General features: G+C 30.7%; 19 protein-coding genes, 1 long non-coding RNA gene and 1 pseudogene across 23 annotated transcripts; 11 read left to right on the forward strand and 10 right to left on the reverse strand.

Moving 5' to 3' along the window:
* Positions 1 to 4,644: 4,644 nt before the first annotated feature.
* On the forward strand, positions 4,645 to 7,368 carry LOC137814747 (S-adenosyl-L-methionine-dependent methyltransferases superfamily protein). Of its 2 annotated transcripts, none has more exons than XM_068617638.2 (7): positions 4,645 to 4,883; positions 5,433 to 5,584; positions 5,712 to 5,832; positions 6,300 to 6,430; positions 6,553 to 6,681; positions 6,776 to 6,940; positions 7,030 to 7,368. In XM_068617638.2, exons 1-7 carry the CDS (start codon positions 4,709 to 4,711, stop codon positions 7,099 to 7,101), a joined length of 945 nt encoding a protein of 314 aa, XP_068473739.1. In that variant the 5' UTR covers positions 4,645 to 4,708; the 3' UTR covers positions 7,102 to 7,368. The 2 variants fall into 2 exon arrangements, with proteins under 2 accessions (XP_068473739.1, XP_068473740.1); XM_068617639.2 differs by having other exon boundaries at positions 4,647 to 4,883; positions 6,306 to 6,430.
* Positions 7,369 to 8,230: 862 nt separating this feature from the next.
* On the reverse strand, positions 8,231 to 15,280 carry LOC137814748 (U3 ribonucleoprotein (Utp) family protein). Its single transcript, XM_068617640.1, has 11 exons — positions 14,802 to 15,280; positions 13,751 to 13,910; positions 12,645 to 13,135; positions 11,440 to 11,661; positions 10,967 to 11,293; positions 10,361 to 10,705; positions 10,194 to 10,274; positions 10,009 to 10,083; positions 9,546 to 9,929; positions 8,955 to 9,086; positions 8,231 to 8,687 (listed from the first exon to the last, which is right to left on the reverse strand). Exons 1-11 carry the CDS (start codon positions 15,081 to 15,083, stop codon positions 8,535 to 8,537), a joined length of 2,652 nt encoding a protein of 883 aa, XP_068473741.1. The 5' UTR covers positions 15,084 to 15,280; the 3' UTR covers positions 8,231 to 8,534.
* A 5,491-nt stretch (positions 15,281 to 20,771) lies between these two features.
* Positions 20,772 to 21,209, forward strand: LOC137816090 (indole-3-acetic acid-induced protein ARG2). Its single transcript, XM_068619185.1, has 2 exons — positions 20,772 to 20,848; positions 20,993 to 21,209. Exons 1-2 carry the CDS (start codon positions 20,772 to 20,774, stop codon positions 21,207 to 21,209), a joined length of 294 nt encoding a protein of 97 aa, XP_068475286.1.
* Positions 21,210 to 23,067: 1,858 nt separating this feature from the next.
* Positions 23,068 to 23,850, forward strand: LOC137816091 (indole-3-acetic acid-induced protein ARG2). The gene is made up of 2 exons (XM_068619186.2): positions 23,068 to 23,220; positions 23,323 to 23,850. Exons 1-2 carry the CDS (start codon positions 23,147 to 23,149, stop codon positions 23,558 to 23,560), a joined length of 312 nt encoding a protein of 103 aa, XP_068475287.1. The 5' UTR covers positions 23,068 to 23,146; the 3' UTR covers positions 23,561 to 23,850.
* Positions 23,851 to 25,686: 1,836 nt separating this feature from the next.
* LOC150029683 (uncharacterized) lies at positions 25,687 to 29,476 on the reverse strand (annotated as a pseudogene). Its single transcript, XR_016523563.1, has one exon. The product of XR_016523563.1 is annotated as an uncharacterized LOC150029683 (transcript).
* Positions 29,477 to 31,259: 1,783 nt separating this feature from the next.
* LOC137814751 (uncharacterized protein At5g01610) lies at positions 31,260 to 31,917 on the reverse strand. The gene has a single exon (XM_068617642.1). It carries the CDS (start codon positions 31,915 to 31,917, stop codon positions 31,447 to 31,449), a length of 471 nt encoding a protein of 156 aa, XP_068473743.1. The 3' UTR covers positions 31,260 to 31,446.
* SEC15B (exocyst complex component sec15B) lies at positions 31,260 to 37,548 on the reverse strand. The gene has a single exon (XM_068617641.2). The coding sequence runs from the start codon at positions 37,346 to 37,348 to the stop codon at positions 34,949 to 34,951; it is 2,400 nt and encodes a 799-aa protein (XP_068473742.1). The 5' UTR covers positions 37,349 to 37,548; the 3' UTR covers positions 31,260 to 34,948.
* Positions 37,549 to 41,855: 4,307 nt separating this feature from the next.
* On the forward strand, positions 41,856 to 43,956 carry LOC137814753 (large ribosomal subunit protein eL18y). The gene is made up of 5 exons (XM_068617645.1): positions 41,856 to 42,006; positions 42,080 to 42,169; positions 42,243 to 42,371; positions 42,482 to 42,664; positions 43,605 to 43,956. Exons 1-5 carry the CDS (start codon positions 42,004 to 42,006, stop codon positions 43,761 to 43,763), a joined length of 564 nt encoding a protein of 187 aa, XP_068473746.1. The 5' UTR covers positions 41,856 to 42,003; the 3' UTR covers positions 43,764 to 43,956.
* A 587-nt stretch (positions 43,957 to 44,543) lies between these two features.
* LOC137814752 (alpha/beta-Hydrolases superfamily protein) lies at positions 44,544 to 46,777 on the reverse strand. Its single transcript, XM_068617643.2, has 3 exons — positions 46,130 to 46,777; positions 45,796 to 46,037; positions 44,544 to 44,997 (listed from the first exon to the last, which is right to left on the reverse strand). The coding sequence occupies exons 1-3, from the start codon at positions 46,592 to 46,594 to the stop codon at positions 44,751 to 44,753; spliced, it is 954 nt and encodes a 317-aa protein (XP_068473744.1). The 5' UTR covers positions 46,595 to 46,777; the 3' UTR covers positions 44,544 to 44,750.
* Positions 46,778 to 52,631: 5,854 nt separating this feature from the next.
* LOC137814754 (RING-H2 finger protein ATL5) lies at positions 52,632 to 53,552 on the forward strand. Its single transcript, XM_068617646.1, has one exon. It carries the CDS (start codon positions 52,848 to 52,850, stop codon positions 53,457 to 53,459), a length of 612 nt encoding a protein of 203 aa, XP_068473747.1. The 5' UTR covers positions 52,632 to 52,847; the 3' UTR covers positions 53,460 to 53,552.
* A 4,932-nt stretch (positions 53,553 to 58,484) lies between these two features.
* On the forward strand, positions 58,485 to 67,393 carry LOC137814755 (histone-lysine N-methyltransferase ATX3). Of its 2 annotated transcripts, none has more exons than XM_068617647.2 (23): positions 58,485 to 59,608; positions 59,943 to 59,998; positions 60,068 to 60,236; positions 61,277 to 61,384; positions 61,481 to 61,549; positions 61,656 to 61,724; positions 61,804 to 61,895; positions 61,996 to 62,088; positions 62,269 to 62,404; positions 62,672 to 62,744; positions 62,894 to 62,993; positions 63,097 to 63,221; positions 63,592 to 63,737; positions 64,215 to 64,319; positions 64,494 to 64,558; positions 64,636 to 64,849; positions 65,368 to 65,451; positions 65,587 to 65,640; positions 65,756 to 65,845; positions 65,942 to 66,028; positions 66,587 to 66,661; positions 66,826 to 66,926; positions 67,088 to 67,393. In XM_068617647.2, the coding sequence occupies exons 1-23, from the start codon at positions 58,841 to 58,843 to the stop codon at positions 67,176 to 67,178; spliced, it is 2,970 nt and encodes a 989-aa protein (XP_068473748.1). In that variant the 5' UTR covers positions 58,485 to 58,840; the 3' UTR covers positions 67,179 to 67,393. The 2 variants fall into 2 exon arrangements, with proteins under 2 accessions (XP_068473748.1, XP_068473749.1); XM_068617648.2 differs by having other exon boundaries at positions 58,495 to 59,608; positions 65,371 to 65,451.
* A 1,533-nt stretch (positions 67,394 to 68,926) lies between these two features.
* On the forward strand, positions 68,927 to 69,865 carry LOC137816229 (uncharacterized). Its single transcript, XM_068619305.2, has one exon. It carries the CDS (start codon positions 68,996 to 68,998, stop codon positions 69,629 to 69,631), a length of 636 nt encoding a protein of 211 aa, XP_068475406.1. The 5' UTR covers positions 68,927 to 68,995; the 3' UTR covers positions 69,632 to 69,865.
* Positions 69,866 to 72,804: 2,939 nt separating this feature from the next.
* LOC137816230 (uncharacterized) lies at positions 72,805 to 73,753 on the reverse strand. The gene has a single exon (XM_068619306.2). It carries the CDS (start codon positions 73,685 to 73,687, stop codon positions 73,100 to 73,102), a length of 588 nt encoding a protein of 195 aa, XP_068475407.1. The 5' UTR covers positions 73,688 to 73,753; the 3' UTR covers positions 72,805 to 73,099.
* Positions 73,754 to 75,933: 2,180 nt separating this feature from the next.
* Positions 75,934 to 76,895, reverse strand: LOC137816231 (uncharacterized). The gene has a single exon (XM_068619307.1). It carries the CDS (start codon positions 76,824 to 76,826, stop codon positions 76,239 to 76,241), a length of 588 nt encoding a protein of 195 aa, XP_068475408.1. The 5' UTR covers positions 76,827 to 76,895; the 3' UTR covers positions 75,934 to 76,238.
* Positions 76,896 to 80,338: 3,443 nt separating this feature from the next.
* LOC137814756 (uncharacterized) lies at positions 80,339 to 82,895 on the forward strand. The gene is made up of 2 exons (XR_011081679.2): positions 80,339 to 80,603; positions 80,819 to 82,895. It is a non-coding gene; the product is annotated as an uncharacterized LOC137814756 (long non-coding RNA).
* A 2,621-nt stretch (positions 82,896 to 85,516) lies between these two features.
* On the forward strand, positions 85,517 to 86,407 carry LOC137816233 (putative invertase inhibitor). The gene has a single exon (XM_068619308.2). The coding sequence runs from the start codon at positions 85,585 to 85,587 to the stop codon at positions 86,170 to 86,172; it is 588 nt and encodes a 195-aa protein (XP_068475409.1). The 5' UTR covers positions 85,517 to 85,584; the 3' UTR covers positions 86,173 to 86,407.
* A 4,126-nt stretch (positions 86,408 to 90,533) lies between these two features.
* LOC137816234 (putative invertase inhibitor) lies at positions 90,534 to 91,304 on the forward strand. Its single transcript, XM_068619309.2, has one exon. The coding sequence runs from the start codon at positions 90,600 to 90,602 to the stop codon at positions 91,185 to 91,187; it is 588 nt and encodes a 195-aa protein (XP_068475410.1). The 5' UTR covers positions 90,534 to 90,599; the 3' UTR covers positions 91,188 to 91,304.
* A 4,828-nt stretch (positions 91,305 to 96,132) lies between these two features.
* LOC137814757 (putative pectinesterase/pectinesterase inhibitor 41) lies at positions 96,133 to 98,307 on the reverse strand. Its single transcript, XM_068617649.2, has 2 exons — positions 97,252 to 98,307; positions 96,133 to 97,013 (listed from the first exon to the last, which is right to left on the reverse strand). Exons 1-2 carry the CDS (start codon positions 98,246 to 98,248, stop codon positions 96,325 to 96,327), a joined length of 1,686 nt encoding a protein of 561 aa, XP_068473750.1. The 5' UTR covers positions 98,249 to 98,307; the 3' UTR covers positions 96,133 to 96,324.
* Positions 98,308 to 102,863: 4,556 nt separating this feature from the next.
* On the reverse strand, positions 102,864 to 104,831 carry LOC137814760 (pectinesterase). Its single transcript, XM_068617651.2, has 2 exons — positions 103,811 to 104,831; positions 102,864 to 103,679 (listed from the first exon to the last, which is right to left on the reverse strand). Exons 1-2 carry the CDS (start codon positions 104,796 to 104,798, stop codon positions 102,991 to 102,993), a joined length of 1,677 nt encoding a protein of 558 aa, XP_068473752.1. The 5' UTR covers positions 104,799 to 104,831; the 3' UTR covers positions 102,864 to 102,990.
* Positions 104,832 to 107,613: 2,782 nt separating this feature from the next.
* Positions 107,614 to 109,674, reverse strand: LOC137814758 (putative pectinesterase/pectinesterase inhibitor 7). Its single transcript, XM_068617650.2, has 2 exons — positions 108,627 to 109,674; positions 107,614 to 108,431 (listed from the first exon to the last, which is right to left on the reverse strand). The coding sequence occupies exons 1-2, from the start codon at positions 109,621 to 109,623 to the stop codon at positions 107,740 to 107,742; spliced, it is 1,689 nt and encodes a 562-aa protein (XP_068473751.1). The 5' UTR covers positions 109,624 to 109,674; the 3' UTR covers positions 107,614 to 107,739.
* A 6,744-nt stretch (positions 109,675 to 116,418) lies between these two features.
* LOC137814762 (pectinesterase) lies at positions 116,419 to 121,384 on the forward strand. The gene is made up of 3 exons (XM_068617653.1): positions 116,419 to 117,506; positions 117,685 to 117,845; positions 120,530 to 121,384. Exons 1-3 carry the CDS (start codon positions 116,524 to 116,526, stop codon positions 121,222 to 121,224), a joined length of 1,839 nt encoding a protein of 612 aa, XP_068473754.1. The 5' UTR covers positions 116,419 to 116,523; the 3' UTR covers positions 121,225 to 121,384.
* Positions 121,385 to 121,896: the final 512 nt, after the last annotated feature.

Here is a 121,896-nt window from a genome sequence, read left to right on the forward strand (position 1 = left end):
AGAGGTCACAAAGTGAATTTAACTGGAAGAGCTGACCTACTAACCTTTTAAAATTAAATACTAAAATAAAAATTATTTAAAAGATTTTTTTTTGTATTAAATTAATTGAAGGATGCAAATATGTAATCATACATCAAGTTAAATTATTATTATTTATAAATTAAATTCTAATTATTAATTATAATGAGATAATTTAACATTTAAAAGTAATAATCCTTTTAATTGATCAATTAGAGACATTAATTAACTAATTAAAAACATATAAAACATACATGGTTAATTATGATTTTAAATATATATATATATATATATATATATATATAATAAAATTATAAATAAAAAACTAGCCCGTTGATCAACAATTTTTAATCCTCCCACTCCCATTTTTTGCGAACCTAAAGATTATGAAACAATTTTGAAATATTTCTTAAAACTTGAAATTTTATGTTGATAACTGGATGACTAAGTATTGTTATTGAATATTATTTAAAATAAGTGGTTGTCCTGTTTTGGTTGGATTTTGAATATTTGGATTCAAAATATAAGATTTGTTTCTCTCAATTCATATTTTTATTTATAAATATAAGATGGCACGTAAAATTATATAAATATCTATAATTTATTGTAATTTAAAAGTATTTTATTTATTATATTAAAAAACATATATTTTAATTAATAAACACTATATATGAGATGAGACCATCTATAACATGTTCTAGTAATATATGAAGACAGTCTAACTCCTACGTATCAATATTAAAAGTTAATGTAGAACATTTTACTAGAATAACCTATATCTAAAAAAATTATAACCAAAACTTATTTTTAAGAAAAGAACAAACGAATAAAAGGAATCAGGGTGATATTTTGAGCATAGTGAAATACATCTAGTATACAACTCAAAATATTAATATCTTATTTTTTAATTTAAAATATTAATATATTATTATATTATTAAAATAATTATAAAGTAGATGTGAAAGCATAGTTTTGGATTTTTTAACACAAGCAGCAAACGAAGTGTATTAAAGTATTATATTATATTAGGCATTTGAGGTTAAATTGAAGAGAAGCCATTAATGTATAAAGGCATTAACAGAGACTTCAGAGAAGACAACATCTCCATCACTTTTCTCAATTCTACGTAAAATGTTTGCACATTCATATCTGCGAATTTGGTTTCGAAAATGGGTTAATAGAAGATGGAGCCCATGATTATATGATCACAACCATGTTTTGGAACAAAGATAATCCAAGTTCTATTTACACTTTTATCAAATGAAATAAATATGTTTTATCAAATAAATATATATATATATATATATTTGTTGTGATTTTATATTATAGATTATTGTTTGACTATTAAAAAAATCAAGTTTTATTGATGGTTATAATGACTATTAATTTTTTTAATGTTGTTATAATAATTTTTTTTATCAACAATAAAAAATGAATAAATGTGAACCAATTCAATGATGGTTCAACTGGTATAAAAAAATTAAAGGCAACTCACCTAACTGGACCCAAATATTCCACCTAAAAGAACAAACTCTTGAAAAAAAAAAAACATCAACCAATCATCCTCAAGCAGAGGGTTAAGACACCAGTTAGAAAAGGAGAAAAACGTAACATGAGACTTGACAGTGACCTACGACCAAACATTTAATTAAACCAAGGCAAAAACTTCTGAAACGTCAGTCACACCCCTATTAAAAATTACATTGTTCATATGCTTCCACAACTCGCTTACCACAGCAATCCAATCCAAACCGCTCCCCATACATCGCCTAAAGCATTTCTGAGTCTGAAATGGGACTCCTCCTCCACCCTGCAGAAACTACACAAAGGATTATCTAACACGATCTCACGCTTTTCCAAATTGACCCTGGTGACGATTATAAGTTGAATTAACTATATAAGATACCGCCTCCCCACCCTTCCAAACCCAACTATTCTCCTTATCCAACTCAAAACTCAACCCTTGGATTACCTAGAAAATTTGACATACCGATTGCTTTTCCCATTCGAATAAATTCCTTCTCCAGACAAAATTTCAAACTCATACATCGTTATTCCAAACCCCTAAATCTGCCACCTTAGAAGCTTTTGACATACTCGAGGAGTACAACCTCAAGAAAACATTATTCAGAGCACCACAACACAACCCTCCCAGTTATCCTCCCAGAAAGAGAATTCCTTCCCGGAACCTATCTTTCACTTAAAAGCATCTTCAAAATTCTGACCCCAACCCTCCAAACTCCAAACCTCCTTCAAATCTTTCCACAAAGGGAATCCTTTCTATTTTTCCCAACCTCTCGCAAACTTCTCCAACCCCATACTTAGAATCAAGAACTTCATTTCACAAACCGCCCTTATTCAACCCCAATCGCCAAATCCATTTATCGAGTAATGTCGAGTTAAAGGTTCTCAAATCAATGATACCAAGACCACCGACCTCACGTGACTCACAAATCTTTATCCAAGAAGCCATATAGCATCCAACTTCCTTTCTAGGGAATAAACGTCTAATCATTTATATAAATGATTGAGAATAAAAGTTTAAGATATATTTATTAGGAAGTAATGAAAGTAAATGTTTTTTAAACTCTAACTTATCCTTTTATTATATATGTTTATCAATTACATGAAAATAAGGAATGATATATGGAAAGCCTCAACAAAAATAAACTTATAAATAATATATATATATATATATAATTAATTGTTGTTTATTCTGACATATATCATGTGTTGCGTTTGTGTGGAATCCAGTTTTATTTTAAAAATAAATGAAGAAGAAAGCATTCTACAATTCAAAGTGAAAAAGAAAGCATTCTACAATTCAAAGTAAAAAAGAAAGCATTCTACAATTAAAAGCAAAAAAGAAAGCATTCTACAATTCAAAGTACAAAAGAAAAGAAGAAAGAAGAGAGTTGTGAATAGCATTAATCTGGTTTGGAACTGTTGATCACCAAACACTCACCTAACCCAATATGCTAATTTTCTTAGTAGTAGTTAGCTACTTAATTTCTTTGACGAATAGATATTAACAATCAATGACCAGAGTCAAAAATTTTGTTTTATGTGACCATGGTTTATATATATAATTTTTTTATTTTCAAACTCCTGTGAGCATATGGTTTCTGATTAAATTTGATATATTTATAACTACGTTGTTTTACTCGATACATCTTTTGTATATATAATTATTTTACACTTATATTTATCATAATTATTTCACTCTTACAATTCTATTTATATTTCTAAGTAATTTACCTCCTTGGCCAATGTATCATGTCATATACTATTCACTATTTATTTTAATTACCATTATCGCTCTTTTTATTTTTAAAAAAAATAAAAACACAAACTGTTATTAATAACACAATAGTTTTGAGCGTGTAACACAACACCTTCATGTAAAACTTCATGCATAACAATGAAGAGTTTACAATTTTAAGAGTATTTTAAAAAATATATATATATATATATTATTTTACCAAATTGATATTTTTATTAAAATATTCAGTCACCTATATTATAATTTTTTTTATTATTAAAAGTGTTTAATATATCAAAATTACAAAAAAAAAATTAAACTTTTAAATTACATGTTTTTTTTTGGCAAAACGTTAAACACCAAGAAAAATAATTATGATTATTAAATTTTTGCAGGCCCTATAAATGTGTAGTACTTCACAGTCACTGGAATTTTCCACACAAGAAACCCAAACGCCTGTGGTAGTTGCCTTTAATTTGCATATAGAGATAGTTACTAACATCAAGTAAAAGCATTTCTGACCAAAAAATATCACATAAAATTAGTTGGAACCACTTAATGAATTCAGATCATATAAATTTTCTCATTTAAACATGTGAGACAAATATATGAATTATCGTTTTCATTTCATTCAATACTTTGGCAAAAGTCAAACATACAGATTTGGATTTTATATTATGATATCTTATTTTAAAAAATTAAAATTTAGTATCTATATTAACTTTAATTTTATATATTCATTTAACTAAAATATATGTATTATTATTTTTTATTTAATATATGTAAGTTATAATTAAAACTATATGTATTCTGTATTAATAAATAAGGAGAATACAATTTTTAAAGTAATTAATAATAAAGATTTATTCAATATTTAAAATAATTATTTTTATTATTCTGTATAATTATGTTAAAATTGTCTTATAATTAAGGAAATAATTATTAATTCCATATTGCATTTGTATCCTTCTCTGAAAAAAATCTATAATTTTTATTTCTTTGAGTTTAGTTCTGTCACCAAAAAGTCAAACACATATTATCAATTTATTCGAGATACATTTATTAGATAGTTGATTTGAATTGTTTTAAAAAAATCCTTAAAAATTAGGTTCAGAAAATGAGATATGGAAAAAAATTATATTTAGATAGTAATAGTATAGTTAACTATATTTAAATATGAACTCATATTACATATTTAATGCTATCGAAACTAAAGTCAAATTTTAGCTCATTGATATTAAATTCAAATCTTAAATATGAATTTATATTACATATTTCTGTAGTTTTACTCAGTTAAAATAATTTTGTCTCCAACTATAATAAAAATGTTTAGATATAGTTTATTATCCAACGACGCAACATATTGAAAGTACAAGAGACGGTTTTTAACTGAAAGAGTCTTAAATCGTTATCTTTTTTAAATGCTTGATGGGTTTTGCACAAGCTTTCCCTGTAACTTACACTAATATACTTCCCTCACTCCTATGCAATTCTAAGAGGAAACTCTGTGTTTCTACTGCAAAATTCAACCCAGACAATGACCCATTACTCCTTTCTGCTACTGCTTCTGCTTCTCTTCGTTACCACGAATCTCTTCGACCAGGCAAATTACCCCATCTCTCCCTTTCATTCCATTATACTCAATCTAGGAAATTCTATCTCATTTAGACATTTCATCGAGCATTTCAAAGGCCTTGATGAATAATGATAATGTATGAGTGTGGTTGACTTTTCTTGCTTCAAAGTACAAAAACCTTTATATTTATACAGAATGGTCCAATAAATGGTAGCTGTAGGTTCATCGTGCTAAGCTAGCATTTTTTTGCCACCATTCGAAGTAGGTTGTTTGAGTTCACTGTTGGGAAAAAGATTGGTGGACATCAAATGCTTCTTAACATCGAGAGAGGAAAAAAGAGAAGAGAAATGTAGTTATGATAGGTGCTATGATCTGATGAGAAGAAAGAGATAGAGAGAAATAATAGGTATTGATGGTGTGTTTGATTTAGGAAGGTGTGTATGTATCATTACTTCTCTATGTGTGTGTGTGGGGGGGGGGGGGGGGAATAATAAAGTAATGCTATTTAGATGCTGCATTTTGTCATGTCACTACAAGATCAACATGTCTCATAGTATCACTTCTCTGCAAGTGCAGAGCCTCTGTTTCTAGACCCATATGCTGGTTGTTTTGTCCCTGATAATACTCCCGAGGATGTGATTCAGGACTTGCATCCCTACTGTCTTGCAGCCAAGTTCATTGATGATAAGCTGCTTCATACAGTTAGTCTTATTGATGGACTAAAGCAGGTACTTGCTTACTGTATGTATGTTTATGAGAATAATCCTATATCCACTTAAATTACTATTTTTCATTAAGTACTTAGGTAGCTATTTGGATTATATTGCATAGTTTGATAATTTTCCTTACTTGCAGCTAGTTTTTTTGACTGATGGCATGGATACACGCCCATACAGACTTCAGTTGCCCACTTCGACCATAATATTTGACATATCTCCTGAAATTGTATTTAAATTTGCAGCTGAGAAGCTTAAAGGTGACATTTGTTGATTTAGTGGACGATAATCTTTTAAACATATATCATTGTCAAATCTAAATATTATTGGGCAAAGTTTATTATAGGGACAATAGTGTGAGCCTAAAACCTGGTAAGTACACATGCAAACTAGATGGATCAGGATTAGGATTCTCTTAGTCAGGTAAGTATTTTCAAATGATTACAGCATACGAAGGGAAAGGTAGACACAAAGTATCTCAATATGTGCTATGAAATATTTGTCTAGTTCTCTTTCATTAAGGGAAAAGCTTAGGAAAAATCCAAATCCAATTGGAAACTGTTGTGTATAGACTACAACGTTCTTATCATAAATTCAACAAAACCAGTTGCTTGGTTAAAAGAGTTGTGCCTCACAAAAATCTGTAAATAAGGATGTAAGAGTTTGTCTTTATTTTGTATTGTGCGTTCACTATGAGAACAACATCTAATGGTTTCTTTTTTTAAAGCTTCAGATGCTGGGGCGAAGATGCCCAAAGGTTGCATATTCTATCACATTCCACTGGAATCATCTGACATGGAGCAGGCTATGCAATTTAAGGGCTACAGTGGTAGTAGACCAAGCATATGGGTCCTACAGGTGATTAATCCTATCATTTTTCTTCCAATTAGTAAACTCTAGAAATCAAAAGCAAAGTTAGTATTGGAGTAAGAGGGAGTCTTTGCTTGAGATGTTAGTCACGTGGGTTTATTCCTGCTCAGGGATTTCCAATGATGACACTGGCAAATTTTGAAGAGGTTTTGTCAATGATTGGCAGTTTGGCCATGAAGGGATCCCTTTTTTTGGGAGAGCTTCCCGCCTGCTTAGCTGAGACAGACACAGAAATCAAGGTTTGTGCACAGTTAATTTAATTAATTCATTAAAATAATTTTCTCTCCATGAAAAAGAAAGCAAAAAGAGAATCTTTTATTGTGTCTTGCACAGTCCAATATAAGGCAAAGAGTGGATAAACTATTCATGAGCAACGGATTTCGGGTGGAAATTATCAACTATGAAGGGATTGCAGAGAGTTATGGAAAAGATTTTGCATCAGGGCACAATAATAGTATATTGTTTGCTGCAGAACAGCTGTTACATTCTGATGATCAGGTGAGGCACTTTGTATTCAGATTTACATGGTATAGCACAGTAGTGTGTATAAAGCATAATAACTTAATAAGGCACTGATATTATGGCAGATGGAATCATGGAGACAAGAATTTCAAAGGATAGAGGATGACGGAGACGAAGATGGTTTTGAAGAGTTATAGACGAGAATATGAGCTTAACCTCAGCCTCATTAGCCTCAAAAGGATACTTCTACTGCTACAAGGGTCTGAACCTCGAGGCATTATCCTCCATACAATTGATGCTATGCTTGTATATCTTTGAAAGAGTGTTCAGTTATGAACTAAAGTCTAATACAGTTTCACTGAACTTATTTAAGTTGAATAAAAATATTATATAAAAAATATTGTTGGCATGAAAGCTTTGAACTCTCGGGTAACATTAGTACAATGGATAGATGTTATTCTAAAGTTGTTAAAAAGTGTTTTTATATACCGCGCGAAAAACTTCTCATATGGTCGTTGTCGAAGTACTCAAAATATACTCACTTTAATTAGAATACGTTCAAAGACCGAGTATTTAAACAAGAAAAATGTTTCTACTTCGTCTCATAAAAAGGGAAAAAAAGCAAGAAAAATGTTGATGTATTTTCATGAAAAATAATAATACATTTTCCAATACACTATTATTAGATATATTTTATATTATATAAATTCTATGAGTCGAGGGATATTATCAACAAAACAATGAATTATGTATAAATGATAATAGAAGTTAAATGCCACACTAGAGTACATCTTTAGTGAAAAAAAAGCTAGACAACTTAAGGGGATTTAACAAATTAAAATAATAAATTTGACAGTTTCTACTATGTATGGATAGTGACACGGACACAAAGATACGTATAATCTTTAAAATGTAAGACACAAAAACACGGATCTATATATTATATAATTTTGAATTGTATAAATTAAAAATAAATATTTATGTACAAAAGTATCTTTCAGATTCTTTTGGAAGCAGGAAGATATTTTTCATGACGTTTAAAAGAATTTATTCCTTATTTTTATAATCATAATAAAAATGTATACAATAAATTTGAGTTTTTAGAAAAGTATTATATTTATACCTTTTAAAATTGTGTTAGAATCGTACTGAAATTTTTAAAAATCCAACAAATATTTTTTGAATTGAACACTTCAATAAGTGTCCTACGAGTGTCCGACACGGATACGTGTGTCCGACACGGATACGTCATTTAAGAGAAATGTTTGAACCTCATAGGTTTATAGAGAAAAACGTGTCAGAGATAAATATATTTTTTCCAGTACCTTAGGAGAATACCTATTTGATATATATCGGGCACAAAATAGAAAAAATGACATTTCCGTTGGTGTGAAAATAATAAACACTAACCGGACAATGATAATATTTAAGGGGAAACACCCCCACAAAATACAACACTATTCTTCTATTTCTTCTATCACTACCCTTCCTTGCACGCCATAAGCTTCCGTAGCTCCTAAATTCTCCACCTTTTTCTTTTAACCTGCAAAAATGTTTATTGTCTTTCTCCAAAAGAAAGACAAAACTGAGAATATTTGAATAAATGGATCAGAACCAAAACTCCTGTCTATTATTTTTTTCCTCCCACTTTCGCCTTTTTCATGGGTTTACCACTATTTTTCTTAAGCTTTCGCTTATCACCACTTCGTTGTTCTGATTTTTCATGAGGATTCACGTCTTCAAACTCCACTGGTTTTATAATAACACCTGGTTTCTTCACCACCTGCATATGGAACATTTGTTTACAAGATGGCTACAAAAAATACATTCATCTTAAAGTATTTTTCCTAAATGGGGTATCACTTAGAAAAAAGATAAGAACCTACTAAAACGCACAACAGTATCCAATAAACAAAGGTATTTCCTTCACCAAGGGTAAGCACATCAACATAATATTTTTAATTACTTTAGACAAGAAGCTGTCTACAGCGTGATTATTTCCGACACAGGAAAAGTTCAAGGATAGAAAGTTTGCCAATTAAGTACTTACTTCTGGTCGGTTAAGAAGACCAATTGCAGATGCTGGATTAAATTCAGGTCCGATGGGCACACGCATGCTCTGTTCAAACACCTCTTTCGAAGTAAACGGGAAAGGCAAAGATTTAGTATGAAGTTTCTCAGCCTGCGATATCCAAAAGGAAGTACAGAATTAAAACCAACACAAAATAATTGACAGAGAAAATATAACTGTTGATACAGTAAATAATAGGCACGGAACTGTTCAGCATACACTGGAGCACGAGGCAGTTGGCAACATTGATCGAGCCACAGTTACAAAACTAGAATTCGAGCATGAATATATACTGAAAATAATTTTTAACCAGGATAATAGCAAATAATAAAGGCAGGAGTTTTAAAAAATGAGGTCGGAATGAATAATTTACTACTACTAATACTAATGACAATATCTATTAATAATATTCCTGTTGATACAAGTCAAAATGAGGATAATTGCCATTGCAACACCAATATTATATGACAAATCCAAATAACTCCACAAATTTCTAATATGAAAAATTGTTGCATGCATTGAAAAGAATACGGAAGGAAGGTTCAAAACCTTGTATATAATGACACTAACCTTCTTATCTATCTTCTCAGATATAATCACGTTTTTTAGCCGAGCATCCTTCCTCTTTTTGAGGGCCTCTGCCCTTTTTTTCTGGGCATCTTCATGTTTTTTCAGCATCCAAGATGGTAAGCCTTTCTTTTCCTGTATATGTGTCCACTGGCCCCAGCCAGGAAGTAACAGAGGCTTTTCTTGCTCGGGATTTTCTTCCTCGAGGATCTCCTGCTTGTCCTTTTCAAAATCACCTTCTACATCATCCCCTGCAAAAGCTTGCCGAATGAGCTCCTCTTGAGAAGGAAGTTCATAAGGCACTTTAGAAACAGAAGACAGAATTCCATCCACCATCTGCCCTTCACTATCGGTATCACTATCCTCTCCAATTTCCTTTTCAGTATCCTTCGACATAAAAGGATAAAATGTAAGGCTAAACCAACAACACGCTTTATACTTGTAACAGAATAGAAAGAACTTATACTTTTTTATTTTGCCTAGCTGGCCCTGTAAGTTTTGGAGACTTCTTTATACTTGTGCTTTCATTTTTGTTCTTTGCCTGCTTATCATAAATATGTCAGTGCAACAGAACAGTCACTTCATAAATGGAAGATATTTTTCTTTAACAAAACAAATAAAACAAAAACAATATATTAAAAGTACTTGAACCTTTTTCCATGTATCTGACACAAATATGGAAACTTCACATGTAGTTTTAGGCCCAGGGTTTTCAACAATATCATCAATGTTCTGTGAACAAAAAGTGCATTAAATGTATCACATCCATTGAGTAAGACATTAACATAAGAAAAAAGACAAAATAAGATTTCATTCACCTTAAAAAATGATTCCTGGTGAGTATCAGTGTCTTCTTGAGTTACAACCGAATCCTTGTTATGCAAAAGGTCACTTCCCGTATTCTCCATGTTGCCGCTTTTGCTGTTTTCCAAGTCATCCTCGCTATCACTGCCACCATAGCCGTTATCTAATTTTACTGCAATACTGGTATCAGATATCTGAGCTTTGGCTGGTCCAAATACTCTTCTACCACTGGCAGAAGCAGCTTTTGGATCTTTCAAGCCACCAGAATTCTCCAGTTTCTTCAGGGAATCTTCATATTCTTGGAAAGCAAGGTTAGCTTCTTCAACAGCTGCCTCTTTCCTTTTCTCCAATCCGCGCCTCTACATCAGAACAGATCAAGGGAAGACCACAAATCAATAAGAAAAACTACGAATTCCAATCTCTATATTGGATACTAAAGAGAATACTTAAAAACAAAATTAACATAAAGCAAAGATAATAATTCATTCAACAAGATAATTCACGTGAAAATAATTGAGTATTTATCACAGTCTTCTCAGGATTAAGAATAAGAATAACATTTACACAGAAATTTCCTTCAGGGAGAGAGAGAAAAGGAAGAGAGAAGGAATGGATAATACCATAAAAGGCAAAGAAAGCAATCCTGATTTGGGAACTTCATCCTCTTCCTCCAACACTTTCATAGTTTTATCTTTAGCTTTTCCCAAAAGCTTGTAAGCCCTCTCCTGATCAGAACCAACAGAGTTCTCATCTTCATCCTCATCACTGGTATCTTCACTGCTACTGCTGCTATCCTTCATAGAGTGCATTTTTCTAGTCAATTCAGCATGTCTTTGATGTTGTTCAGCTATAGCAGCACGAGTTCCTTCATCTTGGCTATTTAAGCCTCGCTGTATAATTCGCTTAGCCCACCGATTCTGGTTTTTGTGCTTTAGTGTCATGCGTTCCTGTACCAAGTTGAAATTTGAAGTGAGAAAGGGATTGATAGAAACAATTTTCCTGTTTTAGTCATGAAGATACAATATATCTCAGTAAACAGTGTTTGTTAAACAAAATTTCTTGAGCTATTATTTCTTCATGAATGATGATATACCTCGGCCCTTTCACGCTCTCGTTTAATGGCATATTCTTCAGCAGCTTCAGGGTCCATTTGTATCTGAGAAGCTTCTGCCTTTAACCTATCTTTCTTCAACAACCGATGAAATGTTCTGGACTTGATCTTTTTAATATGCTTTGCCTTCATTTCATGACGAAAAAGAAGGCTCCGCATTTTAGCAATCCGGTTTTGCCTATCCTTCTCATCTTCAATAGACACCTATTAGACATAATAGATCACATAAAACAATTGAAAAGGAGCAGTCTACCAATAATTTCATGCCATATGCATTAAAAACATGGGTTAAGAAGAATACTCAGTAAACAGACCTTCAAAGATGTAAGAGCGCTCATTTTATTCTTAAACTCCAACAGGCACACATGGAAACATTGTATGGTACTTGGAAGTTAAAACTAAAACTGGGATAACATCACTCAAGCTGAGACTTGGGATTTTGTTTACCACCATGAAGCTGCCAGAATCATAAAGGTGTTTTATTTCAGCTCATGTAGCATGCTTGGCAGGAACGCATGTTTGGAATCTTACTAAATGAATTTTATTCTATTCATCCAAGTTATTAGACTTTTCAACATGGTACAATAAGAAGGTGAAATAATAGGAATATTGAAAGAGGTGAGATTGATTAAAAAATGATAACTTATTGTGGACTTTTATGAACAAGCCTGATCCAAGTCTACAGCGTAGGGAGAGTGACAATATTTGTGGGATTGAGAAAGATGTTGCTGCTGGTCATTCCAAAATGTCTTGTGCTCATCTCACCTTATATATAATACAACCTTATTTATGTACATCACTGAAACAAATCCCCTCGTCGCCTCCACTCACACAAAAAAATCAGTTCAGTCATGAAAAAATGCCATTTAATTTCATGCCCGGCTTTTTCTGTTGTTGTAATAAGCAGAAAAAAATCTTATTTGAAGAATCAAAATGTATATCCAAGCACTTTAATGTAACAAATAAATTTGAGTTTGACTGTTCGAAAATATAATGCTTCTAAGTATGCCAAACCACCACTGAGTCAACTTCACCAATTACTAGTCAAGGCATTTCCACATTGATATCATACAAAAGAAAAGGAAAAAAGAGAGAATCAGAAAAGGGAAAGTTAAAGCATTCCATGATCAACTACTACCAGTAATGTCAGATTCAATTATTAACTAATATATTAAAAGCATTCATACCTTGTTCATTTCAAGAAGCTTAGAACCATCCTTTTCATGGGCTTCCGTAACTTCATCATCATAAACTAGTGCAGCCATTTTCTTCTCAAATTCAGTTCTGGGTTCAAACTCAGAAGCTATTGCTCCTACAGTTGAAAATCCTAGATTTACATTTTCACCAAAGAAAATAGTTGATGCCTCTCTATTTCTCTGAATAATATGCTGCCACTTGGTGACATCTTTCTTTGATACTTCATAGGCTGCTGTCCTCTCTACCTTTGCTTGAATTGCCTTTGAAAGTGGTGCATGTACGGTTCTATCATTCTTCATAATTTGAAGCTCTCTCTTCCTAAGTTTTCCATAGGTAGGCTTTTCACTAAGAGAATTCAGTAGGTCCTCTACGCTAATGTGTGCATCACCTTCCAAAACATCACGACTAGGGTTATATTCAGACTCTGGATATAGCTCAGGGATCAGAGAGTCATTCTTCATCTTCTTTTTCTTCTTATTCTCTGCATTGGGATTTTAAGGGGTAAAACATATCCTTAATCTGAAAACACAACAGAAAGAGAGAAACAACAGGAGGACCCTCTCTATATAGCATTCATGTACAAAAAATTGGTTTGGTGTTCCTTCCACATATTGCAAAAAATTAGAGCATATGTAGCACACACTACACAGACACAGTGATATATATATATATATATATATATATATATATATATATATATATATATAATGAACAACATTATGAATTATTTGAATATTCAAAACTGATATTTTCTCACATGACTTCATTTCAACTCATATTATGCCATTTAAAGTACGAGTACATTTCAACAAGTATATTGCATATTAGTGGATCTCCAAATTATTTAATATTTGGTAGAAATTATCGTTGGTACTTTATCATATAATTCACACATGGATAAAATTCAACATTTGTATAAAGGCTATTAAATGTGCCAATGTTAAAAACTATAATGCAATATTAAAAATTTCATCACAAGCATCTCTAATAACTAATTATATTCTCTAACTTTTGGAGAAGAAATTGACAGCATGCCTCTAAGTTCTAACATAAATAAATAACCGGTAACAGAAAAGCTTAGCAGCAATTTTCTTACCTTCAAAAGCCTCACTAGGCATACCAGTAATTGCTTGTAGCATCCTTGCATGCCTCCCATCATCATCTTCTCCAGACTCATCACTTTGAACATTTGCATCCCTCTTTGTCCCACTGTAATCATTCTCGTCACTTTCATCATCTGATTGCACGTCCTCATCCTAAAAATACCATTGAAGACATGAATGACAATTATCTGGTACAAACAGGATAAGTTAAATGTAAATTTAAAAATTAATGAGCCAATCCAGACCAAATGTAATATTCCAAATGTATTTGAATATAAATCAGGGATGTGAGACTTCAGCAAATTTCATAAGGCATTCAAAAGATCATCACAGGTAACACATTAAATTTTGTGTTTTTACACTTTACAACACTAGTAAGTTGAACATCTGCCAGACTGTATACACACTCGTTTGATCTAATAATTAAGTTCATGTTTGTAAAATTAGTCTGTACAAGGTGTTGCAACTTGCAAGTCTCAAATGCTTTCTCCATTAGACCTAGGATGCCACATGTATTTTGTTTGTTGGGTTGGGTGTACTAAAATTTTCTAGAAACTGCAGTGGCCAGTATTAAACGAGGATTGCAGGCATTGCGAGGAAAAATGCACACACGAAACTACGAAGGGATGATAAAACACAAAGGGGAGAAAAAACCTTCTAGTTACCAAGTTGAAAGGACTGTTTCACATTCCATGGCATGAACACCATTTGGAGCAGAAGGAAAAAGCTAAAAAATTAAATTAGAAGGAATGGATTCCATCAATTTATATTATCTTCCATTATTTATTTTTTAATCCAAACAATGGATCTTCAACATGGTCCATTCCATTCCCTTCTCTTTCATCTCCTTCCATCAATCCAAACTACCTTTAATTACCTTTAATAAAAAAAACATCACATAATAGAAAACAGTTTTCAATATCAAAAACTGAAAAGGGAATCAAACGGGCCTAATATGATAAGCATTTAAACAAGTTAACAACAGGAACAATATAAAGAATTTATACGACATTACTGTTAAAAAAAGGTAAAGAAAAGAGAAACCTCAATTTCTTCGGAAAGGTCATTGTCAACGGAAACAGGGTCGTAACGCTTATTTTTTCTAGACTCCTCCTCGGCCCTTTCTTCCTCGTATTCGTAAAGGTTCTTGTCGTCATCGGAATCGGAATCCACACTTTCTAAGTGAGTGGTAGGGTTTAAACGATCAAGGTGCTTTTGCAAAGAAGAGGGCAAACGAGGAGCAGTCTTTTGCCGTTTTGAATTTTGCTTACTCTTCTTCGACTTCTGACTTCTCCGGCGACCTCCGTCCCTCTCTTTCAGCTTCATGGTTGCGGCTGCTTTGTGTTTTGGTTTCAGAGCACTCGCACTTTCCCTGCACCCACTGATCCACTAGTTTTGTTGTAGTACTTTGTTTGATCTCTTTTGCTATGGGCCTGATAATCTCCAAGGTCCACCCACTGTCAGGCCTAACTATTATGTCTTTTTTTGCACCACTCGCCTACTTTCATGAAACTTAAACCTACACTTGAAATAACAAAAATATACCTTTAAATAGAAGAGGATGTGAAATAACAAAAATATCTTTAAATAGAATAAGAGATATAGATAAAAATATTTCTGATTTTCATATTTTATTTTCTGTAATTTTTGTTTAAAACGTATTTTTAATATTTCAGAATTATTTTTTTAAAATCAGATTTCATTATTTTTTAATGTTCAAGTTTTATTTCAGGATTTCATTTTCATAACACAACAATCTATTTCAGGTTTAGTTTTATAAAATATATTTTTTTAATTAAAAAAAAAAAAAAATATATATATATATATATATATATATCAGAGTACAAGTCAAAATTTGTAAGTTGCAGTAAAAATTTGCCCTGGCCTTTTTAGATTTTTATACCATCAACCTTGCGTCTCCATCTATGTTCTGTATGAATCAAAGCATTGACAAAAGAGAATGAAAATAATAATAATAATAATAAAAAAGTAAGAATTATATCATTTTTTAATATTATTTTTTACAAAATTATATATATTTTAAATTCTATTTTTTAATTAATTATTCATAAAAGTAATAATAAAATAAAATAAAAATATTTTTTATGTGATCAAAATGTAAATACACATAAGTACATGTATTTTTGCTAATTTTAAACAAAAAAATATTATTATACTTATTGTTTTATTAAAGTATTAATTCAACAAAATTTGTGGTTTTTAATTGAAAAGTTATTATCGTGTAATAACAAAAAACAGCATTTTATCATTCTCATTTAAATTAATCTTAATTATAAATTCATTGTAATTAGAATTGGGATCTTCAAGATAGATCTGATAAAAAGATATAGCTAAAAAATTGATTTAAAAAAAACAAAAAAAACTGACTAAAAAAAATTGAATTTTTTCAACTAACACATAAATATTCATAAATATGTGTGTTAAATAGTTTTATGGTTTGGTTATGTTTTATTTATAATACATGTATTTATACTTTAGTAGTGGGAACACATGTACTATTCTCATTCTTATCTTAATAAGTTAAAATTTAATATTTATAAATTTAATAAATTTATTTAAACATAATATATGTATTATTATTATTATTTTAGGTTTGTGTCTTATTATTTAAATAAAAACAATATTGGAGGACAACAAATTTCCATAAAATAGAAAAAAAAGTGAAACTTAATTGTGAGAAGTAGTTGAAATGTGTGCATCATCTTTTATGAGATGGATAGTTTATAACATTATTTTATTATTATTATTATTATCACTTTTCTTTTCTGAGAAGCCTTGTTGCTTCATGTGAAGAATATTTCATCTATATCATACTTATATATCTGATTAATGTTTTCATCTTAATATATCAAATGATATTTTCTTACAAACTACAACCATTACAAATAATTAAACAATTTATTATTATTATTTGAAAATCCTAATATAAAAAAGAAACATCACATTATGTTGGTGAACCATTCTAACTTTTACCAAGAAAGATAACCTATTTTTAATTTTCTTGGAACCTACGTGCTAGTAACTCTAATTCACGTACTTTTAGAAGTCTTTTCACCAACCAATAACACAACACGAGAAAAGACACACCACCCACAAAAGAAAACAATACAAAAGAAAGATAAATATAAAATAAAATTTCTCTTCAATTCAACACATTATTTTAGTTTCAACACATAGATCGTTTCGAATACTTTGTTATTTAAGAAAAAATCGACACATATTAATTTTAAAAAGTATATTTACTTTTGACATTATAATATAGCTGAGTATCACATCATAATTTATGAATGGATATATGACAACAACATTCATTAATCTTATTAAAATTTAAACAGACATTAACAAAGATATACTTATATGATACCATCCATAATTATTTTTTATTATAGTAAAAGCAAAATTGAACTGTTATAAAAAAGTTATATTTGATCCTTTCACATCTAATGAGACTTATGAGAGAAGAAACATGAAGAAGTACAGTGAAATGTTAAACTGTCATTGGTTGGCCCAAAAAGCACAAAACAGGTTCTCTAAATTTTGGATTAAAATTCCTATTGACCACCAATTGTGGTTTGGTTTTGATAGTGAAGAAGTTTGAGTTGGGTCAAAAAGAGAGGGAGGTTCAGCTCACCCATGAGTCATGATGACTACGTAATCACAATATTGTCATGCAGATTCCATTCACTTCCATCATATATCACTTCTCCTTTTTACTTGTTTCTGTTCACCAACCTTTTCTTCTAAGAATATCACCTATTATATTTTATTTCAACTTTCCTTATATGTGGATACTTTTGAGAATTCAAAAGAAGGGATCAATTCTTATTATTATTATTAAAAAATTAACTTAAATTTAAGTTGATTTCTTATAAATCTAATTTAATCTTATGAAATTTCATTTATTTATATATTAAATATATTCTCTTTATTAATCAATTTAGACTTTTTAACTATTATTATATATCCTCTCTAAAATGTGTGCAAGTATGAAAGTTAATAATATTATTAATTTATTATACCACTTAACTCCATTACCCTTTCTATTCAATTATCTCTTTTTTATTTAAAAAATTTTAATTTTGTCATTTGCAAAAATTATCACTTGCATCTATTAGTTTTATATATATTTCATTTAAGAAAGGGAAGACAAAAGAGAGAGAAAAAAAGAGAAAAGAAAATAATATATTTTATTAATAAAAATTAGTTGAATATTTACATTATTCAGTACTCTACTTATGTAATACATAAAAGATAAAAAAAAAACCATATACTGATAAAATAATTAATAAAACAGTTATAATTGCAAAGTGGATAACAATCTAAAATATTTTATAAATCATGTTTATCATCTGATATCACCTTATTATCCTTAACTTAAGGAATAGCAATCACATATTTTACAGCTTTAAAATTAAAAAGAGAAAATTAATCCTGTAATTACATGTATTCCACGATTAAGAGGATTCTGTTTTTAAATACTCCAATACTAAAATCTGTTGATCAAAATTTAGATGCAAAAAGATAACAAAACAATTATTTTATATTGGTTAATCTGGTATATTTTTTATTTCATGTTGTCATTACAAATAAATTATTTTTGTGTATGTTATCATTAAAGATGAGTTGATTATTTAGACCTTATTATTAGAGATAAGGTAGTTGTTTGTATTTTATTATTATAGATAAGATTGTCTTTGATTAGGTTCGGTCTCTAATGGAAAGGAACAAATAACAATGTTGTCTAAAATAGAAAAGTTTTATATTTATATCTTATCATTTTGGCAAGTATGGTGTTTTAGCTTAACATTATAGATTAAGATTGAAATTCGACATAGTGTTACCTAAAAGAATTTAATCTCAAATCTTGTGATATATTATGTTCCTGTATTCATATCAGCAAATACTCGATGCTCTAATAATAATAATAATAATGTTATAATATTATAATTATGCAATATAAGTATTTGTAAGTCTTCATTACAATTAAAAGTTAAATTTAATAATAAAAATGTCATAATTTAATATTAATATATATTGTTGAAAAGAAGATTGGTCATATAAGGAAACACGTGTGATAACAGGGGAGTTTTAACTTATTTTTTATATTTTAAAATTAAATTCATCCTCTTTCTTTACTACCAACAATAAATTATTTTTATTAAATAATGATAAAAAAAATTAAATTATAATTCCTCCCTCTCTTGGCATGATTTGTGATAAATTAGCTCATTAAATAATATTTTAAAATATAATATAATTATACATACTTTCATATAATATTGCATAATTTGAAAAAATATTAAATTTATAATTTTATGCAGTTATATATATTATGATTTAAGTAAAATAGTATTTAACTTTACCAGAGATAAATTTTCGTTAAAAAATATTTGACGAACATAAAGTTGTATATTAATTACTATTTAAAAATATATTGTTATTTTTAAGTAATTATGGATTTGGTATAAGATTATTTATTGTGAAAAAAATTACTAACAATCTCAACATAACTTTTTCATATGTTTAATATCATTAGCACCATCATTATTACTTTTACAATTTTCATAAACTGTTATTATATTTTTATAAAAAATAATAATTTATTAAAATACTTATAACTTATTTTTTGTATATTAATTTTGATATTATCATTTAGAAATAGTATAATATGGTTAATTTCTAATATATCACAAAGAGCAATTTTATCTTCAAACACAAAAATAATTAAATATACTTTATATTTTAGATTTATTGATTAAAATATTTAAAACTACATATAATACAAAAGACGTTACTTTTTTTTACTTTTTTATATTAAAAACTAATATAATATCATGTCCATAATATATTGACTATATATGGCTACTCATCATTCTTGAAGGAAAATAAGAAATACATATAATTATAAGATAAATATTATATGTAATTGTTTTCTTTAAATAATAATATTGAAGAAATTAATTATTGTTTCAATAAAATAATATAAAAGTAATTATTCATGATATATTAAAAATAAAAATATATATGTAATTACTTTAATTTGATAGAAAAAATTAAATACATTACCTAACTGAATTATAAATAAAAAATGATTTAATAATCTAATTTGTTTACCATATTAGTTAGTTTAAATGATATTTTTATTCATTGACGTTAAATCAACTACTATTAGCGATAAGATTATAAATTTTGAAAAGTATAAATATTAAATTTAAATAAATTATTTATATATTATCATTAACAAAAACGAATATTACCTTTATAGATATAATATTATAGATAAGTCTGTTAATTAGTTTGAAAAAACATAGTATAGTTTAGTAGATTTTTTTTTATCATGAGTTTATTCATTGACCGGTTCCTATTTTATCTTCTATCATAAAAATAATATCACAACAAATTTAAAAAATAACCATTATATTTATTAACATTTCGTTAATTATTTTTTATAATTAAGAGATGGAGAATAATAAAGTACAAGGTAACAATAATTGTTTATTATTCTATATTAAGTTTATATCTAAATGATGATATCAATCATCTAATCAATATAACTTGAATGGTACAAATTTTAGAATATACAAAATATTTCTAATATATATTCAATAGGTTATCAAACTAATTTGTTATAATTAAGTCTTTCTTTAAATTTAAAGAAATAAAACACAATCTTTTTATAAAAGTTGTTAACAGATATAATCTTGATTGGATTTTCATCCAATCAAATAAAGATAGATGAAAATATTTATTTGGATATAATACTTTTATAAATGAATCGAATCCATCAATCAAAAGATTATCAGTTGATAGATTTAATTTGATTTTCATGAAAGATTTATTTTGTGCACTATATAAGACCCACTCCTCCTCTTCACCTTGCTACAGAACTCAGATAGAGCTTATAAAGATTTGTTCCTCTGTTGCGATAGAGTGTGCGAGATTTGCATTCACATTGAAGAGTTGATTTCCACTGACTATTTTCAATCACAATCCATGGCTTCATCTTTCACCACTATTAAACCTTTCTCTTCTTTTGCCATGCTCCATTTTTCCCACTGCCTCACCATTAGGTACTCTACTTGTGTTTCGTATCATTTCATTCGTTTTTTTTTCTTAGGTTTCGAAAAAATTAGAGTTTTTGTTGGAATGAAGGTTATAGTTTGAAACAATGATCCATTTTTAGATTTGATCTAACTTTGATTTTGATGAAACAGACGTGGTTATGGTGCGGCTTCAAAAGGAGTAGATTTGATAAAGAGGGAAATGGGAGGAAAATCAGAGGAAAAGAAGGTGTGTGATGAGAAAGTTTGCAATTGGTGGATGCCAGATTCTGTTACTGGCTACTACAAACCCAGTAATATCAATGAGATTGACCCTGCTGAATTGCGTGCTAAGCTTCTACCCCGAAAATTCAAGAACCCATCTTCTTAGTCACAAAATATTGTATATTTTCTTTTTTTTCACCTCAATTTTCACATCCATCATATGTTTTCCCTACTTTTAGAAATTTTGTAATCATAGTCAATATTATTCTGATATTTGATATCAAGTTTATTGTGATAATATTATTAGAGATTAATCATCGTATTCAATTATCGCTAGTTTTGGAGATCACGAAGATTGTTATTATTTTTGTTAGATTTTCTTTCTTTATTTTTGTGAAATAGAAATAGATAACTTACTTCAACGTAAGACACGTGCCCCTTTATTCTAATTAATCCGTTACTATAAACATACTTGTATCCCTATAAATAGGGAGACTTTTATTCCGTTAAATCCTTACTCATTTTTCAAAATGACAGTTGAACTTTTTTCCCTTAGATTAATTAGAACGTCATCCAGAAAAAAGTTCTTATAAAATTATATTCCTTTGTCACATAATTTTTTTAACTTGAATATATTTTTAATTTATGTAAAGTTAACAGCTTTTGATTTCAGTCTTTACATTTTTTTATATAAAAATTAAAATAATTATTTGTACTTTATATAAAAATATGTGGATTTCTATTTTATTTCTTAGATTTTATTATTTTTAATTCCTAAATTTAATGTTAATATAGATAAATAACATTTATGTTATAAATTCTAAAAGATCTATTTAGATATCATACATTATATCACAACACTAATATACTATTTTACCTTTTATTTAATATCGTTTAAATAATGATACATGCTACAGAAGATCAGAAATAATAATCTTCAATTTCGAAAGGACTAAAGTTGAAGAAATAATTTGTACGTAAAACTAAAATAAAACTCACTTATTTTATTTTATGACAACATGTTTAAACCCGGTTTTTATAATTCCTGTTCTAAACGTTGGAAAAATTATTTTATATTCTTTGTTAACTTCTTTTAATTGTTGAAAAATATCACCATGTCTTATGGTGTAAAATACTAGAAGTGATGATACGTAATTTGAATTTAAGTGAAAAAAAACATCACTTATTGTCTTCAGTTAAAATCTTTATACTTTAAAAGATTACAAAAATATTTATCTTTCCCAATGCTGAAGGTACAAGTGATATTTTAAGACGTGTTTAACAAACACATAATTAATATTACTTTTTAGAAAATAAATTAATGTAATTTTGTTGAAAATGTAATGAAATACTAACATACAATAAATGTGAGGTATTAAATTTAATAAACAATTATTTCACTGCGCAGTTTTCAATTTAACATGTATTATTGTATATATAAACAAAAATTGTAGTGGCAACATTTATGCTTATACTGTGTTCCGATGAAAACAAATTTGGAAAGTAATTTATTTCAAATATAAATTTGAAATTTATTGTTATTAAATATGATATTTGGATATGGAATTTTAAAAATTGGTTTTTATGAATTTTCAATAAAGCAACTTAATTACTTAAAATTTTAAATTTATTTAAGAATAAAATTTTGAAAAATTTCACATAATATTTTTAACTACGTCTTCATTCGAATATTATCAAGTTATTTTCCAGAAATTGGTTACCTTAACTCCTCAATCTATTAAATAAATATTAAATAATTACATTTAATATTAAATAAATATTAAATGTGATAAAAAAAATGGTTGAATTTTGAAGAGCTTAACAAAAATAAAATTTACAATAATAGCATTGATTCCTCCACTTGTCAAATCTTTGGAAAGCGTTTTCTAACAACCATCTTAGTTTGAATGTGTATTCGATGTGGGACCTTTCCTTAGACTTGATTATGCGAATATGAATTATTATTTTCATTTGTGATTGAAATTTCTTGACTGGCCCACACTCTCTGCCTTATATAATGACCCACCACCCCTGCTTCTTCTTCACAACTCAAATTACAAACTCAGAGAAGAACTCATCGCTGATACTCTGTTTCAATCACCAATGGCTCCTTCTTTCACCAGCGCCAAAACTTTCTCTTCTTTCTTCCTCCATGGATTCTCCAACTCTCTCACTAGGTATAACCTAATTCTTTCCCAATCTTTAATCTCATCTTTGCTTTTACGATCATTATTATTTGGAATTGTTGGGTAGTGAGTTAGTGTATGGTTTTGAAACAGACGTGGGTACGCTGTGGCATCACAGAACCCAGCAAAGGGAGGAGTGGTTTCCTTAAGCAATAAGATTGCACCAACGTCAGGGGAAGACAAAGGCGTGTCTCCGTACAAGGTTTCCTGGGTTCCAGATCCTGTCTCTGGCTACTACAAACCAGAGAACATTAACGAGGTTGATGTCGCTGAATTGCGCGCCACACTTTTGGCCAAAAGTTTCCACAACTCATCTCAACCAAATAATTAATTAACTAATTAATAAAAAATTGGGATTAAAGATTTAAACTGTCTAGATTAATCAGCGTTTGATGGCTTAACGGAACCTTGAGTGGTCAATTAATCTTACTAGGTTTGGAATATTGATGATGCTGATATGCTCTGTTCTCTCTTTGCGAAGAGAAGACCTTGATTCGCTTATGTGTCTTTTTCTTTCTTTTTTTTCGTTGCATATGATGAATTTGCTTTAGTTTTGGAATAGAACGAGAACTAGTGATGTATTCTGATCTATTGGTTATATAAAGTTTTACATTTTTTAAATTGTTTTCAGTGTGATGAATTTCTTCTTCAGCGTTTCACTAAAAGTATTACTTTTGTATTCAATTAAAGTTATAACAAATCAAACATGGTGTTACTGATAGCAAACTTTCTTCGTTTCTCCCCTTCAAATAAAACAAAATAATTGAACAAATCTTTTGTAAAGAAGTGTTTTGATGAGAGGTATCAAGTTATATTTTAATGTTTCACTTGCTTTCATATTTAATCTTACCGAGTAATTTTTGTAACTTTTTAGTCACACTTTGATGCTGTAATAATACATAAAGTTTTAAAAGTTAAATAAATTCATGACTTTTATTTTGAAGATTTCATTTTTGTTCTGAACGAACTTGGCGAGAAAAGCTCAGCCCAAAATTAATTAGCTAAAATAAACAGAATTCGGGACTAATACAAGATTCTAAAAAATCAGTGACATTTTAAGTTTTTTTATAGGAATCAGTAAACAAAATATAATTTCAAAAGTTAAACTAGGCATTGACTGGGTAATTTTTATATACATGTCAGTGGACAAATTGAAACGGGTTCTGTGAAACATATATCACAAACATGGTATTCCGTTTCACAATTAATGTAACATCATATTGCTTTGTTTTGTTTCATTTATTTGTAATATAAAACACGCTATCATGACATGATTGAAGCAATTGATTTGACAGAAACATGATATAACATGTGATGGTTTTAATGATAAAGAGGTAAAGTGAGAAATGAAGAGGAGTTCAAAGGCAAATGGGAAGCGTGTATGACAAGTAAGTTTTAGATGAAGAGAAAAGGGTCGTTTTCAATTTGTTGTAGATTCTGGCTTGGACGATAGCACAAATCAATGAAAGAAATAGAATTCATTTTTGAATTCAGAAGAGTTATATGCATATGGCAGTGTGAGTGACAGAAAAATTGCAGGGCCATGAGGGGCAGGGTGATGTAGTTTTCTTTACCTGAAGCAGCCAAACATGAAACAAATCCATGTGCAATAGTTTAATGGATTCCACTTTCAAACTCATGCATTCATTCATTGCATGTGGAGAAAGCTGCACTTGTTCCCCAAAACTACATCACCAATGTCTCAACTTCTACTAACTCCAAATAAGAATGAAAATAAACTACAATATGATAATGTATTAAACCAAGAATGTATCAAACTAACATCATCATGATATGTGTCAGAAGTTAATTACTAGTGATCAGTAATTTTGCTTTTTTCTTTATGTTGGCATGGATCCAATAATGCAAATGTATATGTATAATAATGCATATGTATATGTATTAAAGAATTCTACTTATTTTTTTATAAGATTAATTTTTTTGTATTTATTTATATATTACACATACATTCCTTATTTAAATTTATGGAAAGGTTATATATTTATAAGTTATTCAATAGCAATTTAATAAATTTTAAATTAATTTTATAATATTAATTTAAAAATAAAATTTATATTTATTTATGTATTATAAAATATATTTTTTATAAAAAAATTTATATTAGATATAACAACAATCATATATTATCACATAAAAAAATATTATTAAAATATATATATATATATATATATATATATATATTTATAGAAAAATTAGATAAAAATTCATATGTTAATAAACATATATAGATAAACTACACATTTACAAAAAAAATTCTAAAAGCATAGTGATATATTTATCAATGAAATTATTGAATCTATGATCATATATATGTTTTTACTTGGTTGGTTGTGAGAATAGAGATGATTTGAATCCAAGCATCGTGTGCTTATGCTTAAACGTTCTAACTTTATTTTATGTATATTCCGATGTTGATGGGTACTAGCAATAAAAATATTGTATGCGTATCTAATGTTTCATTAAAATGGCAGACAATTTGGCATTGGTATGTTATTACAGATCCATCTAACTTGGAGAAATGGAAATGAATGAGGAAGAAGTTGACACCAACCATTCATTTTTCTTTTCACGTAAAAGCTAAAACATTTTTCATTTGAACACCTTATGGAGCATGTGGTTTGCACAAGATAGTGGACAAGAGAGTTCAGAATGAGATTCACTATACCTTCATCATAATTGCTGACCACTGAAACAAGGACAATACTCTTTTCACACCACTGTTCAAACAATATATCTGCCCTACAATTACTTTTGTAATAAAAAATTATGATAGTAAAATAATAATATTTTTAGATGTAAATGGAATGTAATTTATATTTTTGGAAAAATTTATAGGTATCAAAGTATCGGTGTAACAACCATAGAAAACAAAAGGAAATAGCGTCCCCAATGTTCATTTTTTTTTTCTTTTTCCTAACTCACTTTCTCTTTCTATTTTTTTTCTCTCTTTTTTTCATCTTTTCTTCCATACTTCGTTTATTTAAAAATCTTATCACGTACGTCATAGTGTAGTTGAAAATTCGGTATATTTTAACTCAATCAAATTTTCAATTAGAGTAAGTTCATTTTTATTCTAAAGATATTTTATTGGAGTCATTTAAAAAATTAATCTTTTCAACTTATTCTATTATATACTGAATTTTTATTCCATTTGGATAACTTACATTAGGTCCTTGTATTTTAAAACTTATCCAGGTTGCTTAGAAAGCAAACAATTAAGGTAAGAGAAACTAACTTTAATTTTTAATAGTATTCTAGGATAGAAGATCTGAACATGGAGGGGACATGGTCCCAAATTTCAATTTATCTGAACATGGACTGATGTTTGTGTATTAAGTATTGATGTCTATGTGGTAACAGAGATCCCTGAGCTTCACTGATGATCTAAGTCACATAAACTAAGATATTAGGTGGTGAGAAGTTGATGGAAGAGTTTATGCACATCATGACATATGAAATGCACGACTTTGATTGTATTGAACTTACGTATACTTTATCCTTTTTGTTGGATTCGATGGTAATATTTGGATAAGATGTTAGTCTCTGGTAGGACTTACTTAATACAGGTCTTTTGGAAGGTGTCAATTGTTATTCTCTTTGTTGAATATCCTAGATGTGTAGATCCATGTGAGATCTGTGGTTTTTATGTTGAGATTTGAAAAAGATTGAATAATTGATAAATTGATTCATATAATTTGGTTTTTTCTCTTTTGATTTTCACATCTTTTTATTATTTATAACTGGTATTTTTCTTCATAACTTCATTCAAGGGGAGATTATAATGGTGACTTTTGAAACAAATATTTTATAAAAACTAACAAATCGATAAAAATTTATCCCCTTATCAAAATTACTTGGAGCATGTCCTTATCTTATATATAGTTTTGTTTTGTTTTTCCTCATTTCCTTGTACCTTTTAAGAATATATACCAAACTCCAAGAAAATCACACTTACGATACAAAGATTACACTTGGATCTCTATAAATGTATAAAGATTCTAATATGAGATAAATTTTATTAGGGATGGCAAAGCGGGGCGGGCCGTGCGGGCTGGCCCGCGGCCCGCAGGTAAAAAACGCGGGGCGGGATGACCTTTTCAACCCGCTAACCCGCATTAGCCCGCCCCGCATTAGCCCGCAACCCGCGTGGGCCAGCTGCGGGGCGGGGCGGGCTGGCTCGCAAACTCGCAAGAAAAAAATATTGACACTTAGTAGCAACAGGGCAACCTAAACTAGGTCATGCCAATTAAATTAATTTCAAACACGATAAAGGAGCAAGACACCAGTTAGAGAAGGAGTAGTAAGCAGAGGGTATTTTAGAAGTTACTCATGACCAAACCATCAATTGAGCCAAAAGTTATCTTATTTTTATTGTATTATTTTTATGAAAAATTAATTAATTAATTGTCATTGTTTTAATATATGCAGATGACGGGAAGATTATAATTATGAAAAAATGGATGAAGGTTCTACTAAGGTGGCATCCAATGTTATTGAAATGGAAGAATGTCAATAATGTTTATGTTTAATGTTTTTGAATTAATGTTTATGTTTAATGTTTTGGAATTAGGTATTTTTAATGTTTTGGAAGTGGAAGAATAGTGATATTTGATATTTATCTTAATGTTTTGATGTTTGACTATATTTGAAAAGGAAGGAAAAAAAATTAGGTTTGATAATAGCAAATATATAGGTTTAATTTGACAATTTTTTAATAACAAAATGTAAAAAAATAAATATTTAATTTAAAATAAAAAGAACGCGGGCTGGCCCGCAAACCTGCGGGCCAGCTCTTATGCGGGGCGGGTTGGGAATTCTAGCCCGCAATAACTTTGCGGGGCGGGCCAACCCGTCCCGCATTTTTGCGGGCCAAGCGCGGGGCGGGCCAATGCGGGGCGGGCTGACCCGCTTTGCCATCCCTAAATTTTATTGACAAACTAGATAAAAATATATCAAGAAAGGTTTTATAGCATGTGACTCTTCAACCTTATAAATGTAATTAAATCTTTTGTCAAACCATAATAGAATCTTGAAATCAAACCCATTTAATAAAACACTCAAGTATTATGTAAATAATAATTATTTAATTAAAAAATGATAATTTTTTATTTTAAATAAAAGTTTTCATGTTAGGTTTATAAATGTAAAAACAATGAAATATTTCAATCACCACCTATTCAAAACTGAGAGACGATATCTGGAACGCTAGCACCATCAAATAATCTTACCATATTTATTAAATGTTTCAATAGAATGCTTTAGTCCAAAAGTGAAATATGATTGATTATACAACTTTAATAATCAATTAAACAATTCATATTCAATAATTTGGTCAAATATTTACTTTTCACGTAAAAAAACATAATAATTGATTATATGGCTTGAGGGTAATGAACCACTAAAACAATTATATATACTTGTAATTTTCTTTTATTCCCTATATTTATGATCATTATATATAGTTATAATTACCTTTTATTTCTTATATTAATGATCAATATTAAAAATTAATATTCAATTTACTATAATGGTTATTAAAAAACTCAATTTGATCTTAACAATTTTTAAAATGTATTTAAGTTGGTATTTTGTGTTAATTTTGGACTAACAACATTAAGTGTTTCTGATGTGGTATAGACAACTGTAAACCTGGATTCTAATTTGTTGTACACATGGAAGAAAGCGTAATGAACACACCAAGAACCAGATTGTTGGGTTTATGATGATGCTTCTTCTTGTGAGTAATAGTGGCACCATCATCATAATCTTCATCAGTGTTGTTATCATCCGTAGAAGAACGCTTAGACGGTGGAGGAGACACCGACCTTCCAAACTTATCATAGTGAACCAGGCCGATTATGGCAGACAAGGAGTCAGGAACAGAGCTTGAGAAGGAGTTGGAATCCAAGGAGAGATTTTCCAGAGAAATGAGGTCCCCAATGGAATAAGGTATCTCACCCTTGAGTTAATTAGAAGAGATGATCAAATCTTGGAGGGTGTCCAACATGGTGATGGAGGATGGTATTCCTGAGAGATTGACGGAAGAAAGATCTATGTAAGTGAGGTTGGGAGAGTGGATGTGAGAGAGGAAAACATAGGAAGCGGAGACTTTGATGATGAGGTTGGAGAGGATGAGGTGGGAGAGGGAGATGACAGAGATGTTGCAGAAACTATCGATGGAGGTGAGGGAGCGAAGCATGGAGGCAAGTTGGGGAGAGAAGTGCATGGGGGAGGTTGTGGGCTGAAGGGGCAATTAGGAGGGACTCTAATGTAGGAAAAAAAATCAACCCTTAAAATTGGGTAAATTCTAAACCTGCATGTGGTTTACCTATACAACAAATCACAATACATGTTTGCACTTATATGTGTCACATCACAAACATTTAACACTACTAATCAAAAGTTAAGAGAAGATATCAACTTAAATACTTAAATACATTTTCAAAATGTTAGGATCAAATTGATTTTTTAATAATCACGATAATAAATTGAATATTAACTCTAAATGTAATTATAAAAAAAGTTAAGTAGAAAAAACATTTAATCAATTATATTGAAATAATTGAGTAAATGAGTAATAAGGGATGTATTTGTTTTTCTTTATTTGTTTAAAATACTTTTTAATAAAATTAGCGTATTTTAATTTTTTTAATATGCTTATCTTAAAAATAAGTAAATCATATATTCCTTTTAAATAAGTGATACATTTTAGAAACATTTAATCTATAGGAACATGGGAATAGGCATATAACTATACAAGAAAACCTTGAGAAAGATTAAAAAAAAAAGAAAATGAGAATGAAAGGGAATGTGCCAAAATTATACCCTCAATACCAACTGCGATGTCATCATACTTGAAACCTTCAGTCTCAAGAGGACATCATGCATTTTGAAACAACAACATGAAACAAAAGTCAAAAGAAAAAGAGAGAGTGATAAATGACATCATTATCGGTTCCAAGAGAGAGGTTAAAAGAAACCATAAAAAACACAACCAGATATTTTATGTTTTAAAAAATTAGACCAAAATATAATTTTAAAAAAACAATGTAATTGAATATAATCTGGACTATTATGGATTAAATAACTTCATTAAAATGAATTAGACCTTGTAATAACTATTTAATCAATTATCCGCATACGATAGTTGATTATATGTTCACTTTAGTTAACTAAATGCACCGCAAGTATTCTTATACACGTTTAAAATAATAAAAGAAAAATCCTTTTAATTGTTTATTATTTTTTTCTCTCTTTTAATCCTCTTCAAACCAAACAATCTCATAAAAATTCAAAAATTCTACATTTTTTTAACATGTATGTTCTATTTTCTGTTTTTCTTTCCATGTCAAAACAAAGTGTAAGTTTTTCTTATGTGGTGTTATGATTAAGGATCTTCTATATCTAAATGGAAAAATTGTGGACCCTTCTCTCATACACCTAGAAAGAGTTTAAGAAATAAAGATAGTGGACAAAAATATATAATACGTAATCAGAAATGCTATATTCGTCCACTTTCATCTTTCTATAAATTTGTTTCTATTTTATAAAAAATTGTATCACCATAAAATTAATCATATTTAATATAAAAAAAAGTTAGAAAAGATTTAATAAAACAAGAGTTAGGTACACTAATAAAACACAGATACGGATAGGAGAAGAAGATAAGTATAATTTCTAAAATGTAGTTTTAAATTATATAAATTGAAAATAAATATTTATGTGCAAAAGTATGTTTGAGATTTTTTTGGGAGCATATGAAGATATTTTTATGACGGATTCAAAAGAATTTATTCCTTATTTTTATAAACATAATAAAAATTTATCCAATAAATTGGAGTTTTTAAGAAATTATTGTATTTATCCATTTTAAAATTGTGATAGAACAGTGCTAGAATTTTTAAAATTTCAACAAATATTTTTAAAATTGAACACTTCACTGATAAGTGTTCTATGGATATCAATATGTCATTTAAGAGAAGTATCTTAAACCTCCTAGAAAAAAAAAATTCACAGAAAAATAATTATTCTAGAAATGTCTTACACACACTGCTATATAGTGTGTCCCGCAAAACATCACAAATAATCATTATTTATGCAAAGAAAAACAACATGATGATGATCGATAATAATTAGGAACAGAACAAACACAACAACAGATCTCAATTCCGCAAGCAAGAGACCTATCAATTAAATCTAAAGAGAAGAAGAAACGTCACCGTTTTGGTTGAAATGGTCGCAATGGAATCCACATCCACACTGAGGGCTCTCCGAAAAGCTGTCGGCGCTAAAACCGGCAGAAGCAACTCCGGCAGAGAATTTGAGGTCATCACCGTCGCGAGTGACCTCCGAGATTGGGATCCACAACACTTCAATTTTCACGCTAACACCCTTCAGCTTCGACAACTTCCTCTTCGAGATCACGCCCTTGATGGTGGACTTGTACTTTAGCTCATACGATTGTACGCTGAAATAGCACGTTTTCTCCAGATACGCAGTGAAGTGCCCATTTTTTTCGTTTAGCTCGTACTCTGTTACACCTTTCGGAAGAAGACCCACTGGAAGGTCATATTTCTCAAGAACTTCGTAGGCTGATAATTCCTCTGAAACGGTCACATACGCACAAGCCAGAATGCAAAGGAATATCATCGAACACCTTGTGTTCATTTTTTTAAGGAGCACGAGTTTACCGTGTGGGAAATGGGGGATTGAAGTGTCGTGTTATGATATGGGAGGAACAAATACTAAACCAAATTTATAAACCAATCGTCAACTTAAAAATATAGTTAGTTTATAGCAACTTCAAATGAAATGATTTGCTTCACTTTTTTCATATGCAAGTTTTTGTACCTATTCAGTATATACTAATGTTAATAATAATCTATTAAATTATTAATGCCTGCAACTCGCGAAGCACGTGATTTCACCACACAGAAAACCTCGGGTAGCACGGGCAGTATGCTAAAATGGAATAGAATATGCCACACGAAGGGGGCGAATATTGAACTCATTTGCAGCCTTAAGAGATATTTTGATCCCATGTCTATAACTTATTTTTTGTTAGATAAAATGAAAGTATCCTTTTCTTATGTATATATTAAGTAGTTAATTATAGTTAAAATGATACACATGCGTTATGATAAAAATAGGTTTCTATTTTTTTAGCAAAACAATATTTGAACATGTTTGACCTCCTTCATCATGCATATTTGTTCTTTAAACATTCATGTTTCTCTAATTTGCTCATGTTGTGTTTCAGACTATGAATGCAATGAATGTGTAAATCTCACTTGGATGACTAATATGCTAATTTGTTTCATCATATATATAAGATAAACATATGCAAATATTTTTTTTTATCAGAAAAAATAAATAAAATAAAATAAGACATTTAGGGTGTGTCGAAATGCAAATGCACTTTAAATACATATTGAAAAAAATAGTCTGAACGTTTTGTTTAAACTAACTTTGGCACAAACCTTATTTCAGTCTGTAGTGACTAAATATTTTCTTTCTGCAATATTGTTATAATCAAAATTCAGAATCTTAGATTACCATTCAAGAGCGGTTTGGAACTTAATGACTAAGTCTAACAATAAGACCAATACAAACTTCTAATAATAAATTATATTTATGAGATTAAGAAAAGTAGAAACAAGTGTTACGGGGTGATAAAAAAAGATAATTAAATGTACAAATGTGGAGTCACTTGAACGAATAATTTTGTAAAAAGATTAAAATTATTGAAGAGAGAAGTTGCTTAAATTATAAAAAAATAGATGGGTAATGTATAATTGTAGACCTAAAAACAGTAAAATAAATGGCCTATAATGTGATAAATGAATTGTGGAGTCTAATTGAATCAGATATAGTTAATTATTGTCTCCTCAATAAAGAAATGCCTTAGCCGTTGGATATAATTTTGAACAAACTACCAACGTGGTCTCTCGAATATTTCCTTTTTTCCACAATAATCCTTAAAAAAGTAACATTATATAATTAGTTCCTTACGTATTAAATATCAAATAACTCAATTCTTATGCTAGTATGTTACTATGGTGATGAACTAATTTGAAGGATTTCTCATTCTGATTTCTAATACATAAAGAATTATTTATATGATTATTTTACTTTAACGACTATTTAGGAGACAGAACATTCCTGAAAAGACTATTCTATAATTTTGAAATGCCAACCACAGAAAAGTATGCACAACCAGTAATTGAGTATATCAAGTCATATTTTAATGTTTATTCAACAGGGTCTACTTTTGACACAATCATTATTTTAGCCAATTTAATATAATATATTGTCTCATTGGATTTTATATACCTAATTTTATCTTAACTATAGACATTTATATGAAATCTGCCATTTTTAATGTTGTTATAAAGAACTCAGCATTACAACAAGATAGCAGTTGAACAGATAATGAGAACACAGATGATAAATTAAAATCAGTAGAAATGACACTTTTAAATATAATCTTGATCACAACACAGACAAACAAAAACAAGAGAGCAGAGAAAACGTAGAAACAGCCGCCCCTAGTGTGCACTTAGTGTATGTTTCAAATTTGGCTACAAGAGTGTCAAGTCAAGGTGCTGCAATCTTTACGAGAAATATCATGGTTCATTCATTGTGTTTAAGGGCACCGTGCAATTCGGTAAACCGCATACTTCAATATAGCTCAGCAGGCAATTTGGCGTCCTGTATATTCAATTGTGTCTTGTGCAGCTAATATTCAATACAATATTACTATATGCAATGGATTAATTAAAAATAATATGCAAACAAATACTGTTTGCTTTGCATCACTTCGCAACCTCAATTAAATTGTTTTAATTGGCTTGGGATTTACTTTTTCAACAGATCAAGAGCTTCTTGTTTCTTTCCAAAATCGGTGTCTTTTATAGACCCGCATACGAGCCTTAGTAAAATCTACAATCGTGACAACAGGATTGGAAAAGTAACCTCGTTTCAACTTCAAACCTAAGGGCGAAGGCTATTAATCATGCTTTAGAAAGTTCTATGTGTGGATCAATGCCACTTCAATAATCTCAACACTAATCTATCATTGGCCAAAGTTGAAAAAGCTATAGGTTAAGCAAGCCATTGTGGTCTATGGCGCCACCATAACAAGCATCCCTTCACAAATTGCCATTGGCGGAGGGGAAGAAAAATGCCATGTTACAGTGTTATGGTGGTGTTTGGTGGCACTACTAGGGTTACTTAACAACATTTTGTGGTACGATACAAGGCTAAGGCCGATGAACAGAGAAGCGAATGCCAAAGCAATGATTATGATGTTTCAATAAATCTGAGCTAAATTAACAATTGTTCCATTCGTCTAGACCTAAATCAATGAAAGTTGAAAGAAGAGCAGCAGCTACTCAGGAAAATAAAGATCATGTTACAACATTAAAGACAGTTTACCAGACATGAGGGATACAATTCAAAACAGATACTATAAAATGACATGAAAATATTTAAATGAAATCCAAAAAAAAAAAGAAAATAGCAATCATACATTTCAAACAAATATTTGGAAAAATCTTAAAATGCATTTGGAAGACAAGACAGTGATAGCCTGACCTTAAACCAAATAATTTATCAACAACTCACTGTTAAATAATTCATAGTCAAAATGGACTAGAGACAACAAGTAAAAGTACCTTACGTACAGCTATAAGCTTAATCAGCTAACATCCCTAAGTCTTTTTATCAACGTATCCAATGATTTCCTTTTCGGATTCTGCCTGGCCCCACGACTACCAAAGGTTCCAAAGAGCCGTTCTGAAGGATCCCTCAACTTTTCTGAAACAATCACCACTTTCTTGTGGTCCAAAGTGTTGTAACTCCTCTCCCTTATCACCGGATTCAAGAAGTTCTCCGGATGATTACTCAATAGCAAATTAATCAGTTGCTTTGAACTGGCAAGTGATGCTTTCAAAACATCAACATCCCCATCGGAGAAAAGAGAGGCCTGATTATCAGCAAATGATTCTAAGAGCCGAATGTCTACTTCAATTCCATTAATAGCATTGACATTAAACCTTTTAACAGAATCACTGATTAAAGTCCCAACTATCTTCTCGGATATGTGAGCAAAAACTTCCTGCAATACTCTCTTCAGGACTTGAGATGGCAATATCTGTTGAGCAGTTGAAACCAAAATTTCCAAATAAATTATAACCTCATTTATATATTCATTTCCACTCGGAGGTGCCTCATCACACATCCAATTTACATTCTCGATCAAGGTCATAAATCCATCAACTTTGGTTTTGAGTAGCCCGGAGAGCATCTCTTCTGCGGCATCACGAGCTTTTCTTAGGGGAAACTGCCTTCTGCTTCTCTCCACCATTCTCAAGGGAACACCCGAAAGCTGTGCAGCATGGCGGAAGAAAAAATCACAAGCACGCTCCAAGACAGCCATATTCGCTGCCATTTGCATTGCCTGGGAGACACCACTAATCGAGGTATTGATAAGCTTCACTAAAGCTTCATCCAAAACCTCAATCAAAAGTCTGTCTAAATATTTCTTAACAACTTCATAGAACTCAAGCTGCCCGCCATAAGACATGAAACTCACAGAATCCTCAATGAATGACCGTACAATCCGACAACAATCTGGCACAGTGGTGGAAAAAGGGGCAACATAGGGAAAAGCTGGTATGATATCCGTAGTCTGTATCTGGAAAGAAAGCACATTCATGGAATACTCATACTCTTTTTTCATCAACATCTGCTCAAATTTATCAGCCGCAACCGCCTCCGCAATCTGCTTCCTACAATCAGACAAAAGCAGCTCGTGGTACTTATCCCTGTGTTTGCTCAAAACATCAAGTAACGCATCAATGGGGTACCCATATCTCCGCAGGGTTACTCCTAACAGACTCACATAATCCTTAATAAGCAAAAGATGATTAGCAGTTTGCATTCTGGAGAACTGATCCTCCAGTACTGAACACATCTTACTAACAGCAATCTCCCACAGATTCTCAACCTCCAATTTTGAAATCAACCCGCCTCCGGTTCTCAACACGCGATCCTCCACCACAAAGAACCCTGCAATCTGCGCAAAGAACGTTTGATGCGATTCCAGAAAAGGAGTCATGGACGAGACCTGAAAGTCCGAAGTCAACTGAAGCTTCCGGTTCTCAAAATAATACTGCTTAAACCGATCCTCTAACCCTAAAGTCTGATGAATATGGTATGCCCTGTACAACGAAGTCAAATCAAACCCCGCGACTCCACCACCGTCTTCACCGATCCCGCCAGCGATGATTCCGTCTTCATCCTCTTCTTCCAAAGCGTAAATACAGTCCCTCACGCTGAGTCTACTCTGTTCCTCCGCTTGCCGCTGCTTAATTCTTAGATCCTCTTCTCTCTGCCTCGCTGACGAGGCTTGACCTATCGCCAATTGACCTAAATTGCGACTCACGACTCGGATCTCAACCAACCAGTCCCCGAACTCCTTGTTCACCTTCCTCTCGATGTACAGCCGAATATCTGGAATCTTCTTCTCCAGCATCCGCTTCAGCGTGGACGACGCCGTTTGGTCCAAATACTCCCGCTCGATCGTGTCCATGCACTTAAGAGCCATGTAGAAGTTGTCGTCCGCGAGGTGGCGATTGGCGCGCGTGCAAACCTCCATCAGCTTGACGCACGCGCGGATGGAGTCGATGGCAAGGTTCACGTTCTTCGAGACGTTCCGCGTCTCGACGAAGGCGTCGAGCGACGACAGGAGCGGGCGCGCAACGGACTGGAGCCGCGAGTTGGAGTCGGAGAGGGAGGACTTCAGCGAATCAACGTCTGAGAGGAGGGATCGTAGATCGTCGACGGCGAGGATGAAATCCTGGTAGTGAGCCTTGCACACTTCCTCAATCTCGGACTCCTTCGAGCGGGCAAAGTGACGGAGGTGGTGGTGGAGCATCTCCGGCTTGCCGGAGGCGAAGGCCTTCCGGATGAACGGGCCTATGTCCTCGTTGTTGCAGATGGCGGAGGACAAGAGAAGCTGGTCCAGTTTATCTGCGGACTCGTCGCCGTTTGCCGGAACAATTTTCCGGCGCGGTGGTTTGGAGGAAAGCATCATCGTGGATGTGCCCGTGGCAGAAGGAGAAAATTTAGGGATTCAGAATTTGTTCGGACACGCCAAAAGAGTCGTCGGAAGTCTTTAGTTTTGGGTATTCTGTAATCTTCTGGGGTATTTCGGTAATTGAACTGAAAAAATGAAAATTCTTTGTTTCATTCATACTTCCCATATGAAATTATAAATGATTATTAAATAACTAAATATTAAAAAAAAATAGCTTTATGCATGTGTGGTGGGTGCAACTACTGTTATATGCTTTTTAAATGATAATTATCTATATTAGGATATACCTTCTTTATATATATATATATATATATATATATATAAAGTTAATATTACTTTTTATTTTAGTAGATTATTTTTAATTTGAATGAAGAATGTAAATATCTGTTGGGTATGAAGTCAAGATTAATTGAGTTAGACTTAGACACCATGTTTAGTGAGTGAGCTTAATTACTGTATCCCTTTTATAATATAATTGATGTGCAATAAAAACTTAATAGTTTGAACGTTAGTTGCAGTTGACGATCGAATCACGTTAAATTTTGTGTCATTTATTTTTTTGCAATTGATTCATTATTGAGTGTTATTTTTGCGTGCATTTTTCCTATTTTTTCCCTATCAAGATCTTGAGATGAGTTCTTACTAATGTTAAATAAATATTTAAATACAAATAAGTGAGAAAGACAAAATTCTTATTTCTAAAAAAATGTCTGCATTTGTGGGTAGTTAAATTCATTTTTTAAATTAATTAGAATTCATTTCATTAACAGGCATAATATATATAACCTCAAAATAATCATCAAAATCAAATATTACAAATCTGCTTTTTTTCTCTCATTTTTTAACTTTTTTTCCCTCTTACCTTTCTTTTCTATCTGATATCATTATTGAGTTGATACAATCTGTAATTCCTTCGTGAATGAATGTCTGAAGGACAGATAATTGAATAAACCCTGTCACGGCTGACGTTGACTCAAATGGGTTTACAGCTTATTTGATGAATCTTTTTATATTCTTTTATGGAATAGGGTATATGAATACGGGTAAATTATATTTGAAAGTATAATTTATATTTTTTAATTTGTTCTATAAATATTGTTAAAGGCATGAAGTACATAATGTTTTTAGTGTTATTTACTGTTACAAGAGACAAGAGATGGGTGAAAAAAAATTAAGAGACTTTTGATTACAATAAACTAATTCATGGGTGTAAATAAATGGTACGTAACTAAATTGTATTTTATGTTAAAATTTAACGTTTTACTAAATAGACAAAGAATAAATAATTTAAAAATAATAATAAATGTGTAAGGATGTTATATTAAAATGTACAAATATTGAGGGTTAATGTACTTTTATATGTTCTATCTATATCTATACTATAAAGGGGATTCCCTCTTAATTGTTTTTAATTTTTTTTCTATTTTATCCTTATATTAATATTTAATTTTATTATTGTATTATGGTTATTATGTCATTTCTTATTCTCCTCTTAACTGCTCTTAATTTTTTTTTCATTTTATCTTTACTTAATAATTTTTTGTATTAATTTATTTTGGTTATTTGGACATTAATAATTTCAAAAATTAATAAAATAATTTTTTAATTTTAAAATTTATTTTATTTGTTATTATTTAACTGGAGAGTGGAGAGAGATTGATTAGCTACTTTTCTGTTTTAAAAATCTTATTCCCTATTAAATAAAAAATTAAAGATATTTGTAATATTTTGTGCACCATTTAGCAGGAGAATGGAAATCTGGTACGTTACTTTTTCTGATTTAAATTAATATTCTTTTTTATTAAAATTAATTTAAAAAACAGATTTTATGATTTTTCACTACACATAACCACGTATCCTACCTTCCCACTTTCTCTCTCCCACTACACATAACACATTCTTTTGTTTTTTACCATACTTCTCACTTTATTTTTTCTTTCCTTTTCACTTTCATGTAAAATCATACTTTCATTTCTTTTTAACTTCTCATTTTAATGTTATTAAGAGAAATTGTTTTTGAAAAATAAAAAAATACTAAAAAAAGAAAAATAAAAAATGCGAATACACACTACTCTTTTAATTGTATACTCTTTAACTTCCCATTTTAATGTTATTAAGAAAAATTGTTTTTGAAAAAAAAATACTAAAATAACAGAAATAAAAAATGCGGATATGTTCCCGCTAGTTTCAATAAAAAACATGAAACTCCTTTATATAATTTTAAAAGATGCTATAAATTACTTAAAAATATATAATGATCTTCTAACTAATTATAATATATAAATATAATAATTTTTTAATGAATAAGTTATTGAGCATGTTAATCAAATAAGATCACCTTAAATTTATAAAATAATTGACATCATAGACGTTTGCATGATGATCAAATGATGTTAGAATAAGACTTTTCCAAATCCATACGTGTTACATAACAATTTAATATTATTTATAAAATATATATTGAATTTCAATATTTTTTAAAATTAAGTTAAAGTAAAGAAATTGTTCAATCATAGTTGTGAATTTGTTTATAATTGTGACCTTTGTCATAGTTAACAAAATTGAGACTTTTAAGAAAAACCTTTGAATTGGGAGGACAATCCTCCTTAGAGTATCCAAAATGATACAGATAAATTATGTAAATTTATTTTTAAATACAAATTTTTGTGTAAATTACAATATTATCTTTGATGTCAATTATTTTCACTTCAATTCTTTCATCAGTGTGAGAGAGGATATTTGATGTCAATATATTTTATCCTATCATATTGTATATTATCTTTAGTCAAATATATTACACTCATACCATTGTAAAAGATAATTATCTTCATTTTAGTATACCATATCAAACTCTTCAACTACACCCTCTTCTTAGTTGTCTCTGCCGACGGAATATACTCTATATTCGTTGTTGACAAAGTGACTATTTATTGGAAGTAACTTTTTAACTAATTAAAGACCTCAATCATGATTGTGTAGTCTGTAATGAATTGTGCAAAAGTTGGAGAACCTTCCCAGTGTACATTACAAAATTGAAGACAATTTCAATCTCCTTAATTCCCCTTTACGAGGATTCACTTCACACTTCATTGGTGTTTATCCCCAAGTTTGGTAGCATATTTACTCATTAGACTAACTTTATTGAAAATGTTTGGTTAGTGAACACCATTCCATAGATCACAGTCCTCATTGCACTGACATAAGTGACATAAGGAACATGAAACATGTATATGTTTTTCTTTTTAATTTGAGCAATGTTGAACTTTATATGATACGTTGATGTTGTCCAAGGTGTGTTGATGACTTTAGCACATTCTATCCTAATTTCAACATCTATTTTGAATGCGTTTCTTTTTTCATATAAAAAAGTTTCTTATGGGTTTTCTTTTATTTTTCATTCCTAAAATTACCACCACTATATTTATATAGTTTATTTCAAATCTTGAACATATTTCAAGATGAAATCAACATATTATCTACAGAAATGGTACACAAAATCACGATTATCCACCTTCATGTGATAAATATTGAGTCAAAAGAACTTTTGTTGTACTTGAATGGTTTTTAAATAAAAATAAATATAAATAAAATAAAATAAAAATTATAAAACAAACAAGTAGTTAGCATGAGGTTGAGATTCCTTTTACTTTATACAAACATTTGAGCTAGTCATCTAATTAAGTTTAAATTCAATCTGGTCAAAACTTGAAGTTAGAACCATTCAATATTATAATACTATACCTTGCCCCTGTATTGTGTATAATTAAGTAAATAGAATAAAAGAAATTTTAAATTTTAAAAAATTATATTTTAAAGATATATATTTTTGAAATCATTGTATTTACGGTAAATACAATATAACATATGATATACAAAATATTTTTTGCTAAATAAAGTTTTATCATTAATAAAAAATAGTTAAAAAACTTATAATTTTAAGAAAACATTAAAATAATTTTGGATTGAACATAGTAAACATAATTCAAACTTGATTTATTTTCAAGATATTGTGAAAAGGAATATGCTATAAATTTGAAACAGTAGACTGTGTTATTTAAACAAAAATCAAGCTTGGATACAAATAACAGTAGACTGTGTTATTTAACCAGGAATCAAACTTTAATATAACCATTTTGGTATGAAATAATTCACTTATTTAAAATAGATAAAATTTACTTATTAAAATAAATGATATTTTTTATTTAAATAAGTAAAAAATCACTTATTTTTAAAACAAGCAGGTTAGACAAATACATAAAATGTTTGTTATTAAACAAGTTCTTAACAAAAAGCACTATCAAATTGATAATTGATAAAAAAAAATTAGCAATGATATTTATATTTTTTTTATAGCTATATAAACAGCAAAAGAGTGTCATATAATGAAGAAATAAATACAAGATATGATAAAAAAATGATAAAATATAATACAATAAAGTTTTATTCTAGAATTAAGTTATTCAAAAAAACATTTCGTAAGATTTGGAGTTTCGCTAAACGGGTCGTCATTGTGACCCGAATTGAGTCGGGTTTAACACTGTGCGAAAAAAGTGATAAATAAATTCATCAGACCCTCTCCAAAACCCTAGCACAATTTTCTCCCTCGGTGACGGCAGCAGCAGCGGCGGCGGCGACGAGAAGCTCCATTCGCAATGGTAAGTTTCCCTCAACGTTGTTGCAATCTATCATTCGAGAGTTTGTCTGACTTTGTTTTGAAATGAATTACAGGGAATCGATTTGAAGGCAGGAGGTAAGTCCAAGAAGACCAAGCGAACCGCCCCAAAGTCCGATGATATCTACCTCAAGCTACTTGTCAAGGTACTTTCTTTCTCCTACATTACTGTGAATGAGCGAACGAGGGTTTTGGATTTGAAATGTGCTGTGTTTTCAGTTGTACCGTTTTCTTGTTCGGAGGACTGGGAGTAATTTCAATGCCGTCATTCTCAAGCGTCTTTTCATGAGCAAGGTCAACAAGCCTCCGCTATCCCTCTCCAGATTGATCCGTTACACCAAGGGAAAGGTTCATACCTAACTCTTCTCTTCATTCATTCCATTTAATCGTTAATTTTTGTCATTTGAAGTTGTAATCAAATAGGCATTGATGCGTTTGCTTGGTATTTATTTCATCAGGAGAATAAGATAGCTGTGGTAGTTGGGGCTGTGACCGATGATATTCGTGTGTACGAAGTGCCTGCTCTGAAGGTAACAGCACTGAGGTTCACTGAAACTGCCAGAGCTAGAATTGAGAAAGCTGGCGGGGAATGCCTCACCTTTGATCAACTGGCTCTTAGAGCTCCACTCGGTCAAAACACGGTATGGTTATTATTAGTTCTGTTTTGCATGTATTTTTCTATAAGTTGTTTACTTCGAGGGTTTAATTACCGATCTAGTTCTTTCGAGTTCAGGCAGTAGGGACAGAAAGATTAAGAATGGGTATGTATAGGAACTACAAAGGGTATGTTCAGGGATTAAAATTAATGATTTATGTATAGGAACCACAATGTGTAGTATGTACAAGTATAAAAAGCAAATGAGTAGTTCAACCTACATAAGTTGTTAGCACAAGTAGTTTGCCACTTTGGTTGTTTAAGCAAGGTCTGGGGTTCAATCTCTGGCTTGGGTATGGATGGAGTCGCAACTGAATTGGTACGAAGTTCATCTAAATATGTTTTAAGGCTTTACTGAACCTCATAATCTATGATGTTTTATGTCATAATTGCTCTGCTCTCGGTAGTCTGGAAGCTTTGACTACGGGACCAAAACATAGCAATGATTCTCGTTTGTAATGTATGAACAATGACTCTCGTTTATCAATCCTGTGTGTCCTTGTAATAGTCAATTTGTTCATACATTCTGGCCACTCTCGTTGATTACATTGGCTAATTGGCCACTTATCTGTGTGAAAGTGAAAGTCAATTGGATGATAAATGTTTACATGGAATCTATAATTTTGTTGTTGTCTAAGGTAGGTTCATAATTTTGTTTGTCAGCAAATGTTTATATGTAGTTGATACATAAGCTGTTGCGCTTTCTGTTTGTAACTTCCAATCTCGTTCATCCACTCTCATACCTTTATGTAGTTGTAAGTGTGAATAAACCTTTTTGTTTGGGGGGTCCAGTATTCTTGCTCTTTCATGTTCGTTATTGGAGGAAGAAAATAATAATGCAAGGTCTGCCTTTTCCTTACAGTGGGGGGAAGGGTTATGAAGGGCGTTTCTCAGAAGCTGACCTTTGTTTTCGAATGATGTTTCAGGTTCTTCTTAGAGGTCCTAAGAATGCTCGTGAGGCTGTCAAGCACTTTGGACCGGCTCCTGGTGTGCCCCATAGCCATTCCAAGCCCTATGTCCGTGCAAAGGGACGGAAATTTGAGCGGGCCAGAGGGAGAAGGAATAGCAGAGGCTTTAGAGTTTGAGTTCCTTATCTCAAACGTGAAGGAATTTTCTTCTTACCCTGTGATCATTATGTATTGTTTTCTCGTGTTTTTGGAACAATTAATTTTAGTTTTTACGTTTCCTTCAAAGGGAATAATATTGAATATCCTTCCCCGAACAATTTTGTTCTAGCAGACTACTTTTGAGAGGATTAATGAGTAATTATTGGTCTAATTAAGGTGTGATTATGGCAGGAACTCGACTAATCTTTATTTTATGATCCCTCCCCATATTTTAGTCATTCTCCTAAGGAAGAATTTAGATTTGAGTATATCCGGAAAGGTGTTGCAATTTGGTCTCACCAATTATCGAGCACGATTTTCAGAGTGTGAAACACCGTTTTCGGCAATACAAATCTCAGTTGAGTGAATGTTTGGTTTTGCAGGTGAAAGAGTTCAAATCAAACCCAATCTAAGAAGAGTACCGGGGTTTCATTTTATAAGCTCACTATAGGCAGTCACATTCGTATTTTGTTACATTATTTTTGTCGTTTTAATAGTTATATTTTACCACATTGTTGCTTGAAAATAATTAAAAGAGAAATAAAGTTTACTTTTATTATTAAAATGTACTTTATTCTGTTTAGCTAAATGAAATTTTTGCGAATTGGAAGAGGTTTTAATTTTTTTATTACAATATTTATTGTTATACCTAGTCTCCTTTTAGAAGTTCAAAAACTTATACTAACAAATCTAACGTGGGATTATTGTAAAACAAACATAGCAGGTGCCACAATTACAAAATGCTGACAGCAAAGGAGATTGGAAGAGATGTACCATTTGGTAGTTGGCTTTTGGGACTAAGTATTTTTCGGTACAGTATGCATCTAATTTGATTAATATACCAGCCAAATTAAGACAAACAAATCCTTGGCCTTACGCCAGAAATTATGCAGACACAAGATTCATATAAGCTAGTGAAACGGTGCCTTTTTAGGAACTTCTCTACACAATATACTTCTGAAAGGATTAAAATTTCTTGATGAAGTCGTATATATGCGCGCTGATCTCTTCAGGCCTTTCCTCATTTATAAAGTGAGCTACTCCTTCCATCACAATCAATTCTTGCAAAAACGGTACGTCTCTCTTAAACCCACCGTTATGTATATACTCCTTCACACCTGGAGTGTTGTATGTAATGTCAAGGTCTCCCACAATAAACTTCACCGGTACCTTGATCTGTACTCCAGTCCATGCTGCTGTGAGCTCCCAGGTTCTGCAGACAACCAAATTTATCAGACTACATACACATCTTTCAACCAATTCATTATTTTCTCAACTCATTTTAACTGCACATGCATATATACAGTACTGCAAACCAGGTTCAGTTACTGCATCTGATGTAACTCATGAAAGCTATTCCTAAACATGCCCCTTTATTTCATTCGAGCTATAAAGTAAATATAAAAATACACCTTTGTCATTTTCTTCTTTTGTCTCTTTGTTTTCCATTGCATCACTTACCACATCTGACATTTCTCTTAAGACTTGAAGTTAGGATAGGACCTAACTCCGCTCAGTAAAAGCGGCTGTTTAAGGTGTCTGTCCAAGACTTACACCAACTGCACTACCCAATCTTAAATATCTCAACACCCCTGGGCATACGATTAGGTATCGAAAGCGTGAAAAATGTAGGTGACCACCTCCTACAACTAGGAATAAACATCTAGAAGAGCACAGACGTGTCCCAATAATCGATTTGCAAGGTATGAACTGTCGAAACCTTTATACAACCTACATTGATCATGTTTATTATTGGGGTGAGAGCTAAACATTCTCTCTCTCTCACACATTTTTTTTTTCTCTTTTCTCTTCCATCCTATACACTCCATGTGGATACGAGATCGTGTTCTAAATATTAATCATTGGAAACAATTTATTCATAATCCGTTGAAGATCATTTGAGGTGGCGTATACTAAAATAATTATTTCCAGTCACATGCACAAAATAGGAGCTTGAACTGCAGTAAGTATGGCAATGTTCCCTACAAGGAACTAGAAGAAAGAAACTCACAGGTCCATAGCGCGATAGTAGTTCAGCCCACCAGTGAAGCCTTTCTGTTCAAATTTGCTGGCGTAATAATTGACATCTTCTTCAGACAGCCACGATGGCAGAGCAACATGAAGGTCGGGTGAACCTCCAAATCCTATCTCCTTAGACGCACGAGGTGGACGTGGATCACGAGAAGCAAGAAATTTCTTTATTATCCTCGCAGCACCAGCACGAGCAAAATCCTCTTCAACCTCCCCAGGCTTCTGCAGCACACAAAAATACCAAAGCTTAACTTCACTCCTACCTTTGAAATTTGTGAAGAAAACGAGGAGTTGAATTAGTGAATTTATTTTACCTGAAACCTGCAGATATAGTAATCATCGCCCATCATGGCCCTCAAGCTCTGAATAGGCTTTCGTTTAGGGTTTCTGGGGCGGAACACGACACTCATGTTGACTAGGGCTTTCAGACGCTCGGGCCTCAACAGGCAGAAATACCAGGCTATGGAAGCCCCCCAGTCATGGCCCACCAAAAACACTTGGTCGATGCCCAGAGCATCGAGAAGCCCAACGAGGTCGGCCACGATGTGGAGGACGGAGTAAGAGGAAGCGGAGGGCGGGGCGTCGGTGTCGCCGTAGCCGCGGAGGTCGGGGGCGATGGCGCGGTAGCCCACGGAGGAGAGGGACAGAAGCTGGTGGCGCCACGTGTACCATAGCTCCGGGAAGCCGTGGAGGAAGAGAACAACTGGGCCTGACCCAATTGATGCCACGTGCATATTAATTCCATTGGTACTCACCGTTGTGTGCTCTATTTTCTCCATCTCTTTTCTCCTCACTCTCTCTTAACTCAATTTCTTAATCACCACTATAATCTGGTGTTGCAGGGAATTTAGGTAAATGGAGAGTGGGAAGAGAATTTCTCTTTTCCTATTTGGAAACAAATTCCAAATGATTTTGTTCCTAATGATGTTATCAAAGACGATCCAAGTCCTTCCTTTTTAATCTCATTCCAAAATTCCCCAGGTAAGTGTAATTAACCATTAATTTCTAAGTGTAATCTTTGTAAATTAATATGTTTTTGAATAAATAAATTGTCTTAATTTTTATTTACACAAATAAACGTGTTTATTATCTTCCCGTAGAAGTATCAAATTTTAATATGTGAACAGTGATATTCCGTAATTACAATTTTATAATAATAACAGCATTAAAGAGTTTTTCAATATATATTGAGTTTAAATATTAAAATTGTTTAGGATAATAACTTATTAGGACCTAAGTTTACTTCTCCCCCGTCTCTTTATATGCAATTCTTGTAAAAATCAAATTCAAAAACTAAAAACATAAGCGCAGCCAAAATTTTCTATGTAGCCAGTAACGCTGAAATATTGTTTCACAATAGTCAACTCAATACATGACTACTTTTTTATTCTCGTATTTATTTTAATTTTAAAAATCATGATATACATAACCAACTACATTATAAAAAAATAAATCTCTTAAGAGGGTTATACTTTGTCATGATCAAAATAAATATACAAGTTTAGAAAAATATTAACATTTTTTTATTAATAAAAACAATATATTGAATGGCAACATCTTTTATACCGTGGCAATCACACTTATTTTTAAATTTGATTACATTTTTTTATTAAGCCTATTAATCCTTACATGTTGAGTGAAGGAGAGTTTCTTCCTTCACTCCCACAATTTTTTAAATTTTGAAACTAACTTTGATTTTTTATTCTTTGATCCATAAACATAGCGGATTACACTGTCTAAAATCACAACCTATGTATTGTGAAAATGAAAATCCGCAATAAAAATGATACTATAGATCCAAAACCAAACAAAAATTTACTTAACTTCTTCTTCGAACAGAGAACCGTCAAGAAAAATCATCGAACCACCACTAAGTCGTCGGAAACACCACCAATAACTACGAAAAGAGAAACACCTTCTTATGCCAAGAGATTGAATAGTGTTGTCGTTGACAGAGTAATGCAGTATGTCTGTGTGCAAAGGAAGAGGGAAGAGTAGAGTGTAAGTATTGTGTGTATTTTAGGATTTTTAGAAAATATTAGGGATAAGTTTATCTTTGCACAACATTGTGGGGGTGTAAGTAGAAAAACGTAAGGGTGCAAGAAGAAACTGCCAACTAGAAGATGTAAATGACAATTATTTTCTTAAATTAGTGATGGGCTGGCCCATTGATGTTTTTGGATTGGGAGGCTTAAACTGGACTGTTTCTTCTTGCAGCTCCATATGTTCTTCTCTCACCTCAATAAATTTTTGTATTTCCAAAAATATCATTTTGTAATATTTAGATTACATAATTCGGAAGTATTTTTTAAATTTGAAATTAGCTTTTGGATTACATAATTCGAAATTCTTTTTTCAGATATATGATTAGTTTCCAGATTACATAATCTGAAAGTTTTTTTTTCAAATGCGTGTTCGGATTACATAATTCATAAGTTACTATATGGGGTGGCACAAGAAGAATAAATGTATTTTCACGCTTTGAATGAGAGTGACATATGGAGGTGCAGGAAGAAACAGTCCTTAACCTCACAAAGGCAACCCAATGACAATGGAGATTTTTTTTCCGTATCCCATTCCACTACAATCTAAAATCCAAATTTGTATTTTGGATTATATATTCCAAATTACAAATAATTTGTATTTTAGATTGCATGTTCCGAATTACAAATTTTATATTCCAAAATTTGTATTATATAATATAAATAATTACAAATTTTCAAATTTTATAATTAAAAAAGTATTCAAATTTTATATTGTGAAATTAAAAGTAAATGTTCAATAACAAATGTTAAAAGATAATTTGGGTATTTTTGTAAAGTTTAGGAATGCTGGAAATAAAATATGAATGTGATTGAGAAAGAATTTCATGATAATGACAATCTCGTAAAAAATTATTTCATGGTAGTGATATAATTAGTTTTATAGTAAAAACTTAAAAGTTATATTTATTACCACTTTTTTTTATTGAGAAAATTTTCAATATATTACTATTTATATTTTTATTTTTCTATTTAGTATTCTTTTGAAATAATATGGTAAATATAAAAATAAAAGTGTAAATAATATTATACGAGTAATTCGTGAATCAATCACCAATATAACGAGAGTGATTGACATATAATCCTATGTTATTAGTGTGTAGTTAGAGATTCCATTTTAGATTTTCAATGTATGGAAAAGTTGCATTGTAGTTTGATTGAACAAATATCAAATACAGCATCTGCTAATTTGGAGCATTATAATAGTTTATAGCAAAACTACAGTGGGAATGGAATAATTGAAATGGCTTTTTTGGGTTAGAAGATGTTTCGGTTCCGAATTCGTCACCAACACAATCATGGCGTGGGGTGGTGGATCTCACTGCTGCATGAACAATGAGTCGTGTTACAAACACATTAGTGCACCATCTTTCATTATCTTGGAGAATCAGAATCCAAAAAGACCCTCACACTCTCTCTTCCTATTTCCTCCGTTGCTTTTTACTTTACATTCTGCCTTTTTTGCACTTTCTCACCCAAATTCTAATGCAAACATATTTTCATTTCTGCGTGGAATCTCAGTCATAATGACTAAATTATAAAAAATGTTTGAAAGTTTTTTTTCCCCAAAATTATGACTTTCCAGCCAAACGGTGCACTGAATCATACAGAACTTTTTAGCAAGTTTGATCAGTGTGGCAGTGATGTTTTTTATGATTTGTATATAGTGATAATAACCTGCTCCACTGTTATATTCCCATGGATTCTGATCCAACCCCATTGATTGGATTATCCTGTTGTCTATATTATATTGTTTTCAAGTCGAGGAGTATCTACAACTGGCAGATAAATTTTTAGAATTTGGCTTTGTACTTTGGAACCACGTTTGTGTCAAATTCTCAAGTATTGTGTCTTCATTTACAAGCATATCATTCACTGGTTGCACTGAAATTTACCTGTACCAAATTCGATTCTTGTACTTAGTAAGGATCTTCGCACAAAAACACTGTAGAAAGCAGAAAGAAGAGAAAGAGAAGTTTCTTCTTGAAGCTCTTAAAAAAATTTAGAATATAAACTAAAATGAAATATGATATGTACTGGGACGAACGAATAACCACGATAACTTGGTCAGGAACTTAATCATTTTACCAATTAACCACAACGAGAAAGTTACATGACGACGAACCATAGGTTGATCAAGTCAGTAAGATTAATTCACAATTAAGAGTTGTTTAGTGCAACCCCAAACATGAATCAACCCTCTAATCGGATCCACCAACGAAGACAAATTAAGGTAATATAAATAGCACAAACTCCAGGTACGTCAGCGTACTCTAACACCCGAATGTTGATACCTTGACTGATTTGAGCGTTGTAATGTCTTCTGCAGATACCACCCTGCTTGTGAGACACCGAGAGGAGGAAGGAGAATCAGAAAACTTGAAACAATAGTGATCAACTGAAGATAGTGGAAAGACAAACGTTCTCTAGGTCAACACCCGAGAACATGATACAAATACTTGTATGAGATTTCAAAGAATTATATTATAAATTAATTTTATGAGATTAAGTTAGTTTAAGTTTAGTTCGAGTTAGTGTTTTAGATTATTGTAAGACTTGAAATTTTACTGAAAAAAATGTCTGCATATTTAATATCTAATTGTGCGTCTGGCATATTATTGGTTCTAAAATAATATGGTTGTGAAAAGAAAAGGACAGGAGTTTTATTTAAAGCTAAATCAACTTGTTAATTTTGGACAGTGTGTTGCATGTAACAGAGCAATGAGAGAGTTTTTTTTGTCAGTATGCAGCAAGAGGGACACAGTATATTATTGGAGAAGGACTAGAACAAATTGATATTTTCAAAAAATATTACTGTGGTGCTGCATTATTGTTGGGTTTGAAAAGAGTAGTTGGATTAACACTACTTAGACTTGGTTATCCTTAGTTAATTACATGTGGTTTGAAAGCAATCAAATCGAGTGAAAAGTTTAGAATGTTCACTGAACTGCCCATTCATTTGTGTAGCAAATGCGCCAAGCAACAACTTGTGCTTTCTTTAATCCCTTTTTCTTCTTTTCCCATACCTTAGATTTCTTTTTCATTTTTCTTCCCTTTTAACAACCAAAGCGCATGAACAAAGGTTCACAATTCTATCCGAATGGAATATACAAATAATATATAAACGCTTTTTGTGTTTTCACATTTGCGTACAGTCCTATGGCATGTAATTATTTTGCAGAAAAATAACCAATCAAACATGATGAAGACACAGAGAAACGTCAATATGTTACTTTTTGGATTAAAGCTCCCAGTGGTAGAAATACTCTGTTTCAAGTGGATTATTAGTAGTGGCACATCACCCAAATAAGCACACTCCACGTAGTTTTTCAGATCTCTTTTCCCTAATAAGATATTCAGGAACGTCAATTTCTACTTTTATTTCTCAAGTCTAGCATGGGTGCATAGATTGTGATGCCACTTGATGAATCTTGACATGCTTAGTGACACAAAAATCGGTTCCTTATCTCTGCACCATATAATAGCTTTTCAAAACAAAAGTAAAAGGTTAAAGCAACTCATAAAGAGACAGCCAATGCATTACATCTACGAGGCCACGGAAACATCTTCAATGAATAGGACCATTCATAAATAAGTAACTTTATCATTTAACGTTTACAAAATAAAATATTCGACAAGTTTTTTTTGTGTAGTTGTTATGTTGCAGAAAGAGGAAAATGTCTACGAATATCAGAGGAAGAATGAGCCACTAGGAAGGGAACTCGACTATTGAAGTGCTTATCATTTATTTGGTTTATTTTTATCTATATTCAGATTTGAGGCTACGCGTATGAGATAAGTTATCATTGTATTCATGTACATATCGCGTTGCACTTCATAATTTAGGTGAATTGTTTCACTTTTTCACAACAATTGTTGGTGCCTCATATATTCTTAGCCAGAAAAATCAGAGAATAAAACAACAATAATAATTTCAAGAATCTTAAAAAAATGTGCATAATTTGAGAAGTGACACAAAATTTAAAATAGATAAACAATAACAAATTTGAGTCATTAGGACTAAGTTCTTTGGAGATTCCAGAATATTTTGCATTCTATATAAGTGAATACAAATCTCACATCTATGAACCAGTTTTATGGGATTGAGTTATGTTTAAAGTTCACCCCATAATATGGTATCAGAGTCATTTAAACTCTATCCTAATTAGTGTTTGTTAGGTCTATCGTGTCATCCGTTATCAGGCTGTTATCGGATCACTCATAATATGTTGTCCCACGCACAAGCCTGTTAGTGCAAACCTCATTCCATGAACAATTTTATGGAATTGAATTAGACTTAAAGTTTAATTCATAATAAAGTGATGAGCGGAAGAACTTGATTTGGAAAGATAAGATTTATATTTTCATAATAGAGTGAGGGGTGGAATAACTTGATTTGGAAAGATAAGATTTATATTTTAGTAAAAAATGGTAGAAATTAATTATGTTTGGGAATAATCGTTAAGAAGTTAGGTTGGAACACGCACCATCATCAGAATCATAATGTATGATCATATCTCTTTGGATTTCTCTTTCTTGAGATACTCGAAGAAACAGTCAACCAGATCACATGGAAAAATTGGAAATAGTTTTTTTTTCTTTATTTCTTTTATATTCAGCATGTTTACTATTGTCTTTTTTTCTTTTCAGTCTTCAAGAGATTTTAGATAGTTTGATTAGAATGGAATAAAAATAAGAGTTTTGAAGAATCTTCATTCCTAAATAAATAAAAATGACAGATAAACATTGCAAGTGAAATTGAAATAAAATTATGATGGACCTTTGATAAGAATATAAAATTTAAAAATAGTAATAAATAGATGACCAATGAACGAGTGGTTGCACAGATTATATATACGCAGTAGTGGCAGATATCGATTTGATCCAAACAGAACATAAAGATCGCTCCTTACACACGCACTGTTTCAACATCAAAGTGTTCACTCTTCTTCTCTTTCAACAATCTAAGTCTTCACTCTTCTTCTCAATCATGGGTATGGAGCCAGACATTGAATCCAAGTACGCTCATAACGGCAAGGTTATGGTGGGCACTGCCATTCTCCTATTCGTTCTCACAATCCTCATCATTATGTTCAACACCTACGTCCGCTTCTGCCGCCGTCGCCGCCGCGCTCTCTTGTCTCATTCCCTTCCGACCACTTCCTCCGCCGAGCCCTGTCTCGATCCTTCCGTCATCAAGTCCCTCCCCACTTTTTCCTTCTCCGCCGCCGTCCACCGCTCTCTCCAGGACTGCGCCGTCTGCCTGTCGGAGTTCGCCGACGGCGATAAAGTCCGCGCGCTCCCAAACTGTAACCACGGTTTCCACGCCGACTGCATCGACGCCTGGTTCGCCTCTCACTCCACGTGTCCTCTCTGCCGAACCCCGGTCCAACCAGCCACGGCTTGCTCTGACGCTGAACCCGGTTCGGTTCCGGTTTCCGAAGCGGACGAGGGTTGCTCTTCGTCTTTGGGTCCCCTAATTGCGTGTCCGAGAAAGACTTTGGATATAGTGATTGAGGTGGCTGATGTGGAAAGAGGGTTGGATCCTGTAACCGAAGATGACGGATTCAGATGCTCATTCAAGAGGTTTTGTAATGCTTAAGCTAACAAATGCTAGGGTTCATGATAATGTTAATCCCTGAATTTCATCTTAATCGATGAATAATCACAAATCTCAATTGAATTTGGTTAGTAATCTACATTTAGACGATGGTAATTTTCGATTATTTTACCTTTTAGTGTATTTGATTAAAAGCAAAAAAAAATAAAAATTGTGTATTTAATAGAAATTATTTTTGTAAATATTAATTATTTCACTCTAACTTTTTTTAAAAATTCAAGTATACTTGGTTGGGCGCATATGCGTAAATTCAAAAGTTGTTAGTTTGTCTTTATTTTTTTAACATCTTTTTCTATTGTTTAAAATTTATTATAAAATCAGGAGAGTTATTATATTAGATAAGTTGTAAAGCCTTTAAAATGTTATTTTTTTTAATAATTTTAAACGATAAAAAAAATTAAAAATATATTAGAAACTTTCAAAGCAATTCTTCTCTACTAAATCTGTATTTTCCAGTTAGTACGTTTTAATAAAAATAATAATAATATCAACCGTAAAAATGTCAGTGACATGTATTTTTCATGCATTTTTATTTATTTATTTAAATGTATTAAAATCTGTCAAATTATGAGAAAGTTTCATTACAAAATCAAAGTTATTAATTCTATATTTTTAATCAATTTTAATTGATAATAAAAAGTATTTAACGATTTTGAACATGCACTAAGTTGACAATATTGTAATAACAGTGAATGGGCTGATCCGAATGAATATTGGGCTTTGATTATTCCTAGCCCATATTTCTAAGTTCACTCTAATGCTTTCTTGCATCCATTCTCTTACTCCCATTTAAAAATACTTGTACCTTCTTCTATACACTTCTTAGGTACTAACTTTAATACTTATTTTGGTATTCATTATGTATCTTAGAATACAATAGGAAACATATTTTTTAAAGGAATATATTCAACTTTTCTAGAAAAAGTTGTAATGCATTGTTGCAAAAATTTTGTAAGTATACAATGTTCATGTAAAGCGAATTTTTAAATTAAAGTATTGAATCTTCAATAATTAGCGTTGTTTTATTGTTAAAGAGTTTCTCTCGTCGATTTAAGTTTTTACATATTTTTTATAAATAAAAAAATAATAATAGAAAATAAAAATATGAAGATAATAAATAAAGATGTAAAAAAAATCAGGCCTAGAAGATAAAGATATAATAGTAACTGTTTTATATCGAAACAAATTGTTATCTTTATTCATTAGAAACTAAGGACATTTGTTGTTATATACTTAAAAACATATATATCAAATCAAAGAAAGCATATCTTTTGTCAATATGTTATTAAGGAACAAATTAAATTCTTTTTATTTCAGGAACAAGTAAAAACAATTGACGAATCATTGTATAATTTTGTAATTTAAAGATAAAGAAATCAAAATTTAAGTTGAATTGGTTGTTTGAACAAATGAAAGACAAATTAAATGGATGTGATTTGATAAATTTCGATATGTAGATGTTAAGGTTGAGTTTTATAATGTCACTCTTCGTTTAAATTACTTTAAAAAAATCTATAATGATAAATCTCAATTATAACACTTATTAAATTATTCAAGTCTCAAATTAGTTATTATAACTTTAATCATTTGTAAGTGATAATCAATTAATCAACAGTGTAGAACAATACTTTTAGAAGATGTTTAATTAAAAACATTATAATTATAATATTAATTCTAATAAAGTATTCTTTCGAATATATTAGGTTTAAAAACATTTTTCAAAGCCAATAAGAAGAGTGATATGATTGAAATAAATTATTGATAAATTAAAATCAGATGTTTGTTTATACGAGATTGAGTTTAAAAAGAAAAAATAGTCACTTCTCATTAAAGATTAATTTTCGATAGATAAAAGTTGTTCTGAGAAATCTTAACTTATCAAGAATTAAGTAGAGCATATTCATATCTATCTTGTATCTGTGTATAATAATTATAATGAACAAAAAAATAGATCTACAATTTTTTTATCTATGAATCTCTTAACTTGAGTGATCAACACTATTTTTTTTTTTAAATGAGCGAAAAATCACCTTAAGCAAATATTTTTTTTTATATATTTTTTCACCTCGTTTAAGTGAACAAACTCACATTAAATATTTACAATGATGTTTGATCAAATATTCTTTCTTGACTAATTTTTAAATGTCTTGTATCGCACTTTCAACCAATCATCTGAATTTATCCATCTATTGATAGAGATAATAAAACTCTTAATTATACTTTTTTAAAACGAAAGTAAAAAAACTTATAATACATATTTAATATTTTTTCAAACACCATTCAATCATATCGAATTCCCATGAATTTCTTTTTATGTATCTAATGGGGTTTTTTAATATATCCTTTAAAAAACTGACATTGTATTTCCTTTACGTATTTTTGTTTAGAAGTTGGGAATAATACATTTGAAAATATAAAAGAAATTTAATGTGAAATAATACTTGGATTATTAATAATGGGTGAGATTAAGATAATTAATCTAAGAGTAGTTTGTTGTACTTGTGGAGACAAAAAGAGTTGGTAAGAATATATGTTGTAATCAATTGAACTATTAAAACTTTTAAGAGGTATTAGTAAACTATCTTATTATTGTCTAACCTTTAACACGTATGTTTTACTTTACTAAATGATCAATCTTTTGTATTTTGAAAAAACTATTTGTCCAAAGCTTTTTACAAATGTTTTTGAAGCCTTATTTGAACCTCCATTATAAAACCAACACGTTTTTAAAATATTTCAAAAATTTAAATTTTATTAATTATTTTAAATTCACATTTATATTATTTCTGTATATTTTGAATGAATGATGTTAACAATAATTTATTATTTTATTTTTAAATGCTCATACTTATTATTTCCTAATATTTATATATTTATTTAAATTATATATAATAAATGTGTTAACCCTACTTTTCAACAATGCCTTCTCACTATAAATTCTCAACATGTTTTAGTGGCTATGACAAGTAAAATAAAATTGTCCATCGAGTGTTAACTTGAATTCATATGTTTAAGACTGAGTTCTAATTCATAAAATTTGCTTATCATCGACGACAACACTGAAGATCTAAGGTAGGATCTCAGCCTTAATTATGTAGATTTTTTAATGATTTATTTTCTCTAGTCTTGTTTGTGTTAATGTCACATGATGTTGTCAATAGATGAAATATTTTTTAGTTGCTTTAATTTTGGGGTTTAGGGTTTATACCAAAAAAATATTTTGAAGCTTTGTGAATATGTTTCAAATGATTTTTGTGTTCTTTTGTTATCCGGTAACAAAAATAAGAGAAAGACGACGATTACGATAGAAAAAGAGTAATAATCGACAAATTAAGAATTAAGTGGTATGTCTTAAATGGATTATACGAGTATGTTTTAATTAAAAAAATTATTTGAAGATTGTTCAATTTTAGGATTTAAATTTCAAAATATATTTGTAATGATTGTACGAGTATGTTTTAAGTTAATTTACATATTTTTTTTAGTTAATCGAGATGCAAGAGAATAAAAGTACAAATAATACAATAAGAGAAATAACAAGTAGTTTAAGTGTTGGAGTATGTAATGTAACTTTTGATTTTTGTTCGAAGTTTAAGGTTTATGTTGTGTCGTGGGTCAATCCTAAATGAGATATATGTGGGTCAACTGGTGATCATAGCGACTTTACTTTGACTTAAACTTAGTCTTATTGGCTTGTGCTTAAGGTTATAGACTGTAGTGTCATGAGCCGAGTTTGATGTTGCCTCCAAGCAGATTGTCTGTCAATTTGAGTATTTAAGGATATTAATGTCAAATCAACGTGAATTAGGGGATCCCAGATAATCAGTCTTAAATAGAAGACAATATTTATTAATGGAATAGGCCAATAAGAAGGTCAAATACAAAGGAGATATGATGGATATTTTAGTATATGTCAAAGAATGCACGAGGAAGAAAGACAAAATACACAGTAGCTAAGGATTCACATATTCTTGGGTACACTAAATGCTCCATGTTGAGTTCGTCAGTACTCTTGTATGAAACAATTTATGTTAAAAACATTTTTAGAGGTTTTTGGAGTATAATCTATTATGTTTTTAAGTTTTTTTGTCATTTGATATATTATAAAATGAACATTTAGTAGAAATATTAAGAGAAATGGAAAGAATGGTAGATGACTTAAAACACTTTGAATGCGACTCTAAGAAAATAATGAACTATTGAGAAACATTGTTGCAGGTTCTATATCGACTAGAGATCATGACATTTCATAATATATAAGTGGGTGCAAACCTCATCCTCTAAGTCAGTTTTACGAGATTGAGTTTGAATTAAAGTCCATTTTTTCAATATAATATTATATTCATTTAAAACCTATCGTAATGAGAGACTCTTGGTCTTAACATGCCACCTGCTATTAGAATGAGTGCAAACCATGAGCTTGAACTACACTTAAAATCCAATTCTCAATAAAAATGAAAAGTATATCTCTATATTGATTTATTAATATAAAATCATTCCATGATGTTTGATTAATTTGTTACCTGTAGTATACTTATTTGAAATGTTTAGATTTTTAGTGAGTAATATGTATTTTTCAGTGTATGAAAACTGTACTAAATATTTTTCTCCATGTGTTTTTTGTGGTAATATGTAATATTTATTGTTCTACATTTTGATTTTCTTTTTACTAAATTTGTTAGATTAAAATTATATGTTATATTTTATTTAAAATATGTCATTTGTAAAATAACGTCGTGTTGTTACTGTGGTTTTAAAGTTATTGATCATATGAACTAGTTTAAAAAAATGTCTTCAGTGTATTATATTTTGGGTTAATTTTATGATTTTTTTTCTTGATTTTCTAAATTCAATAAATATTTTCTAGTATGTTATCTGTGATTCTCTTTAATCCCACTAAATTATACAAATATGGAAACTTTTTCCTAAAAAAACAAAACTCATTTTATATTATTTATATTTAAATTCTGTATTAAGTGTAGAGGAATATGTAACTGAAAAAACTATAGTAACCCTCAAATGTTGGCGCCATCAATCAATCAAGAAAATTGAGAATTCGCGCTTTTTCTCAATTTAATTTCAGTATTTTTTCTTCTCAATTTTATTTCGGCTTTTCCCTCTCTACTTTCTTCAAATCTCATAAAACCACCATCAGCCATTACCTCCCAATGTATATTTCTTCCTATAATCAAATCAAATAGACTACGTAAACATATTTTAACAGAAACCTTTTTGTAGTTATATATGAACAATCTTTGTTCCTTTACTAGGTTTACACAGATCCATATTTTTGGGTGTTATAGACACTCACAGTCAGAGCTTCCTCTTTCTTATTCAAAGGTCTGCATTTTAGGGTTCTTAAGATGATTATTAAGCGGAGTATGAAAACTGCAATTCCAAAGCGGAAATCCTTAAAGTCAGAAAAACTAGGGAATTCGGAGATTCAGCAGATGTCGAGATTAAATGGGGTTTGTTCTGCTGAAGGAGTCTCTGGATCCGGAGAAGCGTCCAATTCAAATTCAAATTCAGTGGATTCCAATGGCACAATTAGAGATTTGCCCCAATCAGAAGAAGCGGAAGGGGTTCGTGCCATTCAACTTCAGTCTTCCAGGGGTCGCGCCAAGAAGCTTCCTTGCAGGTTTAACGATTCTGTTCTTTACAACCGGTTAGGGTCTGTAAAGGAGGATAGGAATACTTTACAAGACGTTGCTATCATGGGTAGTGAGCTAGATTCTCCTTGTTTTCCATGTTCTGCTGAGCTAAGAGATTCTGAGTACTCAGTTAAGACTGTTAAAAAGACAGTTAATGGGGGTCGTTCTTTGTTGGTTAAAGAAAAGAGTAATGGTGTACCTGGACTAAGTTCCGATGCTGAATGTGTGAATGGAAGTGGGAAAAGGAAGAGAGATGTTGAATGTGTGAATGAAAATGGGAAAAGGAAGAGAGATGTTTGCAGATTGGAGGATTTTTGCTTGGGTGATATAGTTTGGGCAAAATGCGGGAAGACCCATCCTGCTTGGCCTGCTGTAGTCATTGATCCTTTCCTTCGAGCTCCCAAATCAGTCATAAGTTGTTGTGTCCCTTCTTCACTTTGTGTTATGTTTTTTGGTTACTCAAAAAATGGGAAGAGAAGGGTAAGGATTGTTTGATTTCTATTAAAAAAAACTGTTTTTTTGTTTTCAAAAGGTAACTAAACAGATTGCAAAGACAAATTCAGGAAAATATCAAACAAGACTAAAACAGGAGATGAGAAAGTATTACACTGGAGCTTTTTCTGCTTTTTGGTTTTTAAAACTCATATTTGGGTTGAGAAATTGTTTCTTGAGTTATGTAGAATTGTTTTAGATTTTTTCAAAACTTAAAAGTAATCAAACATGCACTAAGTCTTTACTTTATCTGTGTAATGTGTGTTCATAGATTATAGTTTTAGTTTGTGTTTAAATATTTCTAAGAAATGATGGTGGACAGGACTATGCTTGGGTGAAGCAGGGGATGATATTCTCCTTCTGGGAATTCATGGACAGGTGTGTATGGGCTGCAGTTGTTTCTGCAAAAATGTGTTGTATTTACTTACTAAATTTGCTGCTGTTCAGATTCCAGGACCAGATCAAGTTGTACAAAAGTAAAGCAAGTGACTTTCACAAGGCAATGGAGGAGGCAATGTTGGCAGAAGATGGCATTTTGGACTTACACTTGGAAGCTGAGCAAAATATGGTGGGTGCAGATTCCCGGGTTGACCACCGGTTTTCCTATCAAGACCAGGTAATTTTATATCTTTCACCTTTGTATTGCGTTAAGAACATTTATAAGCTTCATTCATCTTAAGAAAGAGGTCTAGTAATGTGGTGAGCTTGCAATATAGATTACAAAGGCTGCACTGCATTGCTTAATGATATTTAAGCTAGTCTCTTATGTAGTCACTCCTTACTTTAAGTTAAGCATGCTGTACTTGGATCCAACATGCAAAATCAATGTGGACTAGGAATTTTCAATGGTATCGGTTACTCCAAAGTTAAGAGATTTTTAGCCCAGCATGTGAAGTAAACCATGAGTGATAATTAGATGGTAGGACATGTTTGGTTATGTATGTTGGTAGGGTCCTTTAATTTTATGTGTATGAATTTTAAGTGCCAATGTGTGCAAATCTGTGTGGATAGCCACGCTTTTATGTAGTTCTACTCTTGTTGTGTGTAAATGAAAAAAGATACACCTCGTATCATTGTTGTAAGAAAAAAATATAACGAAATATGTATTAGACTTGTATCATTGTTGAAAGAAAAAATCATGCAGTTTCCTTTAAAATGTTTTCTTGTTGTCTTTTCATATGATATATAACAGGAATAACTGTATAGGCGTGAGAGACTGAGTTTTAATCTTTGATATGATGACATACTTACAATATTGTAGCATTATGTCATACTGTCTGTGCAAAAGTATATTTCCTATACATTCCTGGTTATGAAATAAAAATCTGTAACATTTAAGGTTACCACATTGTATTTTTCAACATAAACCTTTGTATTTGTTGATTCATTGTCCTATAGGCTATAGCTAAATGGTATACATTATCATGATTTTGGAAACTGATTCACATAGTGTTCAATATATTGTGTAAATTCGGAATTAGTTGGCCGGTTTAGGTAAACTTTTTTCTTTCCTTATTTTGCTGAAAGCTTTTTTAAGCCTTCAATCTCTTCCCATACATCTGTATCAGAGTAAGAATTATTTTTAGTCCATTAATCTTTTAAATCTTTAAGAGTTTGGTTAATTCTAGATTTTTTTCCTGTGAATAAATTATGTAGAGTACACTGTCTTGTGCTGGCTGTGGTTTGACGTTGCCATGTAAAACCATGAAGAAGATTAAGGATTCAAGTTGTGCTCCTCAGCACTATTGCAAGTCCTGTGCAAAGGTTCTGTCACTGTTCTGTGTAGATGTTTTGAATTTCTTGAGTGTATAAATTAGTTGCTGAAATTTGATTACCTTTATTGGGGTTCTGTTACAACAGTTAATAAAATGGAAACAATATTGTGGCATTTGCAAAATGATTTGGCACCATTCAGATGGGGGAAATTGGGTGAGATTGTCTACTTTCTTAATGTATCTATTAGATTTTATTAATTATTTCTACAAAAGAAATATTTTTTTGAGATCTGGTGGCCTGCGTGGTTAAATTCTGTCAGGTATGTTGTGATGGTTGTAACGTCTGGGTGCATGCTGAGTGTGACAATATTTCCAGTAAACTTTTCAAGGTATCGTGTGTGTGTGGTGACACTTCATTCTGATCTCTTTGATAATTTTTTTATAAGACTGACTAGTTTCTTAATGCAGGATCTAGAAAATATGGATTATTATTGCCCCGATTGCAAGGGAAAATTCAATTGTAAATTATCAACATCACATGGGCACAAGTCAAAAAAGATGTATGTAGAAATTATTTATTTTTTCCTCTACCACATTTTTGAGTGACTTCAGACATTTTGATTTTATTCTCTGAATATGATGTGATATTTTTCTACATAGATCAATGGAGAATAGTCAAAAACTTGTATTACTTGAAAATCTTGCGGTGATATGCAATGGCATGAAAGGAATTTATATTCCAAAGCTTCATTTGTAAGTCTTCAACACACTTTTGTATATTACGAGGATGAAACTATGATTAACTTTTTTAGATAGGTTCACAAGCAAACCTATGTTCGATCTGGGAACCAGTTAAGAACTTTTGATGATTAAACCTATTATGTCATTCAAGAGGAAATTAATATAGCTTATTTTTATTAAATTTTCTTGCAGGGTTATGTGCAATTGCGGCTTGTGTGGTTCAAGGAAGCATACACTTACTGAATGGGAAAGGCATGCAGGTTGCAAAGCCAAAAAATGGAAACATAGCGTGAAAGTAGAAGGCACAACTCAACCGCTAATAAAATGGGTCTGTGGCAGTTCTTGTCATACTAGATGCATGACAATTCTTTTCCCGTGAATTGTGTGTTGGTTGTTTTTTGTATCCACATTGATGAAATTTTTTACTCACTTGGATTACTTCACTTCTGTCTGGTGTTTACATCTCTTTTATTTCAAACATCTCCCAATTTTCAATTACGCAGCTATTGTGCTGTAATGTGTGTATATAGTGCCTTTATTTTTTCTTATAACGTGTTTCTTTCTTTTCTTTTAACTATAATAATATTTACTTCAGATCACTGAACACAATGCTTCAGCTGGAGTTCCCCCGCAGTTAGATCAGCAGCAAATTCTCTCCTTTTTGCAAGGTGAATTTCTGATTCTTATAAACCTTTACATATTGAAGCATCAATTTCTATCACGGGATCAGGTGTTAGGACACGTCGAAGTCACATGTCTTGTTGAATATATCTTGGAAAGGGAGAAACTTATTTTGTTTTTACCTTATTTTTTTCAGAGAAGTACGAGCCAGTTTATGCAAAATGGACAACAGAAAGATGTGCCGTTTGCAGATGGGTGGAAGATTGGGAATATAACAAAATTATCATCTGTAACAGGTGTTGTCATCATTGTTCATGTTATGATGGATATGAAAAAGTTTCATTTCTAACTCATTGGATGAACCGTCAATTATGTTATGTGCATTTGTTTATTGTGCAGGTGCCAAATGGCTGTCCACCAAGAATGTTATGGGGTAAAGAATGTTCAGGACTTTACTTCCTGGGTTTGTAGAGTTTGTGAAACTCCTGATGTTGAGAGAGAGTGTTGCCTCTGCCCAGTAAAAGGTACTTATTTACACCGAGTATTTTTTGTTGTATAGGCTGATGTTATTACTTTACTACGACAGTAGCAAGCCATGGATCGGATACACTAATTTTTCACCAAGAAATGGACTACTCATGTATACCTAGATTGGCTTGATTTTGTTTGATCTTTAATCTCTACACCAATTTATGAATGCAATTAATCTTGTTCCTTTTTGCAAAGTTTAGGAAAATTCTCTTCGGGGAAATCTGATAAAATTTGAACTTTCTACATGCCATCTAAAGTCCTAGCACTGTCCACTGACCATTTCAATGACTGTTTTTCCCTCATTATTGTTGGCCGCGATCAATTGCTAATCTGCTTTTACAATACGGGGAAAATGATTTGCAGGTGGGGCTTTGAAGCCAACTGATGTTGAGATGTTGTGGGTTCATGTCACATGCGCTTGGTTTCAGCCTGAAGTTCTTTTCCAAAATCATGAGGCAATGGAACCGGCCACTGGAATCCTTAAGATTCCTCGTAATTCCTTTTCGAAGGTATGACATTGGACTGAAATGTCTACGTTCATTATCAAGTGGTTTCTGCAAGCCTACAATATTCTTTCTAGCAGTACCTTTAGAACTTTGTGCTTCTTTTGATATCCATGCAGATAATACATTCATTAATATATAAAAAATTTACAATCATACAATGCAATTTTTTATTTTGGTAATTTCTCATCTCATCAAAGAAACCGTTCTTTAAAATATTAGTTTTACAAAACATTTTCTACTCAACATAAATGACACACCAACAATACAATAATAGCCAGAACTTACATAGTATAATCTTCTACCTTCAATTCAATAGAAATACACACACTCTTCCCCCATGATTTTATTCATATTGATCGGTAACATGGTGGTTAGGTTGTTATTTACCATTTTGTTTCCCCCTTTTTTTGCTGGATTTGGGTGTGCTATACTTCTAGATTGGTTTCATTGTTTAACGTTTCGTGTCTATTTTGATGGCAGACTTGCGTGATCTGTAAACAAAGCCACGGTTCCTGTATAAGTTGTTGCAAATGTGCTACACATTTTCATGTGACATGCGCGTCAAGAATGGGATATATCATGGAAGTAAGTTTAATGGTCCTTTGGAATATGAACAAACCAAAGTTGTAAAATTACTTGTTTTTTTCCTCTTAACTTGCTTCATCAAGCTTTCCATAATAAGTAAGGTTCTAGGAAGCATTTAATTGTATGATGATTACCACTTCTGGGGAGAAATATTTATTTTGTTTAAATTTACAGTTGCATTCGACAGAAAAGAATGGGACTACAACAACGAAGACGCTGATATACTGTGCAACTCACAGGTTTGGGCTCTGGTCACTAAAGGACAATGACTTATTTTCCATGTGATTTTTTTAAGAGTGTTCATATATCATTTTAGGCTCCCAAACCCAGATTCGGGACTAGTTGTGCATACACCCATGGAGGTATTCTCACCGTCAATTTCGCTTCATAATCACCCGAGGTGCTTCAGGGGATCAAGTCTGGCTTCCACAAAAAATATAGAACTTCTTGAACCTTCAAACTCAGAAATTCATGAGATTGATCCACTATCTGCTGCCCGCACTCGGGTGTACGAAAGGTCTTCCAATAAGGTGCTTTAGAACATTCTATTGTGGCCGTGAAATTGTATGAAATTTTATAGCTTTTTGTTTTATGGTCATATCATAGTTCCTTCCGGTAGTTCAGCTGCATCCAAAACTAAATACTATAATCTGGATTTGGTGTAAATGGGTTATTTGGGATTTTTACATTCTAAAATCTTTATGAACTCAAAATTGAAGTATATAAGTTATATTTTAAAACGCAATTTCTAACAAAAGGAAATCATCTTTAAGAACACAAATTTTAATAGAAAAATTGTGATTTTATGATGATTTTATTTTTTTAAAATAATAGAAATCTTATTTTAAAACATGATTAAAACAAAAAAAAATAGTCTCATTTTAAAATTCGACCTATATATATACCATGTAATTTTTTAAAGATCTATTCGTTTAAGTATTTTTTCTAAATTATATACCTAAAAGGTAAAAAAGTCTAGTTATCTACTTTGCATTATCTAATCAGTTTAGTTTGGTGTAATTCAATTTATTTCCCCTAATATTGCCAGAAGACTGTTGCGCCTACAATTCACTTGCTTGGGGGGCCAAAGATTCACTCTTTAACTGAAGTAACTCTATTGAATGGCATTAAGGTAATATTTTTTTGGTGTTCGACCTATTGCTTTTGAAATGGGCAACCAGTCTTTTTGAGCTGTGACTGTACCACAGGATCTTTTTTCACATTTGGTAGATTTTTTTTCCTAACTTGAAATGTTGTTCTGTGACAGGATGCTCAATCTCGTGAATTTTCTTCTCTTAAGGAACGTCTTCATCATTTACGGGTTAGTTAGTCTTTCCATTTGGTCAAATTAAAACTTAACTTTTATTTTCAAATTAACATTCTGTCCGTTTTTTTTTGCCTTGTTATATTCAACCTTAAATGTTTTGGGGTCGCAGAAGACAGAAAACCAAAGAGTTTGCTTAGGAAAATCAGGAATTCATGGATGGGGCCTCTTTGCTCGTAGAGATTTACAAGAAGGAGAAATGGTAACAGTATTAATTTAAGATGGCCCATTGTTGGATAAGTACTTACCCTGTTTCCTTGAAGGACAATATGCAAAAGTTTTTTATGCGTGTCTGCAGGTTGTTGAATATCGTGGTGAGCAGGTACGACGTAGTATTGCAGACCTAAGGGAAGCAAAGTATCGTTCAGAAGGCAAAGATTGTTATGTGAGTATCTTGTTTTTTTATATCTGTCAGTATTGTACTATATACACCCAGACACTTTCTGTGTGCTGCCTTATTCTGATAAAATAATGAGATTCATTTGATTGGTAACTCAAATTTTGTGTGCTTTTGCTTGCTGTCTGCTTCACATGAAAAATGATAAATTGATTGTTTTTTATCCCAACTTTTTAAAGGGCTTTTTATATAGAAATCCTATAAGTATTGAGATTTATCAAGATTTGGTTTTAGATAAATAGCCCATTTTATTCTCATTAATTCTACTTGGGTCTTAAATATTGAGGGTTACACAGTTCCATTTTTCATGTGTTCTAAATATGTGAATTCATTCTCTCTCCCTTTCCAAGATAGTCAAACTGCCAAAGCTAAACCTTTTAGTTGGGGGACATGGGGATTTGTGACTTCAACTTTGGTGTTCTACCTATTCTATGATGTTCCGTTTGTCCCCCTAGTTCATGTTCAATTTTTTATCATAGATGCTTAGCGTTAACGTTGGGATTCATCGTACTGCGATCTAAATACCAAATGATATAAACTATGCAGTTGTTCAAGATTAGTGATGAAGTGATGATTGATGCAACGGATAAGGGCAATATTGCACGTATAATAAACCATTCTGTAAGTTATTCCGATGAATCTTGTCTTTGGACTTTGGTAAGCTAGAACTGATTTCATGTACTTTAGTTCCTCTATGGCGCTAAAAAAATGTGGGAATTGTTGATGTTCAATGATGAATTATTTGTTTATGATTTTTTTTTATGAATCAACCTGTCCTGTTACAGTGCATGCCAAACTGCTTTGCAAGGATTATGTGCTTGAGTGGTGAGGAGAATCGGATTGTGCTTATTGCGAAGACCATTGTTACAGCTGGTGAAGAACTAACGTAGGTTTTGTTGTGTTTGTATATTTTTATGGTTTGTGCATATAAGGAATCATGCATACTGAACTGAAAGTGACAAACATGATATATAATAATGCCTTATTTTTAGGAATAAAGATGTTAATGAGACTAACATGATTTTTTGTGTTTTAATGTTGCAACAGGTATAATTACTTGTTTGATGTAGATGAACCGGATGAACTGAAGGTGCCCTGTCTCTGTAAAGCCCCTAATTGTAGGGAATTTATGAACTAGGTTCTCTGTTCTACATTGTTTCTACCCAACCATGAAGAAATATTTGTTGATTCTTCTTCAACTTTTAGATTTTTTTATAAGTTAATTACTTTGTATACCATTGGATTTACATTATAGAATAAAGGAAAATTTGCTGAGTCGGATGAATTTGCTGTAACGTGACATGTTCCATTATATTTTTAATACATTTTTTGGGTACAAATATTTTTTATTAACATCTAATGTTCGAACAGTTAGTTTTAAGAGTTTAATTATATGATGACTTACTATGTAAACTCTTATAATCAATTAAAAACCACCTTAGATTAATGGTATCAAATTAGAATTGGCTATATTTGTAACAAAAATTGTAAGATGAATTTTTTTTAAACTCAGCAAATCGATTCTCTTAGAAATTTGTTGGATCTTCATTTAGATCAATTTGATGTAAAAATTGAGATTTGAGATACATTTATTTTATAATATTTTTATTCAACAACTAGCTATGATTGGTTCTTTCGGCTAGTTTAGGTGGGTTTTTATAACATTGCCTTAGTTATGTGTTTTTTTTACAATTCCCATTGTGAAGATATTTTTATTCTACATTTTATGATCTTAAGCTTTATTATTATTTGGTACTTTTCTAATTTTAAAATTTTCATAATAACATTTACTTTTTTGTTGTTGTTTCTCTTCAATAAATCTTAACTTTTATTAGTTTTGGATTTTATGTTAAATTTTATTTACTTATTTATATCTATATATAAAAAGGATTTTTTTTTCTATCTATTTTTCTTTTTCATTTTACTCTTATAATAATTTCTCATTTTATTAAATTATTTGTATTTCGTAATTTCATAAAAAACAATTTTCAAATTGATTTAAGATACCCAAATGTCAAATCCATTTATGAAATAATATTAAGTTAAATTTTTTTAGATAAATGATATCGAGAGCACCAGCCTCACATGCTTAATACACATTTTTCCAAGAGGTCCAGACAACCTTTCTTCCCACAGATCCCACTCCATAAGTATTCTCACAAGCTCATTTGTCAATTTGTATTATCCCATCAATATGTCTTTGAGATTTATTGTTAAATTCAACAACTTTATAATATGTGAAAAATGAATGAATATAAAATTATTTAGAAAATAAGTTCACTATCTATTATGAAAATCTCATAGAATAATAAAAATATTGGTTTAAGTTTAAATAACAAGCATACACATTCTAAAGATTATTTTAACAAGCCTCACCATAAATTATGCTTTTAATTTTGTCATAAGATAATTTCATAGAATTTAAATTTTATTGTAAGAACGATATCTTTTGTTAATTTGAAGAAAATAACTACTTTAAATTTGTTTTAGGCCAGCTATAATACGAGAAAAGTAAGTAATTTAAATTTGCTTTAGACAAGCTAGAATATGTTGAAGTAGAATGTATGAGTAGAAGTTGGACAAAATCAAAAGCAAATGCTTGGTTTGACGTAACTAATTATAGTGAGATATAGAATTTGACGTAACCATTTAACATGCAGTTTCAGAGATTGAATGAAGCAAAAAAGAGAGAAAAAGAAGGATGAAAAGGAGGGTCGAGTAACCTGAAACAAAAAATAGGTAGGGTTGGTTGTTAATACTTTGGTATAGTGCTAAAATTAAGCATTGAAAACAAGAATCCTTAATTAGGTGTGAAAAAATGAATGGAGAGGAGTGTTACTTGCCCACTATAAATTCCTCCACAAGGGCCTAATGCTTCCTCATCCCGGTGTGCGACATAGAACACCAAATCCCAGAAGAAAATAAAACCTTTAACTTCGGTTTCCGAATACAAAAATGGAACCCTCTACAAAAATCTTCTGGGTGTTGGTTCTATGCGTAGTTGTAATGGCACACCACGCAACTGCACTGGGAATACTAAAGGAAATTAATCCACTAATCGGTGAGGAACCATTAAGAGGAAAGAGTCTAATCAACAAGGTATGCGCGTTTTCCCCAAGCAGAGGCCTATGCGTTGAGGTCCTCTCTTCCGACAAACTCAGAAGCCCTACCGCAAACCTCAAAGACTTGGCAATGATTTCCCTTAGGTTTGCTGCTACAAACGCTTCCGACATCCTCGGCGACGCCAAAACGCTCATTGACGACGACAGCCTAGAACCTGGTATCCAACAAGGTTTGGCTGATTGCAAGGAGAACATCTTGGACGCAGAGAGCCAACTGGAGGACACCATTGCTACCTTGATGATTGATTCTAAAGCTGATGCACAACGTTGGCTCAGAGCTGCCTTGGCTGCCATCGACACTTGCGATGCCTCCATCCCCGGAGACGATGATATTCTCTCTGTGAAGAGCGTCATGTTCCGCAAGCTCTGTAACATTGCCATCGTCGTCAACAAGCTCCTCGCTAATCCAACTATATTACAGAAATCTTCGCCGTTGTGGATCAATCCATATATATCGTTTCCTGTGTAACTCTTTTCTTCATTCTGTTCTTGTCAATCTCAACTTGAGCAGTGCATGCATGCTGCTGGCCGAGATTTTTCATATTTTTTTTGTTATGTGACAAACGCGTAGTTGCGTTTTAGAAGTTACACAAACAACATGATGATAGATCATGCTTGCAGGTTGATTACACCTGAGTAGATCCTTCATTAGAAAATTTTGATTGAGAATGATAAGAATTTTTTTGTTTGAAAATTTTGATTATATTGTTTCCTAGTTCTTATCTTCTTCAACTTTTGGTAGAGGCTATCATTATAGGTGTGATGCGATTTTCCTTTAGTAATGTTGGTCATAATAATACAATATATTCGTACTAAATATCAAAAGTATAAGAAGAATCACATGCAATATATATTTTTCTACAATAAAGATAAAAATCGCTACACTGTTTTAGTTCTTATAATAGAAATAACAAATATATGATGTATTTTTTATAAATTTGTCCATAAGAACTTATTGGAGAATAAAAGAAAATATTTTAAAAAAAAATCAGTTTATTGATATAAATTTAAAATTAATTTTTTGAAATAATTAATATGAAATATATTTTATAAATTTTATATATAAAGTTATTTTAATTTATGTAATATTTTTTTTTCTATTGTTCTCCTAGAAATATTTGTGGGCAGTTTATCACTAAAACAAGACATATATCTATGAATTGTTTGGATGAGTTTCTTCATCTTTTTAAGAAAGAAATAAAATTATTTATTTCATAAACTAAAATTAGTATAGCTAATTTGTATAAGTTTTTGTATTTTATTTTTAACTCATAAACTAGTTCTTAATTTATGTAGAATTTTTTTTCTTCTAAAAATATCAAACATTTCCATAAAATTAATGATAATGATACAAGGGTCTGTATAAAAAATAATCACCAAAAAATTTGAATTCACTTTTAATCTTTTCATTTCATAATTAAAAATATTCATTCAGACTGAGAATAAAATATAATTCTTTATGAGAAGAAGACAGAAAATTATAATGTATAAATCAAGAACTTATGGTACAATAATTTAATATAGCTTAACAAATTAGGCGGTTAAATTATTAGAAGAGAGTTTCATAATATTAGTCCACATATGTATTAGAGATCTCATGTCTTCAACTAGAGATTATGTCAATTTATAGTATATAAGTGAATTTGAATGAAAATAGGATAGTAATGAATGAATTTGATGATCAAAACAAGATAAATTTAAATCATCTAAACACTCATAATATGTTATGAAAACCATTATGTGTATTGTCTTCAAAATGAAGAAGGATGACAATCAACTTTCCAAGACACTATGATTTGTTTGTATGTTTATCCGTGGATGCCAATAATTCAAGAAGAAATGGAGATTTTTCATAAAAATATGATGCAAAATTTTGTTTAACTTCCAAAAGGTCAACAAGTCATTGGTTGTAAATTGTTGGAGATCTTACATCGACTAGAAATTAAGATATTTTATTCTTTATAAGTGGGTGTAAACTATATCTTATAAGTCGATTTTATGAGGTTGAGTTAAACTTAAAGTTCACTTCTTTATATAGTATCAAAGTCATTCTGGGCCTATCCTAGCGAGTGTTTGTTGGGCTTATCAGGTCACTCGCCATTATCAGACCACCCATAATATGTTGTCCCACGCATGAGCTGTCACTCTCGGCGTGAGGGGTGTGTGCTGGAGATCCCACATCGACTAAAGATTAGAGCATTTCATATATAGTATATAAGTGGGTGCAAACCTCACCTTATAATTAACAACTAAGGTTTTTGCTACCAAATTTAGAAATTAAATAATTGGTAGTTAAAACCTTAGTTGCTAATTAGATACCAATTTAGAAACTATTTAACAATAATAGAAAATAATAGAAACTAATTTAGAAACCAATTTTTTTTAGTTTCTAAAATGATCTCTATTTTAGTTCCTATTGTAACTAATTATTTTGGTATCTAAAAATTGATTTCTATTTCATGATTTTCTTGTAGTGGTTGGAGTATGAAGAAGTTTATTGGTGTTTTTTTTTGTGTTTCTTGAAGTTTAGATTGCTATGGTTTGGGATCAATAAATTGTTTGCACTTTTTACTAGAAAATTTGATATGAATAAATTGGGATCAATAAACAATATTTTAGTATACAATTTCCCAAAGACAAAAAAGATAGGAAAGTTTGAATTTCTCATCAGAACTATTTATTAAAGCCGTACAGTGCTTTGACATGCAAGATTGGAAGGAAGCTTCTATCCACTTCCTATCAATCAATTATAAGTTATTCTCGGATTGAATTATTAAACGATATTGAATTATTATACAATTTGTTAAGCTATATTGAATTATTGTACAATTTTTTCATGATTTATACATTATAATTTTGTATCTTCTTCTAATAAAGAATTTTATTTTATTACCAGTTCAGTGAATATAATTTAATTATGAAATGAAAGATTAAAAGAATTCAACTTTTTTTGGTGTTTATTTTTTATACAGACTCTTGTGTCATTATCATTAATTTTATGGAAATGTTTGATATTTTTAGAAAAAAATAACTTCTATATCAATTAAGAACTAGTTTATGAGTTAAAAATAAAAAAAAAATATAAAAGAACTTATACAAATCAGCTTTACTAAATTTAGTTTATGAAAAAAAATAATTTTATTTCTTTCTTAAAAAGATGAGGAAACCCATCCAAACAATTCATAAATATATGTCTTGTTTTAGTGATAAACTGCGCATAAATATTTATAGGAAACAATAGAAAAAACATTCTTTACATAAATTAAAATAACTTTGTATATGAACTTTTATAAAACATATTTCATATTAATTATTCCAAAAAAAAATAAAAAATTATCAATAAACTAATTTCAAAAATATTTATTTTTATTTTATTTTATCTCCAGTAAGATCTTATAGACAAATTTATAGAAGTACATCATATATTTGTTATTCTATTATAACTAAAACAGTGTACGATATAACCAAGACTCTCATTTTTATTTTTATTGCAGAAAAATATATATTGCAAATGATTCTTCTTATACTTTTGGTATTTAGTACGAATATATTTTATTATCTTGAGCAACATTACTAAAGGAAAATTCCATCACATTTATAATGATAGCCTCCACCAAGTTGAAAAAGATAAGAAATAAGAAATAATACAATCAAAATTTTCTTATGAATTCTCATTCAAAATTTTCCAAATAACCTAATGAAGGATCTACTCAGGTGTAATCCACCGCCAAGCATGATCTATCATCATGTTGTTTGTGTAACTTCTGAAACACAACTATGCATTTGTCTGAACCGTCATTTTCTTACATAACAAAACAAAGAAATGAAAAAATTCAGACAACAGCATGCACTACTCAATTTGAGATTGACAAGAAAAGATGAAGAAAAGAGTTGTAATGGAAACGAAATATATGTGGATCCACAACGATGAAGGTTTTTACAACAAAGTTGGATTAACAAGGACCTTGTTGACGACGATGACAATGTTGCAGAGCTTGCGAAAGATGGCGCTCTTAACAGAGAGAACATCATCGTCTCCGGGGATGGAGGCATCGCAAGTGTCGATGGCAGCCAAGGCAGCTCTGAGCCAACGTTGTGCATCAGCTTCAGAATCGATCATCAAGGCAGCGATGGTGTCCTCCAATTGGCTCTCTGCGTCCAAGATGTTCTCCTTGCAATCAGCCAAACCTTGTTGGACATCAGGTTCCAGGCTGTCGTCGTCAATGAGCGTTTTGGCGTCGGCGAGGATGCCGGAAGCGTTTGTGGCAGCAAACCTAAGGGAAATGATTGCCAAGTCTTTAAGGTTTGCGGTAGGGCTTCTGAGTTTGTCGGAAGAGAGGACCTCAACGCATAGGTCTCTGCTTGGGGACAATATGCATACCTTGTTGATTAGACTCTTTCCTGTTAGTGTTTCCACACCGATTAGTGGATTTATTCCTTTTAGTATTTCCAGTGCAGCTGCCTGGTGTGCCATTACAGCTACGCATAGAACCAACACCCAGAAGAGTTTTGTAGAACGTTCCATTTTGGTATTCAAAAACCAAAGTTGAAGGTTTTATTTTCTTCTGAGGTTTGATGTTCTATGCCACACACCAGGATGAGGAATCAATGGGCCCTTGCGGAGAGATTTATAGTGGTGAGTAACACTCCTCTCCATTCATTTTTTAACACCTAATTAAGGATTCTTGTTTTCAGTGCTTAATTTTAGCACTATACCAAAGTATTAACAACCAACCCTACCTATTTTTTGTTTTAGGTTACTTGACACTCCTTTTCTTCCTTCTTTTTCTCTCCGTTTTTTTTGCTTCAATCAACCTCTGGAACTGCATCTTAAATGGTTACGTCAAATTCTATATCTCACTATTAGTTATGTCAAACCAATCATTTGTCATCAGCTCCTAAGCTTTTGGTTTTCTACAACTTATACTCATACATTATGCTTCAACATATTCTAGCTGGCCTAAAAAAAATTTAAAGTAGTTATTTTCTTCAAATTAATAGTTGAAGTTATTAAAGATATATAAATACTCTTTCTATTTATGAAGACATCAATCAATTTGGAAATTGTTGTAAGTTGTAAAAATTTCAGCATAAAAGATATCATTATTTTTTTAAATTTTGGTGAGGCATCCAACTACAATCTTACCACACTTGTTTATAGTCAAACGTTGTTTATTCAAATGTAGTGACATTTTTGAAATGAAAACAAACCTATAAACAACGGTTAATTATGAAAACGAACCTATAGACAACAGCTAATTGTAAAACCGTCGTCTATAGTTATGACCCTGCACATAAACAACTGTTCCTATCAACAACTGTTGTCTATTAGTCTCACATAGATAATGGTTATCATAAAAACACAATTTATTTTTTTGAATTTCAGCATGGACAGGAAAATAATTATTAGTAAGATTGAAAGTAGGTAATAATATTTAAATTATTATTTATATGTATTGTAACACTAATTTTAACTTATTTTGTATTGTTGTATTTTAAGATCTATCTTCTTATTCATCATTAATTCAACTACATTTCGCACTTACTCTTCTAAAATTCTCTCTCTCCCTTCTCTTTATTTATTCTCTTCTCCCTCCTAATGTCCCAAAAGAATATCTCTCTCATCCCTGGAGATGGTGATGGAGTTGCTACTGCGGTGAGTGCAGGTACAGGTACTGCTGTGTCACCATGCTTACCAAAGCAAGTCAAACTTTCTGAAAGGTCCAACACCGCACCCATGCTCATAAACTCCCTCACCAAGCCAATAATATCCTCAACATCATTAATGTTTTCCAAATAGGTCGTACTCATGTCCATCCGACACATACTAAATATGGAGAGTGATGTGACAATGTATATGTTATTATGTTGTATAACATAAAAAAATAATTATTGTGTTGTACAATCTAAGAAAAAGAAAATATGAAGCAGTTTTCTTACTTATTTTGTATAATTTGTTGTTAATTATAGAAATAATATAGTATATGTTGAATATAAAAAGAAAAATAAATAAGAGATGATCATTTATTTAATTTATTATTTATTATTTTGTAAAAACTCATTTCTTTCTTCAATAATTATATTTCTAACTCTTTTAAATATTAAAATTATTTTTCTACACCTAATGTATTTAATTTTTTAATGTATCTAAAACTAAAATTATTAATTCTTTTTAATTTATTAATTTCTTTTTATACCATGCTAGATGGAAAATAAAAAGAAAGGGTGATAAGAAAAAATCTCGTTTATTGTCATTATTTTTCTTCATAAATTCTCATTATGGAGTTGTTATATCCAAATGTTAGACTAATATTTGGAATGTCTACGACGACTCTCAACTTGTTATTACGGTGGATTTATTTTATAAATAATTTTATATGCATTCATTTTCACGTATTGTTCGATAGGTAATCATAATTTTCTTTTACATAAATTAAAATAACATTATATATAAAATTTTATAAAATATATTTCATGTTAATTATTTCAAAAAAATTAATTTTAAATTTATTAATAAACTAATTTTAAAATGTTTATTTTATTTTATTTTATTCTCCAATAAATTCTTATAGACAAATTTATAGAAATACATCATATATTTGTTATTTCTATTATAGGAATTAAAACAGTGTAGCGATTTTTATCTTTATTGTAGAAAAATATATATTGCATATGATTCTTCTTATATTTTTTATATTTAGTACGAATATATTTTATTATCATGACCAACATTATAATGATAGCTTCTACGAAGTTGAAAAAGATAAGAACTAGGAAATGATATAATCAAATATTTCAAATAAAAAAATTCTTATCAATTCTCAAACAAAATTTTCTTATGACAAGCTACTCAGGTGTAATCAACCTGCAAACATGACCTATCATCATGTTGTTTGTGTAACTTCTTAAACACAACTATGCATTTGTCCGAGTAGTCATTTTCTTACAAGAAAAAAAGAAATGAAAAAACTCGGACACAACATGCACTACTTAATTTGAGATTGACAAGAAAAGGACGAAGAAAAGAGTTACACAGGAAACGATACGTATGGATGGATCCACAACGGCGAAGGTTTTTATAATATGGTTGGATTAATGAGGACCTTGTTGACGACGATGACAATGTTGCAGATCTTGCGAAACATGGTGCTCTTAACAGAGAGAACATCATCGTCTCCGGGGATGGAGGCATCGCAGGTGTCGATGGCAGCCAAGGCAGCTCTGAGCCAGCGTTGTGCATCAGCTTCAGAATCGATCAACAAGGCAGCAATGGTGTCCTCCAGTTGGCTCTCTGCGTCCAAGATGTTCTCCTTGCAATCAGCCAAACCTTGTTGGATAGAAGGTTCTAGGCTGTCGTCGTCAATGAGTGTTTTTGCGTCGGCGAGGATGTCGGAAGCGTTTGTAGCAGCAAACCTAAGGGAAATGATTGCCAATTCTTTGAGGTTTGCGGTAGGGCTTCTGATTTTGTCGGAAGAGAGGACCTCAACGCATAGGTCTCTGCTCGGGGACAATGTGCATACCTTGCTGATTAAACCCTTTCCTCTTAGTGTTGTCTCACCGATTAGTGGATTTATTCCTTTTAGTATTTCCAGTGCAGCTGCCTGGTGTGCCATTACAGCTACGCATAGAACCAACACCCAGAAGAGTTTTGTAGAACGTTCCATTTTGGTATTCAAAAACCAAAGTTGAAGGTTTTATTTTCTTCTGGGGTTATTAGGTGTTCTATGTCGCACACCAGGATGAGGAATCACTAAGCCCTTGCGGAGGGATTTATAGTGGACGAGTAACACTTCTCTCCATTCATTTTTTGACACCTAATTAAGGATTCTTGTTTTCAGTGCTTAATTTTAGCACTATACCAAAGTATTAACAACCAATTCTACCTATTTTTTTGTTTCAGGTTACTTGGCACTCCTTTTCCTCCTTTTTCTCTCTTTTTTTTGCTTCAATCAACCTCCGAAACTGCATATTAAATGGTTACGTCAAATTCTATAACTGGTTACTTTTTTTCATATTATTGCTGGCCTAAAACAAATTTAAAGTAGTTATTTTCTTCAAATTAACAAAAGATATCGTTCTTACAATAAAATTTAAATTCTATGAAATTATCTTATGACAAAATTAAAAGCATAATTTATGGTGACGTCAATCAATTTGAGAATTTTTATGGTAAAAATTTCATCTTAGAAGATATCATTATTTTTTAAAGTTTTGGTGTAGACATACATATATAATACATAATAAGAAAGTCTCATGTGTTCCTATTCTTATTTGTTTACTTCCTCCTCCTGGTATTGGTTTTAAATAGAACATTTTTCAATGCTAAAGGTTCTCTTGGTGTATCTAGTTGTGGGAATGTTGTTAAAGATCTTCATGTGTTCATTGTAGTTATTTTGTAAATAATTTGATATGCATTCATTTTTCACATATTGTTTGATAGGATAATCGTTGTTGAATTTAACACTAAATCTCAAAGGCATATCTGATGGAAAAATTATTTTAGCTTTATTATTTGTCGAAAGTTTATAAAAATAATTAAAATTTTGTTTTGTATTTTTTTTTTCTATATGTATATAATTGTATCAGAATATTCTATTAAAATTTTGCAACAAAATATTTTAGTGAAGATGACTAATTTGTTAAAGAATATCTTATTAAAATATCTTTTTTATATTATTTTTTTATTACAAATTTTAAATATAAGACTTTACTTAAAACTAGATACAGTTTCACTCTTAATATTAACTCTTTTATATGATTAAAATAAAACATTTCATTTTTAGTACACTATATTTATTTTTTTAAAATAAAATAAAAATAAAGGTTACAATGCAATAATGAGTGTGTGGAGTATGATTATTTTTACAAAAAAAAATATTTTTTATTTATGTGGGTTAGCGGGCCAACCTGCTCTACACTTGTTTGTAGCGTCTTTTGAATTTTATAATTTAAAATATATTTTCTAAAAAAATACATTATAAATGGTAGAATTTATAATGTATTTTTTTTAAAAAAATTATATTTCAAATTATAAAATTCAGAAGATATTTTTAGAAATATTTTCAGAATTCTATAATATGTAATATGTTTCTTAAAACAATATATTCTAGATTATAGAATCAGATTTCAAAAATATCTTATATTCTGAAATATATTATTTTTTAAAAATATTTCAGATTGTAGAGGGGAAATATATTTTTAAACCGATAATATATACTTTTAAGAGTAAAATCATCTTTTCACCTAACTTATGGAGTCACAGAAAAAACTGCATAAAGAAACGTCTACCATAACTCATGTTTGCTCAGCCCTTTCACTAGTTTGAGAATTTTATGAGCTTAGTTACTAGCATTAATTCAATTGGATCCAACTTCCCATTTATTAGAAAGTAAATTTGGGGTTCGTTGCATGTTCCTAAATTGACAAATTCATGTTTATTCACCACCTTGTTAACATTTTAGTTAATTTATAATGTTTAAATTAACTAATTATAAAACTACTTAAGCTAATTAAGGAGAGTAAATTACTTTGAGCCTATAAGTAAATAAAGTATGGTATAAAATTAAAGTTAACTAAAGCAAAGATTTAGTGGAAAAAACATAATAAAATAAAACTAAAAAGTAATTAACATTTTCTATATCGAATCACTTATTCAAGTTGACATTATTTTTTTGCATACCATATTAGTTCACTTTTAAATGATGTTAAAGGTATAAATTAGAGATGATACTTCCATGAGAATAACATATATGTTGAAATAAAAACTATTAAAATGCTGATATTTAGGATAGTCATATGATAATATTTATTGAAAAACACTTTCCCCCCTCTTATTCTCTTGTTTTTTTTTTTTTTTTACCTTTTTGTCTTAATTAATTATTTCTTAGTATTATATAAATTTAAATATTATTTAAAAATTAATTATATAATATAAAAATTAATATTAATATAAGAACAAAAACATTGAAATATAATATTTATTATTTTTATAATAATAATAGTTATAACTGATATTATTTTAATAATTTTTTATATAGAAAATACAAATTTAATAATATTGAGAAGTGGTTGTCTCGATTCAAGTGAAGACTTGGTTTTGGATTACATCCAAGTCTCTTTCTGAATTCTTTTCTTTTTTCGATTGGTATCTAGAACCTCTGGTCTGTATGCTGATGATTTCTTGATATATTATTGAGTTCAAGTGTTTGTTTTTAGGATGTTTGATTTTTTAGTAAAGTCAGGTGTTTTTAATCATAGGTGTCTGATGACGTGTTTTTTAGGTGGGAGTGAACTAGGTCTATTATTATGTGTAAGAGTTGGATTATCCCTAAAGTGATTCACATTTATCCATTTTTTATTACTGATAAAAAATAAATAATAATATTATAGTTAATTTCTTATTTTTATAATATTTCAACTTTAATAGTATTAGTTATAATAATTAGTAATAATATTTTTATTTTTATTAAAATAATAATTTTGTTAATATTAATTTTATTTTTACAATAATATATTCTAATAAAAGTATTTATTAGTTAATATTTATAAAAAAAATATAATAAAAATTAGATCTAATAGTTATAATAATAAAAATAATATTAACAATATTATTACAATAATAACATATTATTATTATATAATTATAATAATATTGCTAAATGCTAATATTATTTTTATTATTAAAATTATTATAGTTAATATATAATTAATTCTTTTAAATTATATACTTAAAATTATTAACCAGAAAAAAGACTTTTTGATGATCAAATTTAGTGATCAAAATAAATAAATTGCAAATTATGACTAAAACAAAGAACAATTGATATATACAACAAATTAGCAATCAAAACTACAAATAAATAGATAGTTAGTAATATATGTTTGTTTAATAACTGAAAGAAGGATCAAAATAACTACAGAAAATGAAATCAATGGTTGTATAAAGTAAAATAAGAATAATATTATTGGTGATTGAAATAGCGATAAAAAAAAATTATTTTAGTGGCAATTTTGATATCGATCGCTAAATAATTTTGTTGATTTCAAACACTAAATTTGCTATTGAATTAAGTGTGTTTTTTAGTGAAACAATATGTGTCGGTTCGCTAAACATGATTCCAAATTTTTGTTCAAATTGAGACATATTTAGCCTTGTCTCCTTAAACCCCTAAATTTTGTATACCCTGCTCCAACTTACACAATGCCACACAACCAGTGAGCTTGAACCCTGCACTACTTGACCTTGACCTTGACCCCTTACCATCTTAAACCCTAACCTCCTTCCTTCTTAGACGGCGTCACATTGAAATTATTTCCATTCTCCAATCTATTTCTGGCGCATTACTCTCAATTTCAGTAGGCCTTAACTGTGAATCTGGCAAGGCTATTGCTCCTCTCTCTCACTCTACATCTTTCCATCGTTTCTTGTTTGGTCAACAAAGGTTAGTATATTTCATTATGTCATCTTGTAATTTAGGGTTTCTTTTTGTTCCGATTAATTTGTTTGAATTTTATTTTTTTATTTGGTTCAATTGATTTACACTGTAAAGTTAAATCGCTTGTGCTTCTCTTCGTCTCTTTTTTCCTCTTTAAACTGGTTTCAGACACATTGAAATATTCATCTTTATTTACAAATGTTGTTGCGCCCTTTATTCAGTAGTCTTGCTGTCTATGTACCTGAGAAGTGAGAACATATGATTGAAAATTATCTCTTCCCAAAAATACTTCATGAGATGCAAGCGTGAAGGACTTCTTTGAGGCTAGATTCATGGAGGGGGAAAATCTTCAGGTTAGATTAGACAATGTTCCCTTTAAGCGCATTTTGGAGGAGGATAATGTAAATATTTTGAAGGCTTTTTCTGAAGAGGAGATTAAGGAGGCAATTTGGGACTGCGAAGGGGCGAAAAGCCCAGGACGACCTGATGGATATAATTTTGAGTTTATAAAGATTAGCTGGGATATTGTAAAGTCAGATTTCGTTAGGGCAATTCAAAACTTTGAGAATTATGAATTTTGGCCTAAGGGACTAAATGCGTCCTTCATTGCCCTTATCCCTAAGGTAAGTAATCCTTCAAACTTAAATGAGTGCAGACCGATATCTTTGGTAGGGTGCATATATAAAATTGTGGCCAAGTTGCTGTCAAAGAGACTTAAAAGAGTGTTACTGGGGGGTCAATGATGATAGACAAGCAGCTTTCTTTGAGGGGAGGGGCCTTTTGGATAGTGTGTTGATAGCAAATGAGACCCTAAAGGAAGTCAAAAGGAAGAAATCCTCATGCTTATTCCTAAAGGTAAACTATGAAAAAGCGTATGATTCAGTGCGATTGGATTTTCTTTATTATATGCTAGACCGGCTTGGGTTTGGGGGTAAATGGATTAGATGGATAAAAGCGTGTCTAGAGTATACTTCAGTGTCCATCCTTGTAAACGGGAGTCCAACAGAGGAGTTCAAACCCGGGAAGGGTCTTAGACCGGGGGATCCTCTTGCTCCTTTTTTGTTCCTTATAGTGGCTGAAGGAATGGCAGGTCTAGTCAGGCAAGCAGTTGCCAAGGATCTGTTGCAGAGTGTGGAGGTTGGGTCTAAAAGAGTAAAGGTCAATATGCTGCACTTTACGGATGAAACTCTCTTCTTTTGTAAGGTTTGCCCACAAAACATAATGGTGATCAAATCTATATTATACGGCTTCGAATAAGATTGGAGGGGTGGGTATAAGTCAATCTCAATTGCAACATTACTCGTCTGTTTTACATTGCGAGATTACAAATGTCCCTTTCAAGTATTTGGGTATGGAGGTGGGCGAAAATCATTGGAGAGTGCGCTTCAGGGATAATGTGGTCGCTAAGATTCGGCAAAGATTGGATAGATGGAAAGAGAAGTTTTTATCTATGGCTGGTAGAGTTTGTTTGTTGAGGTCAGTTATTTCTAATATTCCTTTGTTCTATATGTCTTTTTTCAAGATGCCATTGTCTGTGGTTCTCTCTATTAAGAAAATACAGAATTTCCTTTGGGGTTTGGGGAAGGATGGCAAGAAGGTTGCTTGGGTGGCGTGGGAGAAGGTGTGCAATTCTAGAGAGAAAGGTGGTTTGGGTATAAAAGATATAAGACTTTTTAATGATGCGCTTTTAGGGAAATGGATTTGGCGTATTCAGTCTGTAGAGATGTGGAAAGAGATCATTGAGTCTAAATACGACGATTGGAAAGAACTGCGAGGGGCTGTTAGTAATTCTAAGGAGTTCCTGAGGGATCGACATGTATGGTTTATTTCTTGTTGCATATCTTTTATCTTTTGTTGTTTGGCTGGGTGCTACTAACATTGGTCTTTGGCCAATAAAGGGGTTTGATGTTTGTCAGAGGTTCTTGAGTCAGTTACTGGGGTTATGAAGGATTGAAGTTTGTTGTTTTCTTTTCTTTGCATTGTTTTACTTTGGTTCTTTTGGGTGGAAGGATTTTGTAGGTTTTTTTGTTAGGTGTGTATGTGGTTATGTTGGACTGGTCGGTTTGGTGTTTTGGGGCTTGTATTTTCTGGCCCATTGTGTAGTTTGTGTGCATTGTTTGATTCAGAGATTGAAAGGTATTATGTGGCAGGATTTGTTCTTGGTCCTTGGCCTTAGGTAAGGGATTTTTAACATTATGTATAAGGATTGAAATACCCTTCAAATGTTTTATTTTATTTTATTTATTTATTGCTAAAAAAAGATGATGTTATGAATGATATTTTCTTATATTCTATAAAGCCATGGAATGGATGTTTTTTGTATTCTATCATAATTCTCTTGTTTTCTCTTTTTGAAGCCTGAACTGCTAAAAATGATATCTTGTTCTTTCGTATACTAGTTCTGTTTCAAATATAGTTGTATGTATGAGATCCATTTTCATTTGAAAGCTATTAATAAACATGTTTATATCTTGAAAAACGATAACAACACACACGGTAATACTTTAAGAGTGTTGCTAACGCTTCTCTTGTATCTTTTACATTATTCTCTTTTATGCTCTAAGATAAATTTTCTTTCTTGTAAAAAGAAGGATCAAACTCCTTTAATTTCTCGTCTATTTTTTTGAAACTCAAAATCATGGCAATCATGTGTGGGGTGTCAGTTCGTTAAGGTTTATAAGAGATATTTTATTATGATTCTTGTTAGGTTTGTATATGTTATGAGAACAATGGGAAGATATTTCTTAAAAATAAGACAATAGATGAAATTTTAAATTTTCCATACAATGTATGGTTATGTACAAGGTTTTAAACCATTCTAAAGTGATTCATATTTATTTATTTATTTTTATGAATGTATGATTATGTATAAAGTTCTAAACCATTCTAAAGTGATCCATATTTATTTATTTATTCTTATTGATAAAGAAAATAGTTGTTTATGTATTTTTTTTCTAAAAATATAGTCTTGGTAATCCTGCCTTGCTTTTTGGTATTAATCTTGCAATGTAAGAGATTTTTTTTTTTGAAGATTAATGGTTGATATGATGGTCAAGGAAGAGGCTGGATCATTAACGGTATTGTTATATTTTGGAGAAGCCTCTCAGGAATTTTAATTAATGAGATAAAAGAACTAGTGAAGATGCCTTGGAATCATATTTTTGTAAGTATGCATTTGATTCCACAATTTGAAAGATGGATCAATTAATAAAAAATCATCATGAGCAATAAAGTGATCCCCATGTATTAACAAGATGAGTAAATAAAACTTATTTTACAAATCTTATGCCAAACTCTTTTAATTTCTACTACAAGAGGAGATCATATAAATAATATAGTAGAAAATATTATTAATGATATATCAAAGGACCACTAATTATATATTTAATTGCATAATGACTTCGAATTTTGCATATTTTCATCATACTTTTGCGTTGGATCCTGCCTGACGTATGTTTTATTTTTATTTTTTTAGTACTCTTTACTAGATCAGGTACTGGAGTTAATTTAACATGATTAAATTTTTAGCATTTATAATGTTTTAGTAACTAAAAAACGTAGTCGCTGAAATGAATTTTGTTTTTGTATATTTTAACTTGTAAAGAACATTAAAAAAATACAATTTTCTATCGGACATTAAAAATGACAGAGATAAAAGACAAAAAATAATAATATATTTTTTAAAATAAACATTATCATAGTCACTATAGTGGAAACACTTGCGTCATTGTATACACGTTTTATTCTTTTACATAATTTTCACGATAATAGAAATGTAACATGCATATAGAAATAATTTTGGATGAGTCAAAATTGAAAAACAAAAAATAAAGTGTAGAGAGTGATTGAAAATAGATATTATTTTATTTTATATGTGAGATTTGGTATGAAAATGTGTGAGAGTATGCTATTTTGTTGCCTCAAAATAAAGAATTAAGAAAAGATTAAGGAAGTTATATAAAAATTGTACATTAATATTAATTTAAAAAATTAAAAAATAATTTTATTTTTTAAGTAATTCATATGAAATGATAAAATATTTTTGTATTAATAAACTGATATATATTATATAAGGGTAGAATGGGAAAAAATTGTGTAAAAAAAAACCGTTATAATAAAAATCCGTTAATTAAATATATTTATTGATGATTTTTGTACGTATTTATCATATTAAAAACATATAAAGTAATATCAATTAAAATTAAATATATGATATACTTTTATTATAATTTTTTTTAAAATATATCCATCTAAATGTATCAATTAAATTTATTTTAGAATAAATTTTATAAATGACTCTTTTCATCAAGTGTGTGTGAAAGAAAGATAAAATATTTTATATATGTTAGCATTTTAACATAACAGTGGAATATGACATTTATATGTTTGAGGAGATAGTTACGTAAAATACATTTTGATAATACTCCTTCAATACAAATTTAACAAAGTTTCAATATAAAATTAAAAAAATAGTAAAGCATATCATGCAATGAGAGAATATAAGTTTTATTGTAAGAAAGAGTATTTATATATCTTTAATATTTTCTTCAGTTAATTTTGAAGAAAGTAACTATTTCAAATGTATTTTAGGCCAGCTAGAAAATATATTGAAGCAAAATGTACAAGTAGAAGACGAAAAAAAAGTTGAGGAGGTGATGATAAATGCTTGGTTTGACTAACCATTTAAGATGTAATTTCGGAGTTTGTTCGAAGCCAAAAAGAGAGAAAAAGAAGGAAGAAAATGAGTGCCAAATAACCTAAAACTAAAATTAGGTAGAGTTGGTTGTTAATACTTTGGTATAGTTCTAAAATTAAGCATTGAAAACTAATCCTTAATTAGATGTTGAAAAATGAATGGAGAAGAGTTATACTCAACCACTATAAATCCCTCCCTAAGGGTCCAGTGATTCCTCGTCCTGGTCTGCGACATAGAACACAGAATCCCAGAAGAAAATAAAACCTTAAACTTTGGTTTCCGAATACAAAAATGGAACACTCTACAAAACTCTTCTGGGTGTTGGTTCTATGCGTAGCTGTAATGGCACACCAGACAACTGCACTGGACATACTAAAAGGAGTAAATCCACCAATCGGCAAGGAAACACTAACAGGAAAGAATCTGATCAACAAGGTATGCACATTGTCCCCAACCAGAGACCTCTGCATTCAGGTCCTCTCTTCCGACCCAGCCAAAAGCCCTAACGCAAACCTCAAAGACTTGACAATCATTTCCCTTCGGTTTGCTGCCACAAACGCTTCAGACATCCTCACCGACGCCAAAAATCTCATTGACGATGACAACCTAGACCCTGATGTCCAACAAGGTTTGGCTGACTGCAAGGAGAACATCTTGGACGCAGAGAGCCAACTGGAGGACACCATCGCTGCCTTGATGGTTGATTCTGAAGCTGATGCACAACTTTGGCTCAAGGCTGCCTTGGCTGCCATCGACACCTGCGATGACTCCATCCCCGGAGACGATGACGTTCTCTCTGTTAAGAGCGCCATCTTCCGCAAGCTCTGCAACATTGCCATCACCGTCAACAAGGTCCTCGTTAATCCAACTATATTGTAAAAACCTTCGCCGTTGTGGATCCATCCATGCATATCGTTTCCTATGTAACTCTTTTTGTTATCTCCTCTGCTTGTCAATCTCAAACTGAACAGTGCATGTTGCTGTAAGAGTTTTCTCTCTCTTGTTTTTTGTTAAGTCACTAATTGAGGACTTCGACAAATGCATGCAGAGCAGTGCTTTAAGCTTACACAAACAAAGTAATGATAGGTTGAATCCTTCATTCAATTTTGTGGAAGATCTTTATTGACAAGTAATTAGATAAAGGTTGCAAGAAACCGTGTTATTTTATATAATCATTTCTATTATAATTTTTGGTTGAAATATTTTAATTAAATATCTTTAAAAAAATAGTTTACCATGACATTCCTTTCAGCTCGTTAAAAAAAACAACAAAATTTACAATTAATAATATTGGTAAATGATATTAATAAAGAGATAACGTGTTGGAAAAATACCACCTTCTAAATTTAATAACAAATTTTATTACCATATAATTGTTTACTCTTCCATTCGTGTTAAAGTCATGTGATTGTGATAATAATATGTTTTGCTTATTGTGAATAAATTTTATTATTCATAATATTGGGTAATATGTGAAATACCTCGAGTACAAATTGAAAATCAAAGGATTGAAAGTATAATTAATGGTTAGTAATGTAATTTATTATTATATAAGAGTGTGGTATGTAAATTATTTTAAAATTTTAAATAATTTTTATCATAAGAAAATCATTAAATAATGACTAATTTTAGAGACAAAAAATAATTAGTCACTATATTAATTAAATTAGATATTATTTTAGAAACTAAAAAAATTATTAATATCTAAAGTAGTTTATATTATTAATAAATAGTTTATAAACTGGTATCTAATTAGTTTTTTCATCAACAGATAATAAAATTAATTAAGGGGGTCACTTTAGGGAAGTCTCAACCCTTATACAAGAACCAACCAACACATGTAGCTAACACCCACATATATCTTCAAGGTAATAAAAGTAAGGTCTCTTTGTGGTGGAGAGATTTAAGGAAGGTCTGGAGGTCTGAGGATTGGGGAGGGAAGTTTGAAGATCGTTTGAATTTGGAGGTCGGAAACGGGAGAGAGATTATGTTTTGGTCAGACAATTGGATTGTCTCAGAAGAATTGAAGAGCACTTTTCCAAGGCTATATTCTTTATCTGTTAATAAGGAGGCAGTTTTATGTGATTGTGTATTGTGGGAAAACGGGACGTGGAAGTGGAACTTAAGGTGGAGAAGGGGTCTGTTCGCTTGGGAAGAGGAGCAAGAAAGTCAACTTTTAGAGTTGATCTCTAATAAGACACTAGAGACAGAAACAGTGGATAGTTGGGTTTGGAAGGATAGCGATTCAACTGAGTTTTCAGTTAAGTCCGCTTATGGGTTTTTAAGGGGAGAAGGTAGTGAGGAAGACTTAAGAAGGTATAAATTTTTCTGGAAAATTAAGGCGCTTCCCTCAGCTCAAGTCACAGCTTGGAGAGTGATTGAAAACAAGGTTGCTTGTAGGGTTAATATAGAGAGAAGAGGAATTGAGATCGAGAGTAATTTGTGTTGCTTGTGTAGGAGGTCAGAGGAGACAACAAATCATTTGTTTTGCGAATGCAGAGTTGCTTGGCTAATTTGGAATCTCTGTTATAACTGGTTAGGAATAAGATCAGTGGATTGTATGGATCCTGGGTCTCATTTTGAACATTTTAAGATTCTGGATGCACCTATTTCAGTTAATCTTATTATGGGAAACCTGTGGATTGCGTTGGTTAGTGAGATATGGAGGCACAGGAATAATTGTTTATTTAAAGGTGGAGTGGTTGATCACACTGAAATTTTCTCTCTAACACAGATTAAGGTTTGGTCATGGATCTCATCAAAGATACCGTCAGCTAATTTCTCATTCTCTGATTGGTGTCTTGAACCCTTGGTATGTATGTATTCTGTTTAGTTTTTATGTAAAAGGTTGTTTCTTGGGTTTCTTTTATTATTGATTGAGATGGGAAAGAGAGTAGGAGGTCTTTTGGTTGATATGTAGATGGAAAGGCTCTTTGAGAAAATCTGTTTTGTTGTATAAGGGTTGGACCACCCCTGAAGTGGTCTTATTTAATTTCATTGTTATTTGCTGATAAAAAAAAAAAATCTTCAAGGTAACCAAACAAAACAAGCATCCAGAAACTATACCACAAGGAACAGTTCTAAAATCTTAAGTATATCATTCACTAAATATAAATAAATGTGTAAAAGTTTGTTTGAAAAGTTGTTTGTATCATGAATTTGTAAGAAATTGAATAAAAGAAAAGTAAAAAATTTGGATGAGTCAATTGGAAAAATTAGGATTGAGGTTCATCCTTCTCACTCGTTTGTATTCTTAATGAATAAAAACATATAACATACCATCTTAATTGACATTGATGCACATATTAAAATCATTCATATCGATTTCTCTCACACAAAGTTATTAAGAATGACTCCTAAATATCAATTTTTCACATATTTATAAAAAAAAAATCTTTTATCATTACAAACAAATTTTATAAAGCAATTTACATTTGAAATATATTCCTAGCATTCAAATAATTTAAACATTATCATTTAGGTCAGATGTTTAGAAGTACTTTTCAGTCAAATCTAAGGATCAAAATCATGAATAAAAATTCAAACTTTAATAATAAAATGACAATACCAATCATCAATCAAGAATAAAATATTATAAATAAATATCACCTCAATACATAAGAGTTTGAACAAATTGCTCCAAATCCCAAAGGGAGGAATTATCCACTCATATTGACCATTACAAGCATGAAAAACAAGAAAAGAAGATTCAATATGTCTCTCCTTGACGATTGCCTCCTCTAGGATTTTCTACCTCTCAATATCCTCCCAATGATGTCTAGGGTTATGCCTCACGCCTTCTATTTATCCTAATTGGGCTTGGGTTAAGTGACATCTCACTCAAGCGAGATATTGTTTCCTTATGCGAGTTTCACGAGAAAAAACTCAACTTCACTGAAGTGAACTCGCTTAAGCGAGCCTTGGGTGAGTTCTTCAGGAGTGATTTTGCTTAGGCGAGTTTGAGAAAGTTTGGACGAGTTTTCAATGTTCCAACTTTGTCTTTTCATCTTGTCTTTAACTTGTCAATTCCTGAAATTAATACAAATTTGGAAATAAATCATTCATATTTATCTTATAATTCAAAAATATGTAAAAATGTTCAATTTCCTAAATTAGAGGTTGAATTACAACTTTTTTATCAATTAAAGTCCATAAATGTCTATCTTTATGCATGAAATATTACTGAATTATAACACTTATCAATCAACCTCTACATGTTAAACGGTTACGCCAAATTATATATCTCAGTATAAATGGTTACGTCAAATCAAGCATTTGTCATAAACTCTTAAGCTTTTGGTTTTCTTATACTTCTACTCATACATTCTGCTTCAACATCTTCTAGTTGGCCTAAAACAAATTTAAAGTAGTTACTTTCTCCACGATCTTCTCTATCATCTTGTCCACGATCTTCTCCATAAAAAAATGGCATCTCCACCATGGAATGTGGATATAGTTGCTGGCTTGCATACTATTTAAGAAGGATAGAGAAACACACATAAGACACCAATCTCTGTAAGTGTATAGCCGCTTCCTCTATATGATATATTTTTATTATAATTTTTTTTTAAAATATATCCATCTAAATGTATCAATTAAATTTATTTTAGAATAAATTTTATAAATGATATTATTTTCACAAAGTGTGTGTGAAATAAAGAAGGATGAAATATTTTATATATATATGTTAACATTTTAACATAACAAGAGAATATGACATTTATATGTTTGAGGAAATAGTTACGTAAAATACATTTTGATAATATTTTTTTCAATACGAATTAACCATAGTTTCAATATAAAATTTTTTTAAAAATTGAGTAAAGCATATCGTGCAATGAGATAATTTAAATTTTATTCTAAGAAAGAGTAGTTATATATTTTTAATAATTTCTTCCGTTAATTTGTTACTTCAAATTTGTCTTAGGCTAGGAGTTTATGACAAATGTTTGGTTTGACGTAACCAATTATAGCGAGAGAGAATTTGAAGTAACCATTTAACATGTAGTTTTAAAGGTTGATTGAATCCAAAAAGAGAGAAAAAGAAGGAAGAAAAAGAAAAGTCATGTAACCTGAAAAAAAAAATAGGTAAGGTTGGTTGGTAATACTTTGGTATAGTTCTAAAATTAAGCACTGAAAACTGGAATCCTTAATTAGGTGTTAAAAAAAATGAATGGAGAGGAGTGCTACTCGACCACTATAAATCCCTCCTTAAGGGCTCAATAATTCCTCGTCCTGGTGTGCGGCATAGAACACCAATTCCCAGAAGAAAATAAAACCTTAAACTTTGGTTTCCGAATACAAAAATGGAACACTCTACAAAACTCTTCTGGGCGTTGGTTCTATGCGTAGCTGTAATGGCACACCAGACAACTGCACTGGAAATACTAAAAGGAACGAATCCACTAATTGGTGAGGTAACATTAAGAGGAAAGAGTTTGATCGACAAGGTATGCACATTGTCCCCAAGCAGAGACATCTGCGTTCAGGTCCTCTCTTCCGACCCAGTCAAAAGCCCTAACGCAAACCTCAAAGACTTGGCAATCATTTCTCTTAGGTTTGCTGCCACAAACGCTTCTGACATCCTCACCGACGCCAAAATACTCATTGACGACGACAACCTAGACCCTGATGTCCAACAAGGTTTGGCTGACTGCAAGGAGAACATCTTGGACGCAGAGAGCCAACTGGAGGACACCATCGCTGCCTTGATGGTCGATTCTGAAGTTGATGCACAACTTTGGCTCAAAGCTGCATTGGCTGCCATCGACACCTGCGACGCCTCCATCCCCGGAGATGATGACGTTCTCTCTGTTAAGAGCGCCATCTTCCGCAAGCTTTGCAACATTGCCACCGCCGTCAACAAACTCCTCGTTAATCCAACTAAATTGTAAAATTCTTCGTCGTTGTGGATTCATCCATATATATCGTTTCCTGTGTAACTCTTTTTTTCATCCTCTGCTTGTCAATCTGAAACTGAGCAGTGCATGGTACTGTTAGAGTTTTTTTTACTCTCTCTTTTTTCTTGTTAAGTCACTAACTGAAGGTTCCAACAAATGCAGAGCAGTGCTTTAGAAATTACATAAACAAAGTAATATGATAGGTCAAATCCTTCATTCATTTTTGTTGAAGATCTTTATTGACAATTAATTAGATAAATGTTATCTTTCAACCATCTTATTTTGTATAACCATCTTTCTATTATAATTTTTTTCTAAATAATTTAATTTATATTTTAATTAAATATCTTAAGAAAAAAATAAAATAGTTTCACATCAACTCACAATCTTATAAAATGTTTGATGAGATATTTATTAAAAACATATTAAATCATTTAATAAAAAATAAATAAAATTTTTATAAGATAGTTATATAAATAAAAGGTTTATCAACCCATAACAATGTAACATACTCATAACCCTTTTATTGTAATAAGAGATAGGGTGTTAATATAAAATATAAAAGATACACTTTACACCTTAATAAACTAATATTTTAATTATATTTATGTTATTTTTTAATTTATAATATTATTATATTATTAGAATGGTTTATCAAGTGCATGTGTTTTATATTTTTTTGGATGTTAAATTTTTTTTCGGTAAGAGATAATACTACTCTTCAAAATCTACACTCCCATCTAATAACTATTTTTATTAATGTAGGGATTAAATAGATGTAATAAGTACTTTTATTATTATTACATGTAGGTGTTAAATAGATGTAATAAATATACACTACAAAAAAAATTATTTTTAACAGGGGTTATATTTGACGTTACCAGCGGTTTTAACCCCCGTTAAGTGCATTACTCGCGGTTTGCCTTTCCCCGGGAAGATCCAGCGTCGCTATTTCCGGTGGTTCTGAAAACCCCTGTTATTCCCGGCGGTTTTCAAAAACCCCGCAATTCCCAGCGGTTTTGAAACCCCCACTATCTCCGACAGTTTTGAAAACTCCACCATTCTCGGCAATTTAAAACCCCCGCTATTTTTGGCGGTTTAAAAACACCCGTTATTTCCGGCGGTTTAAAACCCCCGCTATTTTCGACAATTTGAAAACATTCACTATTTTCAACAGTTGAAAATTCCCATTACTTTTAGGAGGTGTATATATAAAAAAGTAGGTGATAAATAATAAAAATTTAAATATAATAAAATAAATTACAAATGAATTTTTATCTAAAAGTATAATTTACATTTTTAAATATACGCTTTCCATATATTACATAAGCAAAGTCTATATATGTTTATTCAAAATGTTTTTGGCTTTAGCGATAACAAATATTCAAAGAGATTCAAATATTTTTAAATTGAAATATATAAACATGTGTGCTAATAAATTTATTAGAGAGAATTTGATTAATCTGGTGCCTAATCCTCTTTTATCTTCTTTCTAATACTAAATATTATAATTTATATACTACGAATATAAAAACTAATTTTTAAGCAATTTTTTAATTGATTATTATTTTAGGACATTTAAGAACATCACTCTTTTTTTTCAAATGAATGAAAACTATTAAATATATAAATGAATCATAACTAAATATCAACATCACTATAAATAATGTGAATTGCAATAAAAATTCAAATGCGTCATGCTGTTACCAGTGTAATAGTAAATACGTAGCATTTTTCATTTGAGTATAATTAAAAAATTTAATCAAATATTTATTTATCTTAATCGGTTAAATGTGTATAGTTCCTACTAACTAAAATAATTGATTGTACATTTATTATATTTAAATTTCAGTATCTATGACATAATCGATTTAACACATACTAATAAAAATCATACATTTTTTTACATTAGTTACCAATTTAAAAGTTAGTGATATGATAAAAATAAATCAGATATAATTAGAACCAAGGTAAGAAAGTATACTTTTCAGAATTGAATATAATTAGAATCAATACAGTACATTATAAAAGAATGAATAATTATACATGAAAAATTGAGATATCATATGAATCCATATAATCTGAAAAAATGCTAGGTGAAAAAAAAAAATGTTGATCAAAACAGAGAAAAATGAAGGTCTCAGCTTGAACCTGAAGGTGAAGGTGATTATTAGTCTGGGAAATGCACCACCTATAATAAAGAGCTAGTTGCAATTCAAATGGTGATTGCATCAAAAGAAACTAGAATGAATCAATGGACATATACAAGTAAATGAAAGATTGAAGGGAGAATTATTGCACGGAAGTGTATTTCCAATTTAAGGAGATTACCAAAAGAATAGTAAAATAGTTTATATAGGGTGTCGATACTTTTTCCTATTATTATAATATGATATCCTCTTTCTCCTTCTTACCTTTTTCAAGCACAACATTATTACCCTGATATTCCTTTCAGCTCGTTAGAAAAACAAAAACACAAATTATAATTAATAATATTGGTAAAAGATAATAATAAAGATATAACGTTCTAAATTTAATAACAAGTTTTATTACCATATCACTGTTAACCCTTCCATTAGTGTTAAAGTCATGCGATTGTGAAATACCTTAACTACAAATTGAAAATCAACGGTTTAAAAGTAACTAATGGTTAGTAATATAATTTATTATATTATATAAGAGGGTGTTCTATAAACTATTTTAAAATTTTAAATAATTTTCCCCAGCAGCATAATTCATTTTTTTATACTATATACCCATATGACATAGCTTCCAAAGTTCTGATGTTTTTTTTTTGCGATTAGATTATAGGAAGCTGCTTAAGTTATGATAAAACAGTAATTCATTGGCTGATATTTTTAACTCATTCTTAATAGACCTCACATAGAAAAAGTATCCATATATTATAATCATCGATATTATTTATATATAATTAATTGATGAGTGTTTATTTAATATTACTTATCAAAACACTATTTATTCTAAAACGTTACTGTATTATTACATTACTTTGAAAGGGTTATCACATCGTAATTAAAAAATAGTTGTGGACAAAAACATTGTGTATATTTCACCCTTTTATTTACATCTACACTTTTTAAGAGAGCTTATTATTATTATTGTAATGATATATAAAAAATAAAGGTGTGATTATAGTTTATAATTTAAGACAATTTCAAAATTGGTAGTGTAATTTATTTAAAAAGAATTTATTTATTTATTATGGTGTCCGGTATTTCAACTTCTTGAGTTAAGATTAGTTCCTACATTGCAATGAGAATTCGAAAAGTTTTAATATCATTCGGTTTATCAATCTGTTAGTTCGGCGACAAACAATCACCTATCATCATTTATGTCACTTGAACCATAAACTAAATTCACCTATCATCATTTATGTCACCTGAACCATAAACTAAATAGACTTTCACATAAATAATCTAAGTATGTGATGAGAATTCAATAAAAAACCTTAATAAGAATTATAGATTTCTAAACAAATTATAAGCATGAATTAACAATAAGATATTAGGTCTAAGTAAGACTCGTAATAGTAAAGATTTATCATAAAATAGTATAAATAGATTGTCATAAGACAAATAAAATATTTGTTCAATAGCATTTATAATTCAAATGTTTTATAGTATCAGAATGTCTTCTTTGCAGCATGTATCGATCTTTACATGACAAAACCAAAAAAAATAAAATTATGAGAAGACAAAAACAAAAACAAAAAGAAGATTGAATAAAAAAAAACAATACACAACAAGATTATTATTTATGTAAATTCGTTTTGACCTTGTAAGAAGATAACTGAAAAGTAAACAAGCTTACATTAACTAGAATGTCAATTATATATGGTTATATGAAACACACTTCTTAATTATTTATGTTTACTGTACATAAATAATAAATTTAGAATTAAATAGTACTTCCGATTTTTTTTCGAGTTTGAATATCTAAAATTTAATCAATAAGCTAATTTTGTTATAACAATTACTTTTTTTAAAAAAACTTACCGTTTTAATATATTGTTTTTTCTTTGTCTTATAAAAACATACCTTCAAATATTTGACTAGCAGCGGTATTGAATTGAATACATTTACAAAATTGAAATTGTTTTGAAGATATCAATTTTAATACGAAATAATTTACAAGGTACCAAAAAATTATTTAATCCGTGAATTTAAATATTTGATAAATTTTAAATTTAGTTATTATTATTTTTAACTGCAAAGTACAGAAAAAATGACCTGCGAATTTAAAATTAGCAGAAAATGTGATCAGGGTTTCTGAATTTGCAGGAAAGTTAAATCTGAAGTCTAAAATTTAAAATATATTTCCGGAGTTTTTTTTAAGATTTGCGAATAATTTATACGAATATTGAAATTCACATAAACTTGTTATCTACGAAGAAATTATTTACTGATTTGCGCTTATTAGAAAATTGACATAAAACGTGTTATTTTGTGAATTTTTAAGTTAGATCCTAAAAAATTCCATGTAATAGAAAAAATGTACATGAATTATTATGGCACAACGTAGGTATATACATCTTTAATCACTGCTGCATAGTATAAGTTAGGAATCCATATTTTTTATACAACAACATTAAAACTCTCTATATTATTTATTTTAATATTTTTTTATATAATTTAATATTTTTTTTTCTGTAAGTTAGCTGTAATTGTTTGGTCAAAAAAAATCGTCCACACGGCAACGAAAGAAGGATTCGTCTTCTTTGTAGTAGGAAAAGCTTCAGGTAATTAGTGATTGTAACAACCATTATGTTAAAATTTAAATATGTTTAAAGGAATTTTTATATTAATCTTCATTGTAAATTTTATTGCAGAGAATGTGATGCAAAAGGTGCATTCTTCTTTTGGTAAGCATCGAAGAAGTCAAAATCAGCGGTTGGTGTGTGCAGGAAAGAGTCACAATCTGATTAAATACTAAATAATTGAGAATGGGACAGAAAGAGTACAATATTTGGTTTATAATTCTAAATCACAACAGTTTTCAATGAAACAATATGGTTTGAAGTTTGAAGATTTGGCAGGGGTATATTAGTAGATTAAGGATACAAAAAATAGCAAAAGGAAAAGAACAAAGTTAATGTGAGTACGTAGATGTTCTATACCAAGTTATCGGTGTAAGACACTCCTGTCTGAGGTAACCAATCATCACCAAGCAAAAAATTGGAAACTGTAAAATTAGCTGCATCAGTGGCATTAATCACGTGATAACCAGACCACGTGACTCTATTGGTGGTGTTAGACCCTGGCCCAGTGTTGCCATACTCTGCGTAATACAAAGTGCTTAATGCAAAATCACCGTCCCATGCACGCCACCCCGCACCGTTGATCAAATCATCCATCTGGGTTTGCATATAAACTGTTCTAGAATACTCCTTCCATGGCCTTCCCAAATATGTTGCAACACCGCTGCTAGAAGCTAAATCATCAGCTGCTCTAATGCTGCAGTTGTGGATAGAAATTCCGGTGTCTTGGTTTGGATCTGTTCTTCCTTGTGCTGTGATGGCGTTGAATTGACCCGCCATGGGAAGACGGGGATACATGTTGCAACTTTGGAACACCACCTTAGCGTTTCCGAATATGAAATCTACGGTGCCGTAGATGTCGCATTCCCTGTAGAATTGCCTCAGGGAATGAACGTATAACGTGTCTTGGTACCCCTCGAAGCTGCAACTGTAAAACGTGGACAAGTCTGCTCCGTTTCGAACTGCCACTGCTTGGTGCTTCACGGCTCCGGCGGTGTTGCGGATGGTCATATTCACACCCACGAATCCTTGCCCTACCACAACTGTAGCATTGGTGAAAAATTTATCAGATACGTGCTCTTTCGAAAATTATTCTCCTCTCATCATTTTTCACATAATTTTTAAAGTAAAATCATTGTCCGTATATATTGAGGAATTATCACAGGTCGATGTTTCCAACAAGGAAGCAAATTGGATATAGTAGAGATGAAAATAAACAAATTTTTGTATGTTTTATTGTTTAATGTATATTGAAATGAGTTTTTGAAGATTTATTATTACCTAATGTTGCGGAGCTGAAGGTTGTCCAGCCATCAACGACACTGCGATTGCCTGTGATAACTGTCTTGTTGATACCATCCCCAACCATCATCAAGTAGGTCTTCTTCTTATCAATGGACACATTTTCTTCATACAAACCAGCAGTGACATAGATAAGGAAGTATCCGTCGGTAGAGGCAGATTTGTTAGGAGCTGCAGCAATGGCATCGGTGATGGTGGTGAAGTTCCCGCTTCCGTCTTGGCTCACCGTCACAATATCTCTCACCACAACATCCTCACCCACCGAGGCCTCAAGGAGCTTCCTCCTACTCACAGACTCGTAGATCGCACGGGTTCTGCTTGACATCTTAAGCGGCAAACGCCCGTTTTGAAACCCTTGTTGTTTCTTGGTAGGGTGCATTGTGTTGACTTTGGTTCTGGGAACCCAACCCTTGGTGAAGAGAGCGAGTGAGACACTGTAGAGTTTGGTGTCGTTGGAAAGAGGGAGTGTGAGACCGCTTCTCACGCTCCAAGCGGAAGCAGTGTCTTTGAGACCGTCCAAGCATGTTTGCTGGTTGGTCAGAATGGCGCTGAGTAAGGTTTGGATGTCTTCGGCTTGAAAACTAGGGAGAAACCTCGTTGTCTTGTTAACGGTTTGGAAGGAACTGGAAAGGAAATCGAAGTTGAGTTCCCCGAGAGTACGACAATCTTCAAGCGCACGGATTGCGGCGGCGGAAAGAGAAGAACGACGGAGGAGGTATTTATCGACGAGGCTCAAGAACTTTCGAGCCTGTGATAGTGATTTTTTGACGGAGTAGCGGCCATAGTCGTAAACGTTGCCTTTTTGAGGAGGGAGAACGGATTTGCAATAGGATGGATCTGGGGTGGATTGGCATGCGGTTCCAGGAGCAACAGGAGTTGCAGGATTTGAAACGGTGTCTGCAGAAACTATTATTGAGTGGAATAAAGGTAAGAGAAAGAGAAAGATTGAGAGAGAATAAGAAAGCTTGGAAGCCATGTTTGTTTGACAGAGCAAGAGCAAGAGTAGTAGTAGTAGTGAGTTATCGTTTTGGTGACTTGGAAACTAGGTTTGGCATAATGAATTTATAGGTGGAGAGGGGCAACTTTTTAACGAGATAGAGACCTCTGATTATGGGTTTAATTGTTTTTTGTGCTTGTTTTACTGCAGTTGAAGGTTGACCAAGCTTACTAAGTAGAGAATTAAATATGAGTAGTAGTAGATTAATGGAATAGTGATTAGTCAACCAAGGAAGACTTTGTCAATGGGCATCCAATTAGATCGAATTACATGGGACATTCATCTTGGAAATTGTAACTATGGGATTTTCCACTAGGATTTGCTTAATAAATTTAGGTGTTTATGAAGTGTGCAGTAGGTGCTGATTTAATTAATTAATTGGAGACACTACCGAATCCCTTGTCCTGTTCAGTACTAATAACACATACAATTCACTACAATGAATAAAGGTTTCTACATGATGGAGTAATTCATACAAAATTAAGGACGCACTTTATTATAATATTCTTTTATTTTACACCTCTCATTAAATAATTTAATCGTGTTGAATTTCATAAATCTTATGTAAAATCTTACCGCATTAAAGAGAATATATTAAAAATATGTTAACCAGAGACCAAGCAAAATGTTTAATTAATTTATATCTAATGACGCCTGTCATAATGTAATAAACCACAGTATGTTGTGTGTTGAAAAGTGGAAGCCAGCGGATACTGAGAACAAAAAACAATTAAGGGTGGTTGAAAGCCTAGAAAACGTTTGCTAAAAGAGATGCCTTCACATTGATGCCTAACTGTTTGAAATTAAAAGATGGCAGACAGAGAAAAGAATAATGAAAAAGGCAAATTTGAATTTGATTGAACTCAGATACAAAGTCATAACTGCTCATTCTCCAAACTTTTAAGAAGAATGAGATTTTACAAATTGAAAGATATCAACAATCAATTTTAAACAAATCCCCATCAAGCACTAATCATAGTTATGTAAATGTGCATAGAAATTAAGAGGGTTGTATACATGTTTGAGCAAACATAGAGAAAAAGGAGATAATGAGAGCTAAAATGTAGCGTAGATAGGGTTGGTCGAGTGTATTTGTTTTTGTTTTTTTAGAGGGTGCACCAATTGGTGTGTCAATAGGTGATTGATTGGTCAGAATACACTTGGAAATTAGATTTGAAGAGAGTGTGTAGTTTTGACCTTCATGATTAACGCGTAAACTGAGGTCTTGAGACTTTTATATAGCTAGGTAGCTGGGATGGTGGGGAATGTTAATGGCGGTGAAGGTCCCACACGTTACTGAAATTGTTCAGTAAACACTATCTGCCGAATTTGACAAGCTGGGATCAAATAGAGAAGAAGAGTTCAAAGTCCAACGGGTAAGGATTCACTACATAATACACTCTTTTATGTATATACTACAAAACTCCTTTGAAAAAATGCAACCTTTTTCCTTTGCAACGCGGAAACTCAATAACGAAACTCCTCTGTTACTTCCTCTCTGCACAAAGTTTTTTTTTTTTCCGAAGACATAACTGATGATTCAAAATATTGTATGTAATAATAATAATAATAATAATAATAAAAGTTGTGTAGATGTTACTTGAACTAGATAGAACCGGCCTCCCATATCAGCTAAGTTCCAGCACGTACTCAAAATGTTAATTATTCTGATTTATGATAAGTTTGGTGCTTTTATAAATTGTGAATTAATTTTCGAAAGTCAAAATCAGTCATTACAAAATTATTATTATGTACAGCAGTTGAAAACTCCAGCAAGTTGTTTGTATCAAAATCGAATCCAAGTCAAAGGAAGCACGTTAGATTTGCATTGAAGCTACCAATTGTATAAAATTAACTTTAAAATATTTATAATATATATTTTTTAAATTACGTACTACACTTAAATAAAAGTTTTAATGTACCTATCAAGAGTATAGAAGATATACATTCAAAAAATCTTAGAAAATATAAGAAAAATATTTTAAAGCTACTAAAAAAATATAAATATAAAAAATATCCACAGTACTTAGTTTTGTATTATGAAATTAAATTACTTGATTCACACACACACACACATATATATATATATATATATATATTATTTATGTTTCAAAAAGATCAACTAATTAAATTTTCCTGGGTATCGTAACATCCAAATTCATTATAGATACTTTTGTGTCAATTTACAAATAAGAATATTGGGCCGTAAAATCTCAAAATGGGACGAGCGTAGGAAGAGGAAATTGAGAACAAACAATGGACTATTGCATTCTAATTTGTATTTTAAAATTTGTAAAATTTAAAATATAAATTTTATTTTCTAAATTATATATTATAGAATACAAAAATGATGTTTCACGTTTTATTTTGAATTGTATAATTTTGAATGTATGTGGATGACATAATCGGAAACTGAAAATGAAGATATGATAAAATTAGAAATTTAAAATTTGTGAGTGTGGAGGTTGAAATTGGAAAAAGGTTTATTTAAGACTAAAAATAAAATAACATATGTTTGAAAACCAATTATAATAATATAATAATATTTTACATTAAAAAATAAAATAAATATAATTAAAATAATAAGTTATTGGACTGAATTGAATATGATTTACTTGTATAAAAAGTATCAATACCGTTGACATTATAAGGGTGCAGGATGCATTAACTCAGACACTAGGAAAATTCTTTCCACACTATATCAATAATTTCAATATGCACCTATTTTGTTATTAAACTAACGAAAATAAGAGAGTGTGAATAAAAAAAATTAAAATTCTTTTTTTAGAATATATTTCTAGATTTTATGTTCCGAATTTTCTTTTTTAAAATATATTTTTATTTATATTTTCTTTTTAAAAATGAAAATTTGATTTTTGAATAATTTTTTAAAAATTCTGAATTTTTAAATTTAGTGTAGAGAATAATTTTGAAAATAATTTTGAGAATAAATTTGCTGAAACACTAACGTGATATAAACCCAATCTGCAAGCCCCAATAACGGAAACACGGTCCACGATGGATTCAATATGGCAGTTGCTTTCTGCACCCAAGCTTTCCTTTTACATCAATCTTTACATTTTTTTTTAAGAGTTATGTTATTTTGACACCTTCTTCCTCCATCTTACATTGACAATAAATACTAATATTTGTAATAATTTCTTTTTAATAAAAATACAAACAAAATGTGGCTCAATTCCCTATCTAGCACCATTTACATCTTTATTTTCCTATCTAGCACCTTTTTGTTTTTATTTTCCTATCTAGCACCCTTTTGTTTTTATTTCCCTATCTAGCACTCTTTTATTTTTTATTTCCCTATCTAGCACCATTTTAAAAATAAATAAATAAATAATAAATTATTATTTTTTTAATAATTTTAATTTTGAATGCATTAAAAAATAAATATTTTTAATGTTTAAAATAATTATAAATATAATTAATGAATAAATAAATGAGTTTTTACAAAATAAAAATAAAAAAGTAATAAATTAAAATTATTTAGTTTAAAATTATTTTTTTTTACAAATGTTACACTTATTTTATTGTTGTTGTTTTTATTTTCTAGACTTATTTATTTTTGTATTTTTTTCTTCTCATTTTTAAGCATTAAGTGTAACATTTGTATTAGTTTTTTTTAGAATTTTGCATTTAGGTAAACACTTCAATATTATTTATGTGTCCACTATTAATTAATACTAATTGACTTTGGTTTTTTTATAAATATGTCCTGTATTTTTTACTTGAAATTAACATGATTACATCATCAATAATAATCAAAATAAATAGTAATTTATGTTTATAGATTCAACTTTTATGTTGTTGTAAAGTTTAATTTTTTATTTTCTTCATTTTAAAAAAAAATAATTTTAAACTAAACATTTTTAATTTATTATTTTTTTATTTTTATTTTGTAAAAACTCATTTATTTATTCATTAATTATATTTCTAATTATTTTAAACATTAAAAATATTTATTTTTTAAAGCATTCAAAATTAAAATTATTAAAAAAATAATAATTTATTATTTATTTATTTATTTTTAAAATGGTGCTAGATAGGGAAATAAAAAATAAAAGAGTGCTAGATAGGGAAATAAAAACAAAAGGGTGCTAGATAGGGAAATAAAAACAAAAGGGTGCTAGATAGGGAAATAAAAATGTAAATGGTGCTAGATAGGGAATTGAGCCAACAAAATGTTTTAAAATTAAAAAAAATTATAAATTTATATAAATGATTAAAATATTAATATTTATTGAGATATAGGATGGAGGATGTGAAATAAACATTTTTGTTTTTTTAAAATCTTGAACTTGTGAATCGAAAGTATATTCGAAATTAGTCTTTCCAAAAGATAAAAGTTACGTTTTGATTTTTTAAGCACAAGAAGCAACTGTTCTTCAATTTGTACCACACAAAAACGGGGTTCTTTCTTTTCGACTTTATTTTTTCTTTGGCAGTGTCATGTCAGCAATTTAGTATTTTCTTTGACAAAAATATTCTTTCTGAAATTTTGAAACATATACTAACGTAACACTGCTAAACATAGCGGTAACTAATTTTTACAATGTTGTAGACAACCAAAATCAAAGTTAAAAAAAAATAGATTTGGATAATTCATTCATTCATTACCACATATTTATGTGGCTAAATCGAAATGGAACAGTATGCAACATGCTCTATGACAAGTATATTATTCCAAGTAAAGTTTCCAATTATAATTACAAAGATGACTGGTACGGAATGGTAGTTCGAGGCACCCAATCATCGCCGTCCAAGAAGTTAGAGACAGTAAAATTGGCTGCTTCAGTGGCATCGACAACATGATACCCAGACCAGTTTACTCGGTTTCCAGTGTTTGAACCAGGACCCATGTTATCATATTCTGCGTAGTACAATGTGCTCAGTGCGAAATTCCCATTCCATTCATGCCAACCAGCAGGAGCTATCAAACTATCCATGAAAGACTGTATATAAACAGTTCTTGAATACTCCTTCCATGGCCTTCCGAGGTATGTTTCCACAGTACCAACCATTGGAGCCAAATCCTGTGCTGCTTTTATGGTGCCATTTTGTATGGAAATGCCAGTGTTTTGATTTGGATCAGTTCGACCTTGTGCAGTGATGGCATTGAATTGTCCACTCAATGGAAGGCGGGGATACATGTTGCAGTTTTGCAAAACAACAGCTGCATTTCCAAATATGAAGTCAACTGTGCCATATATGTCACATTCTCGATAAAACTGCCTCAGAGAATGAGTGTATAAAGTGTCTTGGTACCCTTCAAAACTACAGCTATAGAAGATGGACATATCTGCTCCGTTTCTTACTGCAACTGCTTGGTGCTTGCTTGGCCCAGCAGTGTTGCGGAATGTTATGTTCATTGCTACGAATGCTTGTCCTACCACAGCTGAAAAAATCACCAACAAATTAACATGTGAGAGGCCGATTTCAATAACTATTTAAGAAGAATATTTGAAGTTACATATATATTCACGTTCATGACAATAGATATATATCTATTTAGGATGTTATGCTTACCAAATGTTGCTGAGTTGAATGTTGTAAAGCCATCAACAACATTGTGATCGCCAGTTACAATTGTCCGATTGATGCCATCTCCAATTAACATCAAGAACTTCTTGTTCTTTGCTATAGATACATACTCTTGATATACACCCTCGGTGATAATGATAACGAAGTAGCCATCCGTAACAGCTGTGTTATTTGGTGCAGCAGCTATGGCATCGTTTATGGTGGTAAAGTTTCCACTTCCATCCTTACTAACCACCACAATATCACTCACCACAACGCTTTCTGTGTCATCCGATGTCTGAAGTAGTTTTCTCCCCTGACCTTTAGCAGAATCATAAATGGCACGAACTTTGTTTGGCATCTTCAAGGGTAAACCATCATTCTGGATGGCTCCATGGTGCTGCCATATTTTGTTCTCAGGAACCCAAGCCTTGGTGAACAAATAAAGTGAGACACTATTAAGCTTCATATCATCCGAGAGTTGGGAAGAAAGACCATTCTTCACTCTTGGATCAGAAGCTGAGGTTTGAAGGCCATCTAAACAAGTTTGCTGATTTGTCAAAACAGCACTAAGCAATGTGTGAACATCGTCTGCTTGAGAGGTGGGAAGAACAACGTTAGCTTTATCGACAGTGTCAAGAGTCGTTGATAAGTATTCGAAGTTTAGTTCAGAAAGTAATTGGCAATCTTCAAGAGCCAGGATTGTGGGTTGGGAGAGAGAGGAGGGGTTTTGAAGATAGGAGTACATGGTGTTCAAGAACTTACGAGACTGGGACAGGGATTTTCGAACAGAAATGTGGCAATAGTCATATATGCTACCATTTTGACTAGCAAGAATAAATTTGCAGTAAGAAGGGTCCAAGGTTGAGTGGCATACGGTTTCTGGTGGAACAACTGCATGGCCATTATCAGCTATGGAAATGGACGTGAAGAATGATAGCAGAAGGAAAACACTGAGTGTGCGAGCGTACAAGCTGTTAAAAGCCATAGCCATTGGTATTTTGGATGGAAGATTTTCTTGTGAGTTGAAGATGTGATTGATGCACACATAATTGGGTTCTTATATGGGCTGGGTGACGATTTTGTCTCATCAAAATTACGGAGTTAATGTGGTGATCAATGCATGGCACAAGAGAAGTCAACTTTAAGGAATTTTCGTTGCCTACTTTGTGTTGATGCCGTGGCGACCATTAACATCAACAACTCTAAATCAAATCGCTATGTATGTCACATTTGTTTTGATTAAGAATTTAGGACCAACATTCATTAGGTTTAAAACATCGTGCATGTATCCAAATATTCATAGGAATATCATGTGTACTTCTTTAAATTGGTACCAAGATTTGTTTGGTGATTGACTTATCTGATAAGGAATTGGATATGATTTTAAGCTTGTGATATGGTGGGTTGGTTCCCAGCAATCACAAGACACGGGAACGCAAAACATAAGAATAAGTAAACTAAAGTGGATTGTTTGAAGAATATCTGACAATTGTTTGTGGTTGCATTATATCCCTCGGAAAGTCAATTTTTTTGGTGATGCTCGTAGAATGTTGCAAATAGAATAATGTTTGAGAGATTCTCAGGAATGTATGTAGTCAGATAATTCCCCGTATGCGACAGAGCCATGTATGCTATAAAATATATAACGTTATAGTTATAGCCAACATTTCTTTTGTTTTAGGGTTTTGTTTTTGGTTTATTTCCTTACTCGTGTCCACCAACCAACCCCTGCACGTAATATTTTGTTATCGTCCAAAACTTGGCAGATTCATTGGTTTTCAAATTTCTCCCAGACAAATTTTTAAAACATTCATGTTTGAGAAATACATCCTCAGAATATTTGAGGTTGTCTTTTTATTACACCATTTTTTTTATCCTTTTGTTTTTAGTGAAGTTCTATGTTAATTGGACCATTTTGTTTTTTAAAAAAAAATTGTTTATTTTTTAGAAATCATGTTATTAATGTATGACTCTCTTTTATTATAAAAACATATTAAAGATTTACTATTTTTCGGATATGAAAAGAGGAGAAAATTTAGATATCGATGTATTAAAAGACGTAAAATACAGAAGTCTAGACAAAACAATGATATTAAATTTTCTTCTTACATGAAGATTTGCGAAGGAAAGTTTGGTGATCGACTATAATCAATTATCTAATTATTTTGATAATTGTATCATCAATATTTATTAATATATTTTATTATATTATAACAATAAATAATTAAAATAAAAATAAATAAACAAAAAAAGATATATTTAATGTTTTGTCAATATATGTTTTATATTATAAAAACTAAAATAAATAATTTAATTTAAATTTTGATATCTTATAAATATTTTATTTTATTTTAAAATAGAATTATTTTTGTTTATTGAAATTTTATAATAATTTGTTATTTTAGTTTACATGTAATTATTTTTTACATTAAACAAGTTTTCAAATTTTATTTTTATAAATATATATAGCATATAATTAAATTGATTCTATCATATCAGTTAAAATTATTATAAATGTTTCACTTAATTCAAATATCCTTACTTTTTCATTCTCTTTTTCTTTTCTTTCATCGTCATCCTTATCCAATTGAAAGAAACCTAAAAGAAATCAATTTAGAGGTTGTTATGGAAATAAAAGTCATTGGTAAGATGAAATCAGCCTCAACTTAAGAAAAATTTGTTGAGACTTACTTTAGTTTGAGGAGGAGATTTATGGGAGGGAGAAAATGGATTTGTGAGGATTAGAAAGGATATGTGAAGTTCTTTGGATTGAGAAATGATAAAATCGATTTGTGATGATAGTTTATTGTAAATTTATAAATTTATCCTTATTATAAAAAATATTTGAATAATGAATTTTGATTTTTTTTTAGATTTGAATTGATTAAATTTTTCTAATATATAATATTTATAATTACTTATATTTTTCAATAAAAAATATAATAGAAAATATTTTTGTGTTAAATTGAAATAAATTTATTAAATATATTAAAATTTATGAAACTAATATTTATTATTATATTCATTTATTATTTTATATAATTATATATGTTTTGTTGATATTATAATTTTTTTTATTTTTTTATTTTCATTATTTATAATTATATGTTGTTATTAATAATATAATTAAATACTTTTAAAATTATTAAATAAATTTATGTAATCTTTAATTTTGTATATAGTAATAAAATGCATGCACATGGATATTTGGGTAAAATACAAGAATGCTATATGAATTAGCACAAATTTCTTCATTTGTGTTAAAAGTGAAAGAAAGGTCTTTATCCTCTCCTCCATCCACTCCACCACTCTCAAAATCATTGAAATAAACATAAAAAAAAACACTCACTCCTTCCTTATACTCAGAAATAAACACAATATTTTCATAAATGAGGTTTTTTTACCACACAAATCCTTATTGAGTTTCGAGTCATGTTTATTGATTGACGACATTCATAAAGCAAGTAACGGTTTAAGCTTCTAATGCACAAATTAAAAGTAAAACAGAAAGACTAAGAAGACATAATCCAAGATAAGATTAGGAGAGTATATTATAAGTTTACTTTATTGGAATACACGTATGATATAAAAAATAACACTTTAAGTTATAAAGAAAAAAATATTTCTTTTTATTTTACAAATATATTTTTTCACTAATAATCAAATAAAATATTAATTAAAAAATCTTGAAAATGTTGTATAACCTTTACATAAATTAAGTTAACACTTACGTAAAATTATAAAGTGCCTTTTGAAGGTAATGTATCCTTTCCCTTAATATATGTATTAAATTTGCGTAAATCTAATGATAGAGTAGCAGAGATTTTATTGATTTATAAATACAACAGAGAGAGACTTGCATCAGACTTACAAAAACTGTTAAGCAACTTTGCTCTTATTACACGTAACTATCTCGGAACTTGAAGGTTTGACTATATCAATCCACTACTATACGGAACTCCAGTTTGAGGAAGCCAGTCATCTCCTTCTAAAAAGTTAGACACGGTAAAATTAACCGCATCAGTAGCATTGATAACATGATAACCAGACCATGTTACTCGGTTTTCGGTGCTTGAACCTGGTCCTGTGTTGTTGTACTCAGCATAGTACGAGGTGTTTAGGGCAAAATCTCCACTCCATTCGTGCCACCCAGCAGGATTTATCAAACTATCCATGAAAGACTGCATATAGACTGTTCTTGAGTACTCTTTCCATGGTCTCCCGAGATATGTTTTCACGGTACCAACTACAGGAGCCAAATCAGCAGCAGCTTTTATAGTGGAGTTCTGAATGGAAGTGCCTGTGTTTTGATTTGGATCTGTTCTCCCTTGTGCAGTGATGGCATTGAATTGGCCACTCATGGGAAGGCGTGGGTACATGTTACATGTTTGGAAAACAACAGCAGCATTTCCAAATATGAAGTCAACGGTTCCATAGATGTCACATTCACGGTAAAACTGTCTAAGAGAATGCGTGTACAAGGTGTCCTGATACCCCTCAAAGCTGCAGCTGTAAAAAGTGGAATTATCTGCTCCGCTTCTCAGTGCAACTGCTTGGTGCTTGCTTGGCCCAGCAGTGTTTCGGAATGTAATGTCAACAGCTACGAACCATGGTGCTACCACAGCTACAAGTGCACACCAAATTTCATGTTAGAGGTCAAAAGAGAGATAAATTCGTTATCTTGCTATGTTAGCATGTTTTGTTATGAAATTATTTTTTTCAAAAGTTCTATACAAAAAGTTAAAACGGCAAACATTGAGTCCAGATTTGTAAGTTTAAACATACACATTAGGAAGATATGTATATTTAATTTTCTCACCAAATGTTGCTGAGTTGAATGTTGTGAAGTTATCGACAACATTGTGATCACCGGTGATAATCGTTTGATTGATCCCATCTCCAATCATCATCAAGTACCTTTTGTTTTTTATTATGGATACATACTCTTGATACACACCTGCAGTGATAAAAATTAAAAAGTAACCATCGGCAGCAGCTGTGTTATTTGGCGCAGCTGCTACAGCATCGTTGATGGTAGTGAAGTTCCCGCTTCCATCCTGACTAACAACCACAATATCATTGACCAAAACACTATCGCTGCTATCATCAAGTAGTTTTCTGCCGTGACCTCTAGCAGAATCATAGATGCCACGTACACGGTCAGACATCTTCAATGGTAAACGACCGTTGCGGAAACCCAAGTGTCTCCCATTGGGTTGCCATGAAGTTGAGATTTTCTTCTCAGGCACCCAACCCTTGGTGAACAAGTCAAGCGAAACACTGTGAAGCTTCGTGTCATTCGAGAGTGATGAGAAGAGACCACTCTTCACTCTTTGATCAGAAGCTGTGGTCTGTAAGCCATCTAAACAAGTTTCCTGGTTTGTCAAAGCAGCACTAAGCATGGTTTGCTGGTCTTCAGCTTGAGTGGTGGGAAGATCACCGCTAGCTTTATCAACATTGTCGAGTGCGTTTGATAGGTATTCAAAGGTTTGGTCAGCGAGGAATTGACAGTCTTCAAGGGCGCGAATTGTGGGAAGAGACAAAGAGGATCTGTCTTTGAGGAAGGAGTTTACTAGGTTTAAGAATTTGCGAGACTGGGACAAGGATTTTCGGACAGAAATTCGACCATAGTCAAAGATGGTGCCATTTTGATTAGCAAGCACAGATTTGCAGTAGGAAGGATCTATGGTGGATTTGCAAATGGTTTCTGGTGGAACAACATCACGTTTACTGTTAGAAGCTATGGAAATGGGTGACAAGAAGGATAACACAAGAGAAACACAGAGCGTAACAAGGGACAAGTTCTTAAAAGCCATTGGGTTTTCGAAAGAAGGAAACGTGAGGAGCTTGAAGCTATAAGAATGTATGAGAATGAAATTTATGCTGTTGGAGGCTCTTATATATAGGGCCAAGACGAAGACAATTTGATCTTATAAAATTGTTGGTCGTAAATCGAAATCTGAAATTAGAACGAAGACACCACACGTATAAAAATGTCAACTACAAGGACTTTGCGTTTCCGAAGCTACTTCATGTTGTGGCTACCATGATCAACACAATGAACTCGCTACCAACTCGCGATAATAAAATATTTTCAAAGTTGTTGAGTAGAAATTCATTGAACTGGATATAATATACAAGTATACAAATGTTTGGTTTTATGCGTATATATTCTAAAATGAAAAGAAAAAAAAAGTTCTAATTTAACTCTTAAAGTCAATAGCGTTATATTAATTGATATGATTCTTAATATTACAGAACAAAACTATTTGGTTATTAAAATTAGTATTATCATTGTACTAAAGAAGAAAAAATTGTAAGAAAAAAGTGGTATTATCAATTTTTATGTGGGAAAAGGAGCTTTTGGTCTTATAAATTACTTTATCTCTGTTTTTTTTTTATAGAAACTCGTATCATTGGACTTGAAAAGCAGGATCATCGGGAAATTTTACAATTATTGGATTATACCATCAAATACTCTCAATTGTTAACAAGTGAATATGCTCTCTTCTTAATTTTCTATTTTTAAAATTTATAAAAATGTAATGTTCCTCTAAGAAAACTAGGATAAATTGTCAATTTAAATTATGTTTTATAAAATATAATGAATATTGTCTCAAATATAAGGTATAGAGTGTATTTTATTTCTTTTGAAGAAGATAGTCGTTATCTTTTTTTCTATCCATAATTTGACTTTTGTTGGACTTTTTTTAATGATATTTGTTTATATACCAAATGTGTTTTATTTCGACATCTTATTTGCAAAATATGGTATGGCTTTATTTAGATTATGCACAATCATGTTCTTTTTAACCTTCACGATACTTTTAATTTGATAATAAAAGTTAGATGTAGATTACTGGATGGTGTTCAATGTTTTTTGTTTGTCAAGAGTGGATGGTTGTGTTCAATGTTTTTTTAATCATTGTAACAATCTTTTTGTTTCTCTTTTATCCTTTTAAACTAACTTATAGTTAAGACTCATTAGATTGAGTAGCCCTTGTACTCAACTTCTAATTAATAACACCTTGCTTAAACTACTTTTTCTTCTCTTCATTAATGGGCAATCAATAAAAAAAAATGGTAATGGTAGTGTCTCATTTGATTTGTTTAGGGAACAAATTGTTAGAGAAAAAAATTGCCACACTCACAAGTTGATAGTGTGAATGTAAACAAGCAATAGCTCATCCCATACGGAATATGCCAAAAAGGTATCTCGTGAAGCAGCAGCAGTATTTGATTATCTGAGTGGATCTCGAAAATGAAATTCAAAGGGTAGACCAAATGCGAATGAACTTTAGTTTCGTGGATTGCGTAACCTCACTTGGAAACCTACATTTTTTTACTTCTCTATTTTCCATTTTTTCGGCACCTTTAAGGAGCAATTTAGTGTTTACATTAAGAACATATTATATTATAGCTAAAATGTACTACCGATAATATGTCGATAACATTTTCAATATCTCGATATCCATATAAAAAAATCTCAAAACGTCATTACTTACTATCATAAGAGATTATCTATAGAGCATGATTAAAGTGTAATTAGTCTCTTCAAAGCTCTACGAGTTGGTTCATAACACAAAGGTCTAATCAAAAGATATAAATAGGAGAAACACCCAACCCAAAAGATACAGGTAAGTTTTAATCAATCATAACACTTACATATCGTATTTGAATTAACTTGAGCGTTGGAATATCTTTACATTTATTCTCACTACTGATAAAAACGAAAAAAGTGATTGAAACTAAGAGATTAAGTGAAGAAAAGAAACACTCTTGAAATAATACGACCATCTAAAAACATTAAATATATTAAATATATTGAATCTCTTATGTTTTGTCATTGGCAAAACCAAATTCTTCCTATTATTTATTTTTCAGAAAAAACTAAGTGCTAACTTATTACAACTTTTGTATTGTTTAAGACAAATTCTGCCTTGACCCTTTATTTTCGTGTTATAATGGCTTAAAAAATAAGCCAAACTTGACTTTGTGTTAACGCATGAGGATGATGGAGCGATGTGCACTTGAGATGAAACACCTCTTCACAAGTTGGAAGCAAAGCTCTTTTATAAAGATAGTATTTATAGCCAACGCGTTGAAGAGAATCAAAGTGTGCCTTAAAATCAAAATAAGCAAAAAGAGGTTATGCCTGTGAACTTAATTTACATGCTCTTCATGTGCACGTACGTATATTATTCATTAGTTAACTTTTATGAACACTGCCACTGGGGTTTAAGTAATGCTTATTGCTAACAGCCAATATAAGCTGGGTTTAGTGTTAATATAACTTTTAACTATTCTTTTATTAATTTATTTAGTTGACACCTGGGACAATGACGCGTTTGTTCCTTGTTATGTGCTTTGACCGTCTAGTAAGGAACAAAAATGTAAACGTGGGTTTGAAATGGAAAGTGTTAGAAAATGAATTGTTGAAATAGGTATATAGGGAAGTGGGAATTCATAAACAAAAGACATGGAATCTTAGTCGCAGGTTAACAAAATATTTAGAATACACATCTAACTTAACAAAGGGATTTGGCTGAAATGCACTTAAATATCCAGCCTGTAGCAAGCATACATGCTGAAAATTTTCTAAGCCGGTGCATATAGAATCGTCTGCATGCCAAATTTGATTCTATATATATATAAATTATTTTACTAACACGAGGATAGCCCAAAAATCTGACTCAAAACACATTATAGTTATGGTGCCAATCTAAATGATCTTGTGGACAACTTAAATTATTTCTGATATATTTTTAACATTTAAAATTATTATTCACCAATCAAGAAAATGTTGCATAAGAAATAACGAACCTGATAATTGAATGAAATTATCGAATTGCTCTGTTTATTTTCCTCACTGCATTCCCTTACTGTTGACGCTTCTACATCAACATCATTGTAAAAGAAGAAAAAGAATGTTACACTTAGAAGAAGAATAAAAAAAATCTCTTTCCAAAAAACTTGTTTAAGAAAATTCATTTTAAAAAGCGTACTTCAGAAGATATTATATACGTTCCAGAAAGTTTGTTCCTGAAATCATGTATCAGGAAACTTTTTTAAGAAAGTATCTTATACATTTTATAAATTTTATTTCACGATCTTATTTTAGAAATTTTATTATGTTTTGAAAAATATATTTCATGAATTTCAGAAAACGTGTTATAAAAAAAATATTTACTTTAAATAATGATAATCCAGAAGTTACTTTAAAAAGAGTAAAATAATTATTTTAAAAAATTATGGTATGTAGGTTCAAAAATGGAGGGTGGAGAAAATAAAAGCCTACAAGGAATGACCCAACTCATTTAAAAAGCCCTACATTAAATTCTCAAACAATCTATTCAAGACATTTGCTTCCTGCATTTAACAAATTTAGGCCCGCACCCATCATTGACACAAAATGACCAAAATGACCTCTATTTTTGGAATCTGTATTCCAAAATATATTTATGAAATTTGTTTTCTGAAATATTTCTTTTTTAGAAATGCATTTTTTATATTCTGGTTTTTTTTATAATAAAATTTTGATTTTTTTTAAAAAAACACAAATTTATTTTCTATTTTATTTTTAATTTCATATTTTCAATTTCAAAATAAGAGACAATTTTAGATTTTCAAAAATTGAGTGGATAAAATAATTTGATGCAAAAATGAATTGCGATTCAAAGTGTGTGGCTCCTTACCTTGTCCTTCACAGGGGGACAATACAAGTTTGCACAATAATAAAATAATACACAGCGAAAACAAATCTCTGAATATACAAGAACTTAAGAGGAAGATTGAATCTCTGACAATATAATTGTAGCATCATAAATTAGATCATGGGCACCCAAATTTTAAATGTGAAGAACTTAATCTAAGAGCTAAAAACTATTATTGCAATTTTGTGTGATTTTAAAAAGAAAGAGTCTTAGTTGTTTAAAAAATCGACGACTATAGTTGAATTCAATTAATCAACGAGATTAAAAGTGGATTTATTAAAAAACGGTAATAAAATAATCCGATATTATAATTTTTTTTTGTTAAATATTTAACATAAAACATGTAAGAATCTTTTTTTTTATATATTTTATGTTTTTTCTGTTCTTTATAAATCAATGTTTAATATGTTATAATCAAACAGTGATGTCCAAGACGCCAAAACTGAAGATCCGTGATTCCTTAAAATCAACATTTTGTTTTTGCGATAATAAAACTCAATACCTTAAATTTGACTTTTATCACCCTGCAGTACGCAAATGACTTTTCCTCAACTTGATTTTTTAAATAAATTATACATATGTATTACTAAAAAAAGTATAATTTAAAATATTATAAATATTTGTGTTGTGGTATTTAAAAATAGAAATATACAATAATAGCATAATTTAAATTATAAACATTTATAAATTAATTATTAATTTTATGAATAAATTTAACGTATAAAATAATATCATTTTCAATTTATTCATCGGATACGTTAGTTAAAATTTATGAAATACTCATATTATATATATATATTAAAAATTGAAAATTCAGTCCATCGTATAGGAACTGATTTGCTTTCTTTAAACTGACGAAATGAACTAATTCGTTTTATATTCCTAAAGGGAGTGGAAGGAGAATCACATTTATTTATTTTTATGTAATTTTTTATATTGTTTGAAAATTAAAATACAAAATATAGATTAGAAAACCTAATATGAAGATTTTTTTATATAACATAAAAACCAATATTGAAAATTTACTCTTTGACCCATGCACATTCATTGAACCTTAATGGGAGTCGGGGAATCTTATTTTAACGTAAGTGTCATATATTTTACAAAATATATTTCATTACTATTTTAAATTTATTAAAAACTATAACAGATTAAAATAAATAAATTAATAAAAAACTTTATTGATTATAATTTTTAATAAATTTTAATTAATAATAAATAAATTATAACTTTTAATTAAATAAATTATATTTTAAATAGTATCTATATTTTTACAAGAAAATTATTAAATAAAAATCAATTTTTAAGATAAAAAATAATTAATTATTATAATAACTAAATTAGAAACCATTTTAAAGACTAAAAATATTATTAGTTTCTAAATTAGTTTATATTATTGATAAATATTTTCTAAATTTGTATCTAATTAGCTACCAAAATTTTAATTATTAATTATTTAGATTTTAAATTTGGTAGAAAAACATTGATAGTTAATTAGATACCAGTTTAAAAACTATTTATCAATAGAAAAAATTAATTAGAAATCAATAATTGTTTTGTCTTAAAAAAATAGTCTTTAATTTAGTCACTATAATAATTAATTATTTAAAAAAAAATTAAAGGTTAAATACATTATTGTAAGCTTAATTTTATAATTATTGATCATTATTTAGTCGAAATGGACATTATTAAATTTGTCCCCTTCAATTAAGATCACTTTTAAAAGTTTTCTGTTGCAATTAGCTGAGGATAATTATGGGAAGTTATGGTCCTGTCGCTGTGCCCTGCAAGATTGGTAATTATTTGTACCAAAAGGGTTAAGCATAAATATAAGTTAGCCAACATGTTTTGTGCCTGCTTTTAGCAAACGTAACTCTCGTCTATTTATGACTAAATTTAAATTTCTTGTTAAATGAAAATTCTTAAAATCTTATATTTATTTTAATAGTTAATAATTATGATTTGTGATATGAAATAATTTAGAAATAAATATATTAAAACCAATATTGGTGGGCCAATGTATCCTATGACCTTAATCAAATTTTGATGTCCGCAGCAACGGTGACACAAATGGCATTGGTATACTGACTGACATAAAGAATAATGTTTCATGTCATTTACTTCAAATTCAAAATCAAAATATATTATTATTATATTCTAAAATTTTATTTATATTATTTTTTATTAAGAAAATATAATATTTTATTATTTTATTATTAAAAGGGTTGTAAAGGAGAATGAAAAACAAAATTAGTGTCAAATAGATTTTTTTAAAAAAATAAAAAGAATAATGATAGTTTCACACTTTTAGGTAGTTATATAAAAAAAATAAAAAATTAGGTAGTATCACGTTCATAATCAAATATATTATTATTTTATTTTAAAATTATATATATATATATTAATTTTTATTAAGAAAACATAATATTTTATTATTAAAAATTTCAAATAGAAAGGATTTTCATAAAAGAAAAAATCCTCTTTTAATAATAAATATTATATTTTTTAATTAAAATAATATAAACAAAAAATTAAAATAAAATAATAATACATTTGATTATAAGTAAATATAGGTATAACTTAAGGGTGACATCCTATCCTATAATTATTCACCCTCATAGTTTCACATGGTCTATGCTAAGTTGAATGATATTTTTTGGTATTGATTAAATAATAACTGGTATAAAATAGCTTATAAACAATTATAACTTCATCATGGTGTTTCTTTCTGTATCAATTATTACATAATGAATGCAAAATGATGTGGTCGAAAGCTATTTTTTGGAGTATCTAACAAAAACATAACATATAGTGATTAAATTTAGGAAACAAATTGAAACAGAAGAAGAAATGGGAAAGAACAAAAGTAAATTACACAAAGAGAAAGTAATGTGCATGCATGTAAACATGCTCAAGCCAACTAATTAATCTTATTCATTCGATAACAATAAGGTAAACAACAATTTTGTCTGTGGATGTGAGAGTGAGAGAGACAAACAGTGAATGAGATCTGAAAGAAGCCCCACTAATACATTAATGGCAACAACTACCCACCCTATTTATCCACACAATTTCTACCACCCATTGCACACATTCCAGAGATCCACCTGCTTTCACTTCCTCTCTTTTTCTTCTTCTTCTTTTCTCTCTGCCATGTTCAACCCCGTCAGTAGAAAAACCCCACCCATGCTACCTCACATACCCTGCATTTTCTCTGCGGTTCATGTTCTACTCCTTTTTTCAGTAACCCAATTCAGCATCACCGCAGGAGCAACAAGATCCCTCCAACAAAATCACCTCCATTTCCATGTAGCAAACTCAACATGCGAGGGAACACTTTACCCGGACCTCTGCGTCTCAACCCTTACCTCTTTCCCAGATCTCACCTCAAAAACCGTCCCAGAAATGATACGTTCTGTCGTGAACCACACCATATACGAGGTCACATTGTCCTCCTCCAACTGCAGCAGTCTCCGAAAGAAGCTCCCGGGTCTCAACAAACTCGAAAAGCGAGCTCTCGACGACTGCCTCAACCTCTTCGACGAAACCGTGGAGGAGCTCAAAACCACCGTCAAGGATCTCTCCCAGAGCACAATAGGGTCGAAGCGCTACCACGACTCGCAGACTTTCTTAAGCGGCGCCATGACCAACCTCTACACGTGTCTGGATGGCTTTGCATACAGCAAAGGGAACGTGAGAGACAGGATTGAGGAGGGGGTGTTGGAGATTTCGCATCTCGTGAGCAACTCCTTGGCCATGCTGAAGAAAGTTCCCGAAAAGAAGAAACAGTCCAAGAACGAGGTTTTCCCCGAATATGGAAAGATGAAAGATGGGTTCCCCTCGTGGGTTTCCCCTAACGACCGGAAGTTGCTTCAAGCTGCTGTGAATGAAACGAAGTTTGACCTCGTTGTGGCCAAAGATGGCAGTGGCAACTTCACCACTATCGGTGCAGCAGTGGCTGCGGCTCCAAACTCCAGCGCCACTAGGCAAGTACACTACCACCTTATCATCACGTTATCACCTCACTTTCCAAAAGTAAAAAATCATAAAATAAATAGTTTGTGCAATATCAAAAAACATAACATGAGAGAATTGTTCTTGGTTTTGGCATTATATATTAAATGGTTTGACGTTTTACGAAGTGGTATTAAATTTGAAGTGTAGATTTGTGATACACATAAAAGCTGGGGCATACTTCGAGAACGTGGAGGTAATCAGGAAGAAGAGCAATCTAATGTGGGTGGGAGATGGAATTGGAAAGACTGTTGTGAAGGCTAGCAGGAACGTCGTGGATGGCTGGACCACTTTCCAATCTGCCACTGTCGGTGCGTTTCACTCAAACATTTCTTCCTCTTATAAACTTGTTTGGTATTCATTATTGAAGCCTTTAAATACAATAAACATGGAAACAACAGTTACAATTAATAATTTATCTTAATTAATGTTCATTCAATTTGGAGAAAATAATGATAACAATATAGGAATAAATAGAGAGAGAAGTCAACATTAAAAATGTCCACACGACAAAAATATGATTGCTTCAATTATTAGAAGTAGTAGAAGGTAAAACAGACATTCGAACGCGTAATTTGGATTAGGCCAAGGCAGATCAATTTCCTGCCGCCACTTTAGGCTTTTCAGAATAAAGTGGGAAGCACTTAGACACGGATCTCTATCTTTAGATCCTCTATATAGTAACTTATATATCACAATCACGTGCCAGTGTCGGTTCTCTGTTCACAAAAATTACTATTATCGGAATCTGGGTTTGTCATACGACCATGTTAAAAGTTTTTAGTTCAACCACCTAGTTGAACACTGAAATAGATCAAAGTTCAATTTTCATCTATAATCGTAAATTCTCCCTATTAATTAGACAAGTGTAAAGACGTATAGAGATCATCGTCACCAATCAAATAATTGTAGTGCAGGTGACACGAAAGAACTGTTAATCGATATCTGCGTTTGAAAGACACTCTCGTCTCGTTTTATTATAAATTTTAGAATATCAAATACATTTTTTAATATTAGTTTTAAAATATTAAACGTAATACAAAGTAGAATAAAGGAAATAAAAAGTTTACCGATTTGCTTATGTAAAACACATATCAATTGAGGCAAAGATCTGAAATAAAAAAATGTGTCAAGCCTAACAATTAATTAAATGGGAGATGATAGTTTTACACTATTTTTTTATTCTTTTATTTAATAATAATTTTTATTATTTATTATTAAATACAATATCTTATTATTAAAAGGTGTTGTAAAGTAAAAGTAAGAGAAAAAGTGGGTGTTAAATGATAATTTTTTCCAATTAAATCCATATATCAAAGCTGAGATTAACATATCAATTACTTCTTTTTCCTGCGATTAACTAACTAATATGTATCAAGCCTATTAATTAAGGGAAATTTGAAAGGATTAGTGCTGAAATTTGGTTTTGCAACACTAATACTTTATAACAATTATTTGTTGGCAGTTAATTACATATACATTATTTTATAAGTAATGTTATTTTTCCATGATAATTAACTTGAGATCTAAGTTCTAAAGAAGAATTAGCATGTGAATAATTGGAAGGGACTAAATAACATTTTTATTTTAAATTGAAAATGGATGGATTTACTTGATGGAGAGCACAAAAAGGAGCAATAGATATATTGCATAAAGAGTTTTGTCTTATATGTTATCTGATCACATACTGTAAAACCAAAATCTGGTGTCCTTCATGACGTTGACACCTTGGCTTTATATTTTATAACAGCTGCCGACAACTCTAACTATAAACACTTACCTTAGCTTTTTACATTATTTTTTTTTTTTTATCATTTTGTTCCACAAACACCAGGAAATTAGCGGGTTACACTACAAGAAAATCATGAAATAGAAACTAATTTTTAGAGACTAAAATAATTAGTTACAATAGAAACTAAAATAGAGATCATTTTATAAACTAAAAAAAAAATTGGTTTCTAAGTTAGTTTCTATTATTTTCTATTATTGTTAAATAGTTTCTAAATTGGTATCTAATTAGCAACTAAGATTTTAGATACCAATTAGTTAGTTTCTAAATGTAGTCTCTAAAATCTTGATTGCTAATTAGATACCAATTTAGAATTTATTTAACAATAATAGAAAATAATAGAAACTAATTTAGAAATCAATTTTTTTTTAGTTTCTAAAATGTTCTCTAATTTAGTTACTATTGCAACTAATTATTTTGGTTTCTAAAAATTGGTTTCTATTTCATGATATTTTTGTAATGTTAGTATAGTTCGATTTTGTATTAAAAACTATATATAATTAAACATATGAATCTATCAATATTTACAACTTTTCAATTTATTTTAACCGATAAGAAGAAATTATTAAATAATTCAGGATCTCGACTTATCTATGATTCCTACTAATCTCCACGTCATACATATTCAGATCTTTTAGATCCCCATAAAAGAAATAAAACTAACAATACTTAAAATAACGTATTCATTTATATTCAGTAAGTGCTAAACTACACACGAGATCAAAATATAGGGCACTAACAATATTTAATTAGAAGTCATACAAATACATGTTTATTATATGAGGGTTAGATTATACACTAGGATCAAAACATGGAACTTTTTACTATGGAGATTTTTTATTTATTAAAATTGGATATTTTTTATAATAAAAATTACAATTTTTTTCAAAATAAAATCTTATCATATTTTAAAAACTAATTTCCCGAATGGTATAATAAGACTAACAAACACTCAGTAAGATAGACTCAAAATGATTCTAATACCATAATACAAAATGAACTTTAAATTTAATTTAATTTCATAAAACCAACTCGTGAAATGATGTTTGCCCCGGTTATATGAATTGTCTTCATTTCTATTTCTAGTCAACTAAGATCTCCAACATAAACATAAGAGAGTAGTGTTCCATGGTGGTAAAAAAACCCCAAAACATAATGAGTGAAACTAATTATTGTGTATGTATTTGATATGTTTGTGGTTTTCAGCTGTGGTCGGAGACGGATTCATAGCAAAGGGTATAACCTTTGAGAACTCAGCTGGGCCGAGCAAACACCAAGCTGTGGCTCTAAGAAGCGGTGCTGACTTATCAGCCTTCTACCAGTGCAGCTTTGTTGCCTACCAAGACACGCTCTATGTCCACTCTCTGCGTCAATTCTACCGCGAATGCGACGTTTATGGAACCGTCGACTTCATCTTTGGTAATGCAGCAGCGGTGCTCCAGAACTGCAACTTGTACGCACGCAAACCCAATCCAAACCAGAAGAACCTGTTCACCGCACAAGGCAGAGAAGACCCTAACCAAAACACGGGCATTTCCATCATCAACTGCAAGGTTGCAGCAGCTGCGGATTTGATCCCTGTCAAATCTGAGTTCAAGAATTACTTGGGTCGTCCCTGGAAGAAGTATTCCAGGACTGTTTATCTGAATTCTTTGATGGAGGATCTCATAGACCCTGCAGGGTGGTTGGAATGGGATGGCAACTTTGCATTGGATACTTTGTATTATGGAGAGTACAACAATAGAGGTCCCGGTGCAAATACAAGTCGCAGAGTTACGTGGCCTGGTTACAGGGTCATCACCAACTCCACTGAGGCAAGCCAGTTCACTGTTGCAAATTTCATTCAAGGCAATGAATGGTTGACCTCTCTTGGCATTCCATTCTTCTCTGGTTTGAGTTGAATGCCTGCATGCTCTTATTCAATAAAGGATATGTTTTTTCTCTTTCTTCTTTCTGCTGCCAATAAAGTCAAAAGAAGTAAGTGTTCTGTTTATCGTAGATTATGTACTTTCTTCTGCATAATTTATGGGATATATGAGAATATCAGAGTTTCAAACATAATTATGCAGGCCTGGTGCTACAAATTTGGAAAGAATTGATATTTTTTGAAACAGGATATGAACAATGGTTAACTAAATGGTTCCATCAGAACTAAACTCAAATCAAGTATTCGTAGATTAGATGACATTAAACAACAAGTGTTTGACTAAAGCTTATTTCTGTTTAGTGAATGAGAGAAAATTTATAAATAAATAAATAAACGAAATAGGTTAGTTATGCGATATTTCTTCGTTATTTATTTGTCTTGAATTTAAAGTTTCAACTGAATTATTAGTGTAAGGTCATCATCTGGGCTCAACTATAGGTAACGTTCTTAATGTCAATATATAGGGTTAATGAAAAAAAACATCATTTATTATTCATTTAAAGAAAAGAACGTTAATTACTAAATTAAATGCATAATAGAGATTAATTTTGAAATGAAACTAGAAATAAAACTAAATATAAAAGAAAAGAGTGGACACTCGTTATGAAAAATACAGGGAAATAGAACATTTCAGCTTGAGACTAGG

The sequence above is a fragment of the Phaseolus vulgaris genome, chromosome 1, assembly GCF_051622355.1.
Source record: "Phaseolus vulgaris cultivar YP4 chromosome 1, ASM5162235v1, whole genome shotgun sequence".
NCBI classification, from domain to species: domain Eukaryota; kingdom Viridiplantae; phylum Streptophyta; class Magnoliopsida; order Fabales; family Fabaceae; genus Phaseolus; species Phaseolus vulgaris.

Bases quoted from the DNA above. Each gene is read 5' to 3' on its own strand.
- LOC137814747 (XM_068617638.2), top strand. From the start codon at position 4,709: ATGGGTTTTGCACAAGCTTTCCCTGTAACTTACACTAATATACTTCCC. The intron at 6,431-6,552 runs GTGATTAATCCT...ATTCCTGCTCAG, and splicing joins CAAGCATATGGGTCCTACAG to GGATTTCCAATGATGACACT. The intron at 6,682-6,775 runs GTTTGTGCACAG...TGTCTTGCACAG, and splicing joins AGACAGACACAGAAATCAAG to TCCAATATAAGGCAAAGAGT.
- LOC137814748 (XM_068617640.1), bottom strand. From the start codon at position 15,083: ATGAAGCTGAAAGAGAGGGACGGAGGTCGCCGGAGAAGTCAGAAGTCG. The intron at 11,294-11,439 runs GTATATCATCAT...AACTTGGTACAG, and splicing joins GAGAGCGTGAAAGGGCCGAG to GAACGCATGACACTAAAGCA. The intron at 9,087-9,545 runs GTTAGTGTCATT...TGGATATCGCAG, and splicing joins CTGAGAAGATAGATAAGAAG to GCTGAGAAACTTCATACTAA.
- LOC137816090 (XM_068619185.1), top strand. From the start codon at position 20,772: ATGGCTTCATCTTTCACCACTATTAAACCTTTCTCTTCTTTTGCCATG. The intron at 20,849-20,992 runs GTACTCTACTTG...TTGATGAAACAG, and splicing joins TCCCACTGCCTCACCATTAG to ACGTGGTTATGGTGCGGCTT.
- LOC137816091 (XM_068619186.2), top strand. From the start codon at position 23,147: ATGGCTCCTTCTTTCACCAGCGCCAAAACTTTCTCTTCTTTCTTCCTC. The intron at 23,221-23,322 runs GTATAACCTAAT...GTTTTGAAACAG, and splicing joins TTCTCCAACTCTCTCACTAG to ACGTGGGTACGCTGTGGCAT.
- LOC137814751 (XM_068617642.1), bottom strand. From the start codon at position 31,917: ATGAACACAAGGTGTTCGATGATATTCCTTTGCATTCTGGCTTGTGCG.
- SEC15B (XM_068617641.2), bottom strand. From the start codon at position 37,348: ATGATGCTTTCCTCCAAACCACCGCGCCGGAAAATTGTTCCGGCAAAC.
- LOC137814753 (XM_068617645.1), top strand. The intron at 42,170-42,242 runs GTACTTTCTTTC...CTGTGTTTTCAG, and splicing joins ACCTCAAGCTACTTGTCAAG to TTGTACCGTTTTCTTGTTCG. The intron at 42,665-43,604 runs GTATGGTTATTA...ATGATGTTTCAG, and splicing joins CTCCACTCGGTCAAAACACG to GTTCTTCTTAGAGGTCCTAA.
- LOC137814752 (XM_068617643.2), bottom strand. From the start codon at position 46,594: ATGGAGAAAATAGAGCACACAACGGTGAGTACCAATGGAATTAATATG. The intron at 46,038-46,129 runs GTAAAATAAATT...TGTGTGCTGCAG, and splicing joins ACTATATCTGCAGGTTTCAG to AAGCCTGGGGAGGTTGAAGA. The intron at 44,998-45,795 runs GTGAGTTTCTTT...GGTTGTCTGCAG, and splicing joins TACTATCGCGCTATGGACCT to AACCTGGGAGCTCACAGCAG.
- LOC137814754 (XM_068617646.1), top strand. From the start codon at position 52,848: ATGGGTATGGAGCCAGACATTGAATCCAAGTACGCTCATAACGGCAAG.
- LOC137814755 (XM_068617647.2), top strand. From the start codon at position 58,841: ATGATTATTAAGCGGAGTATGAAAACTGCAATTCCAAAGCGGAAATCC. The intron at 61,550-61,655 runs GTGAGATTGTCT...AAATTCTGTCAG, and splicing joins ATTCAGATGGGGGAAATTGG to GTATGTTGTGATGGTTGTAA. The intron at 62,745-62,893 runs GTGAATTTCTGA...TATTTTTTTCAG, and splicing joins AATTCTCTCCTTTTTGCAAG to AGAAGTACGAGCCAGTTTAT.
- LOC137816229 (XM_068619305.2), top strand. From the start codon at position 68,996: ATGGAACCCTCTACAAAAATCTTCTGGGTGTTGGTTCTATGCGTAGTT.
- LOC137816230 (XM_068619306.2), bottom strand. From the start codon at position 73,687: ATGGAACGTTCTACAAAACTCTTCTGGGTGTTGGTTCTATGCGTAGCT.
- LOC137816231 (XM_068619307.1), bottom strand. From the start codon at position 76,826: ATGGAACGTTCTACAAAACTCTTCTGGGTGTTGGTTCTATGCGTAGCT.
- LOC137816233 (XM_068619308.2), top strand. From the start codon at position 85,585: ATGGAACACTCTACAAAACTCTTCTGGGTGTTGGTTCTATGCGTAGCT.
- LOC137816234 (XM_068619309.2), top strand. From the start codon at position 90,600: ATGGAACACTCTACAAAACTCTTCTGGGCGTTGGTTCTATGCGTAGCT.
- LOC137814757 (XM_068617649.2), bottom strand. From the start codon at position 98,248: ATGGCTTCCAAGCTTTCTTATTCTCTCTCAATCTTTCTCTTTCTCTTA. The intron at 97,014-97,251 runs GTAATAATAAAT...CCAATGCTACAG, and splicing joins CTTCAGCTCCGCAACATTAG to TTGTGGTAGGGCAAGGATTC.
- LOC137814760 (XM_068617651.2), bottom strand. From the start codon at position 104,798: ATGGCTATGGCTTTTAACAGCTTGTACGCTCGCACACTCAGTGTTTTC. The intron at 103,680-103,810 runs GTAAGCATAACA...TGATTTTTTCAG, and splicing joins ATTCAACTCAGCAACATTTG to CTGTGGTAGGACAAGCATTC.
- LOC137814758 (XM_068617650.2), bottom strand. From the start codon at position 109,623: ATGGCTTTTAAGAACTTGTCCCTTGTTACGCTCTGTGTTTCTCTTGTG. The intron at 108,432-108,626 runs GTGAGAAAATTA...GTGCACTTGTAG, and splicing joins ATTCAACTCAGCAACATTTG to CTGTGGTAGCACCATGGTTC.
- LOC137814762 (XM_068617653.1), top strand. From the start codon at position 116,524: ATGAGATCTGAAAGAAGCCCCACTAATACATTAATGGCAACAACTACC. The intron at 117,507-117,684 runs GCAAGTACACTA...TTTGAAGTGTAG, and splicing joins CCAAACTCCAGCGCCACTAG to ATTTGTGATACACATAAAAG. The intron at 117,846-120,529 runs GTGCGTTTCACT...TGTGGTTTTCAG, and splicing joins TTTCCAATCTGCCACTGTCG to CTGTGGTCGGAGACGGATTC.